The sequence below is a fragment of the Ranitomeya imitator genome, chromosome 1 (genome assembly GCF_032444005.1).
Source record: "Ranitomeya imitator isolate aRanImi1 chromosome 1, aRanImi1.pri, whole genome shotgun sequence".
NCBI classification, from domain to species: domain Eukaryota; kingdom Metazoa; phylum Chordata; class Amphibia; order Anura; family Dendrobatidae; genus Ranitomeya; species Ranitomeya imitator.
Genome location: NC_091282.1, coordinates 759,238,808 through 759,356,357, shown reverse-complemented (window position 1 = coordinate 759,356,357; position 117,550 = coordinate 759,238,808). Strand labels below are relative to the sequence as shown.

The following is a 117,550-nucleotide window of genomic DNA, read 5'->3' as shown; positions in this document are numbered from 1 at the left end:
CTAACGCATCGGGTATTCTAGAATATGCATGTCCACGTAGTATTTTGCCCAGTCACGTATTATAATGCTCCATGCAGTTATGGCCCCATAGAGGCCGGCTGGCCTCGACCAATCAGCAAGGCGGGATTTCCGAGACCGACAGACAATTAGACCCTTAGACAACACAATGGCGGCACTTGACAGCAGTGGAGGACAATGATGATTCCAGAATTCGCGTCAGACTGTGCCCGCCGCTGATTGGTCGAGGCCACCAGGCCTCGACCAATCAGCGACGCGGGATTTCCAGGACAGACAGACAATTAAACCCTTAGACAATTATATATATAGACAAGAGAGGTGACTATGTTATAAAAGAGGGCGCTGTGAATAACAAAAATACACTACGTAAGGGACAGCATTGTACATTACAGCAGAGAAAGCTATATTATAAGGAACGGCACCATATATGTAATGACACTGATAGTGTCACTGTGGAAAGCCTGGATGCTGCAAGCAGGGGGACCGAGAGTGTAAGGAGCAGGGCACGCAATGCGCACAGGACCTGACACTAAGGCACACAGTATGCACAGGACCTGAGACTAGACAGTCACGTGATCGCAGAGGGGCGGAGCCACTGCACAAGGACTAGGAATAAGCCAGGAGCACGGGGCAGAGAACAATAACGTAGTCAGTGGGGAGCCGGGGGTTAAAAGCCAGACGAGAGCGAGGTACCAGGGACAAGACAGAAGAGTAAACTGAGACGAGCCAAGGGGTCAGAGAACCAAGAAGGACAGATCAGTACCAAGTAGAAAACAGAGGCAGAAGTTAATGGACAGAACCGGGTCATACACAACAAAACTCACACGCACAGCGGCACAACAATTACAGATAATTAACCTGGGTCAGCAACCACAAACCAAAGTATCACCGACACCTGACACGGGAACCACCAGCATTAAATAGCTGCCCCAGAACCAGAGAGAGGCAACTCGCGTGAACCCTGACCTAACCAGGACGGAGGCTGGATCATCCCGTCCATAGTCATGACCATATATTACTAGAGAGGGTGGTACGTAATAAGGGATGGTCAGAAATTAAGAAGGAATTCACCAAGGAAATTTGTAAATGTTTTTTAAACTTAGTTTTTAATTAAGCCATATAAACAGCTCCATTTAAGAACCAGTAGACTATTAAACAGTACAAAAAAAAGGTCACAGACCTACGCGTTTCGACGGAGTGTCTTAATCGTGGTCTGTTTGCTGTCTGACAAACAGGCATTTTATGTTAGTAAAAATCTAATAATAATCATCTTTATTTTTTATACAGCGCTAACATATTCCGCAGCGCTTTACAGTTTACACACATTATTATCACTGTCCCCACTGGGGCTCACAATCTAAATTCCCTATCAGTATGTTTTTGGAATGTGGGAGGAAATCGGAGTACCCGGAAGAAACCCAAATAGTGGCCGTGCCCTTCCTGATGTTCATGCTGCTGCTGCTCTGGCTTCATTCATGCAAGGAACTCCATGCTCCACACACTGTCAGGTGAGCTGAGTAACCTTGGTGTTTTTCATTAATAAGGGATGGTGTTATACATAATAAAAGAGAGAACTATGTAACTAAGGACGGCACTATACATAAGTCAGTATACATGAGTACACTATATAATAAACTGACTATCCTATACATAATGTGGCTACATTCCTGTATCCATGTGAAGTGTCGATGTGCTGCGTGCTTTTACTGTAGTGCCGCGGTAGCACACTTATGCAGTGATGAGGCAGTGACCCAGCAAAGTTCTAGCAAAACGTCTCTTTAATGTTCAACTCAAAAAACACAACACACGATATCCTCCATATTGCAGCCAGGAAGTATATCTTCGGTCCTCCTCCTTTGACGGGTTGCCGTGGGTGACTGCACCGCTGTGTTAATGTCTCTTTATTCACAGCAATACACAGTACACGATAACCTCCAGTTAAGTCACTAAACACGCCAGTCCTCCTTTGGGAACAAGACAGTCCACCGGCAAGACCAGTTACCGTGGGCAACTGCACTGCTGTGCACGCTGTGAGTGCCATGCTATTTAGCTGCCTTGGCTCTTTGGCTCCGCTGGCCCGTGCTGCCTCACACAGGTGGAGCAATGCAGAGCCTCCTGCCCTGTACTCTTCCAAACACCAGACTGTCCCTGACACACCCAAACCCTCTACTGCATGGTTTTAACTGGGATCTGTGGCCTTCAGCCACATGGAAAACGCGGGCCGGGAATGAAACAGATGGCACCACTACCATACTGCAGTCTGTTTCAAACACAAAAACCCAGAGCAGGTTTTCCCTAAATCTGCCCTGGACAATCAGCATGTCCAAGACATATACTCAAGTTATTCCCATAGTCCTATTTAGCAGCTAGGTCACTTCAATAGTATATCAAGAACATATTCTAATATGGTATGGTGCCAAAAAAAGAAGTGAATGAAGGTACAGTTAAAAATTATATATTTTATTTATAAATAATTAAATAGTATATTCGTATAAGGCTATGTTCACACGTTCCTGATTTCCCTCCTTTTTTTTCAGGACTAAAAACCGCAGCTCTTTGCAGAAAACGCAGGTCCTTTTTTTGGTGCTTTTTTGGGGCGTTTTTTGATGCGGTTTTTTGATGCGTTTTTTTATGCAGTTTTCTATGCAGAGAGTCTGTGTGTTTTCTAGGAAGTTTTTTAGGTTAAAATGGCTGAAAATACCCTAACCCTACCCCTAACCCTAACCCTAACCCTATTCTAACCTTAGTGAAAAAAAAAATTCTTAATTTTTTTTATTGTCCCTACCTATGGGGGTGACAAAGGGGGGGGGGGGTCATTTACTATTTTTTTATTTTGATCATTGAGATAGGTTATATCTCAGTGATCAAAATGCACTTTGTAACGAATCTGCCGGCCGGCAGATTCGGTGGGCGCACTGCGCATGCGCCCGCCATTTTGCAAGATGGCGGCGCCCAGGGAGAAGACGGCCGGACGGACACCGGGAGGCCGGGTAAGTATAAGGGGGGGAGATGAGGGCACGGGGGGGGGGGCGTCGGAGCACGGGGGGTGGCATCGGAGCATGGGGGGGTGGGATTGGGGCACGGGGGGGCAGCCACACTGCAGCGGTTCTGCACCACAAACCGCAGAAAACCCGCAGATATTTTTTTCATCTGCGGGTTTTACTGCGGGTTTGACCTCACAATGGAGGTCAATGGGTGCAGAACCGCTGCAGTTCCGCAAAAAGAAGTGACATGGTACTTCTTTTTTACCGCGACTATTCAGCGCGGCTTTTTTCGCGATTTTCCGCAATGTGGGCACAGCAGTTCCTGTTTTCCATAGGGTACATTGTAATGTACCCTGCATGGAAAACAGCTGCGGACCCGCAGCGGGAAAATCGCGGCGATTCCGCATGAAAAAAAGGTGTGAACATGGCCTAATAGACAAAAAAGGGACCTCCAAATACAGGGGGAGGTTACCCAACACTAATCCATCCACATATTAGAATTCTAAATAATCAGACTACAATATAGCTATGAATAGCCATTGCAATAAATAAGGTGCACAGTAACGGTGTGTATGTCAGCAGGAAGAGACAATTAGAGTATAGATTGTCACAATTTTCTATATTCCCTATAAGGAAAGGCGGAAGAGTGTTTGCCCAGCAATGCAAACCTTGTTGCTATTTTATACTGGGAAGTGATTCAAGCACTAAACAGTCTAAATATTGCCTTAAGAGCAAAGAAAGAATGAGAAGGGCGTGATTCAATAAAGTCAATTACCTGCTGTGAAGCTGTTAGTATCACGAGTCCATGCTCTGCATATGGAGTGCTGGCAATGGGGGAGTAGCTATATTGTAGTCTGATTTTATAATTATAATATGTGGATGGATTAGTGCTGGGTAACCTCTCCCTGTATTTGGAGGTCCCTTTTTTGTCTTTTATATGAATATACTATTTTAATTATTTATAAATAAAATATATACTCACATTAGTCCACATTGCAACCATAGCTACGCCTGTGACTGCAATGCCCTCTTATGGCCTCAATACACCTCCGTGTGCATCCTGGGGGGAACATACAGTGACCCTCACATGTAACACCAGTCACTGCCTCAAAGACGCATTGAGCATGTCCTATTCTGATCCTCAAAATCGGATCAGAACAGAACATTCTCTGACCCTCACTGATCTCATTTTCAGATCTGTGATTTTCATGGATGTGTGAATGAACCTATACAACTCCAAGAGTCCGTGTGCCACCTGATTAAAAAACCTGGAAGCACACAGACATCTCACACTAAACGACTTGCCAACGATCACGACCAGCGATACGACCTGGCCGTGATCGTTGGTAAGTCGTTGTGTGGTCGCTGGGGAGCTGTCACACAGACAGCTCTCTCCAGCGACCAACGATCAGGGGAAAGACTTCGGCATCGTTGAAACTGTCTTCAACGATGCCGAAGTCCCCGGGTAACCAGGGTAAACATCGGGTTACTAAGTGCAGGGCCACGCTTAGTAACCCGATATTTACCCTGGTTACCATTGTAAAAAAAAAAACCACTACATACTCACATTCCGATGTCTGTCACGTCCCCCGCCGTCAGCTTCCCGCACTGACTGAGCGCCGGCCGTAAAGCAGAGCACAGCGGTGACGTCACCACTGTGCTCTGCTTTACGGCCGGCGCTGACACAGTCAGTGCAGGGAAGCTGACGGCGGGGGACGTGACAGACATCGGAATGTGAGTATGTAGTATTTTTTTTTTTTTTTTTACTTTTACAATGCTAACCAGGGTAAATATCAGGTTACTAAGCGCGGCCCTGCGCTTAGTAACCCGATATTTACCCTGGTTACAAGTGAAGACATCGCTGGATCGGCGTCACACACGCCGATCCAGCGATGACAGCGGGTGATCAGCGACCAAAAAAAGGTCCGGATCATTCCCCAACGACCAACGATCTCCCAGCAGGGGCCTGATCGTTGGTCGCTGTCACACATAACGAGATCGTTAGCGGGATCGTTGCTACGTCACAAAAAGCGTGACGTTGCAACGATATCATTAATGAAATCTTTATGTGTGAAGGTACCTTAAGGGATTTTACAAAAAACATTATCACTCCACGTCACACAGTGCAGATACAGAATAATATCTACATCTAAGCACTTACCACTGATGTCTCGTCTGATTAGAGTCATTTTCTGCTGTTTGTTCTCCATCTGGTGAGACCTTCATGTCGATATCTCCCAGGTGCGACTCGTCATATCATGATGATCGTCGCAGCCCTTTAAATATTAAGGTCACATACATTGTATACATACTTGTGTCTCCCCCCGATTACAGGTATGTACCCCACCATTAAAAATATAAAGTGATAAGCAGCACTTTGCCCCCATTAACTACACTGCTCAAAAAAATAAAGGGAACACTTAAAAAACAGAATATAACTCCAAGTAAATCAAACTTCTGTGAAATCAAACTGTCCACTTAGGAAGCAACACTGACAATCAATTTCACATGCTGTTATGCAAATGGAATAGATAACAGATGGAAATTATTGGCAATTATCAAGATACTCTCAATAAAGGAGTGGTTCTGCAGGTGGGGACCACAGACTACATCTCAGTACCAATTCTTTCTGGCTGATGTTTTGGTCACTTTTGAATGTTGGTTGTGCTTTCACACTCCTGGTAGCATGAGACGGACTCTACAACCCACACAAGTGGCTCAGGTAGTGCAGCTCTTCCAGGATTGCACATCAATGCGAGCTGTGGCAAGAAGGTTTGCTGTGTCTGTCAGCATAGTGTTCAGAGGCTGGAGGCACTACCAGGAGACAGGCCAGTACACCAGATGTCGAGGGGGCAGTAGGAGGGCAATAGCCCAGCAGCAGGACCGCTACCTCAGCCTTTGTGCAAGGAGGAACAGGAGGAGCACTGCCAGAGCCCTAAAAAATGACCTCCAGCAGGCCACAAATGTGCATGTGTCTGCACAAACGGTTAGAAACAGACTCCATGAGGTTTGGGCACTCAGACCATCGTCCACAGATGAGGGTTGTGCTCACAGTCTCAACATCGTGCAGGACACTTGGCATTTGCCAGTGAACACCAGGGTTGGCAAATTCGCCACTGGCGCCCTCTACTCTTCACAGATGAAAGCAGGTTCACACTGAGCACATGTGACAGAAGTGACCGAGTCTGGAGACGCAGTGGAGGGCGATCTGCTGCCTGCAACATCCTTCAGCATGATCGGTTTGGCAGTGGGTCAGTAATGATGTGGGGTGGCATTTCTTTGGAGGGCCGCACAGCCCTCCATGTGCTCTACAGAGGGGTAGCCTGACTGCAATTAGGTACCGAGATGAGATCCTCAGACCCCTTGTGAGACCATATGCTGGTGTGGTTGGCCCTGGGTTCCTCCTAATGCAGGACAATGCCAGACCTCGTGGCTGGAGTGTGTCAGCAGTTCCTGCAAGATGAAGGCATTGAAGCTATGGACTGGCCCGCCCGTTCCCCAGACCTGAATCCGATTGAACACATCTGGGACATCATGTCTCGCACCATCCACCGTCACATTGCACCACAGACTGTCTAGGAGTTGGAGAATGCTTTAGTCCAGGTCTGGGAGGAGATCCCTCAGGAGACCATCCGCCATCTCATCAGGAGCATGCCCAGACATTGTAGGGAGATCATACAGGCACGTGGAGGCAACACACACTATTGAGCATTATTTCCTTGTCTTGAGGCATTTCCACTGATGTTGTATCAGCCTGTAACTTCATTTTCCACTTAGATTTTGAGCAACTCCAGACCTCTGTGGGATATTAGTTGTGATTTATGTTGATCATTTTTAGGTTTTGTTATTGTCAACACATTCCACTATGTAATGAATAAATATTTACAACTGCAATATTTAATTCAGTGATATCTAGGCTGTGGGATTTTAGTGTTCCCTTTATTTTTTTGAGCAGTGTATAATCTGACTCCCAATAATATAAATTATTCAGTCTATGACTCTCCTCAATTAACTGCAAGGCTATGTGCACACAGAATTTATGCAAGGTTTTACAGTCAATTATTACAGCTTATTTCAACCGTAATAATGAGTGGGGGAAAACAAACAACAAAAGAATGTGAAAAACGTTTAAAAAAAAAAAAAAAGTTTACGCAACGTTCTTCCTGCCAACACATTAGGACATGCAGCAGAGATTTCTCCTGCAAATCCTGAACGTGTGCACATAGCGTTCGTCCCTGTCCTGTGTCCCCTCTATTCATTATAAGTTCTTGATAGCATCTTCTCCCACCCCCAAATTCATTATGATGCTATCAGGTACTGAGCATCCTCCGCCTCCTCTCAATTCATTACAAGTCCCTGACAGCGTCTTCTCCAACCTATCAGTTCATTATAAAGTGTCCGATGCACCTTACCCTCTCCTCTCCCCAATAAATTTTAAGTCCCTGATAGTGTCCTCCTCCATCTCACAATTCATTGTGATGCTATGAGGGGCTTAGCACCCTCCTCCACCACCCAATTCACTTTACATCCATATCCAACGTCCTCCCCCTAAATCCATTATAAGTCCCCCTTCCTCACATCCCAGACTGCGGAGACCCATGTGTCGTAAATAGTGCCTTCCCCCCTACCACCAATCCCGAAAAGACAACGCGAACAGGCTCAGATGGGTTGAACTAGTCGGTTAAAGTTTATTAATTTGATAAGCAGGGAGGGGCAAGTTACATTTCGCAACGGGCTCACAGCCGTGGGCCCAGTCTGCGGCCGACAGGCGGCCAGACAATGAGCGGCTACGAAGCTTTGCTCCTCCCTCCACTTCCGCTGTGACTTAAAAATAACAGTATTATTATCGTCAGCTTTAAGGTTCAAGTATTAAAAACATTTTTTAAACGTCACAAAAACATTAGTAAATATGTAAGGGAGGGAGGGTGAGACAATTGCTTCCAGAGGGTCAGCCGGGGAGAAAGAGGAAGGAACTGACCCCGTCACCTGCATTTAACTCTTGTGGGTGTGGCCGGACGCCCCTTCCTCTCTCTTCCCGTTGGTCAGCTGGGCGTCCCAATTAGTGCATCACCTGGCGGAGTAGTGTGAGGGGGAATAGGCACTGCATGGTGTTTCCTATTAGCTTTTTCCATAAGGGGCTCCGCAGTCCGAGGCACATTCCCTATGCGGTACCGTGCCTGCCAATCCCCTACATCCCACACTGCCGTCTCCCACCACCACCTCCCATGTATTGTTAAAAAAAAAAAACAACAAACCATTGACTACCACATAAAACTACATTGAATAGCCCAGTAAGGCCGGGTCCCATTAGCGTATGGCATCTGATGATGGGTTTCCACCACTATTTCATGCTGCCCTCAGATTAGGAAGCATACATTTTGTGAAAGAGTCTTTTAATTGTTATGGTATATCACTTAGGACAGTTACATTGTAGGAATGTGTTCACAATTCATTTTATGCTTCTGTGGAGCATAAATGCTCATGGAGGCTATGGCGACATTGTGTGTGCATGAGAAGCTTTTCCAACATACTCTGTGTGCAGAATTATTAGGCAAAGTTGTATTTTAGAGGATTATTTTTATTATTGATCAACAACTATGTTCTCAATCAACCCAAAAGACTCATAAATATCAATGCGTAATATTTTTGGAAGTTAGAGTGGGGTTTTTTGGATTTGGCTATCTTAGGATGATATCTGTTTGTGCAGGTAACTATAACTGTGCAGAATTATTAGGCAACTTAATAAAAACCAAATATGTTCCCATCTCACTTGTTTATTTTCACCAGGTAAACCAATATAACTGCACAAAATTTAGAAATAAACATTTCTGACATGCAAAAACAAAACCTCCAAAAATTAGAGACCAATATAGCCACCTTTCTTTATGATGACACTCAGCAGCCTTCCATCCATAGATTCTGTCATTTGCTTGTTCTGTTTACGATGAACATTGCGTGCAGCAGCCACCACAGCCTCCCAGACACTGTTCCGAGAGGTGTACTGTTTTCCCTTCCTGTAGATCTCACATTTTATGAGGGATCACAGGTTCTCTATGGGGTTCAGATCAGGTGAACAAGGGGGCCATGTCATTAATTTTTCTTCTTTGAGACCTTTACTGGCCAGCTACGCTGTGGAGTAGTTGGAGGCATGTGATGGAGCATTGTCCTGCATGAAAGTCATGTTTTTCTTGAACGATACCGACTTCTTCCTGTACCACTGCTTGAAGAAGTTGCCTTCCAGGAACTGGCAGCAGGTCTAGGAGTTGAGCTTCACTCCATCCTCAACCCGAAAAGGTCCCACAAGTTCATCTTTGATGATACCAGCCCATACCAGTACCCCACCTCCACCTTGCTGGCGTCTGAGTCGGAGTGAAGCTCTCTGCCCTTTACTGATCCAGCCTCTGGCTCATCCATCTGGCCCATCAAGAGTCACTCTCATTTCATTAGTTCATAAAACCTTTGAAAAGTCAGTCTTAAGATATTTCTTGGCCCAGTCTTGACGTTTTATCTTACGTTTCTTGTTCAAAGGTGGTCGTTTTTCAGCCTTCCTTACATTGCCCATGTCCCTGAGTATCGCACACCTTGTGCTTTTTGTTACTCCAGTAACGTTGCAGCTCTAAAATATGGCAAAACTGGTGGCAAATGGCACCTTGGCAGCGTCACGATTGATATTCCTCAATTTATGGGCAGTTATTTTGCGCCTTTTTTGCCCAACACGCTTCTTGCGACACTGTTGGCTATTTGCCATGAAACGCTTGATTGTTCGGTGATCACGCTTCAAAAGTTTGGCACTTTCAAGACTGCTGCATCCCTCGGCAAGACATCTCACAATTTTGGACTTTTCAGAGCCCATCAAATCTCTCTTCTGACCCATTTTGCCAAAGGAAAGGAAGTTGCCTAATAATTAAGCACACCTTATATAGGGTTTTGATGTCATTAGACAACACCCCTCCTCATTACAGAGATGCACATCACCTGATTTACTTAATTGGTAGTTGGCTCTCAAGCCTGAACAGCTTGGAGTAGGTAAACATGTATAAAAAGTATAATGTGATCAAAATACAACTTGCCTAATAATTCTGCACACAATGTATAGACTGCGGAGACCCGTGTGTCATAAATAGTGCTTCCCCCCTTCCAGAAAAGATAACACGAACAGGCTCAGATGGGTTGAACTAGTCAGTCACAGTTTATTAATTTGATAAGCAGGGAGGGGCAAATTACATTTAGCAACAGGCTCACAGCCGTGGGCCCAGTCTGCGACCGACAGGCGGCTAGCCAATGAGCGGCTACGAAGCTTCGCCCCTCCCTCCACTTCCGCCACGGAGGATCATGTGTACTACCTACACGTGACTCCGACCCCCACCCATCAGCATTAGGGCCTGTTCTATTCCGTCTTGTAGACCTGACAAAAATATATTGAGCCCAATGTCCATGAGATGAATACCGTCGGACCTCAGCATTCCTGATTTGTCGCCTTCCAGTTGGTAGTGGCGAACTACAGTGCCACTCTCTGGTTGACCTTTTACCTTGACCGTTCTAACCCTCTTCGGTCCTTAGCCCCGTGCCAGACCGCTCGTGGCACTATCTCCGACCACACCAATATCATATCAGGTAACAGGTGGAAGAAACGCTCGATATCAGCGATCATCGTTGAAACTGAGCTCAATACATCTCTGTTTTCCCAGATCATTGCCGCCAGCATGCAAGACTAGTATCACCGGCCCTTTGGCCCTCTTAGCAATGTCAACAACTTCTGGGAAGATTTTTTGCCACTGTAGGCCTCTTATCCCTCTCCAGTTGACCTCTTCATTCCTGAAGCCTAGATGTTCGGCCCGTTTCTTTGCCCAGTAGATGTATGAATGTCCAACCACCCAAACTGCAGGTTTTTGGGCGCCTGGAAAAGACAAGATATGTTACTTAAGCAGGTCGGGTCTTATGTATCTGGCAAAGCATGCGGATTTCCATCGACCCAATCGCTGCACTTCAGCCTCAGGGATCCCAGCCTTAGCCGCCTCAGTAGCAGCCCCTATACGGAAAGAATGTGCTCCGTATTCCGACAGATCGACGCTAACGGCTTCGAGACACCGACTAAAAATTGTGTGGAACTGGTATTTGGTAAGGGGGGAGCCGTCTGCGTGTGACAGAAAGAATCTACCCGCGCGTTTCGTTGCCGTGTATCTTTTTACTATGTTAAGTAGGCATACGGGACCATCCGACGACTTAACGAGGACCCACGTCCCTCTCCCGGCGGGGTCGCATTTGGATTGACACTCCCTAATGCGCAGTGCATCGTTACATATGACGAGGTCTTCGTTAATTAGTCCGCCCTCTGATGAGGTTTTTGAACACGGTACCAGCTCGCTAATCCGAAGCGCTCCGAAAAAGGTGATGGTAAACGCGGCTGACACTAGGATTGACTCGCATTGGGAAATGCATATCGACGGGGAAATCGTGATAATATCGTGTAGTAGACTCAAAGTGTCAAGGTGAAAATATATATCTTTATACTCTTTTGTACTTTTATATATTCTTATGCTGTGAAACAATAAGTTTTTCCTTCATGCTTGCTAATGCATATGTAATTGTATTTAAGATGGCTGCCAGTATTCACCTTTGCCTTAGTTTTTGTTCTTGCCAAGAATCTACTTTCGTTTCTGAAGCTAAAGTATCGTTTCTGGAGAAATGGAAACTTAAAGTGACGTGGAGGAAGGAGGATCCATCATATGACGTCAGACCAACCAGAAGGACTGAATACTAGATACATTGCTTAAACCCTGCCTATCCCCGCCTTCTGCACACCTTCCCCCCAATAGATCATATAATGTTATGTATCAGGAAATAAAGTTCAGTTGCTGTGACGTTACCACTACGTGTAGAGGCACGAGCAGGCACTGAGTTTGAACCAGCTTTTGTCTGACTCATTCTTCACCCCGGTACCACTGCTCTTATTCTGATTTGGAATGACTGGTGAAGGAAGGGTATTGTCGTGATGACCCCGACAAAAGAAATGGGACGACGACACTCCTGACTAGGTTGGAGCCTTTTCCAGCCTTTAATGGCTTGTCTAATGAAAAAATACTTCGTCACGTCTGCCCACCCCAATAGCTGGAAGAAAAAGGCTATTCCTGAAAGATGACGCTGCGCCGATGTTCCCAACGTGCCCCTTTGCCTGAGCAAATTCAAAAGATCAACCAGCACCTCGCATCTCGCCCGATCGCACCGATCGACTGGTCTTCTTTGAATTAGGCTATGTGCACACATTGCAGATTATTTGCGTTTTTTTAGCGTTTTTGCGCTATAAAAACGCTATAAAACCGCAAATAATCTGCATACATTAAGCATCCCATCATTTATAATGGAATCGGCAATTTCTGTGCACATGATGTGCGTTTTTCCTGCTTGAAAAATGCATTGCGGAAAAATAATGAACCTGTTCATTAATTTTGCGTTTTTTTCGCGGATTTCCCACTGTCTAATGCATTGGGAAATGTCCGGGAAAAAACGCACAAAAAAACGCATGCGGATTTCATGCGGAAATCTGGCAGAAATGTCCGGATTTCCACAGGAATTTTCTGCATGAATTCCTGAACGTGTGCACATAGCCTTAATGAGCACCACTCGTCCCACGCCTTACCGTAAACCTGCCAGGTAGCCGGCGTAACTGATGCGCGGATCAGTGGCATCATTGATTGGCTACTGTGTCCCAAAGGAGTGTTGGACACTGGACACCCAATGGTTGCGCGGTCGGAAGGAGAGCTTTGAAGGCCTGCCAATCGGAAAATAAAAGCGTTAACAAGGTTATCATCAACCGACGTAACTGTGGCACGACACCAGATGTTGTGTTTTAAGCATAGTAATGCTAGGCGGCGTAGCAGCGCGAGTAAAGGTGGGGATGCAGAAGACATGCTGTTCAAGCTCTTTGCTGTGCCGGGGTGTTTTGTTGAGAATCTTACGTGGACAAATGTCTTTTTTCGGCCTTACTAACTATGTTACTATGTTATTCTCTAGCTGTGCGCCCCAGAGATCTACTGCAGCTACGATCGCAAAGACTTCTAGCACGGCTGGGTTGCGGCCCCAGTCGGCAGAGGCCCACAATGCTGGCCAGCTCGCTTTGCACCATTCGTCTTGGTAGATTGCCACAAACCTGTCTGACATTTCCTCCCGCTGTTAGTCCTAGCTCTTTGCTTAGCGTTTCTTGAGACATGAGGCAAGTATGGCCGTTTTAGGAATTTAGGAATGTTTTCCAGACTAGCAAGTCTTCCTTCAGTGTGCGAGCAAGCCTAATTCTATGGCCTGGCTGAGAGATGCCCTTCGTCGCCAGCGATAGTCGGCGTGAAAAGGTTCTGCCCACCGGCATTACGCGGCAAGCGAAATTGAGCAAACCTAGCAGGGACTGCATCTGTTGGAGGGTAACTTTTTTTAACCACACAGAAATCTTCAACCATTTGCAGAGTTTTTTGCAATTTATCCTCTGGCAATCTAAAGACCATTGCGTTGGTATCTATCTCTAAGGAAAGGCAACACATTACACGGGATTTTTCTGTTGAGAGAGGTACGTCGAAATAACTGGTTAAAAATTTTAATTTTTGGAAGAGGAAATAGCAAAACTTCGAGTCTTTCGGTCTGACGAACAAGAAATCGTTGAGGCAATGAACCGTCGAATTGCTGCCGGTTTCGTAACGCACTACCCAGTCAAGAAAAGTGCTGAAAAGCTCGAAGTAGTGACAGGAGATGGAGCAGCCCTTCGGTAGGCACATGTCAAAGTAGAAGAGCTGGTCCACCTTACAACCTAGCAGGAGGAAGCACTCTGGGTGAACGGGTAATAGGCAGAATGCTGACTCTGTCCGATTTTGCCAGCAGGGCACCGGGCTCGGCAGTCCGCACGAGCTCGACTGCCCTGTCAATTGAAGCGTAGGTTACTGATGCTTCTTTTGGGAGTATCGCGTCGTTAACCGAATCTCCTTTAGGGTATGAGAGGTGATGGATTAACCGATATTTTCCCAGTTCTTTTTTAGGGACGATGCCCAGGGGTGAGATTCTAAAATTACTGAATGGCAGCGAAGTAAATGGGCCTGCCATCCTGCCTAGTTCTACCTCTTTTTGAATTTTTTCCCGTAGGATCTCGGGAAATTCACGAGCGGATTTAAGATTATTTGCCGATTTCGTTGTGCGACTAAAGTTAAAGGGGATAAAGAAACCGAATTTGAACCCGTGATCGAGCTGCTGCTCCGCCTCTTTATTGGGGTAGAAGATTAGCCAAGGGCCCATTGCGGTAACGTTCACCGGGGTTATGCTTTGCAGGTGCTTGGCACGTACATCTCGCTGCGGTGTGTCCGCCACCGCAGGCGGAGCAGTCGTCTTTATATCTACAGGAACCATGGAAGCGGCAGTACCCCTCATTATACAGCAAGCAGGTCTCCGTACGACCACTGAATTTTGGCCTGCGGTGGCTGGGTAATTAGTGGCCGACGACGAAAAGGGGGGTTGTTTTTGAGATAGCATAAGACGCAACCAAACTTCCGTCACTTTAACGCCCCAGCCTAGGTCGGGTTGCATGGCAAGCCGCCTGCGGAATTCTTCATCGTACCGCCTCCACGCTGACCCGCCGTGAGACTTATATGAGTTATATACTAGGTCCTGGTACATGAATAGCTCAGAACAGTGTTCCGGATGTTTTTGACCCATAATGCATCCTAAGACTGCAAAGGCCTGAAGCCAGTTGTTCATGGTTTGGGCGATCTTTGGTCTGTTTCTTTCGTATCCTGCCCGCCGCTCCTTATCTATGGATTGTTGGTCTTCTGATAATAGCGACCATATATCCATGTAATCGTTATCACATATTTTCTGTTTTATCTCTGGATCTACGTGTGTACCTAGGGGGCTAATTCCGCAGAAAAAAAGCGTCTTTGTGAAGGCTAGCTGATTGAGCTGTACTTGTGTCAGTTGGTCCGCGAGTCAGCTGGTGGACCAGCACCCTGATAGTGAATGCTAATTCTCCTTCCCCTGTGATGTGTATTGCATGGTGATCGCCGAATTCAGAGCTCTTACCGCTGTGTGACGCAGGCCGAGTGTCTCCCGGTGGTGGAGGTACTCCGACTCCCGTCATAGCGACAACTTGTTGGCAGGAAGCCCAGGGAGGTGGAGATGTGGTTCCCTGGCCGGTACCCAAAGCCACCGCACGTGGCTGTAGACAGCCGTGTGCCGGGGCAAGAGTGACTCTTCCGTCTTCGGATGTGGTGGTACATTGTTGATGTTGGCTGGTAGCCCGGGGACATGAGGGTGTGTATCCCCTGCCGGTAGCCGAGGCTGGGGCACATGACGGTGATAGCTCATCATGTGGCTGAGCAGTTACTGCTGAAGGTGTCACTCCAGCCCTGTTGATGTGTGGTTGAGCGGTTACCGCTGTTGGTGTCGCTCCAGCCCTGTTGACGTGTGGCTGAGAATTACCGCTGTTGATGTCGCTTCAGCCCTGCTGATGGATCCTTTGGGTGACTGCCGCCTTCTACGGTACCGCCTATCACGGCACTCGGAACTGTCAGACCGTCCCGATGTGGATGTTGAGCGCCATCTAGCGGACTGGGATCTGTGGTGATACGTATGCGCGCTGCATCTGCACCATCGTGGACAGGAGCGCCAGGTGCTGAGAACGTGAGCCCCGGTGGACCGGGTTTGGGTGAGTTGACCCCGGCATTTGCAGTGGATGGGGGCGATCCCACGGGCAGGGAAGGGGGGATTGGCAGCCCTGGGGCGGCAGGAGAGGAGGAGGCCCCATGGGAGAGTGTATGGGAGGACGGAGCCCTGGGGGACGACGGGGAGGCTAGGGGGTGAGGAGAGGGCACAGGAAGGTGAGAACCCAGGCCAGAAATAAGAGATCGCAACCATTGCTCACCTTCCTGTGCAGCTCTCTGCTGTATGGCCTCGAACATAGGATCAGACATGGTAGTCAGGATATCCGGGACAATTGCTTCCAGAGGGTCAGCCGGGGAGAAAGAGGAAGGAACTGACCCCGGCACCTGCATTTAACCCTTGTGGGTGTGGCCGGACACTTCTTCCTCTCTCTTCCCGTTGGTCAGCTGGGCGTCCCAATTAGTGCATCACCTGGGGGAGTAGTGTGAGGGGGGAATAGGCACTGCACGGTGTTTCCTATTAGCTTTTTCCATAAGGGGCTCCGCAGTCCGAGGCACATTCCCTATGCGGTACCGTGCCTGCCAATCCCCTACATCCCACACTGCCGTCTCCCACCACCACCTCCCATGTATTGTTAAAAAAAAAACAACAAACCATTGACTACCACATAAAACTACATTGAATAGCCCAGTAAGGCCGGGTCCCATTAGCGTATGGCATCTGATGATGGGTTTCCACCACTATTTCATGCTGCCCTCAGATTAGGAAGCATACATTTTGTGAAAGAGTCTTTTAATTGTTATGGTATATCACTTAGGACAGTTAAGGTACCTTCACACATAACGAAATCGTTAACGATATCGTTGCTTTTTGTGACGTAGCAACGATATAGTTAACTAAATCGTTATGCGTGACAGCAACCAACGATCAGGCCCCTGCTGGGAGATTGTTGGGTCGCTGATCACCCCGCTGTCATCGCTGAATCGGCGTGTGTGACGCCGATCCAGCGATGTGTTCACTGGTAGGGCCACGCTTAGTAACCCGATATTTACCCTGGTTACCATTGTAAAAGTAAAAAAACAGTACATACTCACATTCCTGTCACGTCCCTCGGCGTCAGCTTCCCTGCACTGTGTCAGTGCCAGCCGGCCGTAAAGCAGAGCACAGCGGTGATGTCACCGCTCTGCTTTACGGCCGGCGCTTACACAGTGCAGGGAAGCTGATGCTGGGGGACGTGACAAGAATGTGAGTATGTACTGTTTTTTTTTTTTTTTTAACTTTTACAATGGTAACCAGGGTAAATATCGGGTTATTAAGCGCGGCCCTGCACTTAGTAACCCGATGTTTACCCTGGTTACCCGGAGACTTCAGCATCGTTGAAGACAGTTTCAACGATGCCGAAGTTGTTCCCCGGATCGTTGGTCGCTGGAGAGAGCTGTCTGTGTGACAGCTCCCCAGCGACCACACAACGACTTACCAACGATCACGGCCAGGTCGTATCGCTGGTCGTGATCGTTGGTAAATCGTTTAGTGTAACGGTACTTTTACATTGTAAGAATGTGTTCACAATTCATTTTATGCTTCTGTGGAGCATAAATGCTCATGGAGGCTATGGCGACATTGTGTGTGCATGAGAAGCTTTTCCAACATACACTGTGTGCAGAATTATTAGGCAAGTTGTATTTTAGCAACTATGCTCTCAATCAACCCAAAAGACTCAAATATCAAAGCTTAATATTTTTGGAAGTTGGAGTGGGGTTTTTTGGATTTGGCTATCTTAGGATGATATCTGTTTGTGCAGGTAACTATAACTGTGCAGAATTATTAGGCAACTTAATAAAAACCAAATATGTTCCCATCTCACTTGTTTATTTTCACCAGGTAAACCAATATAACTGCACAAAATTTAGAAATAAACATTTCTGACATGCAAAAACTAAATCCCAAAAAATTAGAGACCAATATAGCCACCTTTCTTTATGATGACACTCAGCAGCCTTCCATCCATAGATTCTGTCAGTTGCTTGTTCTGTTTACGATGAACATTGCGTGCAGTAGCCACCACAGCCTCCCAGACACTGTTCCGAGAGGTGTACTGTTTTCCCTTCCTGTAGATCTCACATTTTATGAGGGATCACACGTTCTCTATGGGGTTCAGATCAGGTGAACAAGGGGGCCATGTCATTAATTTTTCTTCTTTGAGACCTTTACTGGCCAGCTACGCTGTGGAGTAGTTGGAGGCATGTGATGGAGCATTGTCCTGCATGAAAGTCATGTTTTTCTTGAACGATACCGACTTCTTCCTGTACCACTGCTTGAAGAAGTTGCCTTCCAGGAACTGGCAGTAGGTCTGGGAGTTGAGCTTCACTCCATCCTCAACCCGAAAAGGTCCCACAAGTTCATCTTTGATACCAGCCCATACCAGTACCCCACCTCCACCTTGATGGCGTCTGAGTCAGAGTGGAGCTCTCTGCCCTTTACTGATCCAGCCTCTGGCTCATCAATCTGGCCCATCAAGAGTCACTCTCATTTCATTAGTTCATAAAACCTTTGAAAAGTCAGTCTTAAGATATTTCTTGGCCCAGTCTTGACGCTTTATCTTACGTTTCTTGTTCAAAGGTGGTCGTTTTTCAGCCTTCCTTACCCTGCCCATGTCCCTGAGTATTGCACACCTTGTGCTTTTTGTTACTCCAGTAACGTTGCAGCTCTAAAATATGGCAAAACTGGTGGCAAATGGCACCTTGGCAGCGTCACGCTTGATTTTCCTCAATTTATGGGCAGTTATTTTGCGCCTTTTTTGCCCAACACGCTTCTTGCGACACTGTTGGCTATTTGCCATGAAACGCTTGATTGTTCGGTGATCTCGCTTCAAAAGTTTGGCACTTTCAAGACTGCTGCATCCCTCGGCAAGACATCTCACAATTTTGGACTTTTCAGAGCCCATCAAATCTCTCTTCTGACCCATTTTGCCAAAGGAAAGGAAGTTGCCTAATAATTAAGCACACCTTATATAGGGTTTTGATGTCATTAGACAACACCCCTCCTCATTACAGAGATGCACATCACCTGATTTACTTAATTGGTAGTTGGCTCTCAAGCCTGAACAGCTTGGAGTAGGAAAACATGTATAAAAAGTATAATGTGATCAAAATACAACTTGCCTAATAATTCTGCACACAATGTATAGTCGAATGTGTAAAAAAATAAAAAGATCCTAAGATAGCAAAATGTAAGAAATCCCAAGATATTCTTTAGAAGAAGACAACATGATATCTACAAAGATCATAACATCTAGGGGATTTTCTGTCCTGTGTGCTGGATCTACAGGAGTACCTAACAAGTTTGATAAAAGATATGTTTGACAGGTGCTGTATGGATCAAGTACAGTTTATTAACACAATCGTCCAAGTAAAAATATAATCAGGTTTGTGCATACAGTGTTCACATTTACATATATGTATATCATGTCCCTAATGTGCGGACCATCGTCATTATTCTGGTAATATACATAACTATAAAAAAATTACAATACAACCCTATGTGCGTCCATAATTTGTTCTATGCTTTTGTAACACGGTCAGATGTAATCCTTTAATGAATGATCAAAATTGCCTCTGGATAACATAATGCCAACAAGTCAAGGTCAGATCATGGCAGATTAAAGCGGATTTTCAGAAAGCTGGAGGATCAGACATGTTCGTTACACGGGTAATCTGGCGCTCAGAACGGCTGTATTAACCCCACTGTCACCATCTCAGTCACAGGGTGAGCACCATTGTCATAAATGGTGGATCAGTAGAGGACTGTCCAAAAAAATCCAACACGGTGAATCCTCTATTGGACAGATTTGTTATTTAGATTGTGGGCATGCGCTAGAGATGCGTCCGACATAGTCCATTAAGGCCGCCATTAATTCCTATGTTACACCGCGTTTATGCCGCGGTGTAACGTGGTCTGTCTAACGTTTCATATAAACGCAGTGTGAACCCAGCCTTAGCGAGGCCTGTTTGTCATCCTGGAGCGCAACAATATTGTATCTTACAGTTATTAGGTTCTTTAGAAGGACGTAGATCGGGGGATTTATTCTGAGGAATATAGGCTGAACTGGATGGACAAATGTCTTTTTTCGGCCTTGCTAACTATGTTACTATGTTAGTTTTTCCAGCACAACCCCAGGCGAGCTGAAAAGAGCATTGTAGCAAAGGCCCAGTTATACAAAGGTGCCTTGCTGCATTTCTATACACAGCTGGCTTCCGCAGAGGTGGGAGCCCCATCAATCAAGAAGTGATGCCATAGCTTAGTGGTGTACAAGTAATCATTTCATTCAAACAAAAAAATAGCACTACTTTGAAATTGATAATAATTAGATTGCTTTTCGTAAAAGGGTCTGCAGCATCTTTATCTTGTCCAGTAGTTTGACACATATTGGAGAGATCCAGAGTTCACAGCACCGCGACTTCCCCTCTAATCTTCCAGTATCACACATCTGACACTCATGGTCCAAGCACTAATACGGGTCTCCTGACTTTCTCTCTACAGGCCCATAGGAATGTGAGGTTGTTGCGTTTTGGTCACAAGACCCATGGCCCAAATATTGGACATATGAAACTGGCCCAATAAGCAAAGAGATTCAATGGCCTGTGACATCATTATTCTTACATTACCATGCACAAGCAATATGGTCAGTCACCCATCCGAAGATGTAAATCAGTTGACAGATGGACTCATTGCTATCAGGCACATATTAAGGCATCATGTCTGATAAATGGAGCCCTTGCGGTGTGTATAGATGAATGTATAGGTATGTGCCCAGAAGGGCAGGTGGGGTTGGCTGTGGCAATAGTATATTTGACCCACATAGATAGCAGGAAAATCGGTTCACTACTTATAGACCGCATACTGCAAGGACCGAAGAAATAGCTGCCAAGTGCTTGATTAACTACTGGTATATGATGCTATAAAGTAATACACTATGCAGTAGCGCTGAATACAGCCCGTTCACTGCCTGATATTGTGAGATACGATCAGCCGTGCCCTCTGCTGCAGGACACTCTGCCAATGTGCAGTTTATTAGCATTTTAACGGCCAGATTCTATGAATAAGTGAGAAGCCGTGCCTGCTGGTTACCGGAATACGTGCCACGTCTGATTTTCCCCCACAAGTTCCTCATGCTTTGTTCCAGGAATAATAAATATTTAACAAGTCTCTTTCCCCTGATTATATGTTGGGGAAGCGATAGTTGAACTTTCTGGTGTTGTAGTATTTCTTGCTCTCCAGCGCTGGCAGGAGATTACTGTTGGTTAGCTGCGGCAGGTGCTGGAGCTGTGAAGAGAAGGAAAATAGCAGTAGGAAGCTTCGGGATCAGTCACGTAAGTACAGCAAAGTATTTACAATTAATAAACTTTGTTAGAATTGGTGCAAATTGATTTGCACAACCAGATAAATTGGCCGCGTCAGTAATCTGGAGTTGCCGGACAGGAACCCTGAGACCAGCCTCATACTTGCCGGCATCAGATCTGGCACAACATCATCGTTGGGGAGTGAAGCACATGTGAATCGGCGCCAGGCTGGCTAATGAAAAGAAGAGAGCCCAAACGATAAAGGAAGCTAATGCAGCTAAGTAATACAATAGTAACTTTGTATTATTTCATTATTATGAACAATTAAAAAAATCTTTTTAAAAATGGGGAGGACAATGACAAAGAATCGTTTGGGGTCTGAGGCTATGTGCACACGTTGCGGATTATTCTTAGGAATTTCTGGGATTTGTCGCGTTTTTTATGCGGTTCCGCAGCCTTTGTGCGTTTTTGCTGTGGTTTTCTTGCGGATTTGCTGCGTTTTTTACCCCTGCTGTTTTCTATAATGGAATGGGTACAAAAACGCTGCAGATTCACAAAAAAGAAGTGACATGCTACTTCTTTTAAACAGCAGTGTTTCCGCAGCGGATTTTCCGCAAATCGTGCACAGCATTTTTTTTTCTCATTGATTTACATTGTACTTTAAATCAATTGCGGATCTGCAGCGTTTCTGCACCGAAAAAAACACTGCGATCCGCAGAGAATCCGCAACGTGTGCACATAGCCTGATACTTTTTGTAAGTGCTGCTTTCTAACTGACCGCCATTTTATTTCGGGTCTCTTAATCAAAAGAAGAGTTGTGGATGCCGGGAGGTAAGAAGCAATTCTCAGGGCTCACGTCCAGTGACCGCAGATTAGTAAAGTGGCCGATGAACTTGTTTTTGGTCTAATTGTTATCTGGACATTATTAAAAGGGAAAGTCTGGTTACAAGAGCTTAAAATCTAAAGGGTTATCCAGGATAATGTACATACCCCAGGGAAATACTTTCTATGGAGTCTGGTCTGTTTTCTGCTGACTCTTTCTGGATCTTTTGCAGCATCGGCCTCCTTTCGAATGCTGTCAAAGTAGGGGTGTTCTATAAGTTGCTGACACGTGAGCCTCTCGGAGGGGTCCATGTGCAGGCAGCCCTGTGTGTGCAGATACAGGTGAGGAGGGAGTGCTACATCTGTCTGGATCACACTTGTCTACAACAACCATTTTCCCAGAAAAGCAGCAGCATTAGTGCCATCATAAGCCATGAGCTTGCAGGAGGTGTGCAGACTTCGATCATTTTTTTTTATCACTCAGAATGCTTCAAAATAATCCTATAGATAATACTCACCTTACCAATCCTCCATCGATTCTGGTCAGACACTGCCTGGATTCTACAGCACTTTCCATACTATGACTGGCATGTGACCGCTGTAGCCAGTCACTGCCCACAGTAGTGACCAACACATCACCCTCTGAGGCCAAAAGCTGTAGCCAATCGCTGCCCACAGTAGCGAGCAATACCTCACCCTCTGAGGCCAGTACTTGTCAGCAGGGCCGCCATCAGGGCATTACTGCCCTTACTACTGTATGGGGCCCAATGAGCAGTGGCACACTGCGGGGACACAGGGGCCCGCCTCTTGTGCTTCTGCTCACCGGGCCCCATCTTGCACTAATGCACTGTGGGCCTGCAGCGCACACGTCGGTGCAGGAGCCTGGGAGATTTCTCAGAGCTGTGCACGGCCGTCTTACCTTGACGGAGGCGCAACTTCGACTCCCTCCTCCCTCTCTGGACTTCTGGTCATGTGTCGGCGCATACGTGATAACGTCATCGCATATGCACCGACATGTATGAGGATATTGTGACCAGAAGCGGAGCTACGCCTGCTGGGGATCGCTTATGAGGAAAGTATGTAAAACTTTTTTTTTTCTTTATAAAATGAATTAAATGGGTGAGGAGGGAATGAGGGGGCACTGCACATGATGAAGGGGGGCTGCACATGATTGAAGTGGGGCTGCACATGATGGAAAGGGGGCTGCAAATGAATGAAGGGGGCTGCAAATGAATGAAGGGGGGCTGCAAATGATGATATGAGGGAGGGGACTGCAAATGAAGTGAGGGGGAGGAAGAGAGCAAACGAAGTGAGGGGCCGATGTTGGACTGCAAATGATGAATTGAGGGTGAGGGACAGCAATTGAATTGAAGGTGGGGGATGGGGAGAGCAAATGACCTGGGTGAGAGCAAATAATGATGAATTTTGAGGGTGGTGGAAGTAAATGATATTTTGAATGTGGGGGGAGAGCAGTTGATAATGAATAGAGGGTGGAGGTAGGAGAGAGAGAAGACATGACAATGAATTGGGGCGGAAGGGGCATGTAAATATAATGAATCGGTGGAGCGGGAGGCACAGTGGGGTCGTTAAGGAAGCAGTGACTGGTAATGAATTGGGGGAAAGAGTACATTGGCTAATTAATGTATATATTAGGTGGGGAAAATGGCTATTTATAGTTAGTGGGGGCGCAGTGCTGGATTATAATTTATATTTGGAATGGTGGATTGTATAATACCTAATTATATATTAATGGTTGGTGCATGTCTGTATTCAGCTGTGTAGTGTAGAAGACAGGAAAGAAGTGGGTGATGTGCTCTGGAAGCAGTGCTCTAGGTAACTACCGTATATACTCGAGTATAAGCCGAGATTTTCAGCCCAAATTTTTGGGCTGAAAGTGCCCCTCTCGGCTTATACTCAAGTCACGGTGGGCGGCACGGTCGGCGGGTGAGGGGGAGAGGGTGCTGAGGCATACTCACCTAGTCCCGGCACTCCTGACGCTGCCCCTGCCGTCCCACGGTCTCCGGGTGCCGCAGCTCTTCCCCTGTACAGCGGTCACGTGGGACCGCTCACTAGAGAAATGAATATGTACTCCACTCCCGTAGGGGTGGAGCCACATTCATTCCTCTGAGCGGTGCCAGTGACCGCTGACAGGAAGAGCTGCGGCACCTGGAGACAGTGTGACAGGCAGGGGCAGCGTCAGGAGCGCCGGGACTAGGTGAGTATTTTATATTCACCTGTCCGCGTTCCACCCGCCGGGCGCCGCTCTGTCTTCCCGGCGTCTCTGCGCACTGACTGTGCAGGTCAGAGGGCGCGATGATGCATATAGTGTGCGCGGCGCCCTCTGCCTGATCTGTCAGTGCGGAGAGACGCCGGGACGGGACGCCGGAAGCTGCAAGCAAGAGAGGCGAGTATGGCTTTTTTTTTTTTTATTATTGCAGCAGCAGCAGCAGCAGCAATGGCACAGCTTTATATGGAGCCCAAAATCTGAATTCACAACATTCTGGCTGGAAGAAATTATGGCGGTCTGCACTGCATGAAAAAGAAAAGCAAAGATGAAGGACTTCATCTAGAGGCATCACTGGTGAGTCAATGTGTTAGCTGTACACTGACAGTATATACTGTACACTATATACAGAGCTCCTGTGTATAATGTGACTGGTGATCACTGTATTACCTGTACGCTAAACACTATATACAGAGCTCCAGTGTATAATGTCACTGGTGATCACTGTATTGTCTGTACACTGACACAATATACATAGCTCATGTGTATAATGGCATTAGTATTGTATTTGTTTTATTAATGCTCAGTATTTAGTATTAAGTCACTACGTGGTGGTAATATATGGTGTGGAGGCATTTTTTCCTTGTATGTGGTAGTATTCTGTCACTATGCCATGGTGATATGTGGTCTGGTCATGGTTTGACGGTATTTCATACTAAAAAAATGACTCATTCCCTAAAAATTTTTATATATATATATATATATATATATATATATATATATATATATATATATATATATATATATATATATATATATATATATATATATATATATATATATATATATATATATATATATATATTATACCTAAAAGGAGTATTGGATATTTTAACAAATGTTTAATAGGTTAGAGTACAATAGGGCCCGGCCAAAAGAGTCTACCTTGTCATGGTGGCAGCCTAAAAATTCTTTAGGCCAAAGCAAAAGCTGCTAGCTATATAGGTGATCTGGTGTTTGATGGGAACTGTTAGGCTGGGGTCAGACTAGAGTATGGTTTCCTATGTGAGCGCATCGGATGCGATATGCTAATGACCCTCGGCTGCTGGAATCGAGTGTCATGTGTCTGTGCTCAGAGAAGATCGGAGCACAGCTGCGGAGGAGACAGAGAAATAAATTTCTCCATCTCCTCCATTGCCAGTGTATATCGCACATCACTCGGATGATATCCGAGTGATGTGCGTTGTCTCACTCGAAGCCGTAGGCTTATATGAGTGCGAGTGAGCCGAGACTCGGCTGAATGTCGGTGACAATCGCAGCATGCTGCGATTTCACTCACACGTTGAAAACGGCGGAGAAAAAAAAAGCTGATGTGAGCTGCCCCATAGATGAATACTGGTCCAAGTGCTATGCGATGTTTTATCACATAGCACTCGTCCATATTCATCACTAGTGTGATCCCCGGCCTTAATATCAGATTGGTGAGGACGTGGTAAAGATGATGAGTTTTTCCAACAGTGGACGGTGGGACTGTGGAAGGGTCGAGATGTGGAGGTGGAGCCTGGGCAAAGTCTCAAGGGGGCCTGAAAATTTTGCCAGTATGGGGCCCTGAAATTCTCAGTGGCAGCCCTGCTTGTCGGTAGGCAAGCAATGCCCTTCAATCACATATACATAGAACCAGGAGGGCAATCCTCATTTACTTTGAATAGTGGGCAGATTCATCCAGATGATTGATTTTCACACCTTTGTGCCCATACATATGTCTAGAACCATTGGTTCATTGCACGGATAAAGCCAATAATTCACTCTGTTAGAGATCTGTCGTTTTTACCTTCAATAGTCGTAAGGCGTGAGATGAGATATTTGGAAATCTCTGTTCCAGAGGCTCCTGCAAATAAAAATGAAGGACTTGTAAATCAAAAGCATCTCTATTTAGAATGAGAAAATAAATTGTACAGTGTAAGTACAGCCTAATATTGACTGCTGGAAGTTTAGTTTTAGAAGATTAAAATATTAAAAGGATAGATGAGGAGCTTACAGCCAGCCATGGGATGGCTGGGAGGCGTTTGTGTTCGGGGGGAAAAGACATGCCCCCCGGACAGACTACAGGTATGAGGGGCAAATTATAAAAACGAATATTTCAGCATTGGAAGGGACCCCAAATAAAAGAGCCACCTGGACACGATGCAGCATTAGTGCTGCACAAGGTGGCTCTTTTAGTTAAAAATGCCTGGGGGAGGGTGACATATTCCCTTTTAAGTGCAATTATTTATGGCTACAATGCATTTTTTTTAATATAGTTCCATTAAAAATGTTGGACCATTTGTCTTCTACAGCATGTATGAACCACAGTACATAGACTGCAAAATGATTTACCAGCCAATCTGTGATTTCTGACCATTTTATAAATTACCATATTAAAATACAGGAAGGATATATAACTTGGTACCGTGTTAGCCAGTAGATAGAAACATATTTAGAATTGAGAGTCCTCAGTGGTTGATACCTTTTTATTGGCTAACTGAAAAGAGGGTAACAAATTGCAATCTTTCGAGACTAAAAGAAATTCTGAAAAATCACATATTTATGCACAACACAGCACAGAAAAAAAAACCATGGATAAGACAGGTGACATGAAGCAGAATTACAATGAGTGATAAACAGTTATGTCCATAAATGTTGGACCAGTTCTTAGATAAGGAATGTTTTATTGTCCTCTGATTGGGGTCTGGTTCTGTTGTTGTGATGACCCCTCATAGTCTGAGGGGCAAGTTCCTTAGTTGATGTAAAAAGACATAAATCCATGCGACACATTCATTCATGCATTAAGACTGTCAAAGGTCGTCATCAGTTTATATTCCCAGACTCTTCTGTCTCTCTGAGATTTGAAGCTACATTTTAACACAAGTAATTTCATGTCCATAATGTTATGATTTGGGAGACAAAAATGTATTGCCACAGGTAGATCCATTCTTTTTTTTCAGGTCTCTGGCGTACTACCGCTACATTGATGACATTTTAATCGTCTGGACGGAGTCTGAACCACAGCTAAAGACGTTCCATTAACAGTTTAATCAATTCTATCCTACCATCAACTTGACACTCAACTACTCCTGTACTGAAATTAACTTTTTGGACACCATCATTAAGCTGCGGAACAGTAAAATAGAGACATCCTTGTATCAGAAGCCAATCGACCGTCCAACATACCTTAAATGGGACAGTTTCCATCCATAACATAAAAAACTCCATTGTCTACAGCCAAGCCATCAGATACAATCGTATATGTTCCAACCCAATGGATAGGGATGAACACCTTGATCGCCTCAGAAAGACCTTTTTGAATCAGGGCTACCATCCAAGAACAACTGAAAACCAGATTACAAGAGCCAACATAATATCAAGGAATCACCTGCTACATTACAAAGCTAAAGAAGAAAATAAGCGAGTACCGCTAGTAGTTACCTACAATCCAAATCTGGAGGTGCTAAGGGGAGCTGCATGGAAATTACAACCTTTACTACAAAAAGATGCCCGATTACAATCCATTTTTCCAGACCCCCCCCCACTACTGTGTTATAGGCATCCCCCAAATCTAAGAAGCATCATTGTCAAGAGCTCCCTGTCCTCTCCAACAGCTGCAGGTACCTTTCCTTGCAGTCAGAAAAAATGTAAAACCTGTCCATTTATAATGACCACAGACAAGATAAAGATCCCCAATTCACATCAGGACTACAAGATACCAGGTACTTTCAGCTGTGACACTTCTAATGTGGTTTATTTAAATATTTGTACTAAATGTCTGTATGTGGGGGAGACAGGGCAAAAGCTTAGAACAGGAATGAATTCTCACCGCCACACAATAAGAGAAAAAAGAATGGATCTACCTGTGGCAATACATTTTTGTCTCCCAAATCATAACATTATGGACATGAAATTACTGGTGTTAAAAGGTAGCTTCAAATCTCAGAGAGACAGAAGAGTCTGGGAATATAAACTGATGACGACCTTTGACAGTCTTAATGCAGGAATGAATGTGTCGCATGGATTTATGTCTTTTTACATCAACTAAGGAACTTGCCCCTCAGACTATGAGGGGTCATCACAACAGAACCAGACCCCAATCAGAGGATAATAAAACATTCCTTATCTAAGAACTGGTCCAACATTTATGGACATAACTGTTTACCACTCATGGTAATTCTGCTTCATGTCACCTGTCTTATCCATGTTTTTTTCTGTGCTATGCTGTGCATAAATATGTGATTCTTCAGAATTTCTTTTAGTCTTTGCCTGATGAAGAGACCTGTGTAGTCTCGAAAGCTTGCAATTTGTTACCATCTTTTCAGTTATTAAAAGGTATCAATCACTGAGGACTCTCAATTCTAAATATTTTTCATATTAAAATATACAGGGCAGGACCCTATCCAAACACCATGCCTTTTTTCCTAGTGTGTATGGCCACATTCAATCAGTAATTATTTCCAATGTATCTGATTTATTTACCATATTTTCAGGATCCGGTATGCTGACCCCACTGAAGAACTGGTTTGTGCTAAAAACTTGTTGATGTCGAGGGATCAGGTCACCTACATGAATCGGAAAGTCAGTGATATATGTGTACAAGTACATAGGACAAGTGCATATAACTATAGCTGCTCAGACATGATGGACACCACTTTTATTCAGATAAATTTTTATAAAACATAACAAAAATTAAGACAGATATTACATGACAATACTTGTTTTACAATATTACAGTAAATCCCCCCTTCCCTTACCCCCCATGGAGACCTTTCCCAGTGCAATAAACACTTTGTCCATTATTAACAATATCCACAATATTACACTACACTGAGTTTTACGCTACAATAGTATATACAGGTGTTACTGTAATTAATCCTATCCAACCATGGCTGCCATCATTTATGGAATTATTCCTGTTTATTCCTTTAGGTGTAAATACTTCTTTCAAGTTGAATTATATAGTTCGTTTGGGCAATAAATTCCTGTCTGGACGAACGCTCCTCTCTAATCCAAAATTTTGTAATCAATTTTCTGGCAATAAACAATAATCTCGCAATTGCTATTTTGGTCATGTTGTTTGTTTTTATTTCCTCAATGTGCCCTAATATGCATGTCAGTGGGTCCCTAGGAACAATGCACCTATACACCATTCCAATACGGTTTAACACTACGATCCAAAAGAAGGACAATCTGGGACGATGCCAAAGCATATGCAGTATGTCTGCCTGAGATTGCGAGCACCGTGGGCAGTCGGAGTTAGACTTCAACCCTACTTTAAATAACATATCAGGGGTTCTATACACCCTGTGGATCATATACAGCTGTGACATTCTCCCAGGCTCGCTCATGGATATCTTGGGCACATATTCTAGAATAGACTTTCACCTATCGTCCTTTATTTCTCCCAAATCTGATTACCACTTCCTTCTAGCTTTGATAGGGTGTCCTCCCAGAAAGGCGTGCAGCAGGTCCCTATACACTTAAGATATCGCCCCTTTCGTTCCACTGTTAAGTATAAAATTTAACGTGAGGTCTATTTGGTGATGGACACCACTTACCTAAACTTTTCCTGATCAGATAAAGCTGATCCACATCAGATTTGCCCGGCCAAAGTGGAACTCCAGAAAGAAGCTCAGCAAAAACACAGCCAATGGCCCATACATCCACCGGAGGTCCATATTGTGTGTCTCCTACCAAAAGTTCAGGGGCACGGTACCATCTTGTCGCCACGTAATCTGTGTAGTAGTCACAGGGACCAGCTATTCGTGTAAAGAGAGGGTCATATTCACATTCTGAAGCTTGCAGAACATTTTAAAGAGAATCTGTCACCAGGTTTTTGTTACTCCATCTGAGAGCTAATGCCATCAGCAATCTTTGACACCGGCAATTAAAGCGTTGGTGTTATGATACTGTAGCAACTCACTAGGGAAAATAGGTAACACACTAAAAACTGCAACTGACCCTGTTGGTTTCTGTACAGACTAAAGGTCTTGACCCCGCAATCCCTAGTGTTTCTTGTAGCCCCTAACCACAGACTAGACTATGGCAACTTGGACCTATACTACCTGAAAGGCCGTCAAACACTTCATGTTCCTCCTAAAGAATCAGGATGGCAGAGCAAAGAGTAAAATTACCTACAGAAGGAAAAGTTTGTTCTTAAAAAAAACAGAAGATAGGTGCAGGAAAAGAACAAACACCAAAGAGATAAACCCTAGTTGGTCTTTCATTGACTTGCTTAAACTACAACAGCATGGCTGGACATCCAAATGAGACTATCACAAGCCGAAAATACCAGCATTGGGAAAGTATAAATGATACACCGGAAAGGTGATAGGACAGATAAATAAGTAACTGAAAACACCTGTAACCCTAAAAAGACTGAAGCAAGGATAACAGAAACTAAACACCTGGAGAAAAGGTGTATCTGCTGTGGCTCGGCAGACACAGAAGCCGACTAAAAAGTTCGAACCCAGACATGACTTTGGGTGCATAGGACTCTTTAATTGCCATGTTGCTAGGCCATGATAATCATTATAGGACTGTAATGAGAGACAGTAATTTTAGCGCTATACTGTTGTGATACTTTAAGTCCGCTAAAATAATAATACAATAAACCCTGAAAGTTTGAATCACTCCCATTTTCCAACATTAAAAAAAGACATGAAAAATAAACATTCAATATTGCCAAGTACATTTAAAGGGAACCTGTCACCCCCAAAATCGAAGATGAGCTAAGCCCACCGGCATCAGGGGCTTTTCTACAGCATTCTGGAATGCTGTAGATAAGCCCCCGATGTAACCTGAAAGATGAGAAAAAGAGATTAGATTATACTCACCAAGGGGCAGTCCAATCTGATGAGTGTCGCGGTCCGTAGGCGCTGGGAAAGGTCAGAGAGGCCCGGCGCCTGCGCACTGCAGTACTTCGCTCTGCCTCAACAGAGCAGACAAAGTACGCCTGCGCCGGAGCCGCAGCGTGAAGACGAGAAGAGGACGTCATCGTAAGAAGATGGGAGGCCCCGGACCGGACACGACACCTATCAGACCGGACCGCAGCGGGACCGCCCCTGGGTGAGTATAATCTAACCTCTTTTTCTCATCTTTCAGGATACATCGGGGGCTTATCTACAGCATTCCAGAAGCCCCTGATGCCGGTGGGCTTAGCTCACCTTCGATTTTGGGGGTGACAGGTTCCCTTTAAGTCCCATATATTAAAGTTAGAAATTAATTAACCCATACAGTAAATAAAAAGGAAATTAAAGCACCAGAATTGACATTTTTCTGCCATCAAACCTCCCCTAAAAAATGCAATAAAAAGCGATCAAAGCATTTTATGTATCCAAAAATGAAATCAATAAACATTCCACCTCGCCACGCAAAAAGACAAGCCTTCACACAGCTCCATGAATGGAATAATGATTATTAAAATTAAAAAAAAGTCTCGGAAAATGGTGACAAATGTTATTTTTCTATAAATTAATGATCCACGATAATCCATGATAAACGTGCATCTTTGGTATCGCCATTATTGTGTTGACCTGGAGAATCATGTTTTTGTTTTATTTTATTTTAACATGGTGAACACTTAAAACGAAACTCAAAAAACCATGGCGGAATTTAATTTTTTTTGCAATTTCATCAGTTGGATTTTTTTTTCTGTATATACGGTAAAGTGAATCATGTCATGAAAAACCACATCTTAAAAAAACAAAAAAAACAAACAGCCTCTAATACAGCAATGTCAAGTAAAACATAAAAAATTATGGCTCTTGGAAGAAGTGCAAGAACAAAAATTGGCCCGGCAGGTAGTGGGTCATTGAAAATGGAAATAAAGTAAGTGTACTCACTTAATATCCTTGCAAATCCAAAGTCACACAGCTTGATGACAGAGTGCTTGGTAAGAAGAATATTCTCTGGTTTGACATCTCGGTGAATACACTGGTGACACACAAAATTAATCAATTCCAAATTTAAAAAAATGGACTTTTTTATATATTTTTTTTTAATTGAAACACATGTCCAAAAGCATTTTGTTTGCAACAGCGTTTAATAACAGTTGGACAGGTTTTTTTGCTTCTACATCCTGTATTTAACTGTACATAATTAATAAGAGCCACAGTTTACATTATATTTTGCATCCCTGGCAACTGAAGGGTTAATTATGTAATGAAAAAGAAAAAAAAATATACAAGAACAATTAGCTAAAACATGAGGCTGGGGACTTAAATGATCAAAGAAGGAGAGCTGGTGTCACAGGGGAGATTAGTGCAAGAGGAGACACAAAAGTGAGGCTGTAATCTACCTTAGCTAGAAATGCTAATTGCTTCTATATTTGGCCCTGTAGCGTCTTCGGGAAGGGAGATGGCGAGAAGATCACAGGGTGGCACAGGCAATGAGGCCTGTGGGGGTGTAAAGTGCATGACAACCATGACATTATATCTGCCCTGGAGGGGCTGTGAAAGCCTGGCTGCAGAACAGGATTTGGAAAGATGATAATACAGGTTAATTACTAACGACGTGAAGGCGTCAATGTACAAAGAGCACGGTGATGTAATATAGGGCTACAATACAAATGATCAAAAGGTTATTCCCCCCAAAAAACAAGAATGAGAGATAACATGCTGAGGGATGGACCACTAGGACCCCCAACAATCACGAGATCAAAGCACTAGAATGCAGTGGGTGTGATCATGGTTGGCCTCTACTATTTTCATTGTCAATGGGGCTGTAAAGTACAGTAAAACAACATCCTTAGAGCTGCAATTTTGGGATCACTGGGGGTTCCAGCAGGCTAACTCCCATCGTTAAGCCAGTTAAACCTGAATCTCTCTGTCCCATGAATTAATTTCATTTTTTTTTTCAATTATCCCCCATGGTGTTAATAAAATCAGCCCCCTTCCCCCTCTAGCAGCAGCCGATGTATTAGTTCCCTTACAGGAGGAGTGTTCTTCTCTAATATAAGCAGGAAGGAAGCCATTTCTATTGGTTGTTCTGCAGTGATCAGAGGATCACTATGTATAGATCTGGCTGTGAAGATGGACTGACCATGTGTGACCACTAACACTGCGGCTAGTGGCGGCTGCTGCTAACAGTGTGCCTGTTATCAAAGAAGATGAATATTCACTGCTCTCCACTCCCATAGGCTGCTGTCACACTAGCAGTATTTGGTCAGTATTTTACATCAGTATTTGTAAGCTAAAACCAGGAGTGGGTGATAAATGCAGAAGTGGTGCATATGTTTCTATTATACTTTTCCTCTATTTGTTCCACTCCTGGTTTTGGCTTACAAATACTGATTTAAAATACTGACCAGATACTGCTAGTGTGACGGCAGCCATAGTCCCGGGCTTAGGGAGCAGTGAGCATTCAGACACCTGACCTCGGTGTGTGGAGACGCATGGCAGTGACGTCATGCACTGCTTACAAGCTAAAATCAGCTGCTGGTATCAGCACAGGATGCCGCGCTGCGAGGAAGTGGAGGGAAGGTAAGTAGAATAGGTTATTTTTTTATGTGTAATGCATGATGGGGGCCATGTACACCAGAATGGGGATGAGGGGACCGTGTATACCAGGATGAGGATGAGGGGCCCAAGAATACCAGGATGGCGATGAGGGGGCCATGTATACCAGGATTGGGATGAGGGGGCCATGTATACCAGGATGAGGAAGTTGTCCATATATACCAGGATGGGGTTTATTGGTACAGAATTGTGGGACATTACCCCTATAACAGTGTCAGTAGCAGATACACCCCCATAACAGTGTATCATGACCACATTTGTTGCTTCAATGTTTTTTCTACTTTCCTCCTCTTAAACCTTGGTTTGTCTTTTAGTCCGGTGCGTCTTATAGTCTGTAAAATACGGTAAGTAAATGGCATAATATTATATAATCTATACAACAGATATTGCACACCCAATAATAATACTCACATTGTGCTTGTGGCAGAAATTTACAGCATGTAGTGTTTGCCATGTGATACTTTTGACAAGATGTTCAGGAACTCTGCAAATAAAAAAAACTATTCAGTACAGGTGTATGAACAAGAAATTAAAATATGAACTCCAAGGCCAAAAAAAGGAGCAATCTCCAAGATGGTTCTACCAACCACAATGCTTGCACTGTATGATGAGAGATAAAAGTCCCCATATACATTATGCTAACATGGACCAACCTTGCTGATTTCGGCAGGAGTGGACAGCCAACTAATGCTTCTTTCACACTTGCGTCGTGTGACGTACATCGCAATCCGTCGTTTTGGGAAAAAAACGGATCCAGCAAATGTGCCCGCAGGATGCGTTTTTTCCCCATAGACTTGTATTGCCGACGGATCGCATCGTACAGCCATACGTCGCGTCCGTCGTGCACTGGATCCGTCATGTTTTGGCAGACCGTTGGCACAAAAAAACGCTCAACGTAATGTTTTTTCGTACGTCGCGTCTGCCATTTTCTATCGCGTATGCGCGGCTGGGAATTCCGCCCCCTCCTCCTCCGACTTTAGAATGGGCAGCGGATGCGTCGAAAAACTGCATCCGCTGCCCACGTCGTGCATAATTTTCACAACGTGCGTCAGTACGTCGTGCCGACGCTTAGTGACGGACCCGTACTGACGCAAGTGTGAAAGTAGCCTTAGGCAGTGCACTACGCTCAGTTCGATTGATGTGTTACAGGAATGGACTCCAAGACATACCCATAGAGAATGTAGATTGCGAGCACAATGGGGACAGGGATAAATAATAATAATCTTTATTTTTATATAGCGCTAACATATTCCACAGCGCTTTACAGGTTGCACACATTATCATCGCCATCCCCAATGGGACTCACAATCTAAATTCCCTGTCAGTATGTCTTTGGAATGTGGGAGGAAACCCACGCAAACACGGAGAGAACATACAAACTCTTTGCAGGTGTTATCCTTGGTGGGGTTTGAACCCAGGACTCCAGCACTGCAAGGCTGCTGTGCTAACCACTGTGCTACCGTGCTGCCCACACACATAATGAATTAACGGGGAGGGGGGGGGGGGAGAATTGGTTTCTGACCTTTTAAAAAAAAATTACAGTGGGAACCAAGCTGATAAAAGAGGACAAGAAGCTACCGTGACCCCAAAATCTGCTCCTGCAAAGCTACTCCGATGGTCTCCACTGGCGCAAAAATCGATGATGTCCAGGACACAAGTCTCCTAACCCTTCAAACATGTAGTGGCAGCATCAATCAGGTGACTGCTGGTCGTGACCTTATCACATGCAGTCTGGCAATCTTGTGGTAGAAGGACAAAGATAGATATCGATAGAAATTTAATTGTCCTGAGTAAGCCTGTGATTGAGAATTTATGACAAATAATTATTTGAAGCAGTTAAAGGTGTACAATGCAGGATACTACCAGGACTATTGAAGTTTAAGAAGAAGACAGTTGGTTTTTGATGAATCCGTCCATCTCACAGAGGATTCCCAAAATAGACATATACACAGATTAATTTTTCTTTTAAGATTTCAGCATGTAAATGGCTAGCTGACAGAGAGACCCCGACAGAGAGATGATACAATAGCCATTGGCTAAACACTGTGTCACCCATTCTTGACCTTAAAACATTTGATGAATTACGCTGCCACAGAAACTGACAAAAGTATGCGGTCACAAGAATTCTTCTTCCATCATAAAACCTGAGTCTACACACAGGACAAGTTGTAAAGCAGGGTCAATGCTAGCCTGCCCCATAAAGGCTCCCACACTGGGCTCTATTCACTACTACCAGGGCCCACATTCCCACTCTTGAATTTAACCCCTCACATCCTGGCTGCAGAAGAAGACTGACATTTAGCTAAAAAAATTTAAAAGTTGTATTTGCTTATGAAAACTTCCTAAATTCAATTAAACAACAAAAATTCCCTAACACCAAGTAATCATCGTCTTCATTGGTGTATGCAGGAGACCTCTCTGCCAGGGACCAGTATGTCCCCTTGGCCCCAAGATATTGGCTAATATGCCCCTATGATATCCGGAAATACTAGTGAAGTGCACACATTGACTGCTCACAAGACCGTCTGAATTTGTTTTTCTTATCAGAAGTGTGTTGGGAAAAGGCCATTTATATAACACCAAAATATTCCATAATATTATTATCGTCTTGAAACCTTTCATAACTGAGCGATTTTCTATTTTTGCACTTTTGTTTTTCCTCCATTTCTTCCAAGAGCCATAAAAAGAGAGCGTTAGCGACAGAAAGCCAAAGAGACACACGGCAAGCAAGAGAGCCACAAAAAGAGAGCGAACAAGAGAGCTACAGAGAACGAGAGAGACAGCCACAGAGAGCAAGCGAGACAGCAAGCGAGAGCCACAGCAAGAGAGCTACAGAGAGAGAACAAGTGAAAGACAGTGAGAAAGCATGGGACAGCGACAGAGACAGCCACAGAGAGAACGAGCGAGAGAGAGCAAGAGAGAGAGAGAGTGCCACTGATAAAGAGAGATTGTGAGTGAGACAGACAAAGAGCGAGAGACTGCGAGAGGGAGTGCTTTATTGGAACTTTGCATAAGAAAAATGGGCTGCCATTTCAACCCTTCGGTTTGCAATGATCTCATTGCAGAACGGTAAGATGGTTGCCAGATTTGGGCTATTTAAAAGCTACTGTCAGAATATGACAGTGGTATTTCCATAGTCAAAAAGCAGCGATCGGCGCTCACAGCCAAGAACATAGAATTGGAGATATTATGGCGTAAGTGCAATCACTCTGCTCAATTGTATGGCACTGCATGCAACTATCTGCATCAGATAATGGATTAAATCGCGTGGTGGCGTATGGTGTAGCTGTTACTTGTTCACCCTGATGCTGCTCGTTTCCTCATGGGAAGGGATAGCATACAATGGACCCCCATTCTGGTGACCACAGCGAACCCAGTTCTGGTAACCACAGCGGACCCCGTTCTGACGACCACAGCGGATCCCGTTCTAGCAACCACGGCGGACCCCATTCTGGTGACCACGGCGGACCCCATTCTGGCGACCACAGCGGACCCCGTTCTGGCGACCACAGCGGACCCCGTTCTGGCGACCACAGCGGATCCCGTTCTAGCAACCACGGCGGACCCCTTTCTGGTAACCACGGCGGACCCCGTTCTGGCGACCACGGCGGACCCCGTTCTGGCGACCACAGCGGACCCCGTTCTGGCGACCACAGCGGACCCCGTTCTGGCGACCACAGCGGACCCCGTTCTGGCGACCACAGCGGACCCCGTTCTGGCGACCACAGCGGACCCCGTTCTGGCGACCACAGTGGACCCTGTTCCGGTGATCAGCGCTGATTCCCAGCAGCAGGAGTCACTCATCACAATCCTCTCTCCTGACTCCCCCATACCCATGCCTACTTGGCCATGTGTTTTCAGTGGGCAGATGTGAAGCCGCTGCCAAATGCCTCTGGCATCGGGTTATGTAACACTGAAAACCAAAGGATCAGGCATTCAAGTTATTCTTATCTCGCCCTGACATCATGATAAGGGTATTAATAAATCACATGATACAAAACTTGGTCAATATACAATTGTCTATTGTAAAAAATGCTTGGGTACAATATCGGTTCCCCATTTCTAGGGTCATTGTGGTTCTCCAATGAGACCTCTAGCAGATTATTTTCCATACATGACCCTTATACAAATTTATTCAGGAATTGTCATACAAGCAATTCACCATATATAAGCTTGATAGCACTGCTGAGCCTATAAACATGCGTCACACCCCATCAAACCCATACGCAGACCTGCCATTTGGAAAGCTCAATAATGTGGGTGACATTGACAGCCATGCCTAATTAATATACACAAGGGAGGGGACGGGTGATGCAATTGTTTAATATGACCAAATTAGAGCAACGTGCAGCGAGCTCCCAGCATTATATAAGCTTTTGTTTGTTTTGGCGACTGTTTCTTTATCTACGAGATTAGTGTGACTTGTTAAGCAAAGTACAAGCGCTTAACCTGCACTTAGGTGTACACCGTCTACTTTCGCCTTTTTATAAGCGTGTTGCAGTACCTACAATATACCTGGTGGGAAAACATATAATTAACATGATGGGAGTCAGCGCCTGCAGGGTATTTATGGACAGGAGCTACTAACTGCCCTCACAAAACCACTGATGTGATGATTAAGACATTGTACTTGTGGCTACAAACATCCTGACACATTCAAAGCAAATCTCTGCCCTCCGTAACCTCAGTATAGATGGGGCGACTGACTACCTCACTTCGCTAGTGGTGTAGAGTCTCATTCACATTCTGCAAGAAATACGGATAAATGCAATCAGATTTTAAAAAAAAATAATAATAAAATAGAATTGCACTCTGACCAATGTTAATCTACGAGTCCCTGCACATTTGCGAATATATTTATATACTAGTTGAAGAGCCTGGCATTGCCCGGGCACAGTAACTAACTGTGGTTAGTTATAGCAACTCACTTCTCTCATTTTCCCATCACGCCTCTCATTTTCACCCTCACATTTCTCATTTCCCCCCCTCACATTTGTCATTTTAACATCACACCTGTCATCTCCCCTGTATATAGTATATACCTGTATGTCATCTATTCCAAAGACAAACTGATAGGAAATTTAGATTGTGAGCCCCAACGGGGACAGTGATGATGTGTGCAAACTGTAAAGCGCTGCGGAATATGTTAGCGCTATATAAAAATAAATATTATTTATTATTACTGTGCATAGTATATACCTGTGTGTCATCTCCTCTGTATCTAGTATATACCTGTATGTCATCTCCTCCTGTATATAGTATATACCTGTATGTCATCCCCCCTGTATATAGTATATACCTATATGTCATCTCCCCTGTATATAGTATATACCTGTATGCCATCTCCTCTGTTGTGAATTCTGCTCTTGGGCTCCCTCCGGTGGTTATGAGTGGTAGTGCTGCTGTCTTTGGATCGCAGCATTTATCAGGTGTGTTCACTTATTGCAATTTGGACTGGGCTATTTAGTCTAGCTTGATCCTTTAGTCAGTGCCAGTTGTCCATTGTTTTTGGAGGATTCACATCCCTGACTGGTCTCTCCTGTTTTGCTGTTCATTTCAACAAAGATAAGTTCTGGCTTTGTTTTTGCTGTCCACATGCTGTGGGCCTTATAGTTCAGTGCATTTTCATGTTTGGTCTTGTCCAGCATTGTCTGTATAAGGATTTTTTGCAGCCAAGCTTTATCTCTGGAGATGCAGATATACCCTCCATGTCTTTAGTCAGATGTGGAGATTTGTATTTTCTGTGGTGGATATTTTCTAGTGTTTTAATATTGACCGCATAGTACTCTGTCCTATTCTTTCTTTTTAGCTAGAATGGCCTCCTTTGCTAAATCCTGATTTCAGTCTGCGTATGTCATTTCCCTCTCCTCTCACAGTCAATATTTGTGGGGGGCTGTCTATCCTTTGGGGATTTTCTCTGAGGCAAGTTAGTTTTCCCGTTTCTATCTTTAGGGGAAGTTAGTCCTTAGGCTGTGTCGAGGTGTCTAGGGAGTGTTAGGTACATCCCACGGCTACTTCTAGTTTCAGTGCTAAGGTCAGGGTCTGCGGTCAGTACAGGTACCACCTTCTCCAGAGTACGTCTCATGCTGCTCCTAGGCCACCAGATCATAACACTCCTCCTGTATATAGTATATACCTGTATGTCATCTACTGTATATAATATATACCTGTATGTCAGTATGTCATCTCCTCCTGTATATAGTATATACCTGTGTGTCATCTGCTCCTGTATATAGTATATACCTGTGTGTCATCTCCTCCTGTATATAGTATGTACCTGTATGTCATCTGCTCCTGTACATAGTATATACCTGTGTGTCATCTCCCCTGTGTATAGTATGTACCTGTATGTCATCTCCCCTATATATAGTATATACCTGTATGTCATCTCCCCTGTATATAGTATATACCTGTACGTCATCCCCCTTGTATATAGTATATACCTGTATGTCAGTATGTTAACTCCTCATGTATATAGTATATACCTGTGTGTCATCTGCTCCTGTATATAGTATATTTCTGTGTGTCATCTCCCCTGTATATAGTATGTACCTGTATGTCATCTCCCCTGTATATAGTATATACGTGTGTCATCTACTGTATATAGTATATACCTGTATGTCATCTCCCCTGTATATAGTATATACCATCTCCTCCTGTATATAGTATATACCTGTATGTCATCTACTGTATATTGTATATACCTGTGTGTCATCCCCTCCTGTATATAGTATATACCTGTATGTCATCTCCTCCTGTATATAGCATATACCTGTATGTCATCTCCTCCTGTATATAGTATATACCTGTATGTCATCTCCTCCTGTATATAGTATATACCTGTATGTCATCTCCTCCTGTATATATAGTATATACCTGTATGTCATCTCCTCCTGTATATACCTGTATGTCATCTCCCCTGTATATAGTATATACCTGTATGCCATCTCCTCCTGTATATAGTATATACCTGTATGTAATCTACTGTATATATATATATATATATACCTGTGTGTCATCCCCTCCTGTATATAGTATATACCTGTATGTCATTTCCCCTGTATATAGTATATATCTGTGTGTCATCTACTGTATATAGTATATACCTGTATGTCATCTCCTCCTGTATATAGTATATACCTGCGTGTCATCTCCCCTGTATATAGTATATACCTGTATGTCATCTCCTCCTGTATATAGTATATACCTGTATGTGTTAGGTGTCGAGTTTCCGCCTCTGCACAGGGGGAATCTCGAACCATCTCTGCTGCGGTCTCCCATTCTTCTCCAGCCACAGTGGAGTCTGCTCAGCGGAGACGTCGTTCCCAGCGTCTTGCTCAGTCTCACTCTGTGCATAGGATTACTGCTGCTTTTCCTGCTTCTGCCATTGAAGCCAGTGCTGGGCAGCAGCGAGGAGACGCTTTTGGGACTAAGTCCTGCTTTTTCCCTTCTGAGCAAGCCCAGGGTGAGATCTCCAGTTGGAAATCGAGGGTCACATGCTCAGATGCTGCAGCGGTTCCCATTGGTCCTCCAGGAAGGTCTTGAAGGTGCTAAACTTCTGTGGCAGCGTCCCATTGACCCTTTATTGGAAGGACCTGAACGTGCTGCAGCTATTTAAGCTTCGCATGACCGCAACGGCCATGTGCTAGTGTACATTTGTAAACGTGTGTGTGTTGTGAGTGAAAGTCATTCTTTAAAATCCCCTCCCTATTGTATGACTGCTCGCGGAAGGTGGATGATTGCTATCTAGCGCCCGACTTAGCCATCAGCACGTAACACACAATACAGCGTCTAATTGCTGTGACCGCCAGTGCGGCGCCGTGCGCTTTCACAGCGCTTTCCTGATCCAAGTCTGGGTGGTTAGTGGCATCCGCCAGTGCTGCACCGCACGCACTCTCGTGCATCTTTATTATTATTATTTCTGTCACTCTGACACCCCAGTTGCGGTGTTGACCGCATGAGGTCTATATGAACTCAAATCCTGTGTCTTGGGATCGAGTTCCGAGACTCCTTGCTTGCGCTCTTGGTGCGGTACCATGGCCCTGTGACGCAACAGGGTTCGCTTCCTTCACACAGGGTGAAGTTAACCCATGTGTAGTCACATTGCACCGCCATATAGTCCGTCATTACTTGGCAGCAGGTTCCATTTCTGCACGGTGGACCCCGGGCTGCGAACGCACCTTACTCTATCTGTCTTATTATTTGGTGCGTTCCGCTAGCCCTAACAGTATGTAATCTCCTCCTGTACATAGTATATACCTGTGTGTCATCTCCTCCTGTATATAGTATGTACCTGTATGTCATCTCCTCCTGTATATAGTATATACATGTATGTTATCTCCCCTGTATATAGTATATACCTGTATGTCATCTCCCCTGAATATAGTATATACCTGTATGTCATCTCCCCAGTATATAGTATATACCTGTATGTCATCTCCCTTGTATATAGTATGTACCTGTATGTCATCTCCTCCTGTATATAGTGTAGCGTGGCTAAAGGATGTCTAATCGATGGGAGATATGTGTCTTATAGATGGCTTGCTGCTGTGATGTAACCATAGCTACCTATATGTGTTTCAGGACCTGTGGTGATGTCACAACCACATGTCTGGTCATGTGATGGGTTCTGGGTGTGGTTAGACATATAAAAGAAAGCCTAATGCTTAACACAGATAGATATGTGAGGAGGTGAAACCCTCCTGAGTGTGTCAAGGCTCCAGGACTGAGCCGGAAGGACTGGACATTTGTTTTTCTTTTCCTGAGCCAAAGGCTATTTGTTTTCTGTTATTTCGCCACGTGGTTTATGATGCAATAAACCCTATGAACTTTTCAAGAAACGTGCCTCCTGAGTCTCAGACGTCGCACCCGAGTGAGTGAAATCCCTACAATTGGCTGTAGACGTGCGGGCAGCGTTCCCAGCGGAGACGAAGAGTCTGTTATTGGATGTCCTGGGTCAAGTCTGTGGTAAGCCAGCAAGCATTGCCGGAGAAAATGGAGGACCTGCTGAAACACTTGCTCCAGTCGCAGCAAGAGAGCAACAGGCTGTTGATGCAGCAGATTCAACAGAACCAGCAGCAGATACAACAGAGCCAGCAGGAGCAACGGCAGCAGATGCAGCTTCTGGCAACCGCCATCCAGGGCAAGACAAGCGCCCCAACCCCAGGTCTGGCTGATGACACCCACGTTCGGAAGACGGTAAGACGCGCGTTGCAAAAAATGACTCCTGGGGATGATGTTGAGGCCTTCCTGACGGTGTTTGAGAGGGTCGCTGAGTGGGAAAAACTTCCGCCAGAGCAGTGGGCAGAGGTACTGGCGCCATACCTGACGGGAGAACCCCAGAAGGCGTACTATGATTTGACCTTGCAGGATGCCAAGGAGTATCACAAATTGAAAGCCGAGATTCTCGCACGTTTGGGGGTGACACTGTCTGTCAGGGCAAAGCGAGTTCACTGCTGGGCCTATCACCGGGACAAACCACCTCGTTCCCAAATGTTTGATCTGTTGCACCTGGTCCAGAAATGGCTGCAGCCAGAGTCATCTACACCTGCACAGATGGTAGAACGGGTGATGATGGATCGGTTTGTCCATTCCCTCCCAAGGCCTATACAGTCTTGGGTTGCCCAGGGTGATCCCCAGAATGCCGACGAGCTGATCGGACTGGTTGAGAGATACCAAGGGTTGGAAGGCTCCTTCGGGAGGCAGCCCATGCCGTACTGGGGGTCCCAGAAGGGAGCTGAGTCCCAAAAAGGGGTGGTGCGTCCAAGGTCACAAAGGGCGGGGGAGGTGGTGCCCAAGGTCCCTACGGGTGATATTATTTGTTGGAGGTGCCACGGGCCGGGACATATAGCTGCCCGTTGTTCCCAGACCACTGAGCAGATGGACTGCAGCATGGGACGCCGTTGTTCATACTATGCGTATCCAGCCTGTAGTGTGAACTCTCCATCCAACGAGGGACCTCAAGCGTGTCCCGTAAAGGTGAACGGTCGAGCAGTAACGGCACTGTTAGACTCGGGGAGCCTAGTGACCCTGGTGAGGGCCACTTTTCCTCTCCACCTGCTCCCAGGAAAGAAGGTCGGAGTGCGATGTATACATGGTGATGCAAAGGACTACCCTATGGCCAGGGTGGACATTGAAACGGCATTTGGCACTGAGTCCCACATAGTCGGCGTCGTTCAGGACTTGTTGCACCCTATAATTATTGGCCGGGATTTCTGTTTGTTTTGGGATTTGTGGGGGAAAGGTTCTGAGCTGCCTAGCAAGAGTAGGGAACCAATGAACCCTGGAAAGGTGTCGCCACACCCAGAGTCAGACAGGTTTCCTTTTTGTGTCCTGGTTGGAGATGAGGAGGAAGTGTCCCCTGCATCTGACATTCTGGAGTTAGAGGTATCCGGTGAAAATTTTGGGACTGCCCAACATAGGGACCCCACTCTGAGGGAAGCCTTTAATAATGTCACAGTTATTGACCGGGTGGTACAGGAGCCGGGGGCAGACACAAGATTTCCCCATTTTCTGATGAGTGGGGAGTTGTTGTACCGAGTCACGAAAATAAGGGAGGAGTTGGTAGAGCAGTTGGTAGTGCCGGGTCCGTATAGACGGAAGGTGTTGGACATGGCCCATTCACACATCTTGGGTGGACACCTAGGGGTGGAAAAAACGCAGGAACGGGTTGTGCAGAGGTTCTATTGGCCTGGGTGTCACCGGGAAATAGTGAACTATTGCAGGTCCTGCCCTACATGTCAGCTAACTGCTCCCACTCCTCATTTCCGGAACCCCCTTGTGCCACTGCCCATTATTGAGGTACCGTTCAAGAGAATTGCCATGGACTTGGTCGGTCCCTTAGTTAAATCAGCTCGGGGCCATCAGTATATATTAGTCATCCTGGACTATGCCACACGCTATCCTGAGGCAATTCCCTTGAGAAATTCTTCCTCAAAGAGCATAGCCCGCGAGTTGGTCCATGTCTTTTCCCGGACAGGTCTGCCGAAGGAGATCCTGACTGACCAGGGTACACCTTGCATGAGCAAGGTGATGAGGGAGTTATGCAAAGCCCTGAAAATCTCCCAGTTGAGGACCTCGGTTTACCATCCCCAGTCAGATGGCCTTGTTGAGAGATTTAACAAGACTCTGAAGAGCATGCTGAGAAAAGCTATTGAGAAAGACGGTAGAGACTGGGATTGTCTCTTACCCTATCTGATGTTTTCCATTCGTGAAGTTCCACAGGCCTCCACAGGGTTCTCACCATTTGAGCTTCTATATGGCCGACATCCGCGAGGACTCCTGGATATAGCCAAGGAAACCTGGGAAGCCGAAGTCACGCCCCACAGAAGCGTCATTGAGCATGTGGCCCTGATGCAGCAGAGGATTGCAAAGGTGATGCCTATCGTGAAAGAGCACCTCCTCCAGGCACAAGAAGCTCAGGCCAGGGTCTACAACCGGTCTGCAAGAGTGAGGCAGTTCAATCCGGGAGACCGAGTTCTTGTGTTGGTTCCGACGGTGGAAAGTAAGTTCTTGCCCAAATGGCAAGGGCCATATGAGGTCATCGAGAAACTTGGTGAAGTAAACTATAAAATTCACCAACCAGGAAGACGGAAACCATTCCAAGTATACCATGTCAACCTTATCAAGCCGTGGCAAGATAGAGAGCCGACAGTAACTCCATCGTTGTTAAGCAACCCAAAAGATGAGGTTGGAGCGGTTACTATAGCAGAGACGCTATCGGAGTCCCAGAAACAGCAATGCCGGGAGTTACTCCAGAAACACAGGGACCTGTTTTCGGAGTTGCCTGGGTACACGAAGGTCATAGAGCATGAGGTCCTGACAGAGCCCCATGTGCGCGTGAACGTGAAGCCCTATAGAATTCCTGAGGCCCGTCGAGAAATAGTCTCCAAGGAAGTGGAGCGTATGTTGAAGCTTGGAGTCATTGAGGAATCCAAGAGCGGTTGGTCGAGCCCAATTGTCCTGGTCCCAAAACCTGATGGGGAGTGGAGATTTTGCAACGACTATCGGAAGTTGAATGAGGTCTCCAAGTTCGACGCATATCCCATGCCCCGCGTTGATGAGCTCATCGAAAGGCTTGGGCCCGCCAGGTACATAACCACCTTGGATTTGACGAAGGGGTATTGGCAGATCCCCATGGCACAGGAAGCCAAGGAGAAGACGGCGTTTTCTACACCAGATGGATGCTTCCAGTATGTCCGGATGCCATTTGACCTACAGGGAGCTCCGGCCACCTTCCAAAGGGCTATGGATAGAGTCCTTGCACCCCACAAGGCATACGCTGCTGCGTACCTAGATGATATCGTCATCTTTAGCCCGGACTGGGAGAGTCATCTGGAGAAAGTCCAAGCGGTGTTTGATGCTATAAGAGAGGCCGGATTTACAATAAACCCGAAGAAGTGTGCATTGGGTAAAGAAGAGGCTAAGTACCTTGGATACATAGTGGGTCATGGAGAAATAAAACCCCAAATCAGTAAAGTGGAGGCAATTCAAACATGGCCAAAACCAGTTTCCAAGAAGCAAGTTAAAGCCTTCCTGGGAATCGTGGGATATTACAGGAGGTTCATCCCAAACTTCGCCACAATGGCGGCGCCTCTGACTGACCTGCTAAAAGGGACAAAATCAGTAATGGTTAAGTGGTCCGAAGAAACAGATTCAGCCTTCCAAGAAATGAAAGAGGCTTTATGTAAGCAACCCGTTCTGATGGCCCCAAACTTCAAGAAAGAGTTTATTCTTCAGACAGATGCCTCAGATGTTGGGGTGGGAGCAGTCCTTTCCCAAGAACTACATGGGGAGGAGCATCCTGTTCTCTATCTGAGTAGGAAGCTGTCCTCGTCTGAAAAGAACTACTCAGTCGTTGAAAAGGAGTGCTTGGCCATAAAATGGGCAGTCGACACATTACGGTACTATTTGCTGGGACGTAAATTTAGACCGATATCCGACCATGCCCCACTTAGGTGGATGAGGGAAACGAAGGGTAGAAATGCTAGGGTCACCCGTTGGTTCTTAGCCCTGCAGGACTTCTGTTTCCATGTGGAACATAGGGCCGGAAAGCTGCACGGTAATGCTGATGCCCTGTCAAGAATCCCTTGTCTAGTGGGGGAAAGTGCCAAGCCCCACGGCTTTAGGCAGAGGGGGGAGGTATGTAGCGTGGCTAAAGGATGTCTAATCGATGGGAGATATGTGTCTTATAGATGGCTTGCTGCTGTGATGTAACCATAGCTACCTATATGTGTTTCAGGACCTGTGGTGATGTCACAACCACATGTCTGGTCATGTGATGGGTTCTGGGTGTGGTTAGACATATAAAAGAAAGCCTAATGCTTAACACAGATAGATATGTGAGGAGGTGAAACCCTCCTGAGTGTGTCAAGGCTCCAGGACTGAGCCGGAAGGACTGGACATTTGTTTTTCTTTTCCTGAGCCAAAGGCTATTTGTTTTCTGTTATTTCGCCACGTGGTTTATGATGCAATAAACCCTATGAACTTTTCAAGAAACGTGCCTCCTGAGTCTCAGACGTCGCACCCGAGTGAGTGAAATCCCTACAATAGTATATACCTGTGTGTCATCTACTGTATATAGTATGTACCTGTATGTCATCTCCTCCTGTATATAGTATATACATGTATGTCATCTCCTCCTGTATATAGTATATACATGTATGTCATCTCCTCCTGTATATAGTATATACATGTATGTCATCTACTGTATATAGTATATACCTGTATGTATACCTGTATGTATAGCAAGCAGTCTGAATGGTAATCTTATCATTCATTCTCTGAACTGGAATACCCTGCATGCCCACTGCTCCAGTCCCTGCCAGCAAGCAGTCTGAATGGTATCTGAGTCATTCTATCTTCGGCATTGAATCCTGCATATATCTATATGTTAGCCATCTTAGTATCCAATTGTTTTTGTTTATAGATATTTAACTCACTTCTGCTTGTCCTCATGCAAAGAGATCACATAACTTTCAAAGCGGTTTATGATCCATGTAGACCTAAGGTACCGTCAGTGCCGGCCAGCCGTAAAGTAGAGCGGCTGGCCGGCGCTCACAGCCAGAGCAGAGAAGCACAGCGCCGGAGGACAGACAGCGGAAAGTAAGTATGTAGTGTTTTTTTTTTTTTTTACGTTTACGCTGGTAACCAGGGTAAACATCGGGTTACTAAGCGCGGCCCTGCGCTTAGTAACCCGATGTTTACCCTGGTTACCAGTGAAGACATCGCTGAATCGGCGTCACACACGCCGATTCAGCGATGTCTGCGGGAGATCCAGCGACGAAATAAAGTGCTGGACTTTCTGCTCCGACCAACAATGGCACAGCAGGATCCAGATCGCTGCTGCCTGTCAAACTGAACGATATCGCTAGCCAGGACGCTGCAACGTCACGGATCGCTAGCGATATCGTTCAGTGTGACGGTACCTTTAGACACTTGTTTATCTGATCACTACATTTATTGTGTCCTGCTGTCTCAACTGAGTTAGATTGATTGCTAACGAGAGGGAAACAAACAAAAAAAAAAAAAAAAGATCTAAGAGCTAGCCTTCTATAAATGTAGACACACTTTGGGGAAGCATTCATGCAGGGGTGCATTTGTGCACTATTATTCGTGTACTTTTATTCAAAGTACTTTTTTCTAAGTAGTTCGGCAGTTATATCAGGCCACCTTTATATAACTTCTAACTCCATATGAGCTGTGCTTACAGGGTAGCAGTATTTGTACCTTTATATTATAGACACCTATCACCTGCCCATTTTTTGTGCATGCTTTGTGTAGTGCAGGGATTGCTATATCCCTCCGTTATGTTTTTATCTGGTGGTATTATTATTATTAAAGTTTTTCTTGTATTTTTCATTACCTTGGACTATTTGCTGCTTTCTTGTTCTTGATGATCATGGCAGTTAGACAGGGCAGGAGACAGGTAAGAAAACTAAATATATTCACTATTCCTTTTGAAACAGAACAAATACTCACCATTTGTATTTGTATATTCTATATCCTGACTGCCGCATTCACTCACATTCACCGCCCTTGCATAAACTCTTTACAATCCATCCATATCGGCCCCTCTGTCCTTCCCTCACCTATGTATAGCACTCATGCTCTGTTCACATTGCTTAACAGCGCAGATCCATTCAGTCCCACCATCCAACACAAGAGACACTCTCACAAATCACTTAACCACCTACTCACTCTTTCTATCCTCCTAGTTGCTGGAGACATATCTCCCAACCCCGGCCCCCCATGTTATAGCCAGTCAAACCTCCCAACTACTACACTCAGAAACTCCTCTAACCTTATTAATATTCCATGCATGCCTTCTGTATCTTTCGATTGTGCCCTATGGAATTCTCGCTCTGTGTGTAATAAACTCTCCTTCATTCATGACTTCTTCCTTACTGTCTTAATCTCCTGGCCCTTAATGAAACCTGGATCCAGCAGTCAGACACCACCGCTGCTGCTGCTCTTTCATATGGTGGACTACACTTTTCTCATACCCCAAAATCAGACAACAGAGCAGGTGGAGGCGTTGGTCTGCTCCTTTCACCCAAATGTACCTTCCAAATTATCCCCCAAGTACCCTCACTTGTCTTCCCTTCCTTTGAGGTCCATGCTGTCAGACTCTACGTCCCCTTCTCCATGCGAGTGGCGGTGGTGTATCGTCCTCCCGGCCCCTCTCATCAGTTCCTGGATCACTTTGCCACCTGGCTTCCACACTTTCTCTCCTATGACACCCCCACCCTTATCATGGGTGATTTCAACATCCCCATTGCTTCTCCCCTCTCCCCACCTGCTTCTCATCTTTTATCTCTAACCTCCTCTTTCGGCCTCTCGCAGCATACTAACTCTTCAACACATGAAGATGGAAACTCCCTCGACTTGGTCTTCTCCCGGCTTTGCTCAGTGGATGATTTCACAAACTCCCCTCTCCCGCTCTCTGACCACAACCTTCTTTCATTCTCTATCAAGAACTGCCATCCCGCTCAGGTTACCCCCACTTTCCACACTTATAGAAACATACAGGCCATTAACACCCAGAAACTTATGAAGAACTTGCAGTCATCATTGGCCCCAATCTCCTCCATCTCATGTCCTGATTCTGCTCTGAAGCATTACAATGAAACCCTGCAAAGTGCCCTGGATGAAGCTGCACCTCCTATACATAGAACAACTCAGCACAGACGGCGACAACCGTGGCACATGCTGCAAACGCTCCAGGTGCGCCGAACGTCTGTGGAGAAAATCTAATCTACCCGAAGATTTCATCCATTGTAAATTCATGCTAAAAACATACAACTCTGCCCTTCACCTCTCCAAACAAACCTATTTCAACACCCTCATCACCTCACTGTCAAATAAACCTAAACGTCTCTTTGACACTTTCCAGTCCCTACTCAACCCAAGAGTGCAGGCCCCAACCACGGATCTCCGCGCTGACGATCTGACCAATTACTTCAAAGAAAAAATTGACCACATTCAACAGGAAATCATCTCTCAATCTCTTCATACCATGTACTGTCCTCCCTCCCCCACTGCATCTAGTTCACACTCTGACTTTGAACCAGTTACAGAAGAAGAAGTAATCAGGCTCCTTGCAACTTCTCGCCCAACCACTTGCACCAGTGACCCCATTCCGTCACATCTCCTCCAGTCCCTTTCCCCGGCTGTCACCTCTCACCTAACAAAAATATACAACCTCTTACTTCCGGTATTTTTCCCTCCTCATTTAAGCATGCCATCATACATACATTACTTAAAAAATTATCCCTCGATCAAAACTGTGCCGCTAATTATAGACCTGTCTCTAATCTTCCCTTTATCTCTAAACTCCTCGAACGCCTGGTCCACTCCCATCTTACCCGCTATCTGTCAGATAACTCTCTTCTCGACCCTCTTCAATCTGGTTTCCGCTCTTTACACTCTACTGAAACTGCCCTCACTAAACTCTCTTATGACCTACTAACAGCTAAATCTAATGGTCACTACTCCATGCTAATTCTCTTGGATCTCTCCGCAGCAATCGACACTGTGGATCATCAGCTCCTCCTCAATATGCTCCGCTCCATCGGCCTCAAGGACACTGTTCTCTCCTGGTTCTCCTCCTATCTCTCTGACCGATCCTTCACTGTATCTTTTGCTGGTTCCTCCTCCTCTCACCTTCCCCTTACTGTTGGGGTTCCTCAAGGATCAGTCCTAGGCCCCCTCCTCTTCTCTTTGTATACTGCCCCTATTGGAGAAACAATCAGTAGATTTGGTTTCCAGTACAATCTCTATGCTGACGACACCCAATTATACACTTCTTCTCCTGATATCACGCCGACCTTTTTAGAACACACCAGTGATTGTCTTACTGCTGTCTCTAACATCATGTCCTCCCTCTATCTGAAACTGAACCTGTCAAAAACTGAACTCCTCGTGTTTTCTCCCTCTACTAACCTACCTTTGCCTGACATTGCCATCTCCGTGTGCGGTTCCACCATTACTCCAAAGCAACATGACCGCTGCCTTGGGGTCATACTTGATTTCAAGCTTTCATTCACCCCCCACATCCGATCACTGGCTCGCTCTTCTTATCTGCATCTCAAAAACATTTCTAGAATTAGCCCTTTTCTTACTTTCGACTCTGCAAAAATTGTTACTGTGTCACTTATTCATTCTCGTCTGGACTATTGTAACTCTCTACTAATTTGGCCTTCCTCTTACCAAACTCTCCCTGCTCCAATCTGTCCTGAATGCTGCTGCCAGGATCATATTCCTCACCAACCGTTACACCGATGCCTCTACCCTGTGCCAGTCATTACACTGGCTACCCATCCACTCCAGAATCCAGTACAAAACTACTACCCTCATCCACAAAGCACTCCATGGCTCAGCACCACCCTACAAGACAAATTAAATGAAGATAATACCAAAGAATTTATGATTGCAATCATTTTCAGTAAGAAACTGAGTATTATCTGACAGAATTGCAGGGGTGTCAATACTTTTGGCCACAACTGTACCTGTATGTCATCTCCCCTGTATATAGTATATACCTGTATGTCATCTCCCCTGTATATAGTATATACTTGTATGTAATTTCCTCCTGTATACAGTATGTACCTGTGTGTCATCTGCTCCTGTGTATAGTATACCTGTATGTCATCTCCTCCTGTATAATGTATGTACCAGTAAGTCATCTCCCCTGCATATAGTATATACATGTATGTCATCTCCTCCTGTATATAGTATATAACTGTGTGTCATCTCCCCCTGTAGATAGTTCTAGATGGTGGCCCGATTCTAATGCATAGTAGTATATAACACAGCCACGTAGTATATAGCACAGCCACGTAGTATATAGCACAGCCACGTAGTATACAGCAGCCACATAGTATATAGCAGCCACATAGTATATAGCACACCCCACGTAACACAGACAGCCACGTAGTATATAGCAGCCAAGTAGTATATAGCAGCCACGTAGTATATAACACAGTCCACATAATATAAAGCACAGCCCACATAATATATAGCACAGCCCACGCAATATATAGCACAGCCCACGTAGTATAACACAGCCCACGTAGTATATAACACAGCCCACACAGTATATACCACAGCCCATGCTGTATATACCACAGCCCATGCTGTATATACCACAGCCCATGCTGTATATACCACAGCCCATGCAGTATATAACACAGCCCTCATAACACGTAGTATATAGCACAGCCACGTAGTATATAGCAGCCACGTAGTACATAGCAGCCACGTAGTACATAGCAGCCACGTAGTATATAGCAGCCACGTAGTATATAACACAGCCCATGTAATATATAGCACAGCCCACGTAATATATAGCACAGCCCACGTAGTATATATCACAGGCCATGTAGTATATAACACAGCCCACGCAGTATATAACACAGCCCACGCAGTATATAACACAGCCTACATAGTATATAGCAGTGTGGGCACCATATCACTGTTAACTATTTTTTATTTATTTTTATTTTTTTATGTACTCACCCTCCAGCGTCCAGCAAAGCTGCCCCGATACATGTGATGCTGCCGCCAGCTTCTGTTCCCAGTGATGCATTGTGAAATTACCCAGATGACTTAGCGGTCTCGCGAGGCCACTAAGTCATCTGGGTAATTTCGCAATGCATCACCGGGAACGGAAGCTGGCGGCAGCATTGCGCGCATCGGTGGACGTCGGAAGGTGAGAATAGCACAATTTTTTTTTATTATTATTATTTCTAACATTATATCTTTTTACTATTGATGCTGCATAGGCAGCATCAATAGTAAAAAGTTGGTCCGGGATGGGGCGACACACTGGTGCTGACTGGAGGGAAGTAGGGAGGGGGCACTGACTGGAGGAGAGTAGGCAGGGGCCAATTCGTGGCCGGACTGTGCCCGTTGCTGATTGGATCAGCGACGCGGGATTTCTGTGACAGACAAACAGACGGAAGTGCCCCTTATACAATTATATAGATAGATGTACCTGTGTGTCATCTGCTCCTGTATATAGTTTATACCTCTATGTCATCTCCCCTGTATAAAGTATATACCTGTATGTCATCTCCTCCTGTATATAGTATATACCTGTGTGTCATCTCCTCCTGTATAAGACTTCGTTGACACATTATTTGGTCAGTATTTTACCTAAGTATTTGGAAGCTAAAACTTGGCGTAAAACAATCAGAGGAAAAGTACTGTATATACTCGAGTATAAGCCGACCCCCCTAATTCTGCCACAAAAAAACTGGGAAAACTTAATGACTCGAGTATAAGCCTAGGGTGGGAAATGCAGCAGCTACCAATAAATGTCAAAAGTAAAAATATAGTGGATGCTTTCCTGAAACGGAAAGTACTTGCAAGCAGCATAATACAAAGAATAGCAGGTTTACCCAGAATCCTTTGCAGTAGGCGGAGCTATGCAAATCATCTCTTTCCACCCCTGTCTAATCCACAGCGCTTGGAATCGCCAAGCGTGCAATGCTGCGGATTAGTTTCTAAATTTACACAGCCAACCAATTCCTACCTGTGGACACGTGTTTCGGGCTTTAGGCCCTCATCAGCACAGGGCTGGAATTGGTTGGCTGTATGGAGTGGGGCTCGGTGAGCAACACGTGTCCACAGGTAGGAATTGGTTGGCTGTGTAAATTTAGAAACTAATCCGCAGCATTGCACGCTTGGCGATTCCAAGCGCTGTGGATTAGACAGGGGTGGAAAGAGATGATTTGCATAGCTCCGCCTACTGCAAAGGATTCTGGGTAAACCTGCTATTCTTTGTATTATGCTGCTTGCAAGTACTTTCCCTTTCAGGAAAGCATCCACTATGTATTTCCTTTAAGTAGAGGGCTTTTCGGTCTCTTTCGTCCCGCTACATTTAGCCCAACTTGGGTCTCTCCCTAAGGTGGCTAGCATGTATGTATCGCTTGCTCACCGAGCCCCACTCCATACAGCCAACCAATTCCAGCCCTGTGCTGATGAGGGCCTAAAGCCCGAAACACGTGTCCACAGGTAGGAATTGGTTGGCTGTGTAAATTTAGAAACTAATCCGCAGCATTGCACGCTTGGCGATTCCAAGCGCTGTGGATTAGACAGGGGTGGAAAGAGATGATTTGCATAGCTCCGCCTACTGCAAAGGATTCTGGGTAAACCTGCTATTCTTTGTATTATGCTGCTTGCAAGTACTTTCCGTTTCAGGAAAGCATCCACTATGTATTTCCTTTAAGTAGAGGGCTTTTCGGTCTCTTTCGTCCCGCTACATTTAGCCCAACTTGGGTCTCTCCCTAAGGTGGCTAGTATGTATGTAAAAGTAAAAATAGATACCAATAAAAGTAAAATTAATTGAGACATCAGTAGGTTGTGTTTTTGAATATCCATATTGAATCAGGAGCCCCATATAATGCTCCATAAAGTTTATAATGGCCCCATAAGATGCTCCATATTAAAATATGCCCGGTATAATCCTGCATAAAGGTTAATAATGGCCCCATAAGATGCTCCATAGACACATTTGCCCAATATAATGCTGCACAAATGCTGATTATGGCCCCATAAGATGCTCCATAAAGATATTTGCCCCATATAGTGCTCCACAAACGTTAATTATGGCCCCATACAGACACTTGCCCCATATAGTGCTGCACAAACGTTATGGCCCCATATAGTGCTGCACAAACGTTATGGCCCCATAGATGCTCCATACAAACACTTGCCCCATATAGTGCTGCACAAACTTTATGGCCCCATATAGTGCTGCACAAACGTTATGGCCCCATAGATGCTCCATACAGACACTTGCCCCATTTGCTGTTGCTGCAATAAAAATAAATAAATCACATACTCACCTCTCCGTCGCTCAGGCCCCCGGCACTTTCAATATTCACCTGCTCCTCGTTCCGGCACCACTCCGTCTTCAGCACTGACGTTCAGGCAGAGGGCGCGCACTAACTACGTCACCGCGCCCTCTCACCTCTATGGGAGGAGGAGCGGCATATTCATTACTGTAATGAGCGGTACCATGTGACCGCTCAGTACAGGAAGAAGCTGCCGGTGAAGCAGGGACCTGCAGGGACCGCACAAGGAGTAGGTGAGTATTATTAGACAGCCCCCGCTCCCCCTTTCCTGCCGACCCCTGGGTATGACTTGAATATAAGCCGAGAGGGGGACTTTCCGCCCAAAAAAATGGGCTGAAAATTAGACACCAAATCAGAATGCTTTAGAAATAAAAATAGAAATATATATATATCTATATATATATATAATTGCCTAAGGGTTTTTCTGTCTGTCTGTCTGTCTGTCCTGGAAATCCCGCGCCTCTGATTGGTCGAGGCCGCCAGGCCTCGACCAATCAGCGACGGGCACAGTATCGATGTAGAAACCCGCGTCTCTGATTGGTCGAGGCCGCCAGGCCTCGACCAATCAGCGACGGGCACAGTATCGATGTAGAAACCCGCGTCTCTGATTGGTCGAGGCCGCCAGGCCTCGACCAATCAGCGACCGGTACAGCGACGATGATGTCATAAAGGACGTAGACATCCCGCATCTGATTGGTCGAGGCCGCCATGCCTCGACCAATCAGCAACGGGCACAGTATCGACGTAGATGTCATAATGGTTGCCATGGCGACGATGATGTCATAATGGTTGCCTCGACCAATCAGCGACGGGCACAGTCTGCCGCGAATTCTGGAATCGTCATTTTCCATATATTACAGGGACATGCATATTCTAGAATACCTGATGCGTTAGAATCGGGCCACAATCTAGTATATATATAATTGCCTAAGGGTTTTTCCGTCTGTCTGTCTTTCTGTCTGTCCTGGAAATCCCGCGTCTGATTGGTCGAGGCCGCTAGGCCCCGACCAATCAGCGACGGGCACAGTATCGACGTAGAAACCCGCGTCTCTGATTGGTCGAGGCCGCCAAGCGGGCACAGCGACGATGATGTCATAATGGTTGCCATGGCGACGATGATGTCATAAAGGTTGCCTCGACCAATCAGCAACGGGCACAGCATGGCGACGATGAGGTCATAAAGGCTGCCTCGGCCAATCAGCGACAGGCACAGTATGCCGCGAATTCGCCTCGACCAATCAGCGATGGGCACAGTATCGACGTAGATGTCATAATGGTTGCCATGGCGACGATGATGTCATAAAGGTTGCCTCGACCAATCAGCGACGGGCACAGTGTGTCGCGAATTCTGGAATCATCATTGTCCATATACTACGGGGACATGCATATTCTAGAATACCCGATGCGTTAGAATCGGGCCACAATCTAGTTGTCTATATAATTGTCTAAGGGTCACTTCTGTCTGGGCAATATACTACGTGGACATGCATGTTCTAGAATACCCGATGCGTTAGAATTGGGCCACCATCTAGTCTATATATATAATTGCCTAAGGGTTTTTCCGTCTGTCTTTCTGTCTGTCTGTCTGTCTGTCCTGGAAATCCCGAGTCTCTGATTGGTCGAGGCCGCCAGGCCTCGACCAATCAGAGACCGGCACAGCATCGACGTAGACATCCCGCGTCTCTGATTGGTCGAGGCCGCCAAGCGGGCACAGCGACGATGATGTCATAATGGTTGCCATGGCGATGATGATGTCATGAAGGTTGCCTCGACCAATCAGCGACGGGCACAGTCTGCCGCGAATTCTGGAATCATCATTGTCCATATACTACGGGGACATGCATATTCTAGAATACCCGATGCGTTCGAATAAGAGTTTTTCCGTCTGTCTGTCTGTCTTTCTGTCTGTCTGTCCTGGAAATCCCGCGTCTCTGATTGGTCGAGGCCGCCAGGCCTCGACCAATCAGCGACGGGCACAGCGACGATGATGTCATAAAGGACCAATCAGCGACGGGCACAGTATCGATGTAGAAACCCGCGTCTCTGATTGGTCGAGGCCGCCAGGCCTCGACCAATCAGCGACCGGTACAGCGACGATGATGTCATAAAGGACGTAGACATCCCGCATCTGATTGGTCGAGGCCGCCATGCCTCGACCAATCAGCAACGGGCACAGTATCGACGTAGATGTCATAATGGTTGCCATGGCGACGATGATGTCATAATGGTTGCCTCGACCAATCAGCAACGGGCACAGTCTGCCGCGAATTCTGGAATCATCAATGTCCATATACTACGGGGACATGCATATTCTAGAATACCCGATGCGTTAGAATCGGGCCACAATCTAGTATATATATATATATATATATATATATATATATATATATATATATATATATATATATATATATATATATATATATATATATATATATATATATATATATACATATATGCTATTGAACCCGTTCTACGCCCGGGTGGCGAGCATTTATATTGGTATATGGTCTCCATCCTGGTATGTGCTGCTCCATCCTGCGCCCCCATCCTGTCATGTGCTGCTCCCATCCTGCGCCCCCGTTCTGTCATGTGCTGCTCCCATCCTGCGCCCCCGTTCTGTCATGTGCTGCTCCCATCCTGCGCCTCCATTCTGTCATTTGCTGCTCCCATCCTGCGCCTCCATTCTGTCATTTGCTGCTCCCATTCTGTCATTTGCTGCTGCCATCCTGCGCCCGTTCTGTCATGTGCTGCTGCCATCCTGCGCCCGTTCTGTCATGTGCTGCGGCCATCCTGCGCCCGTTCTGTCATGTGCTGCGGCCATCCTGCGCCCGTTCTGTCATGTGCTGCGGCCATCCTGCGCCCGTTCTGACATGTGCTGCGGCCATCCTGCGCCCGTTCTGACATGTGCTGCGGCCATCCTGCGGCCGTTCTGTCATGTGCTGCGGCCATCCTGAGCCCGTTCTGTCATGTGCTGCTGCCATCCTGCGCCCGTTCTGTCATGTGCTGCTGCCATCCTGCGCCCGTTGTCATGTGCTGCTCCCATCCTGCGCCCGTTCTGTCATGTGCTGCTGCCATCCTGCGCCCGTTCTGTCATGTGCTGCGGACATCCTGCGCCCGTTCTGTCATGTGCTGCTGCCATCCTGCGCCCGTTCTGTCATGTGCTGCTGCCATCCTGCGCCCGTTCTGTCATATGCTGCTCCCATCCTGCGCCACCATTGTATTATATGCCCCCCGCTCCAGTGTGTATGCCCCCGAATGCTGCTGCCATATAAAAAAAAAAAAAAATACCATACTCACCTATCGTCCGGCTCCACTGCAGGTATGTCTTCAAGAAAATGGCGCCAAAAAGCGGGGACTGCGCAGGCGCCGATTCCGGCAGCAGGAATCGGTGCCTGCGCAGTCCGCGCTTTCCGGCGCCATTTTCTTGAAGACACACCTGCAGTGGAGCCGGAGTGTGTCTTCAAGAAAATGGCGCCGGAAAGCGCGGACTGCGCAGGCGCCGATTCCGGCAGCAGGAATCGGCGCCTGCGCAGTCCGCGCCCTCCGGAGCCGGGAGCAGAGGAGCCGGGAGACGGAGCCGCAAGCAGCGCTGGAACCGGGAAAGGTGAGTATACTTACCCTCCCTCCTGGCGGTCCCTGACTCTCCGGTGGAGATCGCGGTATGCGTTCAGTGCTTACGCATACCGCGATCTCCCGGGAGCGTCGCTCTGTGAGGCCCAGACTGCGCCGGCGCTTGCGCAGTCTATAGAGGCTTCGGACAGAGTGACGCTCCCAGCGTTATATTATAGATATATATATATATATATATATATATATATATATATATATATATATATATATATATATATATATATATATATATATATATATATATATACACACATATACACACACATATATACACACACAATAATATTATTATCGATGATTAACTTATTCTGACCAGATGCCTAGATCAAACTCAGGCCACTAACAACTCATTCAGACTAGAGCCCTAAATTCAAAATTCGAATGAGACCACAAATCAGACCGCAAAGATCTCATACAGGCCCCAGGCCAAGCCCTATAAATCAGACATGAGACCCTTAATATCAAACCCCAAATCAGTGACCTAAACTCATTTAGAGTCCAGATTCAACCCTTAAAATAAATCCCACCCAAACATATACAAACCCCTCATTCAGACCCCAGATGAGATCCCTATAAATTAATTCAGATTCCAAGCTGCCAGACTGGACAGAAGCAGGAAAAATATATACCTACACGTCCTTGGTTTTCTTCAATTCCAGGCATCTTCAGGATCTTATATGAGCTCCGACGTTAGTTTGGCTTCTCTTGGGGGCCTGCTCGCATACATGCGGTAAGGGAGACACCAACTTCCAATGGATCTATGGGCAATGGGTCTATAGGGTTATTACAACTGGTGGTTATATCTGGGGGTCCTCATTTGGTAGGCCCACTATTGCCCAATCCCACTGCCCTGATGTAGAAGCTGACAAGCAACCTATACCAAAGAAACTATGGTAAGTGTGGCCCAAGTAAAAAATGAGGCTTTGTTAAAAGTCGATTTTTCAGCATAGCAACATTTCTCCAACAAAATATAGAATGCAGCTTTGTATGTGACTAGAGGAAAGGTATGTAATTAGGCACATATCTTAGGAATGGCAGGTCAAAAGGAAGCCAAACAAAATTTTAAGTTTCTGGTTTAATCCCCATATAAGCAGCCGGTGGACAATGCAGATGTCATGCAGCAACTTCTTATCATCCCCATCAATTACCCTCCTACTGTAAGTCAACACTATGGAGCAGCTGCTGCTGTACAGGAGGCCTCAATTAATCAGGAAAATGCAAACCCTTCACGCAATTCACGACCTGCTCCGGAGATTTATCAGATATTACCATAGCACCAAGTCACCGCACCGAACTCTGGCCAATATATGAGAATGAAGTATCGTTTGCACAATGCTAAAGCAAACAGCGACAGCCGGGACGACTAATACCTCCATATGTAACCAGGGGAGTGTCGCGTGGTGTCAGGGCGAGGAATCCAGTGACTGTAACACAGTATAATCAACCACAATCCAACACTAGCACATATAAACCTCAAAAACAATAAATAATATACTCATATCCCCAAAAGAAAGGAGAAAAACCAAGGCATACAAAGATAAAAAATTATGGAAACAGGAACACATGGGCTACTTGCACAGTGAACAAGTCTGTATGATCATGTTCACACACCACCAAGAAACCTGAAGACACAAAAGAGAATAGTAAAACCAAAAACACTCAGTTTGAAAAAATGTTGCAGTAATCCGCAAGTGCTAGTGAAAGATGTAAAAAACAGGGTATTTGGTTGATACGTTTTTTGCAAAAAATGTATACTAAGCTGCTCTACCAATCTTCACGGTATACCCTTATCAGAGCAGTCCTAACTAATGTATGCAGTCCCTATCTGATGTATTTAAAAACCTGATCATCTGTATATAACCTGTGTGAACAGGGTTCAGAGAGGAAAAATCAATGTGTGCATACAGGGTAGAACAGCTTTTGTGCAGATAGCCCAAGAGGAGTGGTGGAACTCCCCAGTCTTGTAGACACAAGAGAACAATTATGGAAACAGGAACACATGGGCTACTTGCACAGTGAACAAGTCTGTATGATCATGTTCACACACCACCAAGAAACCTGAAGACACAAAAGAGAATAGTAAAACCAAAAACACTCAGTTTGAAAAAATGTTGCAGTAATCCGCAAGTGCTAGTGAAAGATGTAAAAAACAGGGTATTTGGTTGATACGTTTTTTGCAAAAAATGTATACTAAGCTGCTCTACCAATCTTCACGGTATGCACACATGGATTTTTCCTCTCTGAACCCTGTTCACACAGGTTATATACAGATGATCAGGTTTTTAAATACATCAGATAGGGATTGCATACATTAGTTAGGACTGCTCTGATAAGGGTATACCGTGAAGATTGGTAGAGCAGCTTAGTATACATTTTTTGCAAAAAACGTATCAACCAAATACCCTGTTTTTTACATCTTTCACTAGCACTTGCGGATTACTGCAACATTTTTTCAAACTGAGTGTTTTTGGTTTTACTATTCTCTTTTGTGTCTAAAGATAAAAAATTGTACACAAAATTTTATTAAAGAAACAATAGTGAACAAAAATTGATAAGCCAAACGGATATATAAATACAGAAAAAACTCACTAAAAACAAACAGCAGCGGACCAAAATAAGAAACAATTGAAAAAATTGCCAAACAATGGCATGGGCAATGAAACTATGAAATAAAGGCGCTGGAAATAATATATGCAACAGATTGTATTATATGCACAAAAATCGCAACTAAAGTGCTCAGTGCTAGAGAAAAGCAGTCTACATGGAACCGAAGATCACTAAAAGTGCTAGAGTACATATAAAAAATAGCATTTACCAGCTTCCTGCCTTAAATACTAAACACTCTTTCAGCAGCCCAAACGCCATAAGACTAGTGTGCAAATGAATGTAACTTACATGCTGTATAGGGATATACCTATCAGGTCCGTGCTGCCACCCCGACAGCGCCGTTTCGCCTACCAGGCTTCTTCCATATGGGGGTAAGATGTGTCTTATGGCGTTTGGGCTGCTGAAAGAGTGTTTAGTATTTAAGGCAGGAAGCTGGTAAATGCTATTTTTTATATGTACTCTAGCACTGTTAGTGATCTGCGGTTCCATGTAGACTGCTTTTCTCTAGCACTGAGCACTTTAGTTGTGATTTTTGTGCATATATACAATCTGTTGCATATATTATTTCCAGATCCTTTTTTTCATAGTTTCATTGCCCATGCCATTGTTTGGCAATTTTTTCAATTGTTTCTTATTTTGGTCCGCTGTTTGTTTTTAGTGAGTTTTTTTCTGTATTTATATATCCGTTTGGCTTATCAATTTTTGTTCAATATTGTTTCTTTAATAAAACATTGTGTACAATTTTTTATCTTTGTATGCCTTGGTTTTTCTCCTTTCTTTTGGGGAAATGAGTATATTATTGACTGCAACACAGGCGTATTACTCCGGAGAGTCAAGGCTTATTTCCATATTTACAGAATTTCCCATGACCTATTGTCCTCTATTAACTATTCACTCCGTCCATTTCTGAAAAAGACGAGAGATAAACTTCATGCCTGCAGCTGTATCGCACACAGCATTCTACAGTTCAGGCTATGTGCACACGTAGATGGAACCTCTGCGGATTTTTCCACACCCGTTTTGAGAAATCCGCAGGTAAAAAGCACTGCGTTTTACCTGCGGAATTACTGTGGATTTTATGTGGATTCCACCTGCGGTTTTACAACTGTGGATTCCTATTATGGAGCAGGTGTAAACCGCTGCGGAATCCGCACAAAGAATGAACATGCTGCAGAATAAACAACGCAGCGTTTAAGCTGTAAACTCATGGAAAACAGCTGCGAATCCGCAGTGTCAAAACCGCTGTGGATTCGCAGCAAAATCCGCAACGTGTGCACATACCCTAAGGCTATGTGCACACGTTGCGGTTTTTACCGCAGAACCGCGGCGATTTTGATGCTGCGAGTCCGCAGCAGATTCCATTGCGTTTACAGTAAACATGTAAACCAATGGGAATCCGCAAACCGCTGTGCAAATGCTGCGGGGAAAAACGCGCAGAAACGCAGCGGTTTACAACCCGCAGCATGTCACTTCTTTGTGCAGAATCGCAGCGATTCTGCACACATAGAAATGCATTGATCCGCTTACTTCCCGCATGGGGCTGTGCCCACCATGTGGGAAGTAAGCGGATAATGTGCGGTTGCTACCCGGGGTGGAGGAGAGGAGACTCTCCTCCACGCCCCGGGAACCATATTTGTGGTAAAAAAAAAAAAAAAAAAGAATTAAAATAAAAAATGATATACTCACCTCTCAGCGCTGCACGCGGCCGTCCAGTCTCAGGTTTGCTATGCGAGCAGGACCTGCGGTGACGTCACGGTCACATGACCGTGACGTCACAAAGGTCCTTCTTGCACAGCATCTTTGGAACCGGACCGCCGCCTGCAGCACCGAGGAGATCGAGACGTCAGAGGGTGAGTATAACCATTTTTTTTTTTAACATTACTATTGATGCTGCATATTGCTGCATATGCAGCATCAATAGTAGGAGTAAATCCCGCAGCGGAAACCGCAGGACAAAACGTGATAAATCTGCAGGGATAACCGCAGCGGTTTTGCCCTGCAGATTTATCAAATCCGCTGCAGGAGAACCCACAGGGACCCGACCCTACGTGTGAACATGGCCTAAAGGGGTTTTCTAGCTGGATAGGTGACAAATGTTAGATTAGTGTGGGTCCCGGCACGGAGATCCCCATCAGGAACTTGTGTCACCCTTTCTCCCCGCTGCTCCGTTCAGCTCGTCCTGCCCACGAACTTGCGATAAGTGGGGGTCCCAGCAGTGAGACCCACACTGATCTAGAGGTGCCTTCAAACTGGCCGGTAATCAGTGAATATTAATTCTTAAAAACGCTTCTTTCCAATTATTGTCTAGTGCAAATATACCATCAATAAGCCAGTGAATGTGAAATGATTGTATCAATTATGCCAGCAAGAAAACCACACTAACACAGCACTAACATTTGCTCTGTCCCCATGCACTGTAAACAGGCCTTTAAATAGGAACCAATCGACTTATTCGGATTCGAATACCTCTGTAAAAAGGACTTGTCACCAGATCAAAAGTGACCAGTTTTTGCTCTTATTTTATTCCTGCTGCTCCCCTAAGATTTTATTTTTTTGTAATTTTTTAAAATCAGCTTTACAATTCCAAAGATATGAGCTTTATTATTTAGTGCTAATTTTTATGGCCTTTAACAAGTAGGTGTGGTTCACAGGTAATAATGCAGAACAGCCTGAAGACACTCCCCAGAGGATCCAGTGAGCCACACCCTTGTGAGCCAATGCCCTGTATAACCCCACCCATGCCACTGTGACAGGACGCTGCTAATCAGTAATGAGGGTACACAGAAGTTGAGTAGGAGGCACCAGTCACCTAGTCCTGTAGTGATAATCTCCTGCTGATAAAACACTGGATTTTATTGAAACAGCAAGACATGACTTGAATCAGGGTCTTGGCTCCTACATCATGCTGTTCTCAGATTATACAGAAAAAAAACTGCTGACAAAGAAAGGTCACATTTATAAACGTACTCATTTCAGACATCATTGCTTACAGACCAAGTGTGAAAAAAGTTACCACCACATAATACAATAGGAATTGACCAAGGAAAGATTGCAATTGATCAATGAGTCAGGGGTAATGCATATTTATGAATATAGCAACCCTGCAATCCGATCACATTTCTATGGTCTCTCTCCGTGACTCCTAGAAGTCTATGACCCATTTTCAGGGGTTCAGCCGAGCTGAGCACTTCAGCCCCTTTATTTTAGGGGTTTAAGAAATTTGTGTTCATGTCATATTCATTTTGGTGATCTAATAGGTTTGATAATTAATGTAATAAATATGCAAAATTAGGAAAAAAGGACAAGTGCTGTTTTAGAAAAACAAAAAAAATAGTCCCTTGGATGTGTCTAGTACACATGGATCATGCAGCATTACGGTCCATATTCAGAGCATGAAATATGCTCACCTGAAATGAACAGAAAGCTTGGGTTACACAGTCCCGCAGGGTGTGTCCACAGTTTTTTTTCCAGGAGCTTATGGATCATAAACTCTCCAAAAACTTATGGAGAAAAAAACCCTACACCCTCACACGTGCACCCAAAGTCTTTTTCAGGCAATTTCTACCTGTCTATAAGCCCAGACAGGATTTTAATGTTTGCATAGTCCCGTCTGCACTCATTTAGCACTTACCCTCGTGGATGTCGGTCCAGTTCGTGGAGGACTGTGTGGTCACAATATTCAAAGACTAAATGTAACTTTCTCTTTCGTCTAAAAACCTCCAGGAGGTTCACCAGGTTGGGGTGCTTTAATTGCTGCAAAAGGAACAAACAAAATCTATATATAGATAGTATATGTATATATAATTTATTGCATTTGCAACAAATGTGAAAAAGTAGCGAATCAGAGAAAAAGCTGTGGAGCTTCCGCTGGGATCCTGGACTCAAAGACTAATCGTTACCATTACATTTGGGACTTAGAAGATACAGAACAAGCATATTCTCATCGGTTAGATGATAACTTTTTCCAGTTATTATTTTGCACATTTTTTTTTCTTAAAGTGATTCCACCAGAACTGAAAAGCAACGGACCGTCCTGGGGAAATCACACTAATAACATTGGTCTACCGAACATAGGGAACTCTTCACAATGACAACTAGGTTTGGACTGGCCCACAGGAGAACAGGACAATCCTCCGGAGGGCCCCTGTGCAAGAGTGGGCCACCAACCTCTTATACGAGCAGTACTTGGCACTATATACTTGAATCACTATGTACAACAAAGGCAGCATCTTATTCATTTATTAATCTACCCAGTTCATTGTTATATATATATATACATTTGTGATTGAGGATAATGTCACATTTGCATGTAGCTGAAAAGGGGGGCCTTGGAGATGGTTACTGGTGGGCCCTTGGCACCCCAGTCAGACACTGATTATTGCCAACTAACCAAAAGCAACAAGATGGGCAGCGATTTAAAAGGGAATCAGTCATCTGGTTTTCCATATGTAAACTGCGTCACCATGATTTTACCTCGCTACCATCCTCATACATTACTCCTGCTGCCCTAAGGGTATGTTTCCACGTTCAGAAAACACTGCGTTTTAGACGCTGCGTTGAGCCGCAGTGTCAAAAACGCAGCGTCCAGATGTTACAGCATAGTGGAGGGGATTTCATGAAATCACGTCTCCACTATGCATTAAAAGACGCATGCGGCAGACCCGCGAAAACGCACATGCGGCGCATCTTTTAAGAACGCAGCATGTCCTTACATTGCAGAAAAACGCAAGGACAGCGCAGGTGACCTGCCAGGGACCTCAGGTGCAGATTTGGTCAGGATTTCACCTGCATAAAATCCTGACCAAATCCTGATGCAATCCTGAACGTGGACACATACCCTAAAGGGGTGAAATTGTCTCATGCTCAGCAGTTACTCTCTGATTGACACCTACAACTACATATCAACCACATAGCGATTGGACAGGAGACTGGTACATAAATAAAGAATCACTTTCCAATGCCCTGAATAGGGCAAAGTGAATCCTGAGTGAGCCAATTTTCTGATCACTGTGCCAGCTCAACAAACATTTGGCCGTCGCTGTGAATAATATAGCAGACATCAGAGGTGCAGGAGCCGTATTAGCAGGCACAGAGGAGGAGCCGAGCATGGTCTGGACATGCCTATTGGACGACTCCGCGCTCATTATTATACCATGAGAGACAATTTGTAGTGTTTATTTTTGTTCTTGTTTGTTTTTTTAATATTGTAAGCAGAGTAGCAGTGGCGCTACACAGTGGTTTAGAGGATAATAAAGAAATGGCGCCTGATGATGGGTTTCCTTAAAGCCCTTTGTAGGCAGCTTCCCAACATATTTCTCTTGACAGATACCATGGATGAGCAAGAAATGCTCTGCACGCCAAAATCTTGTCATCTCCCAGTTTGCTTTTCTATTAAAAACATCCTACATTAAACGTCATAAAAGGACAGGATAATAGGCTCGCCCATGTCCTGAAGGCAATATCAAAGCATTGGTTAATACCACGAAAATCAAAACACAAACACGGCCATAGAAAACGTGGCTCACAGGACACACACAAATAGGATTGCTGTCCATCTATCGCAGCGCCGGGTATTGTTGGTTACAATTCAGCGTTCACTAAATATTTGCTTTTTGGCCGCGCTGAATAGGGAGGATCAGGGCAGCTTAACTACATAAACACGTTGCCAGATAGTGCCTGGCATTCCAGCCATCAATAAACAGAGGTTGTTACTATTGACTAAGAGCCGGAAAAACACTCCTCAAGCAGGTCTCCACTTGTACGACTGATAACAAGCCACCGGCCACAAGACTGACACTTTCTGTCCAGAAATGACTAAAGAAATCCCGTGAAAATGTTACAAGCACTACCGATGTCTATAAATTCCTTCGGATGTGACATCCTGCCGTGACGGGCTCATCGTTATATCATCTTGTTGCCATCTTATTTTATTACCAAAACAGTCATTGCTTTGTAACAAGTTTGGATTGCTCAAAGCCCCCCGGACAACAGGCTGATGATAAAGTATCCCCCTTGTGATAATTTTTTTTGTTAAATTTTGTTACATTGTGTATGTTTTTTTCCTGTGGTGTTTGAAGTCGTAGCAGTAAGGCTGGCGTCACACTCAGCGTATAAAAATACAGTCCGTAATATACGGCCGTAATACGCAGAAAAGTCCCCAAAATAGTGGTCCATATCTCCTCCGTAGGCAGGGTGTGTCAGCGTATTTTGCGCATGGCATCCTCCGTATGTAATCCGTATGGCATCCGTACTGCGAGATTTTCTCGCAGGCTTGCAAAACCGACATACGGACATACAATGGATCCATGTGCTCCCAAAAACATAAAAACATATGTACTATATATGCGCGAGATAGCTTTAAAGCCGGTAATTCAATTGCCGGCTTTTGCCATCTCCTTCCTAAACCCGACATGATATGAGACATGGTTTACATACAGTAAACCATTTCATATCCCCATTGTTTTTGCATATTCCACACTACTGTTAGTAGTGTGTATGTGCAAAATTTGGGCGCTCTAGCTATTAAAGGGTTAAATGGCGGAAAAAATTGGCGTGGGCTCCCGCGCAATTTTCTCCGCCAGAGTAGTAAAGCCAGTGACTGAGGGCAGATATTATTAGCCTGGAGAGGGTCCATGGTTATTGCCCCCCCCCCCCCGGCTAAAAACAACTGCCCCCAGCCACCCCAGAAAAGGCACATCTGGAAGATGCACCTATTCTGGCACTTGGCCACTCTCTTCCCATTCCCGTGTAGTGGTGGGATATGGGGTAATGAAGGGTTAATGTCACCTTGCTATTGTAAGGTGACATTAAGCCAGATTAATAATGGAGAGGCGTCAATTATGACACCTATCCATTATTAAACCAATAGTATGAAATGGTTAAAAAAAAGTATTTTAATGAAATAAACACACAGGTTGTTTTAATATTTTATTGCTCTCTCAATCCACCTGAAGACCCTCGCTCTGTAACAAAGGAAAAATAATAAACCAACAGGAAAGTTCCCACGCTCGAGGTCATATGAGGACATCCAGCAGAGGGCGCATCACCGCGAATGAAGGTAACTATAGGTCATTGACCTACATTACCTTCATTCCCCGGGGTTTACAGGCACGAGCACAGCTGCATTATAGCAGAGCTCCTGCCTGTAAAATATTTTAACCCCTTCAGATGGATTTACATCGTGGGACGTTACAGATCAACGGAAGGTATGTATATTGTTGGTTTATTATTTTCCCTTTGTTACAGAGCGAGGGTCTTTAGGTGGATTGAGAGAGAAATAAAATATTAAAACAACCTGTGTGTTTATTTCATTAAAATACTTTTTAATAATGTGTGTGTGCTTTTTTAACCATTTCATACTATTGGATTAATAATGGATAGGTGTCATAATTGACACCTCTCCATTATTAATCTGGCTTAATGTCACCTTACAATAGCAAGGTGACATTAACCCTTCATTACCCCATATCCCACCGCTACACGGGAATGGCCAAGTGCCAGAGAGTGGCCAAGTACCAGAATAGGCGCATCTTCCAGATGTGCCTTTTCTGGGGTGGCTGGGGGCAGATGATTTTAGCCAGGGGGGGGGCCCAATAACCATGGACCCTCTCCAGGCTAATAATATCTGCCCTTAGTCACTGGCTTTACTACTCTGGAGAAAATTGCGCGGGAGCCCACGCCAATTTTTTCCGCCATTTAACCCTTTAACCCCTTCCCGACCTTTGACGCACCGTATGCGTCATGAAAACCTGTGCCATTCCGACCTGTGACGCAGCATATGCGTCATGGCCGGATTGGGCTCCTGCAGGCCAGGTGAAAGGGTTAACTGTAATTTCACCCGGCCTGCAGGGACAGGAGTTGTAGTTTAGCCCCCCCCCCCCCCCCGTGGCTACGATCGCTCTGATTGGCTTTTGAAAGTGAAACTGCCAATCAGAGCGATTTGTAATATTTCACCTAATAAACTGGTGAAATATTACAATCCAGCCATGGCCGATGCTGCAATATCATTGGCCATGGCTGGAAACACTGATGTGCACCCGCCCCACCCCACCGATCGCCCCCCCAGCCCTCCGATCTGTGGTCCGCTCCCCTCCGTCCTGTGCTCCGCTCTCCCGACCTCCTGTCCGCTCCCCCCGTGCTCCAATCCAACTCCCCCCGCACTCCGATCCACCCCCCCCGCACTCCGATCCACCCCCCCGCACTCCGATCCACCCCCCCGCACTCCGATCCACCCCCTCGCACTCCGATCCACCACCCCCCCGCACTCCGATCCACCCCCCCGCACTCCGATCCACCCCCCCGCACTCCGATCCACCCCCTCGCACTCCGATCCACACCCCCTCGCACTCCGATCCACCCCCCCGCACTCCGATCCACCCCCCCGCACTCCGATCCACCCCCCGCGTTCCGATCCACCCCCCCCATGCTCCGATCCACACCCCCCCATGCTCCGATCCACCCCCTCCTACCCCCCCCCCCCCTCCCCACGCCATCATACTTACCGAGCCTCCCGGGGTCCGTCCGTCTTCTTTCCTGGGCACCGCCATCTTCCAAAATGGCGGGTGCATGCGCAATGCGCCCGCCGAATCTGCCGGCCGGCAGATTCATTCCAATGTGAATTTTGATCACTAAAACAATCTAGAGCAAAGCTGCCGCACAGCCCTTCCTTAACCAACAGCGATACAAACGGTGTGCGTGTCACTTCTATGGGTCCGACTCTCCGGTCGAGGTGCATGCTGGAAAAAAGTCACGCCACTGGTACTATGTAAGAAGAAGCGGCAACACTCACCGGTCCTGTGTGGTCCAAGTATTTATTGATAAAACACAAACATGGTATCTTCACGGCATCGGGAAACAGACGAACAGGGAGGTGAGCAGGATGTGACGACGGTCGTTTCGCGCCGACGATAGCGCTTCCACGGGTCTAAGGAACAGGAGCGAGACGCGGGTCTAAAAAGGAAGGCGAGGGGAAGAAGGCCCCTCCCCTCCTCTAGATCCCCGCCCTCCTGCCCACTGCACCTACAGACAAGGTAATCATACGTGACAGGCGAGTTAAAAAAGAGCCGGGACTAATCCGGATCATTAACACCATAGCTCCCAGTTAAAAACATGAACATAAACAAAGAAATATAAGACCCCAACGGCCGAGACGGGCATGAGGATCAGATGTAACAATACCATCCTCTTACAAAGCGCAGTGAGTCAATCGCATAATATCAAATACATTTATAACCGTAGGGATAATATCAATACCCCACCATGAAAAGGTAATACGTCCAACATACACAAATTGCAGTACATAGAAGTCTAACATAAAGCGGAACAAAAAGCCTGGAAACGCAACTTAACCCAAAAAGACAGCCATATCGATTTTATCGTTTAAACCTGCTGGACCAACCGCCCGCGTGCGCGATATCCACTGCGCCTCCTTCCTAAGCAGCAATTTATGCACATCGCCACCTTGTGCTGGAACGACCACCTTCTCAATGCCCGCAAAAGTAAGAACATCAGGATCCCCCCGATGGGTATCCCTGACGTGCTCGATTAGCCTCGGTGCACCTATGCCAGTACGAATAGACCTATAATGTTCTCTAAATCTAATGCACAAATGCCTAATAGTTTTGCCGATATAGTATCTTTTACAGGGACAGAACACCACATATACCACGTAATCGGTCTTGCAAGATATAAACTGTTGAACGGTATATTTAATAGGCCCAATGTCCAAAGACCGTCCAGTCAAGTGCTGTTTACATGAAAGGCAGTGACCACAACGGAAATTCCCTTTAGGAATGCACTGTTCCAACCAATTAGATTTTGGATTGGAAAAACGATTCCGCACCAGTACATCCCTAATTCATGTACTTCGTCTAGTAGATATAAGCGGCCCTCTTGCCACTTTTTCCGCCAGATCTCTGTCACCTGCCAGCACATGCCAGTGTCTCCTAATCGAAGCTCGGATCTCACGGTCCATGGGACCAAACCGAAAAGAAAAGGAAAACCGCTGGCCCCCAGGAACTCCACCCCTACTCGTCCCAGACCGCTCACGTCCAGCCACCCGCTTCACTGCCCCTTGTAACACACTGGCGGGGTAACCCCTAGCTCGAAGTCTCTCGCATAACTCGCCAGACTGCCTCTCAAATCCCGACTGGGTATTATTAATCCTTCTCGTCCGGAGAAGTTGGCTATAAGGCAGTGAACGTTTTGTGTGTAAAGGGTGGAAGCTGTCAAATGTAGGACAGAATTGGTGGCAGTGGGTTTTCTATGGACCGAGGTACAGATATCCCCATCTTGGATTTTCACTGCTACATCCAAGAACTCTAGATTCTCTCCCCCAAACACGGAGGTGAAAGACATCCCCATAGAATCCAAGTCAGGGATACCCATCGGGGGGATCCTGATGTTCTTACTTTTGCGGGCATTGAGAAGGTGGTCGTTCCAGCACAAGGTGGCGATGTGCATAAATTGCTGCTTAGGAAGGAGGCGCAGTGGATCTTGCGCACGCGGGCGGTTGGTCCAGCAGGTTTAAACGATAAAATCGATATGGCTGTCTTTTTGGGTTAAGTTGCGTTTCCAGGCTTTTTGTTCCGCTTTATGTTAGACTTCTATGTACTGCAATTTGTGTATGTTGGACGTATTACCTTTTCGTGGTGGGGTATTGATATTATCCCTACGGTTATAAATGTATTTGATATTATGCGATTGACTCACTGCGCTTTGTAAGAGGATGGTATTGTTACATCTGATCCTCATACCCGTCTCGGCCGTTGGGGTCTTATATTTCTTTATGTTCATGTTTTTAACTGGGAGCTATGGTGTTTATGATCCGGATTAGTCCCGGCTCTTTTTTAACTCACCTGTCACGTATGATTACCTTGTCTGTAGGTGCAGTGGGCGGGAGGGCGGGGATCTAGAGGAGGGGAGGGGCCTTCTTCCCCTCGCCTTCCTTTTTAGACCCGCGTCTCGCTCCTGTTCCTTAGACCCGTGGAAGCGCTATCGTCGGCGCGAAACGGCCGTCGTCACATCCTGCTCACCTCCTTGTTCGTCTGTTTCCCGATGCCGTGAAGATACCATGTTTGTGTTTTATCAATAAATACTTGGACCACACAGGACCAGTGAGTGTTGCCGCTTCTTCTTACATAGTACCTGAATTTTGATCACTGTGATAAAACCTCACAGTGATCAAAATAAAAAAAAAAAAAAACAGTAAATGACCCCCCCCCCCTTTGTCACCCCCATAGGTAGGGACAATAATAAAATAAAGAATTTTTTTTTTCCCACTAAGGTTGGAGTTAGAACTAGGGTTAGGGTACGGTATGGGCACACGTATTCTGGTCCTCTGCGGATTATTCCGCAGCAGATTTGATAAATCCGCAGTGCTAAACCGCTGTGGATTTATCGCGGATTTACCGCGGTTTTTCTGCGTATTTCACTGCGATTTTCTATTGGAGCAGCTGTAAAACCGCTGCGAAATCCGCAGAAATAAGTGACATGCTGCGGAAAGTAAACCGCTGCGTTTCCGTGCAGTTTTTCTGCAGCATGTGTACAGCGATTTTTGTTTCCCATAGGTTTACATTGAACTGTAAACTCATGGGAAACTGCTGCGGATCCGCAGCGTTTTCCGCAGCGTGTGCACATACCTTTAGAATTAGGCTATGTGCACACGGTGCGGATTTGGCTGCAGATCCGCAGCGGATTGGCTGCTGCGGATTCGCAGCAGTGTTCCATCAGGTTTACAGTACCATGTAAACATATGGAAAAACAAATCCGCTGTGCCCATGGTGCGGAAAATACCACGCGGAAACGCTGCATTGTATTTTCCGCAGCATGTCAATTCTTTGTGCAGATTCCGCAGCGTTTTACACCTGTTCCTCAATAGGAATCCGCAGGTGAAATCCGCACAAAAAACACTGGCAATTTGCGGTAAATCCGCAGGTAAAACGCAGTGCCTTTTACCAACGGATTTTTCAAAAATGGTGCTGAAAAATCTCACACGAATCCGCAACGTGGGCACATAGCCTTAGGGTTAGGGTTGGGTTGTGGTTAGGGTTAGGGGTGTGTTGGGGTTAGGGTTGTGGTTAGGGGTGTGTTGGGGTTAGGGTTGTGATTAGGGTTATGGCTACAGTTGGGATAAGGGTTAGGGGTGTGTTGGAGTTAGAATTGAGGGGTTTCCACTGTTTAGGCACATCAGGGGGTCTCCAAATGCAACATGGCGCCACCATTGATTCCAGCCAATCTTGTATTCAAAAAGTCAAATGGTGCTCCCTCACTTCCGAGCCCCGACGTGTGCCCAAACAGTGGTTTAGCCCCACATATGGGGTACCAGCATACTCAGGACAAACTGCGCAACAATTATTGGGGTCCAATTTCTCCTGTTACCCTTGAGAAAATAAAAAATTGCTTGCTAAAACATCATTTTTGAGGAAAGAAAAATGACTTTTTATTTTCATGGCTCTGCGTTGTAAACGTCTGTGAAGCACTTGGGGGTTGAAAGTGCTCACCACATATCTAGATCCGGTAAGTTCCTTGGGGGGTCTAGTTTATAAAATGGGGTCACTTGTGGGGGGTTTCTACTGTTTAGGCACACCAGGGGCTCTGCAAACGCAACGTGACGTCCGCAGACCATTCCATCAAAGTCTGCATTTCAAAAGTCACTACTTCCCTTCTGAGCCCCAACGTGTGCCCAAACAGTGGTTTACCCCCACATATGGGGTATCACCGTAATCAGGAAAAACTGGACAACAACTTTTGGGGTCCAATTTCTCCTGTAACCCTTGGGAAAATAAAAAATTGCGGGCTAAAAAGTCATTTTTGAGAAAAGAAATTTTTTTTTTATTTTCATGGCTCTGCGTTATAAACTTCTGTGAAGCACTTGAGGGTTCAAAGTGCTCACCACACATCTAGATTAGTTCCTTTGGGGGTCTAGTTTCCAAAATGGGGTCATTTGTGGGGGATCTCCAATGTTTATGCACCCAGGGGCTCTCCAAACGCAACATGGTGTCCGCTAATGATTGGAGCTAATTTTCCATTTAAAAAGCCAAATGGCGTGCCTTCCCTTCAGAGCCCTGCCGTGCGCCCAAACAGTGGTTTACCCCCACATATGGGGTATCTGCGTACTCAGGACAAACTGCACAACAACATTTGTGGTCCAATTTCTCCTATTACCCTTGGCAAAATAGGAAATTCCAGGCTAAAAAAATCATTTTTGAGGAAAGAAAAATTATTTTTTATTTTCATGGCTCTGCGTTATAAACTTCTGTGAAGCACCTGGGGGTTTAAAGTGCTCACTAGGCATCTAGATAAGTCCATTTGGGAGACCAGTTTCCAAAATGGGGTCACTTGTGGGGGAGCTCCAATGTTTAGGCACACAGGGTCTCTCCAAACGCGACATGGTGCCCGCTAACGATGGAAATAATTTTTCATTCAAAAAGTCAAATGGCGCTCCTTCCCTTCCGAGCCTTACCATGTGCCCAAACAGTGGTTTACCCCCACATGTGAGGTATCGGTGTACTCAGGAGAAATTGCCCAACAAATTTTAGCATCCATTTTATCCTGTTACCCATGTGAAAATGAAAAAATTGAGGCTAAAAGAATTTTTTTGTGAAAAAAAAGTACTTTTTCTTTTTTACGGATCAATTTGTGAAGCACCTGGGGGTTTAAAGTGCTCACTATGCATCTAGATAAGTTCCTTGGGGCGTCTAGTTTCCAAAATGGGGTCACTTGTGGGGGAGCTCCAATTTTTAGGAACACGGGGGCTCTCCAAACGGGACATGGTGTCCGCTAAAGAGTGCAGCCAATTTTTCTTTCAAAAAGTCAAATGGCGCTCCTTCCCTTCCAACCCCTGCCGTGAGCCCAAACAGTGGTTTACCCCCACATATGAGGTATCAGCAAATTGGACAACAATTTTCGTGGTTCAGTTTCTCCTTTTACCATTGGGAAAATAAAAAAATTGTTGCTGAAAGATCATTTTTGTGACTAAAAAGTTAAATGTTCGTTTTTTCCTTCCATGTTGCTTCTGCTGCTGTGAAGCACCTGAAGGGTTAATAAACTTCTTGAATGTGGTTTTGTGCACCTTGAGGGGTGCAGTTTTTAGAATGGTGTCACTTTTGGGTATTTTCAGCCATATAGACCCCTCAAACTGACTTCAAATGTGAGGTGGGCCCTAAAAAAAATGGTTTTGTAAATTTCGTTGTAAAAATGAGAAATCGCTGGTCAAATTTTAACCCTTATAACTTCCTAGCAAAAAAAAATTTTGTTTCCAAAATTGTGCTGATGTAAAGTAGACGTGTGGGAAATGTTATTTATTAACTATTTTGTGTCACATAACTCTCTGGTTTAACAGAATAAAAATTCAAAATGTGAAAATTGCGAAATTTTCAAAATTTTCGCCAAATTTCCATTTTTATCACAAATAAACACAGAATTTATTGACCTAAATTTACCACTAACATGAAGCCCAATATGTCACGAAAAAACAATCTCAGAACCACTAGGATCCGTTGAAGCGTTCCTGAGTTATTACCTCATAAAGGGACACTGGTCAGAATTGCAAAAACGGCAAGGTCTTTAAGGTCAAAATAGGCTGGGTCATGAAGGGGTTAAGGCTATCTGGAGGATCTCTTCCCTGTGCCTGATAGGCCATGGTAATAGTGGATCTAATCCACCTGGCAATAGTGGATTTTGATGCCTTTTTTCCCCTATTAGGACCCCCGTACAGGACAAAGAGATTACTATCCTGCCTCCAGGCCCTAGTCATGTCCAAGTATTTCAACACCGTCTCCCTAACATCTAAGTTATGGAAGAAAGCTTTTTTTTGATTTTTAGGAAACTGACAAAAGGACGGAAGAACAACCTCTTGGCTAATATTTGACACTGAGGCTACCTTGGGAAGAAAACCTGGGTCAAGCCTCAAGACCAACCTATCATCAAATATCTGCAGATAAGGTTTCTGGATGGATAGGGCCTGAAGTTCCCCCAATCTTTTGGCTGATGTAATGGCCACTAAAAAGACTGCTTTTAGGGAAAGATTAGCAATATTTATATCCCTCTCTATATCAAAGGGCTCTTTGCATAATACATTAAGGACTAAATTAAGGTCCCAGGGAGGAACAGACTTCCTGATTAGAGGTTTCAGCCTTGAGACCGCTCTAGAGAACCGAGCGATCCAAGGGTGGGCAGCAAGGGAAGAGTCATAAAATACACTGAGGGCTGCAATTTGAACCCTCAAAGTACTCGGTTTGAGCCCCTTGAACCCCTGTTGTAGGAAATCAAGAATCCTGGGTATGTTAGGGTGATCAACATCGATTGTTGTGTCTCCACAAAAACTGAAGAATTTCTTCCAGGTTCTGAGGTATATTGCTGAAGTCACCGGCTTCCTACTTGCTTGTAGAATAGAAATCACTCCTTCTGAAAGGCCTCTTGCCCTCAGGATTTGCCGTTCAGGATCCAAGCTGTTAACCGCAGCTTCTCTGGGTTCTGATGGAGGATCGGACCCTGAGAAAGTAAATCCCCCCTGACTGGAAGATGGTAAGGACTGTCCACTGCCAGCTTCTTTAGAAGGGGGAACCAGCTCCTTCCGGCCCAGAAAGGGACCACCAGGATCACCCGAGATCTGTCCTCGCAAATTTTCCTGAGTACCCTTGGTACTAATGCCAGAGGGGGGAAGGCGTATAGCAGACCCGAGCTCCACGACTGAGAAAGGGCATCTACCCCTGCTGGATTCTCCTGAGGATTTAGTGAGAAAAAGGTTCTTATTTTTGCATTCCTTCTGGTTGCGCATAGATCCACGGTCGGGGTTCCCCAGCGTTGACACAGGGTATCGAAAATTCTGCTGTTCAGTTCCCACTCTATGGGCGATAGTTTTTCTCTGCTCAGAAAATCCGCAACCTGGTTCTTTGAGCCTTCCAAGTGAACTGCTGAAATCGAAAGTACCGATCTTTCTGCCCATTCGAAGATCTGATCCGCCAGATGTTGTAGCTTCGGATGCCTCGGGCCCCCTTGATGGCGAAGGAAAGCTACCGCCGTCGTGTTGTCCGATAAGATCTTTAGATGTCTGTTTTTTAGTAGGGTCCGGGCTGAACACAAAACCTTCCAAACCGCCTGTAGCTCTCTGTGGTTTGAGGAATTGTTGCTCTCTTCCGAATTCCATTGTCCCTGGTAGTATCTTCCGAGTACCTGGCCGCCCCAACCTTGTTGACTTGCGTCCGTGGTTACCGTGACTGCCGGGGTCTGGATCCATGGGACCCCCACCTGAAGGTTCTCTGACACCGTCCACCATCGTAGGGATTTCCTGACTCGATAGGATAGGACAAACTGTCTGTCCAACGAAGACTGTCTTCTGTCCCATGTTATTAGAACTGCTCTTTGTAATTGACGGGAATGGAATTGGCTCCAGCTGACGCATGGGATACAAGCTGTCATCAGGCCTAGGATTTTCATTGCATCTCTTATTGTCACCCGAGTTCTTGCAAACTGTCGAAACTTCTTCATCAGGTCTGACCGCCTTCTGTCTGGAAGAAAAGACTTCCTGATCTTCGAGTCTAGTATTACGCCTAGAAACTGTCTTCTTGATCTTGGGGTTAAGTGTGATTTCTCCCAGTTCAACACCCAACCTAGTTTCTGCAGTGTGGAGATCACCAACTGAGAATCGATCTTGAGTTGGCTCACTGAGTCTGCCACTAACAGGAAATCGTCTAGATATGGTATTATAATGATATCTCGCTTCCTTAGGTAAGATACGATCTCTATGATGAGTTTTGTAAAAACTCTTGGAGCCGATGCCAGTCCAAATGGAAGGCAACGGAATTGATAGTGGAAGACTGAACCCTCTTTCTCTATCGCGAATCTTAGGTACTTTTGATGTTGAGAAAAAATTGGAACGTGATAATACGCACTTTTTAGATCCAAAGTGCACATTACCACGTCCTTCCCTAATAGGGAAATTGTGGAGCGAATGGACTCCATCTCGAATTTCTTGTACGACAGCCATCTGTTTAGCGGCTTGAGGTTTATGATGGTTCGGGATTCTCCTGACGGTTTTATTATAGAGAAAAGACCCGAGTAGTGACCTGTTCCCATTTGGTGAGGAGGTATGGGAGATATTGCCTCCATCCGGAGGAGATCCTGAATGTCTGACCACATTGGTGAGACTGAAGAGAGACGGGCGTTGGAAATGAAAATTTTTTCTGGGGGACGAGATACGAACTCTATCCTGTACCCCTGAGATATAACATGAAGGACCCACGGATTTGAGGTAATTTTTTCCCACTCCCCCAGGTAATTCAACAACCGACCCCTTATCCTGGTGGCGTCATTTCCTTCGGAACTCAGACCTAGGATTTGAGGGACCTGGATCCCTATTCCTGATCCTATTTTCTCCCCCTTTCTGATAACTCCATCTCCCTTGTTTACCTTTACCCCTATAGTCTGATCTCTGACTATAATAGGGTCTACGAAAGGGCTGGAATTTTTTCTTTTTTTCTTCTGGTAACCCCTTCTTTTCATCAGAAGCTTTCTCCAGAATGTCGTCTAATACGGGCCCAAAAACTCAGCCCCCTGAAAAGGGAATGGAACATAGTTTGTTCTTAGAAGGAACATCCCCCGACCAGCTTTTTAACCAAATGGCCCTACGTGCTGCATTAGATAGCGATTGCCCTCTGGCTGTGAACCTGACAGATTCTGCCGTAGCATCTGCAAGAAACCCCGTGGCTAGTTTAAGTAAAGGGATAGCATTGATGATAGTCTCCCTAGAAGTTTTGGCTGACAATTGATCCTTTAAATCGTCAACCCATAGATGCATGGCTCTCGCCACAGATGTCGCCGCAATATTTGTGCGGATCACTGAGGCCAAACTTTCCCAAGTTTTCTTAAAGAGACCATCTGCCTTCCTGTCCATGGGTTCCTTTAAATTCGAGGAGTCCTCGAATGGTATGGCAGTTCTCTTAGATACTTTCGCTAGTGGGATGTCAATTTTAGGTATATCTTCCCAGTCCTTGACCTCCTCATGGTCAGAGGGAAGACGGAGTCTAAAGTCTCTCGGGATGGATATCCTCTTCTCTGCCTCCTCCCACTCTTCCAAAATCATTGAGCTGCGGGAAGAGGTGAAGAAGGGGTCAGTAGCTGCAATCTCCTGAGCAAAAGCCGAGACTGAACTCGGACTCACCAAATGTGGGCATTAACCGGAAAGACTTTTGAAGTCTGCGAACGGAGCCCCCCCGAACATCTCATCCTGCATGGAGAGAGAGGTCGAAGGTTCTTCAACCTGCATAGTTTGCCTGATCGCACCCAGCAGTTCGTCAATATCGTTGGAAGAGAATAGATACTTTTTCCCCTTATGAGGAGGGTCTCTACATACTTCCTCCTCTTCCTCTATATCAGATTTGGATGGACTGTCCTCAGATGACGAATCTGACTCTCTCTGCCTCTTCCTAGACCTGGGAGGATCCTGGAACTCAGACTGGATCGGCTGGGAGGCAGATAGGTTAGATATAGAAGCCTGCACTTCTTCTCTAACCATAGCTCTCATGCTTGTTATTAGAGAGGCCGGTTCCTCTCCTACGATACGAGCGGTGCAGGACTCGCAAAGAGGCTTCTGCCATGAGGCATTAAGCTTTGTGGCACATATTGGACATCTCTTAGTTTTGCCCGTCTTCTTATCCCCAGATGAAGGACGCCCCTGGAATAGATAAAGGGACCACTACTAGTACCTTTAATGGGGCTGTAGGGGGCACACCTTAGTGGGGACTCACATGCGTCAGGGAATCCTGCTTCCCCGGGACCTCCACACTGACAGCAGGTATAGCACTTGGATCCATTACAGCTGCTGCGGTGCCTAGTGCACGCTATCTAGCACTTACCTTAAATCCTTTTGCTTGTGTCCCAGCACTCCCACAGGAGCGATGAGGAAGACCGCCCCCTTGCTGCCGCCGTGACCCGGAAGTGATGCGGCAGCGGTGAACCGGAAGTTCAATGCCCGTCTACCGCCGAGGAACACATGGAGTCCAGCCCAACACTCTGCCGTACCTGCCTCGCACCGGAATGTCTGCGAAGGGATCATCCTGCAGAGACCACGCGCAGGTACGCTGGGGTAGCCTTCTAGGGTCGAGAGCCCCCAGGGGGAATCGACCCCTCACCAGGAGCAGCGCTGCACTGGCGTCGCTGAGGGACCCGATTACTTAGGTGTCGGCGATACAGAGATTAACCCGTGGGAAAGAAGAGGCTGAGCCCCCCCGATCCACACGCTCTGTAGGGACAGCGATCTCTCGTCGTTCCTATCCACAGTGGGACAGGAAAAACACTGAAGGGTGGAAGGGGGAGGGTCCTTTTAAACTCTCGTGTTTCCTGTCGCACTGCGAATAAGAAGGACGTCCTCCATGGTGCTGTCAGGTGGTGACCTGGAAAAAAACATTTTCTTTACTTTCTTAGTTTCCTCAGGGGAGTTGAACCTGAATTTGCCTGATCGCTTCTAGTACATACAGCAATTATATAGTAAAAATCACAGTCTTCTATGATGCCCAACCAGAGGTTGGACGTCACAGGGGAGATCAGACAGGTGACATTCAGCTTGCCCCCAGCTTTCATAGCAACAAATCATCTCCCTGCGTTCACGTTGCAGGGAAGTCGATGGCAGCCAGAACTAATATCTGGGTGGGATCTAGAAGCTTAACCCCTTAGTGACAGAGCCAATTTGGTACTTAATGACCAGGCCAATTTTTGCAATTCTGACCACTGTCACTTTATGAGGTTATAACTCTGGAACGCTTCAACGGATCCCGCTGATTCTGAGATTGTTTTTTCGTGACATATTGTACTTCATGTTAGTGGTAACATTTCTTCAATATTACTTGCGATTATTTATGAAAAAACGGAAATATGGCGAAAATTTTTAAAATTTTGCAATTTTCAAACTTTGTATTTTTATGCCCTTAAATCAGAGAGATATGTCACGAAAAATAGTTAATAAATAACATTTCCCACATGTCTACTTTACATCAGCACAATTTTGGAAGCAAAATTTTTTTTTGTTAGGGAGTTATACGGGTTAAAAGTTGACCAGCAATTTCTCATTTTTACAACACCATTTTTTTTAGGGACCACATCACATTTGAAGTCATTTTGAGGGGTCTATATGATAGAAAATAATGAAGTGTGACACCATTCTAAAAACTACACCCCTCAAGGTTCTCAAAACCACATTCAAGAAGTTTATTAACCCTTTACGTGCTTCACAGGAACTGAAACAATGTGGAAGGAAAAAATGAACATTTAACTTTTTTTTGCAAACATCTTAATTCAGAACCATTTTTTTTATTTTCACAAGTGTAAAAACAGAAATGTAACCATAAATTTTGTTATGCAATTTCTCCTGAATACGCCAATACCCCTTATGTGGGGGTAAACCACTTTTTGGGCGCACCGCAGAACTTAGAAGTGAAGGAGCGCCGTTTGACTTTTTCAATGCAGAATTGGCTGGAATTGAGATTGGACGCCATGTCACGTTTGGAGAGCCTCTGATGTGCCTAAACAGTGGAAACCCCCCACAAGTGACACCATTTTGGAAACTAGACCCCTTAAGGAACTTATTTAGATGTGTGGTGAGCACTTTGAACCCCCAAGTGCTTCACCGAAGTTTATAACGTAGAGCCGTGAAAATAAAAAAATCGCTTTTGTTTACACAAAAATGATCTTTTCGCCCACAAATTCTTATTTTCACAAGGGTAACAGGAGAAATTAGACCACAAAAGTTGTTGTGCAATTTATCCTGAGTACGCTGATACCCAATATGTGGGGGTAAACCACTGTTAGGGCGCACCGCAGAGCTTGGAAAAGAAAGAGTGCCGTTTTACTTTTTCAATGTAGAATTGGCTGGAATTGAGATCGGACGCCATGTCGCGTTTGGAGAGCCCCTGATGTGCCTAAACAGTAGAAATCCCCCACAAGTGACCCCATTTTGGAAACTAGACCCCCCATGGAACTTATCTAGATGTGTGGTGAGAACCTTGAATGCCCAAGTGCTTCACAGAAGTTTATAATGCAGAGCCGTGAAAATAAAAAATATTTTTTTTTCCACAAAAAAGATTTTTTAGCCCCCAAGTTTTTATTTTCACAAGGGTAACAAGAGAAATTGGACCCCAAAAGTTATTGTCCAATTTGTCCTGAGTATGCTGGTACCCCATATGTGGGGGTAAACCACTGTTTGGGCGCACGGCAGAGCTCGGAAGGAAGGAGCGCCGTTTTGGAATGCAGACTTTGATAGAATGATCTGTGGGTATTATGTTGCGTTTGCAGAGCCCCTGATGTACCTAACCAGTAGAAACCCTCCACAAGTGACCCCATTTTGGAAACTAGACCCCCCAAGGAACTTATATAGATGTGTGGTGAGAACTTTGAATGCCCAAGTGCTTCACAGAAGTTTAGAATGCAGAGTCGTGAAAATAAAAAATATTTTTTTTTCCACAAAAAAGATATTGTAGCCCCCAAGTTTTTATTTTCACAAGGGTAACAGGAGAAATTGGACTGCAATAGTTGTTGTCCAATTTATCCCGAGTACGCTGATGTGCCATATGTGGGGGTAAACCACTGTTTGGGCACACGGCAGAGCTCGGAAGGGAAGGAGCGCCTTTTTGGAATGCAGACTGATAGAATGGTCTGTGGGCATTATGTTGCGATTGCAGAGCCCCTGATGTACCTAAACTGTAGTAACCCCCCACAAGTGACCCCATTTTGGAAACTAGACCCCCCAAGGAACTTATATAGATGTGTGGTGAGAACTTTGAATGCCCAAGTGCTTCACAGAAGTTTAGAATGCAGAGTCGTGAAAATAAAAAATATTTTTTTTTTTCACAAAAAAGATATTGTAGCCCCCAAGTTTTTATTTTCACAAGGGTAACAAGAGAAATTGGACCCCAGAAGTTGTTGTCCAATTTATCCCGAGTACGCTGATGCCCCATATGTGGGGGTAACCCACTGTTTGGGCGCACGGCAGAGCTCAGAAGGGAGGGAGCACCATTTGACTTTTTGAGCGCAAAATTGGCTGTCGTGTTTGGAGACCCCCTGACATGGCCCCAACCCTAACCCTAAATTTAGCCCCAACCCTAACCCTAAATTTAGCCCCAACCCTAACCCTAAATTTAGCCCCAACCCTAGCCCTAACCCTACCCCTAACCCTACCCCTAACCCTAGCCTAACCCTACCCCTACCCCTACCCCTAACCCTACCCCTAACCCTACCCCTAATTTTAGCCCCAACTGCTGTTCTCCTGCCGGCCGGCAGATGGAGACAGATGGCGGGCGCACTGGGCATGCGCCCGCCATTTTCTTCTGCCGGCGGCCAGGAGGAGCAGCAAGAGGATCCAGGGACACAGGTGAGTATTGTAGGGTCCCCGAATCCCCCTATTTCTCTGTCCTCTGATGTGCGATCACATCAGAGGACAGAGAATTACACTTTACTTTTTTTTTTTTTTGCGGTCGCCGGTAAACAGTTAATTACCGGCGATCGCAAAACAGGGGTCGGTAAAACCGACCCCGATCATGCTCTTTGGGGCCTCGGCTACCCCCGGCAGCCGAGACCCCAAAGATTCTCCCAGTGCCGGCCGGCGGGCGCACTGCGCATGCGCCCGCCATTTTGAAGATGGCGGCGCCCACCGGGAGACACGAGGAGCATCGGGGGAGCTAGGTGAGTATTGGGGGGCCACCTGGGACCCCTTTTCTCTGTCCTTCGATGTGCGATCACATCGGAGGACAGAGAAATTAAAAAGAGATCGCGTTTTTTTTTTTTTTGCGATCGCCGGTAAACGGTTAATTACCGGCGATCGCAAATGCGGGGTGGGTTAAAAAACCCCCGAATCATGTTCTCTGGGGTCTCGGCTACCCCCGGCAGCCAAGACCCCGGAGAAAATCGGCCTCTGGGGGGCGCTATTTACTTTTTCCACAGCGCCGTTAATTAACGGCGCTGTGGTTTAAGTACCCTTAGCGGCCGCCGTTAAAAGGCGTATCGGCGGTCGCTAAGGGGTTAAACACTGCTTTCAGCAAGTGTCAGTGGCATTTAAGGCTATGTGCACAGGTTGCGGATTTTCTGCGGATCCGCAGCACTTTTTACCATGCAGAAACGCTGCAGATCCACAAGTAATTTACAGTACAATGTAAATCAATTTTAAAAAATGCCAGCATTATAATAGAGGCAGAATCTGCTGTGTGTGGAGCACACTCTGCTTCCAATTCCGCTACAAAGTCCCTGACACTTTCCATGATTGTCTTTTTTTAAACTGACTAGGGCTTGCACAAATTCATGCACCCCATAGTGGCACAATATTCCACATTCTGACTGCTCTTACTGTAAAGAACCCTTTCCTATTTAGCTGCTGGAATCGCCTTTCCTCGATTCAATCCAAACGTCTGATATTCACGGTCTGAGTTTGTGACTGTGATATCTACAGGTCTATGAGGCTGTTCAGTTTAGGTAGGGATCCTCTGTCAGTCAGAATATTGCAGCCAGTCCTTGGACTTTGAATTTCAGACGAGTGAAATTGGTTTCAAATGTACTTTCTCATGGGGAAAAAAAATATGCAGAGGATTTTCCGCTGCAAAATTACATACAGGAATACCACTGTATATTGCAGTTGGAAGGGATTTTAAAAAAAAATTCCCATTTATAGGTCGGGATCACACATGCGAGAAACACGTCCGTGTCTCGCATGTGAAATCCAAGCTCTGGCGCCGGCACTCCAGAGCGGAGCGTGCGGCCGCATAGGAACACATGGAGCTGCACGCTCCGCTCCCAAGTGCCGGCGCCAGAGCTTGGGTTTCACATGCGAGACACGGACGTGTTTCTTGCATGTGTGATCCCGGCCATATACAGTGTATCATTATTATTATACATTTTTATAGCGCCATTTATTCCATGACGCTTTACATGTGAAAAGGGGCAAATATAGACAAGTACAATAAACATGAGCAAAAACAAGGTACTAACAGGTACAGAAGGAGAGGGGACCATGCCCGCGAGGGCTCACAGTCTACAGGGGATGGGTGAAGATACACTAAGAGAGGTTAAAGCTGGTTGTGCTGCGGTTCAGTGGATTGAGGATCGCTGCAGGCTTGTCGGAAGAGGTGGGTCTTCAAGTTCCTTTTGAAGCTTTCCGTTGTAGGTGAGAGTCTGATGTGTTGGGGTAAAGAGTTCCAGAGTATGGGGAAAGCACAGGAGAAGTCTTGTATACGGTAGGTAGAAGAGATAAAAGGGGAGCAGAGAAGGAAATCTTGAGAGGATCGAAGGTTGCGTGTAGGTACTGTAAGTACCAGGAGACCATGTCAAAGATGTATGGAGGAGACAGGTTGTGGATGGCTTTGTATGTTTTGAACATAGCAAGGGTTTTGAACTGGAGTCTCTGGACGATAGGAAGCCAGTGAAGGGCTTGGCATAGGGGAGAGGCTGGGGAGTAACGGGGAGACAGGTAGATTAGTCAGGCAGCAGAGTGTAGGATGGATTGGAGTGGTGCCAGAGTGCTAGAGGGGAGGCCAGAAGATAGTAGGAGGTTGCAATAGTTGAGGATGGAGATGACAAGGGCGTGCACTAGTGTTTTTGTGGTGTCTTGGTCAAGGAATGTGCGGATCCAGGAAATATTTTTGAGTTTGAGGAGGCAAGAGGAGGCATGGGCTTGGATATGTGGCTTGAAAGAGAGGGCAGAGTCAAGGATCACCCTGAGGCACCGAGCGTGTGGAACTGAGGAAAGTGAGCAGCCATTGACATTGATGGATAGGACTGTTGGAGGGGTATAGAGTGAGTATTCAAATCTGCGTAGACTAAAAATACACTTAGTATGTGAGGAACCTGAGCGTTTTTCTTTATAGTTATCAGCCCTGCTCTACCTTACGTATCCCGTTCTGAAAGGCAATGTAAATATACATCATTCACCTTTGATGGCTCAGTGTAAAACTTTCATATCTCATATCATAATTTCAGCAAAATCGATACAACAATTAATAATAATAATCTTTATTTTTATATAGCGCTAACATATTCCGCAGCGCTTTACAGTTTGCACACATTATCATCACTGTCCCCGTTGGGGCTCACAATCTAAATTCCCTATCAGTATATCTTTGGAATGTGGGAGGAAACCGGAGTACCCGGAGGAAACCCGCGCAAATACGGAGCGAACATACAAACTCTTTGCAGATGTTGTCCTTGGTGGGATTTGAACCCAGGACTCCAGAGCTGCAAGGATGCTGTGCTAACAACTGCGCCACCATTACAAGGAAAATACAGAAGGACTCATTTTCCTGGTGTAACACATGCACTAACCAATAATCAATAACGTGATTATTTATACACGGCAATACCTCATCAAAAAAACATTATGTGACTATATCTGGGTCATTGACTATTACCTTAAGCATGCGGATTTCCCGTAAGGCAATTTTCTTAATCACTGGATCATCTTCTGACTCTAAGAACTTCTTTATTGCTACAATCTGTCCCGTGTCTCTATTCCGGCATTTAAAGACAACTCCATAAGAACCTTCTCCTATTTTACCGATCTTCTCGTACTTCTCCATGAGTTGAGGCGAGCTCGGTCTCGGAATGCAATCCTGTGGGGCTCAGTCGTGGGCAAAAAGGGCAGAATCTTTTTTTTTTTTTTTTTAAGTGGCTGAGTCTTCCCTTGGGCAGTACCTGGAAACAGAACAAAGGAGCTAGTTACAGCATAATTTATTCTGAATGGTCGATACAGAAGTAGATAGAGCATGACATAAGAGGATAATTTATGGTATGTCTCTAGCTCTATATTCACTACAGCTATTGTTGAGCTGAATAGCCAAAGCCATGGGGAAAATAATCCATATTAGTGCAGAAATATACAAGAGAAGCAAGGCACAAACTTGAATTTGATGTTTCATTTGTGATTAATGTCATTTGAATCCTAAGGGTATGTACCCATATGAGAGAAAAAAAGTTCCGATATCTGGATCGAAAAAACAGACGAGTGCCATGCGAGTATCATGTGATTTTCACACCTAGCATCCGATTTACATCCGAGTGTATTGCGATTGCTATCCAATTGAAATGCAATTTAAACATGAGCTTTTACATACAGCTGTTCTCCATGTCATTTACACATTGTTTTCAAAGGAAATATTTGTCAAAACACACACACGCACATGTACACTGCACAAAAAAATAAAGGTAAATCTTTATTCATTACATAGTGGAATGTGTTGAGAACAATAAAACCAAAAATGATCAACGTAAATCACAACTAATAACCCACAGAGGTCCGGAGTTGGAATGATGCTCAAAATCAAAGTGGAAAATGAAGTTACAGGCTGATCCAACTTCAGTGGAAATGCCTCAAGACAAGGAAATGATGCCCAGTAGTGTGTGTGGCCTTCACGTGCCTATATGACCTCCCTACCACGCCTAGGCATGCTCCTAATGAGGCGGCAGATGGACAGTCTGTGGTGCAACGTGACGTTGGTGACGTTGCATCACCGCAAGTCTAGGTAGCTACGTTCCCCTGCATTCCATTCATTCCCCACTTTTTATAGGCAGGAGCACAGCTGCATTAGCAGAGCTTCTGCTTGCAAAAAATTAATTAACACCTTCTGATGGATTACATTGTGGGACTTGACTGTAACATCGAAGAGGTATGGGATATTGTTGTTTTTTATTTTAACTTTGTTTCAGGTGACAAAGGTCTTCAATTGGATTGAGCGTTTAACAAACTATTACAACACCATGTGTCTTTATTTCATTAAAATACTTTTTTCCTAATGTGTGTTTTTTTAACCCTTTATGAACATAGGATTAATAATGGATAGGTGTCTTATTGACACCTCTCCATTATTAACCAGGCTTAATGTCACCTTACAATAGCAAGGTGATATTAACCGTTTATTACTCCATATCCCACCGCTACAGGGGAGTGGGAAGAGAGAGGCTAAGTGCCAGAATAGGCGCATCTTACAGATGTGCTTATTCTGGGGTGGCTGGGAGCAGATGTTTTTAGCCGGGGGGGGCAATAACCATGGTCCCTCTCTAGGCTATTAATATCTGCCCCCAGTCACTGGTATTCCCACTCTGGCGGAGAAAATTGTGTAGGAGCCCACGCCAGATTTTTCCGTGATTTAACCCTTTATTTTAACGGCTAGAGCACCCAAATTTTGCACACATACACTTCTAACATTACTAGTGAGGAATATGTTAAAAAAAAGGGATATGAAAAGGTTTACTGTATGTAAACCATGTCTCATATCCTATCGGGTTTCGGAAGGAGATAGCAAAAGCCGGCAATTGAATTACCAGCTTTTCTGCTATCTAGCGCTATATGAAATATAAATATTTGTATATATATGTGTCTCACTGACACACATTATATATATATATATATATATATATATATATATATATATATATATATATATATATATGTGTAACTGTATATATGTTTTTACGAATATTTGAGGCCATGGATCCATTCTATGTCCATTTTGAAAGCCAGCCAGAAAATCTCGCCGTACGGATGCCATACGGATGACACACGGATAATTTTTGGAGAAAACTCGCATCCTCGCATTGAATACGGATCACTGTTAAGGAAATTTTCTGCGTATCTCGGCCATCAAAAACGGACCGTATTTTTATGCGTTGTGTGTGACTCCGGCCTAATACCGAGAATGAAGTGTAGCCCAGTGTCCTCTCTGGGGTGTTCTCAGTATGCAGTGGTTAATATCTACCAAAAGGGGTCGAAGAGGACAACCAGAAAACCACTGCCAGGGTCATGGCCTCAAAAAGACTTGCTGATGTATGAGGGTGGCGAAAGCCAACACGTCTGATTTGATCCCACAGAAGAGTTGTCAGGACACGCAGAGAATCGCCACTTGCCATATTTGGCAATCGCAGACTACCAAGAGTCCCATGCTGACTCCACGTCTCCTGAAAGTGACTGCATGGGACACGTGAACTTCAGGTCTGGACCAAGGAGCAATGGAAGAAGGCAGCTTGGTCTGATCTATCACTTTTATATCATGTGGATGGCCGAGCACCTGTGCATCACTTACCTGTGGAAGATATAGCATCAGAGTACACTATAGGAAAAGGACAAGCTGGCGGAGGCAGTGCGATGGGGCAAGGTTCTAGTGGAAACCTCACTAATCTGATATTGATGACGTATTCTAATTCTGGTCATCAACAGATGAAGCTAAACACTTTAAAAATTACTTGAAAAGCGCTTTAACGTCAAATTACAGCTTGAGGTTGAATTTCACAACTTGAGATGTGAACAATATTGCAGTAGTCTGGATTTATACAAGTTTATCAATGCAATATCATGTATGCATACAGTGATGGGTATACATCTAACAAAATATAAAACAGACTGCATTGCAACAAAATAAAAAAGGAAATAAACAGAACATCAAAGTCTTGGCCACAAAAAATTTAAGTGACGTATATGCAGGGTTTTACATTTTTTTTTCTCTTTTTTAAAGGAATGATTCAGGATATTATACAGCAAAGTAAAAGGATTTTGGTGGCTGGCTCAGGATTTCATGGTTACTTTCCCTGGGGCAGACCTCAGCATATAAAGTCGTATCTCTTTTCCCGAGTTATTGGCTCATTGTCAAAGTGTGAAGTTGAGGTGTAATTTAATGCTTCAGAACAAACAGAGGCCTTGAGGCTCATGCAAACTGCAGACCATCCGGCTCCAGCAGTGACATTAGATGCTCCATCTCTGGTGAACCGATATGCCCCGACTTTGTACATTGGGCTTCCAGTTTCCTCTCTCGCTTTATTTTCTTTTTATTTTACTTTTATAATCTCTTAAACACAACATAACCATAAGTCACAGCACATCATTTTGCACACAGACACACTGTGTCTGTGTGATTAATAAAAAAAAATTGATATTTTGGATGCATATCTATAGGAAGGTATTTTGCAAGTTACAACTGAGGCGCATCTTTGGAGTTGCAATTTTGTAACAGCCAAAGAGCCACAAGCAAGCAGAAGTTTTTTTATCTAGTTGGACAAAACCCCCTAGCCAAGTAGCCAAAACAACTTATGCTGGTGCTAGATGGCGACTTTGACCATGACACAGGTCATACACCACAAGATCTCTCCATGCAGCTGCTACATTGAAACGTAATGCACAAATGGGTTGAACTGTGAGCCACAAAGTACTGCGACCGTGACAAGTCACAAAAAAAATCCAACTGACTCAAACGTTTTGCATCTTGACTGTCACAGTATTCAGTGAGTTGCAAATGCAATGTAACCCCATTCACCTGCATTAGGCCGGTTTCACACGTCCAGATAATTCCACTACCGGAAAAAAAAAAAATCGGTACCGGAATTATCCGTGTCCGTGTGCCCCTACGTTTCTGTGGCACATCAGTGTGGCACACGTGCGGCCACTGGGTACCACACGCACCGTGCTGGGTACCACACGTACCAGCATCTGGTGCTGAAGCCGCGATTCATATCTTCCCTGCAGCAGCGTTTGCTGCAGAGAAGATATGAATAATAGTGTTTAAAATAAAGATCTATGTGCCCCCCGCCCTCGTTGGCTGTCGCTGCTTCCTGTTCTGGCCGCATCTTCTCCTGTATGCGGTCACGTGGGGCCGCCGATTACAGCAATGAATATGCAGCTCCACCCCTATGGGAGGTGGAGCCGCATATTCATTACTGTAAATGAGCGGTCCCACGTGACCGCATACAAGAGAAGATGCGGCCAGAACAGGAAGCAGCAACAGCCAACGAGGGAGCTTGGTGAGTATTTTCAGAACAGCGGGGGGGGGCGCACAGGGGGCGGGGGGGCTTTGGGCACATAGATCTTTATTTTAAACACTATTATTCATATCTTCTCTGCAGCAAACGCTGCTGCAGGGAAGATATGAATCGCGGCTTCAGCACCACTGGGGGGGGACAGTGCTTAATGTAGCGCTGTCTCCTGCACGGCACACGGACTGCACACGGACAACGTCCGTGTGCGGTACGTGTTTTACATGGACCCATTGACTTTAACCCCTATCTGACCTTGGACGGGATAGTACGTCCAAGGTCAGATCCGCTGCTTTGATGCAGGGCTCCGCGGTGAGCCCGCACCAAAGCCGGGACATGTCAGCTGTTTTGAACAGCTGACATGTGCCCGTAATAGGCGCGGGCAGAATCGCGATCTGCCCGCACCTATTAACTAGTTAAATGCCGCTGTCAAACGCAGACAGCGGCATTTAACTACCGTTTCCGGCCGGGCGGCCGGAAATGACGTCATCGCCGACCCCCGTCACATGATCGGGGGTCGGCGATGCGTCTGGATGGTAACCATAGAGGTCCTAGAGACCTCTATTGTTACTGATTGCCGGTGGCTGTGAGCGACACCCTGTGGTCGGCGCTCACAGCACACCTGCATTTCTGCTACATAGCAGCGATCAGCAGATCGCTGCTATGTAGCAGAGCCGATCGCGTTGTGCCTGCTTCTAGCCTCCCATGGAGGCTATTGAAGCATGGCAAAAGTAAAAAAAAAAAAAAGTTGAAAAAAATGTTAAAAAAATAAAAAAAATATAAAAGTTTAAATCACCCTCCTTTCGCCCCAATCAAAATAAATCAATAAAAAAAAAAATCAAATCTACACATATTTGGTATCGCCGCGCTCAGAATCGCCCGATCTATCAATTTAAAAAAAGCATTAACCTGATCGCTAAACAGCGTAGCGGGAAAAAAATTCGAAACACCAGAATTACGTTTTTTTGGTCGCCGCGACATTGCATAAAAATGCAATAACGGGCGATCAAAAGAACGTATCTGCACCAAAATGCTATCATTAAAAACGTCATCTCGGCACGCAAAAAATAAGCCCTCAACCGACCCCAGATCACGAAAAATGGAGACGCTACGAGTATCGGAAAATGGCGCAATTTTTTTTTTTTTATTTTTTTTTTTAGCAAAGTTTGGAATTTTTTTTCACCACTTAGTTAAAAAATAGCCTAGTGATGTTAGGTGTCTATGAACTCGTACTGACCTGGAGGAATCATAGTGACAGGTCAGTTTTAGCATTTAGTGAACCTAGCAAAAAAGCCAAACAAAAAACAAGTGTGGGATTGCACTTTTTTTGCAATTTCACCGCACTTGGAATTTTTTTCCCGTTTTCTAGTACATGACATGCTAAAACCAATGATGTTGTTCAAAAGTACAACTCGTCCCGCAAAAAATAAGCCCTCACATGGCCAAATTGACGGAAAAATTAAAAAGTTATGGCTCTGGGAAGGAGGGGAGTGAAAAACGAACACGGAAAAATGAAAAATCCCATGGTCATGAAGGGGTTAATGGGTCCATGTAGTACGTGCGCTCCCACGAATACTGACATGTCTCCGTGTTTGGCACATGGAGACACGGTCCGCAAAAAATCAATGACATCTGCACAGATGCATTGATTTTTATGTGTCTACGTGTGTCAGTGTCTCCGGTACGTGAGGAAACGGTCACCTCACGTACCGGAGACACTGACGTGTGAAACCGGCCTTATGCTGTGATGTAGCAACTGCACAGGGCGATCTCAGGCCAAAGTCACGGTATCACTCCAGCCTTATTTATGGTGGGAATAGTTAGTGATTTTAGGCAGCATTTTTGCCCGTCTGACATCTTACAGTATAGACAGCTCAAGTTATATAACGTCTGCATTTCAGCATCAGGAGGTGACGCCCTGCTTGCCAGTAAAGCTATGTTCATACGTTGCAGTTTTGCAGCATGTTTTAATGTTAATTTTACAGTACCAGCAAAGTCTGAGATTTCAGATATCTCATGCACACACAGGTTTTTATTCCCTGACTGATTTGGAAAACTATAAAACCAACATGAGGACACAGAGTGCAAAACAGGTCTTCATAAAACATCACATTTTATTCCAATATTTAAAAAAAAAATGAAATATATACAATCAGATATAAGTAAGATGCAAACAGAGTATTTCTAAAAAAGGGTGATGCCAGTACATGCGTACAATTTTTTATTTTAAACAAATATATATATGGCAATATATGAATTAGCTGGGCCTAAAAACAAGAGACCCTAAAAATATACCCCTAGTCAAGGACAATTGCTATGACTATTGCTAAATACATTTTGGCCAAGAAAAAAGATCAAGTACTTACATCAAGCTGGTATGTAGATATGTAGGGGTAAAGTACATATGTGTTGGCCCATCAGCTCCAATGCACGTTTCACCCAAGGCTTCATCTGACGAACACTAAGGGTATGTGCACACGTATCTGTGAGGGCTGCGGATTTTTCCGCAGCGGATTTGATAAATCCGCAGTGCAAAACCGCTGCGGTTTTTCCTGCGGATTTATCGCGGTTTCTATTGCGGATTCCGCTGCGGGTTTACACCTGCAGTTTTCTATTGGAGCAGGTGTAAACCTGCAGCGGAATCAGCACAAAGAATTGACATGCTGCGGAATGTAAACCGCTGCGTTTCCGCGCATTTTTTTCCGCAGCATGTGCACTGCGGATTTCGTTTCCCATAGGTTTACATTATACTGTAAACGCATGGGAAACCGCTGCGGATCCGCAGCAAAATCCGCAGCGTGTGCACATACCCTTAGGCTGCACGCAGCGTCCAATCTGCAGCGAATACTGACTGTGGTCACATACCCTTAGAATGATGGGAGAAGTGCTCTGCCAAATACGGAGGCAGTTACCACCTCCAAATGAATACTACACAGAAGCAAATGTAATCAACACCTCCTAATACCCTGAAGTCAAGTTCCCATGAGTGTATTTACGGACCGTATGCCGTCCGTGGAAAAATACATTTTGCAATAATCACTAGTTTCTTCCTTATGACCTATGAGACTCACCCAAGTTTATGGACGAGCAAAGAACTAAAAAATTGGAGCCACCCTATAGCAGACAATTTTTAATAGATACATTGCAACTACATAGGAAATTATTTAATCTTGTGCATTTTTTTTGTATAACTGCTACTACGTAAAAATGGATGCATTCGGATGACAAATGAGAAGAAAAAAAAGTTTTGTCCAGAAAACTTGGACTTTTTTTTCATAGACACTTGTGTAAACTAGTAGCCTAATAGAATGAAGCAAGTGTGAACAGGTACAAGCCTCCCATCTTCATATAATGTCGTCATCCTCCTTGCTTCTGTTGTGGCTCCTGTACAGGTGTACTTTGTCTGCCCTGTTGAGGGCAGCGTAAAGTACTGCAGTGCGCAGGCGCCGGGCCTCTCTGACATCCTCAACAGGGCAGAGAATTACACCTGCGCAGGAGCCGCGACAAAAGCAAGGAAGAGGACATCGTATGAAGATGGGAGGCGCTGGACCCGGACTGCATCACCCATCGGACCGAACTGCACCGGACCGCCCCTGGGTGAGTATAATCTAACTTGTTTTTCTTATCTTTCAGTTTACATCGGGGGCTTATCTACAGTATTACAGAATGCTGTAGATAAGCCCATGATGGCGGTGGCCGCAGCTTATAGGGCCAAATTAGGTGACAGATTCTCTTTAATGCAGCCATAGCGGCTTGTACCTGTTCACACTTGCTTCATTCTATTAGGCTACTAGTTTACACAAGTGTCTATGAAAAAAAAAGTCCAAGTTTTCTGGACAAAACTTTTTTTTCTTCTCATTTGTTTTTTCCCATGCGTTTACAGTATAATGTAAACCTATGGGAAACGAAATCCGCAGTGCACATGCTGCGGAAAAAAAATGTGTGGAAACGCAGCGGTTTACATTCCGCAGCATGTCAATTCTTTGTGCTGATTCCGCTGCGGGTTTACAGCTGCTCCAATAGAAAACTGCAGGTGTAATCCCGCAGCGGAATCCGCAATAGAAACCGGCCAAAATTAGTTGACAGATTCCCTTTAGGTAACTAAGGCTACTTTCACACTAGCGTCGCGTCACGGACGTCGCAATGCGTCATTTTGGAGAAAAAACGCATCCTGCAAAGTTGCCCGCAGGATGCGTTTTTTCTCCACAGACTTGTATTAGTATTGCCACACGTCGCATCCGTCATGCGATGGATGCGTCGTGTTTTTGGCGACCGCGACGCACAAAAAATGTTCAATGTAACGCTTTTTTGTGCGTAGGGTCCGCCATTTTCGACCGCGCATGCGCGGCCGAAACTCCACCCCCTCCTCCCCGGAACTCACAATGGGCAGCGGATGCGTTGCAAAACTGCATCCGCTGCCCACGTTGTGCTACATTAACACACTGTCCGTCGGGCCGACGGTTTGCGACGGCCCGTACCGACGGACTAGTGTGAAAGTAGCCTAAATATTAAAGTGTATTCTACATGGAAGTAATGCAGCTCATATTTAATCAATGTTTGCATTATCTTGGCTTATAATAACAGTCTGATTCTGTAATTTTTGGTGTGTATTTGATGCAGCCACATCAGCTTGCACCTGTTCACATTTGCTTCCTTCTGCCATGTACATTTGCAGGCTTAAGTACCTTAATGTTATCCATAGAGCTAGTATTGAAGTAATGCAATGTAAATTTCATATATTCAAGGATTGTACTTGTCTTGACACACACAGTTTGCTGCTAATGCAAATTTTCCGTGTGTGTTTAATGCAGTCACAGCAGCTTGCACCTGCCCTACGGGGGCAATAGAAGCCTTTCGGAAGCAATATATTGGTAAAGAAGACTTCTGCAAATTTTCATATTTAAATTGATTAAAAATTAAATAAAAAATTACAGAAATTTACTAAAAAATGTACATATAATATTGTCAAATGGAAACACCATGAAAGCAGAGTGAACATATGGCATCAAGGAAGTTTCAGAATTTTGATCCACACAGGATCCATTGTTGGCGAAAGTAAACGGATAAGTATATGGGTGATTAAATGTTCCGTTTACAACCCCTATACTCCGAAGGCAATGGATTTGGCTATTAAGCCAAGACACTTGTCAGACATTAGATGCATAGTGCCTGCTCCTGCCAAGCAACCAGATCTTCGACTCTCAGCGGCTTCTGTCAACACGACCATATTATATCGTCTCCACAGGACGAATGAAAGGGAGACTGCAATGAACTGAGAGAACGGGACATTTTCCTGGACCACTTGTCTTATAAATCGAAGATGTTCAGCAAGCAAGATAATTATACTAAAGCTACAACTACAGTATAATCTCCAGTATTAACCTAGTTATGCATCTTTCCATGTGGACAGATATACAGATAACTCCCTAAGGATATATTCGCATGATGGATTAAAACCCAAAGAGTATTTTTAGTGGTAGGAATCTGTAGTCGTAGCCTTGGATTTCCACTGGTGATGTGCAGAGGATCTGCATAGTGGAGAAGTAGGATTTTCTATTCCGGGAAGAGAGAGAGACTACAAAGACGAGGCCTTAGGCCTCTTTGACACTTCCATTTGGTGGCGGGCGTCGTAATGCGTTTGTCACAATCCATGTTTGGATCTGTGGCAGATCTAGTTTCCCTCAGATATAAACTTTTTTCCTTTCTGGTCATTGGGGGTTAATGCAGTTTACTCCCGCCGGTGGCCGCTGGTGTTATTGCATTGCAGCTGGGTCAGCTGATGTTTGTGACCACTCCCACCATCCTTTATAAGGTCACCTGGTGCTTCAGCTGACTGTTGGTTATACAGGTCCTTTGGATACCAACCTTGCTGGAAAAGGAGCTTGCTGAGTGCTGAGCAGCTAAATACTCATTCCTGGTGCCTTACTCTGCTGTGCGGTGCATTGCAGCAGAGAAAGCTAAGTGTGGTGTTATTGTTTCTTTGTCCCTTTGTAGTTTGTGCATTCACCTTTTGGTTTCGTGTTCCCCTCAATATTGTTTATTTGCTTTGTGTGCTGTTTTCTCTGTTCACCTCCTGTGGTGGGGGTTGGGGGTTTAGTTCAGGGTTTAACAGGAGACAGGGACAGGTCGGTGACTTGGGCCTCCCTACCTTCAAGGGTACCCCCAAGTTAAGGAAAGACAGGGCTTCCCCTAGTCTGAGGGGCAGTTCAGGGGCCCAGATTCCTCATCTCCTGTTTTCCTATTTCTGCATCGTGACAGCGTTGTTGTGACGTATCGACGGACGTCGTGCAAATAGTGAAAAACGTGTGTGACGCATCCAGTGTTTTGATGGATGCGTTACTCGTTGTTGCCTGAATTGCAATGTAGAGAGAGACTTTTCCCCGGATCGGAATATGCTTCCAGGCATGCTCAGATGTAAAAACTGTATCCGTCACTGGATTCCTGCGTTCCATGAAACGTTTTTTGTCTGCAGTGGAAAAACGTTCCCCGACGCCTCCTGCGGCATACGTTGTTCCACAGAATGGGAGCCTATGGACACTGGATCCTGCACGCACTGTGAAAAGCAGGAATCCAGTGACGGATGCAGTTTTTACTTCTGAGCATGCCTCGAAGCATATGCCAACACGGGGAAAAGAGTCTCTCTCTCTAAACACTGGATGTGTTGCGTTACACACATTTTTCACTATTTGCATAACGTCCGTCAATACGTCACAACAACGCATTACGACGAGCACCAGCAGACGGAAGTGTGAAAGAGGCAGATGAATTTGAAACACAGTCCAAACAATTATTTGATAAAACAAAAAAATACCTCCAAATATATATCATATCATAACACATCCCCACATAAGTCAATATTTAGGAAAAGAGAGGGTCCATTGCAATGAAATTTAAAATAACATTTCTGAATATTTTCCCAAGCTACAGAATTCATGAGTTCATGACGCCAGGGGGCGCAGCTTCAGTGACGGCACCGCTAGTAAATGAAGCTCCGCTCCTGCATTTCATTCATTCCCCAGTCGTTTGCAACCGGGAGCGGCCGCATTAGCAGGGCTCCCGGTTGTAAACTATTTAACCCCTTGAGATGGATTTACAGCATGGGACTTGACTGTACGGCAGACAGGTATGGGATATTGTTGCTTTTTTATTTTGGATTTTTTTTTTTTACAGAACGAGGGCTTCTGCTTGGATCGAGAGTATAATAAAGAAATGAAAAACCTGTGTGTTTCAATATTTAATTAAAATACTTTTTTCTTAGTGTGTGTGTTTTATTAACTCTTTCACAACTGTGCGATTAGTAATGGATAGGTGTCTTATTGAAACTTCTCCATAAGCCGACTTAATGTCACCTTACGATAGCAAGGTGACATTAACCCCTTATTACCCCATATGCCAATGCCACAGGGCAGTGGGAAGAACTGGGCAAAGCTCCATAATTGGCGCATCTAATAGATGCGCCTTTTCTGGGCAGCTGCGATCTGCTTTTTTAAGACTGGGGGGGCCCATATACATGGCCCCTTACCGGCCTGAGAATAGCAGCCAGCACCTGTGAGTTTTTCCGGGTTGGTTGGAAAATATAGGGGGGGACCGCACGTCGGGTTTTCTTTCATCCCTTACTCGCACTGCTTTCGGGAGAGCGGATAACAGCCGGCTTCAGCACCACACGCAGGGAAACGGTGCTTACAGTAGCGCTGTCTCTTTCACGGCGCATGGAGGAGAGTGTACACTGTTCTCCATGTGCATGTGTGTTGGACATATTGCGGTACGTGTTGCCGGTAAAAAACGGATATGTCTCCGTGTTTTGCACATGGACACACGGTCCGTAAAAAACACGATGACATGTGCATAGACCCATCCATTTGAAAGGGTCTACGTGTGTCAGTGTCTCCGGTACGTGAGAAAACTGTCACTACACATACCGGAGGCACTGACGTGTGAAACCGGCCTAAGGCTGTGTGCCCACGTTGCGTTTTTTAAGCGTTTTTCCACTATGGAAATGCTTAAAAAATGCTAACAAAACGCATCCCATTAATTTTAATTCCATTCCGCAATTGCTGTGCCAAAGCTGCGTATTCTTCTGCAGCGGAATCGCATCACGGTAAAATACGCAGCATGTTCATTTATTTTGTGGAATTGCGGTGATTCCGCAGCCATAGACGTGTATTGGGAAAAAACGCATGAAAACCGCATGAAAAATACGTCCAAACCGCATAAAAAACGCATCAAAATCCCCATGCGCTTTCCTGGCAAGGGTATGCGGATTTGATGAGGAAAAATCTAATTCTATTCTGCAATGTGGGCACATAGCCTAATAGAGGTGGTTCCTGCCAGCATGTATCTCAAGAACAAGGCTCTGTTATAAGGTGTTATCTGAGCATGCTACGGTGCAAAACAGAGTGTCTTCAGTGTGCTAAAAAAAACTGTTTGAGTCACGGCGGTTGTTCGACAGCTGCAACACATGCATGGATTGCCTGTCTAGTGTCTATCCTGATAGTGTTCACTGTCCACCATGAAGCGCATATTTCCTAAGATTATGCACAAGACAACTGACACAAACATAGCGCACACCTAACCCAAGTACATGCATGTATAAAGTCATTTCAGTACCAGCCGTAATCTGCATAGGAAGTACACCGCTTTGCAGGAGTCTGAACAAAATAAAAATACATTCTGCAATGAGACCTGCCTGCTGATTAACCACTTCATGACCGGAGCTTTTTGCGGTTTCGTTTTTCACTCCCCTCCTTCCCAGAGCCATAACTTTTTTTATTTTTCCGTCAATATGGCCATGTGAGGGCTTATTTTTTGTGGAACGAGTTGTACTTTTGTACAACACCATTGGTTTTGCCATGTCGTGTACTAGAAAACGGGAAAAAAATTCCAAGTGCGATGAAATTGCAAAAGAAGTGCAATCCCACGCTTGTTTTCTTTTGCTTTTTTGCTAGGTTCACTAAATGATAAAACTGACTTGCCATTATGATTATGCAGGTCATTATAAGTTCATAGACACCAAACATGTCTAGGTTCTTTTTTATCTAAGTGGTGAAAAAAAAAATCCAAACTTGGCTAAACAAAAAAGGGGAATTTTCCGATACCCGTGGCGTCTCCATTTTTCGTGATCTCTGGTTGGGTGAGGGCTTATTTTTTGCATGCCGAGCTGACGTTTTTAATGATACCATTTTGGTGCAGATACGATATTTAGATCGCCCCTAGTTGCATTTTAATGCAGTGTCGCAGCAAGCAAAAAAAACGTAATTTTGTTGTTTTGACTTTTTTTTTTTTCTCGCTACGCCGTTTAGCGATCAGGTTAATTCCTTTTTTTTTTTTTTTTTTTTTTTTTTTATTGATCGGGCAATTCTGAAAGCGGTGATACCACATGTGTATGTTTGATTTTATTTTTATTGTTTTATTTTGATTGGGACGAAAGGGGGGGGGGTGAATTGAACTTTTGCATTTTTTTTTTTTTTTAAACACTTTTTTTACTTTTGCCATGCTTCAATAATCTCCATAGGCGACTAGAAGCTGGCACAACTCGATTGGCTCTGCTACACAGATGTGATGGTCAGATCGCCTCTATGTAGTAGAATTGCTGAGTTGCTATGAGTGCCTACCACTGGGTGGCGCTCACAGCAATTCGACACTGACAACCATAGAGGTCTCAAGGAGACCTCTGGTTGTCATTCCGATGAACCGATGACCCCTGATCACGTGACGGAGGACAGAGGTGCACGTGTTTCCGGCCTGGTGGCTGGAAGCGCGATTTAAATGCTGCTGTCAGAGTTTGACAGCGGCATTTAACTACTTAATAGGCGCCAGTGGATCGCAATTCTACCTGTGCCAATTGCGGGCACATGTCAGCTGTTCAAAAATGCTGACATGTCCTGGCTTTGAGGTGGGCTCACCGCTGGAGCCCACTTCAAAGGGCGGAATACTGACATCGACGTATTAGTACGTCCGATGTCAGTAAGGGGTTAAAAACCAATAGAAGGTGTAGCAGGATCAATGGGTCCATACACTACTGCAATCTACAGTAGGTTGTTAACCAAAAAAATCCAGTTTAGGAAGCCACTAAGAGCTAAGCCATAAACCTTTTGTTACATTTGTCTTTATGGTAGAATCTATGTATTGCATCTTCATTCACACTTTTTAATAATTTAAAAGTCTAATTATTATCTGTGGGACTCAACGGATTACAAATTATCAGATTGTATCCATCTTCATCAGGACTGATGTAAAGAATAAATAGCTACACATTTAGTCAGATTGGATAAACTGCAATAAAAAAAAGCATAGTATTGTATATGAACAAGACAAAGGGACCACATAGCAAAATCTGGAATGAGGCCCTAGTACTCCAGCAACATGGGCCTGACATTAACTCCCTGATGGTCCAAATGGAAAAAAGTTTTAAACTGAGTGGAACCAGAGCTGCCACAAATCCAAAAATGGATCGTGACAAACAGATTATAAGAAATGTGGGAGAGCCTTTGTATAATATAATAATATTATACAATAATAATATTGCACGCCCCACTTTTCAGTTTTTGAATTTCCCAAAAAATGTAAAATAACCAATAAATTTCGCTCAACTTCACAATTGTGTTCCACTTGTTGTTGATTCTTCACCAAAAATTTACATTTGATATCTTTATTTTTGAAGTGTGATATGTTGGAAAAGGTTGAAAAGTTCCAGGGAGCAGAATGCTTTCACAAGGCACTGTACTTTTGGCAGTGTGGAAAGGTGCCAAGTTCTGTTGGAGAAGGAAAATTCAATTTCAAAAAAGTTTGTCGGCAGAGGGAAACATGAAGTGCTCTAAAATTCCCTGGTAGACGGCTGCGCTGACTCTGGTCTTGATAAAATACAATGGACCTACACCAGCAGATGACATGGCTCCCCAAACCATCACCAATTGTGGAAACTTCACACTAGACCTCAAGCAGCTTGGATTGTGGCCTCTCCACTCTTCCTCCAGACTCTGGGACCTTTATTTTCAAATGAAATGCAAAATTTATTTAATCTGAAAACAACCCCTTGGACCACTGAGCAACAGTCCAGTTCTTTTTCTCCTTGGCCAAGGTAAGACGCTTCTGTCGTTGTCTATTGGTCATGAGTGGCTTGACACAACGAATGCGACACTTGTTGCCCATGACATGGATACGTCTGTGTGTGGTGGCTCTTGAAGCAATGAGTCCAGCAGCAGTTAATCTCCCAGCAAATTTTTGAATGGCCTTTTCTTAACAATCCTTTCAAGGCTGTGGTTATCCCGATTGCTTGTGCATCTATTTCTACCACACTTTTTCCTTCCACTCAACTTTCCATTAATATGCTTGGATACAGCACTCTGAACAGCCAGCTTCTTTAGCCATGACCTTTTGTGGCCTACCCTCCTTGTGGAGTGTGTCAATGACTGCCTTCTGGATATCTGTCAAGTCAGTAGTTTTCCCCATGATTGTGGAGCCTACTGAAACAGACTAAGGCCGGTTTCACACATCCTGATATTTCCAGCATCGGAAAAAAACAGTACCGGAGATGTCAGTGTCGGTGTATGTAATACTTGTGGCACAAGTGTGGCAACCGTGTACCACATCAGTACCACGCGCACAGGCGCCAGAAAAGAAGTGCTACAGTAAGCGATGTTACCCGGCGCCCGATGCTGAACAAGGCTCTCATCATTCTCCCCTGTTCTGCCGGCGATCAGAAGGGTAGAATGATGATTGTTATATTCAATGATAACAAAAACAGCATGAGCGGCTGATGGGAGTAATCTCACTCGCCGCCTGCGTTATAAATAAATGAAAAAAAAGGTTCCCCTCTATTTTCTATAACCAGCCAGGCAAAACTCACAGCTGGGGCTGCAACCTTCAGCTGTCAACTTCAGCAAGGCTGGTTATCAAGAAAAGAGGGGTCCCAACGCATTTTTAAAATTATTTAAATAATTATTTTTAAAAAACGGCATGGGGTCCACCCATTTTTGACAACCAGCCTTCCTAAAGCTGACAGCTGGAGGCTGGTATAGGGTCATGGATATTGACCCCCCCCCCCCCAGCATAAAAATAGAAGCCTGCAGCTGCCCAGAAAAGGTGCATCTATTAGATGTGCCAATTCTGGCGTTTTGCCTGGCTCTTCCAACTTACCCTGTAGCGGTGGAAAGTGTGGCTCATATTTGTGGGGTTGATGTCCCCACTGTATTGTCTGGTGACATCAAGCTCGCAGCTTAGTAATGGAAAGGCTTCTAGGAGACACCCATCCATTACTAATCCTATAGTTGAATTGTAAATAAAGACACAGCCAGAATAAAGTTCTTTAGTTTACTAGAAATAAAACAAAACAACATAGTTTTTAAGTGAAAAACTATCTGAAAAGACCGGCGTTACCCAGGCATAGTAACTAACTGCACAGCTTTTCTCCGCGGCTTGATACGTATATACATTAATTATATATACACCCCTTTTCACATGTAAAGCGACATGCAGTAAATGCAGCTATAATAATAATAATAAATACTAATAAACAATGAAATGGTCACATTAAAAAAAGTGTTCGAAAATATATAAATGTATTTAAAAACATTTTAAACACAACCAAGCGCAACGTGATTTTGGTGTAATTTTCAAAAAAACGTTCCAGAAATAGTGACTGTGTTCCAGACCCCTCTCCTATACTACTTATTGCATGCCAAAAGGGGCGCTGCTGTGTATTAGATCACTTTCACACATCAGTTTCGGATCCTTTGTTTTGTCGGATCCGACTAGATGATCCGTCTAAGTGTTTCTAGCTGACGAGAGAGAGAGAGAGAGCGAGAGAGAGAGAGCGCGAGAACGAGAGACCCCAGAATGGAAAATGCAAAAATCAGTGCATGCTCAGTTTAAAAAAACAGAATCCGGCGCCATCAGATGACGGATCTGGCGCCATAGGCTTCCATTCTAGCAAATGCTGGATGGCGCCGAATCCGTCGCTGTCCGTTTTTTTTCGACGGACACAAAAACATTACTATGTCCATTTTCTCCGGCCGCCGGAAAACACATTTTCAACGGATGCGACAAACAAGGGACGAAACGTGAGGCCACACCTACCGCCTCCAGCCTCATTATTTCCTCTTCCTCCCCGCACTTCTCTGGCTGGTTGACTGCTGGTTTCCTGGCGACGAGAGCTGGGGCAGGGAGTACACATTTACATTTGTGTTGTCACTGAGAGAGCCGGTGGTACGGAGCTGGGCGCCGAGGATGCTGGCCGATATGAGTGCTGCGGACTCTTGTGAAAGAAGTGCGGCCATTGGGGGTAATAGGCGGCATGTGAGAGATACAGAAGCCGTGTGACCCCCCCTCCTCAGCACTGTTACCCCCCCCCCCCCTCCTTCAGCACTGTGTGGTGAGCGGGGCTATGTGGAGTGGGCGTGGCTTGATACACACACACACACACACACACACACACACACACACACACACACACACACACACACACACACACACACACACACTTAGCTTTAGGCCAGTGTCACACGTCCAGATAATTCCGGTACCGGAATTATCCGTGTCCGTGCGTATGTGGCACGCCGCACACGTGTGCCGCCTGGGTACCACACGGAGCGTGCAGGAGACAGCGCTAGAGATAAGCGCTGTCCCCTGCATCTGGTGCTGAAGCCGCCATTCATATCTTCTCTCCAGCAGCGTTTGCTGGATAGAAGATATGAAAAATCATTCTTTTTTTTGTTTTTTCGTGTTTAAAATAAAGATCCCTATCCCCACCCCCCTCCCACCCCCTGTGCGCCCGCCCGCTGTTAATAAAATACTCACCCGGCTCCCTCGCAGCGTCCTGTCCTCGCTGCACCTTCTCCTGTATGAGCGGTCACGTGGTGCCGTCCATTACAGTCATGAATATGTGGCTCCACCCCTATGGGAGGTGGAGCCGCATATTCATGACTGTAATCGGTGGCCCCACGTGACCGCTCATACAGGAGAAGCTGCGGCGAGGACAGGTCGCTGCGAGGGAGACGGGTGAGTATTTTATTAACAGCGGGCGGGTGCACAGGGGGTGGGAGGGGGATGGGAACAGGGATCTTTATTTTAAAACCACAAACAAACAAACAAACAAACATTTTTCATATCTTCTCTCAAGCAAACGCTGCTGGACAGAAGATATGAATGGCGGCTTCAGCACCACGTGGGGGGGACAGCGCTTACTGTAGCGTTGTCTCCTGCACGGCACACAGACTGCACACGGACAGCGTCCGTGTTTTACACGGACCCATTGACTTTAATGGGTCCCTGTAATCCGTGCGCTCCCACGAACACTGACATGTCTCCGTGTTTTGCACACGGACACACGGTCCGTGAAAACACGCTGACATGTGCAGAGACATATTGTTTGCAATGACTCTCTATAATGAGTTTCACTTTTTGTATTGAAGAACTGAATTAAACTAACTTTTTGATGATATTCTAATTTTGTGAGAAGCACGTGTATAATGTTGTCAAAATGCTATTGAAGAGCAACCTCCCACTCAAGTAATAGAGTAGGTGATTCAAGATAGTACCTGGATACATTAGATATTAGATATGCATAGCAAAAGTAATTTTTAATTGGTGTAAGGGATGAGGACAAAAATTGTGAATTTATACCATTTTACGTTGGCATTAGCCCTTTTAAATGCAAGTGGGACAACAAATTTACTATTACTTAAGTACATTGTAGCCTAAATCTAAATTTTCGAGAGCATATAAAGTCCAAAAGATGCACCAAATTTATTTAGAGGTGTTCATCTTTTAATAATTTTGGCATACATTGAAATGGCAGGCCTTCAGTTCAAGACGGACATGTGAAATGCCAGTCATGATAAATTCCCTCTGTTGTGTAATAGGACAAGTGCTTTTTACAGCATCCTCAAATGCTTTAGAATAAACAAAAAAAGCAATTCCAGCTACTGCATAATATATCACAAATAATTAGTTATAAAAATTAATTTAAAAATTTTTTTTCCAATAAATATAGTAGAATTTGCATATTTTCTACTCAGCAATAACAAAGAGCCCCATCTACTACATAATTGTCTAAGGGTCACTTCCGTCTGTCCTTCTGTCTGTCTGTCACGGTATTCATTCGCTGATTGGCCTCGGCAGCTGCCTGTCATAGCTGCCGCGACCAATCAGCGACGGCCACAGTCCGGAAGAAAAATGGCCGCTCCTTCCTCCCCGCAGTCAGTGCCCGGCGTCCGCATACTCCCCTCCGGTCAGCGCTCACACAGGGTTAATGGCAGCGTTGACCGCGGTGTAACGCACTCAATTAACGCTGCTATTAACCCTGTGTGACCACCTTTTTACTATTCATGCTGCTTATGCAGCATGAATAGTAAAAATATCTAATGTTAAAAATAAAAAAAAATAAAAAAAAATAGTTACATACTCACCCTCCGGTGGCCCCCCGGATCAGGAACCGGCCTTTCCCGCTCCGCGCGACGCCCCGGTGACCGCTGCATGCATTGCGGTCTCACGAGATGATGACGTACGGTCTCGCGAGACCGCTACGTCATCATCGTGCGAGACCGCAATGCAATCTTCAGACCGGACCGCGCGACATGCATCGGGAAACGGCCGCTTCGATCCGGAGGCTCCAGGAGGTGAGTATGTAACTATTTTTTATTTTAAATTCTTTTTTTTTTTTTTTTTTTTTTTTAACAGGGATATGGTGCATACTACGTGACTGCGCTGTATATACTACGTGACTGGGCATTATACTACGTGGCTCTGTGCTGTATACTACGTGGCTCTGTGCTGTATACTATGTGACTGGGCAAGCTGGGCAATATACTACGTGGCTGGGCAATATACTACGTGGTTGGGTAATATACTACGTGGACATACATATTCTAGAATACCCGATGCTTTAGAATCGGGCCACCATCTAGTCTACCCATAATGATGATAAGCTAGGTGAGGCTCTGCGAATTACAAACAGTGGAGAAAAATAAGTATTTGACACATTGCACACATTTTATTTTATAAAATAAGTATTTGATAACCTACAAACAAGCATGAATTCTGTCTTTCATGTACCTGTTATTTTTTTCTCTAAGAAGCCTCCTACTCTGCACTCATTACCCGTGTTAATTGTTTAAACTCATTACCTATATAAAAGACACCTGTCCCAGGACTGCCACTAGAAGTTTCGGGGCCCCATACTGGCAAATTTTTTGGGGCCCCATGAGACTCCGCCCAGGCTCCACCCCAGCCCCGCCTCCACGCTCCACCCCTCGAACTGTCCACAGTCCCACCGTTCTCTTGGAAAAACTCCACTTCTCACCTATCACACATTAACAGTTCCTATGACCAGATCCACATATAGCCGGCAGCTTTTGTTTTGGCCAAAATATTTTTTAAGCCGCCACCATAACACGGTACACACTTTTGGCCGGCCCCTACTCTGCTGTAACCTATTAAATATTTTTTAAAATATGCAATACAATTTAGGAATATTTTTATTTATTTTTCAATTTTTAAAATGACCAATAATATCACATACAAGGAACAAATACCGCTACACCATGTCAAGACCACATATGACCACCACAGTGATCGAATAACATCACATACAAGGAACAAATACCACAACATCATGACCAGACACCATATTATTACCACAGTGACCAAATAGCACATACAAGGGACAAATACCACCGCACCATGACCAGACCACATATTACCACCAGTGACCAAATAATATCACATACAAGGAACAAATACCACCGCACCATGACCAGATCACCACAAAGTGACCGAATACTACAATACTGATCAGTAATAAAAAAAAAAAAAAACACAATACCATCACCATAAGTGCCATTATACACAGGAGATCTGTACTTAGTATGCAGTGTCTGTGTACAGGTAATACAGTGATCACTGGTGATATTATACACGAGCTCTGTATATAATGTGTAGGTAATACAGCGATCACTGGTGACATTATACACAGGAGCTCTGTGTATAGTGTCAGTGTACAGGTAACACACTTACTCACCAGTGAAGTCCTTCATCTTTCAACTTTCATCCAGCACAGACCGCCGTCACTTCTTCCAGCCAGGACTAGTCTCTGCGGAAATAACACAGTTATCTCGAGCTCCGCTTGCAGAACACATTACTTAATTTTTCCCAACTTCTACATTACAACACATGAAGAAGAAAAAAAGGCGACATAGTATCACTCTACACAGTAACAGGACCGCCCCCCCCCCCCCCCATTTAAAACAGTATACTCAAAAAATAAAATAAATACGTCACTGCAGTAATAATATCCCTTAATTAGCCCCTATGGTAATAATATCCCCTATCCTGGCCCCCGCGTGTCTCATTCCTGGTTCCAGCCATATGTTCTCGCATCTTGCCCTCATTGGTATCCATCCTGCCCCATATGATCTCCCCATCCTGCCCCATAGGATCTCCCCATCCTGCCCCATCTGTCTCCATCGTATCCATCCTGCCCCATGATCCTGCACAATCTGTCTCCAATCCTGCCCCATGTCTTTCATTCTGCCCCGTGTCTCCAATCATGCCCGTATCTCCATTCTGCCCCCAGCGTGTCCAGCGTCTCTGCCCCCAGTGTGTCCAGCGTCTCTGCCCCCAGCGTGTCCAGCGTCTCCAGCATTCTGCCCCGGGGCCCCCCGGATCGCCTCTCTCAAAAAAAACAACACAAGTTCTTACCTGGCCGCGTTCCTGCGGCGTGCAAAGCTCACTCCCTCCACGCAGGTGAAGTGCGCACTTGCCGGTGGCTGACAATGATGTCAGATGCCGGTGAAGTGCACGCTGCGGCTCAAGTCAGCTGGCAGCTGTTAACTATTGACGTGCGGGCTCGGGCCCGCACGTCAATAGCATGCCGCAGCGCCTGTAGGGGGGGCCCGGTGAGCAGATGAGACGGGGCCCGATGCAGGCCCCCTTTGCCCACCGGGCCCCATACGCCAGTCAGGGCAGTAATGCCCTGATGGCCGCCCTGACCTGTCCACACAATCAATCACACTCTAACCTCTCCATCATGGTCAAGACCAAAGAACGGTCTAAAGACACCAGGGACAAAATGGTAGACCTGCACAAGGCTGGGATAGGCTACAGGACAATAAGCAAGCACCTTGTGAGAAACCAACAACTGTTGACACAATTATTAGAAAATGGAAGAAACACTAGATGGCAGTCAGTCTTCCTCGGTCTGGGGCTCCATGCAAGGTCTCGACAGTGGGACCACAGTGTCGAACATTACCATTATTAACACTCTACGCTATCATGGATCAAAATCCTGCAGGGCACACAAGGTTCCCCCTTCTCATGCCAGCACATGTTCAGCCCCGTTTGAAGTTCATCAAGTGGTCAAATTAGATAAAAATAGAACTTTTTAATATAAATTTAACTCGCCATATTTGGAAGAAGAAGGATGAGTAAAACCACAAGAATACCATCCCAACCCTGAAGCATGGTGGGGGGAAGCATGGTGGGGGAAACATCATACTTTGGGGGTGCTTTTCTGCAAAGGGGACAGGATGACTGCACCGTATTGAAGGAAGGATTGGGTCATGGATCGCAAGATTTTGACCAGCAACTTAGTTACCTCAGCAAGAGTATTGAAGATGAGACGTGACTGGGTCTTCCAGCATGACAATGACCCGAAACACACGACCAGGGCAACTTAGGAGTCGCTAAGTAAGAAGCATTTCAAGGTCCTGGAATGGCTTAGCCAGTCTCCAGACCTGAATCCAATAATAGCAAATCTTTGGAGGGAGCTGAAACTCAATGTTGCCCAACCACAACCCTGAAACCTGAAAGATCTGGGCAAGATCTGTATGGAGGAGTGGGCCAAAATCACTGCTGCAGTGTGTGCACACTGGGACAAGAACTAAAGGAAATGTCTGACATCTGTAATTGCAAACAAAGGTTTCTGCACCAAATATTAAGTTCTTTTTTTCTACTGTATCAAATACTTATCTTTTGCAATAAAATGCTAATTAATTATATAAAAACTTACAATGTAATTTTCTGGTTTATATTTTTAGATTGTGTCTCTCACAGGTGAAGTGTACCTGCAAAAAAAATTACAGACCTCTCCATTCTTTGTAGATAAGAAAACTTGCAAAATCGCAAGTGTGTTTAATACTTATTTTCCCCACTGTATAATTAAACAGACACTGGATTGCGCCATTAAAATTTCACCATCTTATTTCATTACACAAACAAATCTCCAAAACGTCTCCACTCTCCACCAAGAAATGGTTTACTAATGTCATGGCAAATAGAAGACACGTCCTTCTTTGTGCAAGATCACGGCGCTCAGAGAAATGTCAATTTTTAACAGATGTTTATTTTTTTTCCAGCTTCTTAAGTGGAAATTTTACAGCCTTCGTCAGAATCACTTACTTGCAGTGAACAACCCTGCCAGGAAGCAAATCAGTGTGTGTGTGTGTGTGTGTGTGTGTGTGTGTGTGTGTGTGTGTGTGTGTGTGTGTGTGTGTACATTTCCATCATTTTTTTGCCACATACCACAGTTTTCTATTTTGTCGCTTGTGCTTTATTATTGCTGATGTTTTTAGATAGGATTTATCAATTGTGACTTTTAATAAAGTTGCCAAATAACTTCAGTAAGGAGTGTAGGAGGGGAATGGGTGCATAATAAGCAAAGTAACAGGTCAACACAAAAGTGTTTTGTGACAAATTTAACAAACTTCATATGATATTTAATACATTTGAGAAAAACCTGATCATTTTATACTTAACTGACTTAAAAAATTACTGTGGCTTGACAAAAGCTCTGCTGAGCCGAAACATTCCACCTGTTCACATTGGCCAATAAAACAGTTGCCCTGATTTGGAATCCAACGACAAAGGAAGCAAAAGAAGAAGGAAGGAAAGAAGGAAGAGAGGAAAAAAGCAGGAAGGAAAAGAGGAAAAGAAAGAGAGAAAAAAAGAAAAAGAAAAAAGAAAGGAAGAGATAATAACGGGAAAAGAAGGAAAGAATAGAAAGAGGGAAATAAAATAAAAAGGAAAAAAAAAAAGAGCTAAAAGGGTAAAGAGGAAATGCAGATAGATGACATGTGAGTAAAAATAAAATAGACTGACAACAGATGAGATAGATAAAAGGAAGACGAAATGAAAGAAACAGTAATATATTAGCTAAATATGAAAGAAGATATACAGTGTATATATATATATATATATATATATATATATATATATATATATATATATTGCGGTAGCACTCAATATTTTCTGCAGAAATAAAAGTGGACTTTTTACCATTCCATGTGGCAACGTTCAAGTCCTTTCACAGACCCTTTCTCCAGCCATAGATAGATGTGATGGGGCTGGCCTTTCCTGTCATCTCCGGTACACACATAGCTATAGCATTATTACATGACAGTCTGTACAATAACATACCACTATTAGCACATGCCCTAATGCCAGCGACCTCCGCATAAACGTCACCACAGGAGAGAGAGCCCGGAGTTCTGCTCTCCTCTGCACTGGGTGCACACTGTACATGAGGGCAGATTGCAGGAAGGACTGGTCACAGTGTGTGAATAATACGCCCGGGCCCTGGTACAGAGCTCAGGGCCGCACGGTACAGGCGCGAGGTGGGAGGCTGGGAGCGGGTATGACAGGACAGCACTCACCTGAACACTGCGCAGCTCCGGGGACCCTACTGAACTGAGCGCTACTGACAGCAGCAGTACTCTGCACTGCCGTGTCCATAGCAACACGAGCTCCGCCCCTTGCAGTTCTGCCAATCAGCGTCTCTCCCGCCACATGGAGACACATTCGTCAGTGTTCTCATCTTTGGTCGCTCGGACCAAAACCTAAGAAGTTGGCCGCTGTGTACTGCGGGGCAATGGCTGCTAACACACCTGTAGTCTGAGGTGATGGCCCCTGTGTGCTGCTGAGCAATTACTGCTAACACACCTGTAATCTGATGGGATGGCCCCTGTGTCCTGCAGGGCAATGGCTGCCAACACACCTGTAACCTGAGGGAATGGCGCCTGTGTACTGCGGGGCAATGGCTGCCAACACACCTGTAACCTGAGGGAATGGCGCCTGTGTACTGCGGAACAATGGCTGCTAACACAACTGTGACCTGAGGTGGCCACTCTGTACTGTGGGGCAATGGCTTCTAACACAACAGGACCTGAAGTGATGGCCCCTGTGTACTGCAGGGCAATGGCTGCTAACACACCTGTAATCTGAGGTGATAGCCACTGTCTACTGCTGGACAATGACTGCCAACACACCTGTAATCTGAGGTGATGGCCCCTGTGTACTGCAGAGCAGTGGCTGCTAACACACCTGTAATGTGAAGTGATGGCTCCTGTGTACTGCGGGGCAGTGACTGCCAACACACCTGTAATCTGAGGTGATGGCCCCTGTGTACTGCGGAGCAAGGTTTGCTAACACACCTGTAATCTGAGGTGATGGCCCCTGTGTACTGCGGAGCAATGGCTGCTAACACACCTGTGTGGCACCCCTAGGGGTATTTGCCACAAAAATAGTTACTGACAGTAAATGCAAATCCTAAAATAGCAAGACTGCACTACCACCTCCGGCCAGAAGGGGGAGCTCCAGAGACTCCCCTTGATCCATTCTGGTCTGAGAGAAGAACTGGCAGTTGGGCTAAGGAGCTGAAAGTGAGAGGTCATACAGTTGAATCTCTAACAGCCCTGTGACTGTTACCAGGCCTAAATCACCGGCCTGAGGAGAAGAGGGATAGAGAAAAAGGACATTGTGAGAACCGGGTAGCATTAATCACTACCCAGAACAGGCGCAAAGACGGATACCGGATCCGTGGCTGTATTCATTACATATAATACAGCAACCGGAAAAACGTGAGGTGATATCAGCTTCACTAGGGTCGGACGCAGCAACAGACACAGAGTTCAGCGGTACTCCTGGAGGGGGTAAGCCGATAAAAGGACTCGGGTTGCCCGTCGAACCAGGACCCGGAGGGGACAGATTGGGCCGGCAGCCAGTTCACATACAGCAGCAGGGCCACACAGATATTGCGTACAATAAGAGGCGAAGACCCCGGCAGGGTCAAAGTAACTCAGAGTTCCCATACAGACTCCGGTGACAGGACTGGTTGTAAATCCTTTTTTGTTAAAGTAAACTGGTTAAACGTTTCAGTGCCTCAGTCTTTCATTTGGACAATAGCCATCTATCCAGGATTGGGATCATCACCGCTGGGAGAACCTGCTGCTGATCAAGTAAGTGCCTGTTCCCTCACGATACCCTTTACACTGTGCATTGCCTGAGGCCACAGCACCGGGTCAAGCCACCCGTGACACCCCCCTCAAGAGACAGACCCCATTGGTCCGGTGCTGGGTACCCCGGTCTCTTGGGCGTCACAATTGGCGTCACGAACAGGATCTAGCCAGCCCGTATACCGGGTATTGTGTGCCGTGATTGGAGCCCAAAACTGTGAAAACTTGGATGAAAAATCTTGAAAATTGACTTTATTAAAGAAAAATCCATTCTCCATTGAAAACTATTGAAAGTGACTTTTCCCCATTGGTTATAATGGAGTAAAGATGGCCGCCATCCCCTGAGGTAATCACTTCATAACCGTTAGGCACGAGACTGTTAATTGAGCTACGCCATCACCTGAGCCCCAGTCTAACTGAAAAACTTCAGAATCCGCCATTACAGAGCGTGGTGGGTGGGAGCAGCAGGGGGCGTGTCATTGTGGGCGGCACCAAGCTGAGCGCTCTGACATCAGAGCAAGGGGAAAATCGATCCTGCTGCACAGCGGAACGAATCTACACTATCCCGACGGAAGCGGAGGACCAGAAGGGTCCGGATTAACTAAGGGGGCACAGTATGTCGCAGCACGGAGACGCCGCAGCACCCGGCGACGCTAATGCAGCTGAAAGACAGAGTGTCGATAGAGAGTCCGGTAGCGCAGCGGTGCAAGGAGTGGCGCCCATCATGCCGGTGCTGATGCCATATACCCCGGGTGGCCCATGGCTTCCAATGTATGAAGGTGAGCCTAATACCCTTGACGATTTCAGAGAAAAGATGCTGGCCCATTTTGACATGTTCCCTGTGGGTGAAGTTCAGCGTGTTAGTCTCCTGATGATGCAGTTAAGTGGCCATGCTAAGCGAGAAGTCACAGCATGGGCAGCTGATCTAAAAGGCACTGTTGAACGCATATTTGCTGGATTAAAAGCTACATTTGAAACCACTGCCAGCAGCAAAGCTAAAGTACGATTCTTTAATTGCAAACAAAAAGTTAATGAGGGCGTGAGAGACTTTGCCTTAAACCTGCAGGAAGCCCTTAAATCACTTACACTGGCTGAACCCATTTTTAACACCGGAGCGGATAAACTGCTAAGAGATCAATTTATTGAGGGACTCTACACCCCTTCTCACCGGGGGCATGTGAGCATGCTTGTTTTTAAGAACCCTGAATTGACATTTGCCCAATTAAAGGAGAGCGTTATACGTCTCCAGCTGGCAGAGGCACCTCGGGATCAGGATCCTGCGCAACTCATGGCAGAGGCTCCTCAACAACATGGAGTACCAGTGACATCAGCTATGTCCGGGGCCATTGCTAAGCCCCTGGGGCCCAGTACTAATGAGGCTCTTCAACAAAAGCTTGACTCTTTAACTGATGTTGTTGCTTCAATGGCTAAAACCATGCAGGAGATGAGAGGACCCAAGATGGAGTTGTCAAACCGTAGAGAAGGTGTTCCATGGATGAGACCCCAGAGATACACGACATGGAGAGGACGACCCCGCGACCGCTACCAACCGGATGGACAGCCCATTTGCCGCCGTTGCCAGCAGCCAGGCCACTTTGCACGAGATTGTGATTTAAACGGGAATCCCCTGGGAATGCGGGCCGCTTCGCAGGAATGAACTTTCAAGGCCCAACACCCTGGCACGACAGGTACATCGGAGGACGACCCATTATCCCTATCGTGCTGGACGGAATGCCCCTCAACGCTTTGCTGGACACAGGTTCCCAGATTTCATCTATACCGTATATCCTTTATAAGAGGTACTGGGCTGATGCAGATATTGATAAAGGGCCCTCTGATGTTGAACTAGATATATGGGCCAGTAATGGTAAGTTGGTACCGAAACTAGGATTCAGGGAGATGACCATAAAGATTGGTAAAGTAGAATTGAAGAAACAGGGTATAATTGTTGTTGATGTTGACCGGCGGAACTGTGAATCAACTGTATTGATAGGAATGAATGTGTTAGAGAACTGCTTTTCCGAAGTCATTTCTGTCTTACAGCAAATTGCTGAAACTGCCCAATCCTGCCAGCAGAGAGTTCTCCGGAGGGAAATAAAAGTATTGATGTTAAGGCAACAGGTAGAAGTTGCAGGTGGAGAAATCGGCAGTGTGAGGGTAAGTGATCCAACATCTATTGTAATCCCACCAAAAACAGAAATGCTGGTATGGTGTAGAGCAGCCATTGGTACTAAGGGACGAGATTATCAAGCCTTAATAGAACCAGTGTACACCGACAGCAGGCCCACTATACTCACAGCACGAGGGATAGTCGAGGTACACCGGGGACGAGTGCCGGTACGACTTTTGAACTGTGGAGAGGAAGAGGTCACTTTGCCAAGGTATGCTACAATGGCAAAGCTATATACTGTTGACAACAATGCCATCACAACCATTGAGCCCTTAGAACCAACCTGTCAGGTGGAAGGCAATGGCTCAGATGGAGAAATGGAGGATTGGTGCCAACAGCTACACGTGGGCATAAATTCAACACCTACCCATCAAAAACAAGGGGTGTATAGGCTAGTGACGGAATATGAACAAGTCTTCAGTAAACACCCATTGGACTTCGGACGGATAGAAGGGGTAGAACACACAATCCCCACCAGTGACCATCCCCCAATAAAAGAAAGATATAGACCCATACCGCCCGCTCACTATCAATGTGCAAAAGATATGCTGAGGGAGATGAAACAGGCCGGGGTAATAAGAGACAGCTGTAGCCCCTGGGCGGCCCCTCTAGTGATTGTCAAAAAAAAGGACGGAACCATGAGAATGTGCGTAGACTACCGGAAGATTAATAACATCACCCATAAAGACGCCTACCCCTTGCCTAGGATAGAAGAGTCCTTAACTGCTTTGAAATCTGCTAATTATTTTTCCACCTTAGACTTAACAAGCGGGTATTGGCAAGTCCCTGTGGCTGAGCGAGATAAGGAAAAGACGGCATTCACCACACCAATGGGTCTATGTGAATTTAATCGCATGCCGTTCGGACTCTGCAACGCATCCGGTACCTTCCAGCGGCTGATGGAATGCTGCCTCGGACACAAGAACTTCGAGACCGTCCTCCTGTACCTAGATGATGTGATCGTCTACTCAAAGACTTACGAACAACACTTAATAGACCTGGCAGAAGTGTTCAAAGCCTTATCCAGGTATGGCATGAAAGTCAAGCCATCCAAATGTCACCTTCTCAAGCCAAAGGTACAGTACCTGGGACACATCGTGAGTTCGGAGGGAGTAGCACCAGATCCCGAGAAAATAAGCGCCATAAGGGATTGGCCAAGACCTACCAGCGCAAAAGAAGTGAGACAATTCCTGGGATTGGTGGGTTACTATCGCAGATTTATAAAAGGATTTACCAAGTTGGCAGCACCCTTGCAAGACACCTTGGTAGGGCAGACGAAGAAACCTTCAAACCGAAACCCTCCTTTTCAGTGGAACGACGAAAGGGAAGACTCCTTTGAACAACTAAAGAAGGCACTAACCGGAGAAGAGGTTCTGGCATACCCAGATTACCATCAACCTTTCATCCTCTACACCGATGCCAGTAATGTGGGACTAGGAGCGGTGCTGTCACAAAAGCAAGAAGGTCGGGAGAAAGTCATCGCCTTTGCAAGTAGAAAGCTCCGGCCTACTGAAAGAAATTCAGAAAATTACAGCTCCTTCAAATTGGAACTACTGGCAGTAGTTTGGGCTGTGACTGAACGTTTCAAACACTATCTGGCCGCTGCAGAATTTATTGTCTATACTGACAACAATCCGTTGACCCACCTGGACACAGCCAAATTAGGTGCGTTAGAACAGCGATGGATAGCCCGGTTATCTAATTACAACTTCAAGATCAAGTATCGAGCAGGTCGCAAGAATGGAAATGCCGATGCCCTATCCCGGATGCCACACTTGAGAGATGTAGAAGAAGAAATGGGGGAGCTTGAAGAAATTGAACTACCAGCCTTCCATCATCCCAAGGCAAAACATCATCAGTCAAGTACCTATCAGAAACAACAAGAGGTGAATTTAAATCCGTTAGCACACCATAGATGGGCTGACACCCAAGACAGCAATCCGGCTGTGAAGTTGGTGAAGGAACTGTTAACTGAGCAAAGTGCATATCCCGATGAGGATGCCCCAGAAGAGACGCATCAACTCTGGAAAGAGAGAGGCAAAATGTTCCTGTATCAAGGGAAGCTCTGTAGAAGGTACACCAATCCGAAAACACATGAATTGGTTTGGCAGATTATCGTGCCTAAACAAGATGTCAAGATGGTCCTCGAAGCTTACCATAATGGTGCTGGTCACTTCGGTTGGAAAAAGTTAGAAGTACTTCTAAGAGAAAGATTTTATTGGGTCGG

At 45.3% G+C, this 117,550-nt stretch overlaps 1 protein-coding gene across 2 annotated transcripts; it reads right to left on the bottom strand.

Annotated features, from left to right (window-relative positions):
- Positions 1-18,998: 18,998 nt before the first annotated feature.
- CDKL1 (cyclin dependent kinase like 1) lies at positions 18,999-111,662 on the bottom strand. 2 transcript variants are annotated; one of them, XM_069735283.1, is made up of 10 exons: positions 111,576-111,637; positions 86,544-86,826; positions 64,793-64,914; positions 33,974-34,046; positions 31,889-31,979; positions 29,603-29,803; positions 28,524-28,606; positions 25,849-25,905; positions 21,962-22,117; positions 18,999-20,954 (listed from the first exon to the last, which is right to left on the bottom strand). In XM_069735283.1, the coding sequence occupies exons 2-10, from the start codon at positions 86,709-86,711 to the stop codon at positions 20,850-20,852; spliced, it is 1,056 nt and encodes a 351-aa protein (XP_069591384.1). In that variant the 5' UTR covers positions 86,712-86,826; positions 111,576-111,637; the 3' UTR covers positions 18,999-20,849. The 2 variants fall into 2 exon arrangements, with proteins under 2 accessions (XP_069591384.1, XP_069591391.1); XM_069735290.1 differs by lacking the exon at positions 21,962-22,117 and having other exon boundaries at positions 111,576-111,662.
- Between the last annotated feature and the right edge of the window lie 5,888 nt (positions 111,663-117,550).

Coding starts and splice junctions, on each gene's coding strand:
- CDKL1 (XM_069735283.1), bottom strand. CDS start 86,711: ATGGAGAAGTACGAGAAGATCGGTAAAATAGGAGAAGGTTCTTATGGA. Junction 28,607..29,602: donor TCTGATCAGGAAAAGTTTAG/GTAAGTGGTGTC, acceptor CGATTCATGTAG/GTGACCTGATCCCTCGACAT. Junction 22,118..25,848: donor ACGCCTTACGACTATTGAAG/GTAAAAACGACA, acceptor CTGCACACACAG/GGCTGCCTGCACATGGACCC.